This window comes from Antechinus flavipes, chromosome 4 (genome assembly GCF_016432865.1).
Source record: "Antechinus flavipes isolate AdamAnt ecotype Samford, QLD, Australia chromosome 4, AdamAnt_v2, whole genome shotgun sequence".
Taxonomy (NCBI): domain Eukaryota; kingdom Metazoa; phylum Chordata; class Mammalia; order Dasyuromorphia; family Dasyuridae; genus Antechinus; species Antechinus flavipes.
Genome location: NC_067401.1, coordinates 425,345,837 through 425,452,400, shown reverse-complemented (window position 1 = coordinate 425,452,400; position 106,564 = coordinate 425,345,837). Strand labels below are relative to the sequence as shown.

The 106,564-nt window shown below is 34.3% G+C and overlaps 1 protein-coding gene and 1 long non-coding RNA gene across 2 annotated transcripts; both read left to right on the top strand.

The window, feature by feature from the left end:
• Positions 1–17,065: 17,065 nt before the first annotated feature.
• Positions 17,066–21,356, top strand: LOC127562916 (uncharacterized). Its single transcript, XR_007953844.1, has 3 exons — positions 17,066–17,126; positions 17,611–17,657; positions 21,277–21,356. It is a non-coding gene; the product is annotated as an uncharacterized LOC127562916 (long non-coding RNA).
• Positions 21,357–23,087: 1,731 nt separating this feature from the next.
• Positions 23,088–87,325, top strand: MROH9 (maestro heat like repeat family member 9). Its single transcript, XM_051998960.1, has 18 exons — positions 23,088–23,215; positions 24,296–24,382; positions 27,600–27,704; positions 29,558–29,693; positions 33,164–33,285; positions 39,182–39,331; positions 42,184–42,338; positions 44,892–45,054; positions 47,813–47,955; positions 51,235–51,372; positions 54,856–54,976; positions 56,169–56,306; positions 67,392–67,568; positions 74,449–74,601; positions 75,321–75,437; positions 77,023–77,125; positions 79,478–79,540; positions 86,865–87,325. Exons 1-18 carry the CDS (start codon positions 23,153–23,155, stop codon positions 87,125–87,127), a joined length of 2,397 nt encoding a protein of 798 aa, XP_051854920.1. The 5' UTR covers positions 23,088–23,152; the 3' UTR covers positions 87,128–87,325.
• Positions 87,326–106,564: the final 19,239 nt, after the last annotated feature.

Here is a 106,564-nt window from a genome sequence, read left to right as displayed (position 1 = left end):
GCTAACCCAACAAAGGGATAGAAAAATGAGAGTGAAAATAAATGTCCAAATATATAATTCCTTTGAGGCTGTAAGCTTAAAAGGATGGTATGAAGGAATGTCACATTTATACCATAGTAATTATAGCAGAGTAATAGTAAGCAAGAATTAGAAACAAAGTAGATATTCATTAACAGGACATTAGATGAAAAATAGCAGAATATTATTATTGTGCTATAAGAAATGAGAAATATGAGGACTACAAAGAAACCTAAAGAAGTTTCTGGGAAAAGGGAAGAATAGGTTGGTAAATTTCAAGCTCTCCAGATTTCCCCGACAAATAGAACAAATTTGTACCACAGGGCAAACATAGACTGGTAAATAATCAAGAAGACTTGGGGCAGAATGGGGGTTCCCCTGTTACAACCCAAGAAAATCTGAAAAATACCCCAGGCTGGGGATTAATCTGTCTAAAGTGCGGACACTTCTGGGTTAGCTCCTCAGAAACATCAAATGGGGACCTTTGCCTAGTGAGGAGCAGCTGGAGCCTCAGAAAGAACCACAAAGACTTTAATCTCACAGACTGTCAAGTTGGGGTTTGAGTCCAGGAAGACTGAATGAACCTCAGCTGATTGGGAATGCCAGGCCTAGCAGTGCTGGTGAGATGTGGCCCTGGGAGAGTAGGAATCAGCACCTGGTGAATGCAGAGGCACTGCGTCAGGGATGCTGTTCACTCAACACTTTCTGGAGGATAGAGCTTTTGGTTTGGGGTTCCTAGTTAGAGTGGACAGCGGAAGGGAAGCTTGAGGCACCATCTCCCCACCCCACCACTAGAACTGCTTACACTAATATCTCTTATTTTAAAAAATAAAATTTCAAAGGAGAAAGAACCCCACCATTGAAAGATATGGGAACAAGGAAGACCAAGATACATCTTCAGAGGAGGACACTTAAAAAAAAACTTCTACCCCAAAAAGTAATATGAAATGACTTCCTGCCCAGAGTGAATTTATAGAAGCACTCAAAAAATTTAAAAATCAAATGAAAGACATTGAAGCAAAAGTAAAAAAAGAATCCAAGAAAAACAAGAAGCTTATGAAAAAAAAAGTTAACCAATGAGAAAAGGAGGTACAGAGTCTCAAAGATGAAAGTAATTCTTTGAAAATTAGAATTGGGCAAGGAAAAGCCTCTGAAGGTATGAGAGACCAAGAAAAAGCAAAACATTATAAAGAATGAGAAAATAGAATAGAATGTGAAACATCTTAAAAGAAAATGATAAATTTGGAGAAAAGATCAAGAAGAGAAAACATGGGAATAATCGGATTGGCAAAAAGTTGTAACTAATAAGAGAACCATGACACATTAATTCCAATTAATTTAATTAAAAAGACAGTAAGTATAGAAAAGATATGTGTGTATGGGGTATGTGTGGGTATGAATGTATGGATGTATATATCTACATGTTTATACATAAATATATCTTTTCTTAATTGTAGCTTGCTTGGGGATAGGAGAGAGATGAAAGGGGGAAAAAGAATAGAGTAAATAAATATGTAGCAGAGAACCAAAGAACAATTAACAAGGGAGTAAAGAAAAAATGGATATTCATGAATATAATTTCTTCTACTAATATGTGTGTAAATATATATTTTCACACATACACACACACACACACACACATATACACACTTTCTTGATCTGGTAATTTGTTGTTATATATTTTGGATCCTCCCTGATGTTCTGCTAGGCATATGACAATGTTCTCTTTTGTTTTGCTTTATTTTGTTTTATATTTCTTTTTCTGTTTTTCTTACTGTTTTTTTCAAATAAAATAAATTTTTAAAAAAGAGAAAACTAAAAAGACATGCAGGAACTGATGAAAGATGAAATAGACAGAACCAAGCAAAGAATATACACAAGGGTCACCACATTGCATTAATTATGAATGAAAGAAATAATTAAAATAAAATCAAACACTTTTTATCATAATAACCAATGTTGATTCTGGAGAAAAGATGAAAAGATCACAAGTAAATAGAGACTGAGACCTCTCAGACACAAGCAATGAAGTGACTGGCTTGGCATAATTTTTCACCTTTGTTACAAGGGAACACACTTTGGGGTTGGAAGGTGGTATGGCAGTCCTATATGTACATGAATTTCCACTCTTAGGATTCATTATCAGTCATATGAAATTTCTGTTGTCTTGTCTATAAACTATCTAGACTCTCCCTATCCCGGAAGTCCCATATTCCTCAAGAATGATTTCCTAGTCCTCAATCTTAATACTTTCCCTCTGAGATTACTCCTAATTTCTCTCATATATAATTTGTTTGTATTCAGTTGCTTGCATATTGTCTCTACCACTAAGCTATGAGTGCCTTAGGATTAGGAACAATTTTCACCTTTATTTGTATTCCCAGAATTTATCACAGTATATATATATATATTATATATATATATATATATATATATATATATATATATATACATACATATACATACATATATATATATATATATATATAGTAGGATGCTTACCAAATGACCAACTGATTATTCATATTCATTTTGTCTTCTACATTTCCAGTATTATTTGAAAATATGGACCAAATGAAATGTTTTACTCAGTAAAAGTGTTGTTTTGCAAATGAAATCACCATTTTTTTCTTGGTGTTCCTAAATCAATGGTTATAATTCTTGACAAATGAAAGAATGTACATCTTCACATATTCTGTAATAAGGAAATATAATATAAAAAAAAGTTAATCAATTTGTAAATGTCAGACTACATAAAGGGTCACTAAGGGAAACAGATTATTTTTTGAGAGATAGAGTATAGGTTGTATCACATCTGATCTTTAAAGTTAGTATATGTCAGGACTTAAGTTCTATCACATCTATGACTTCCTACATGAAAGGGAAGAATTCACAATGTACCCATCATTGTCACTGGTCCACAGAGTCATGGTCAAACTGTAGGTTTTTTCTGTGTTCAAGATCTCAGGCATTTAAAACATAGCCTGGTGCACTATTCCACCCATAATAATACAATATAGAAGAAAAGACTTACAAATATACACACACAGGGAGAATGATTCAGAAATATAATACACTGCTATTAAAAGTCCTTGCCCAATTTAGCTTGTTTTCCTTCTTATCAATACAGTCACTTCTACAGCTTTAGAGGTCCCTGGTCTCCTTAATTTTCTTTCAATTCTTTGTATACATGTATATATTATCAAAGGCCTTTAGAGCTACTGGCAAAAGTTACTATCTTTTTATTCTCATTACTTAACTGTATACTTTTTGAGAGTGTCAATATGCAAAGGATTTCAGAAATGTATCTAATATTTTACAGATTTGACTGTTTACAGATGAAAATAATAATAATAACAACAACAACCAAGAAATCACTTCTCCAAATGGGGAAATGTGTTCTACAACTTGCTCCATTTTTCATTTGTCAGAGACAAAATACTTCACAGACAAAACACAATTTGACTCAATGTAACTGTTCTGTTCTTAATAAAACGATGTTAAAAATTGTTGGCAAGATAATGTCAGATTTTTTTCTTCTTTGAATGCAACTTGTGATCTATCAGTGATTTTTGAATTTTGTAGAAGTTAATCTTTACTATCTTTCTTCTACTAAATTCACTTTCAGATGGATTGGCTTGCTTATTTTCCATCCCATACCCTCGTATTTTTCTACTTTAAAATCACTTTGTTGTTTATTTCAACACTTCCTTTGCAACAGTATTCATCACAGAAACATGTAGTCTTTGAAAGCTTCACCTGCAGTTTAACATATTGTGACAGCAAGTCACACTCTATTTTCAATTCTTAAGTATCATTTCAAAATATAATTCAGTTGTCAACAAAGAGAAGATGCATCAGTTTTGCACCACCCATATTCTGTTGTTGGTTAAATTTCTCCATCCTTAATTACAGTGTATGGTTTTTGTTTGGGATTTGTATCTTTTCCCTTGATTCCCCAAAATAGATTTATGTGACATGGATTGTAGAATGACATAATTAGTATTATATGATTCTGGAATCTTTCTTTCAAATGGTTTATAGGACTTTTCTATGCTTCAGTTTTATTAAAGTTATGTCAAAGATAGTGTTACCTTCTCTTGTGTCTATTGATTTATTGTAATTAAGGAATGTAAAGTAGGTTGGAATTTGATGGTTCTGCAGGTGATAAGTAAAAAGAATGTGATTAATATTAGGCTGCCTAGAATAAAGTCTTGCTTCTTTGTCAATAATCAGAGACAGCTAATGAATATAGTACTGAATCTGGAGACAAAAGGCCTGAGTTTAAATCCATACCCAGATACTTAGAAAGTCACTTTACATCATTTTGCCTGTTTTCTCAATTATAAAATGGGGATAATAACAGTATCTACCCTGCAGACTTGTGAGGATGAAATAAGATATTTATATAAAGCATTTAACTTGACACATTACAGATGCTATATAAATCCTTATTTCCTTCTGTCTAATCTTTGCCTTTCTTAATGTGGTTAAGAATAATTTGATGAAAATTTTATGAGAACAAAATAATTGGTCATTAATGTTGGAGCGCTTCTGAGCTTACTTTATTTAATTAAAGCATTGTCTTTTCTTTTGTTGTTGTTGTTTTTTGCTCCAGTAGAATTTGTTTCCCCTTCTCTCCCCTCTTATTCTATACTGATGCTGAATTGATATTTTCAAAAAATAGATCTGACCACATTGCTCCTTTGCTCAGAAATCTTCAGGGCTCCATTACTTATACAACATTCTCAGCTTGGCATTTAAAGCCCTTCAAAATGAGGTTCTCTCTTCCCTTTCCAATTTCATTTCATATATTAGACCCCTTCACTTACTCTCCATTCTAGTCTTCCTGTCCTGCTTACTTTTTCCCATACATGACATCCCATTTTCTGTTGTCATGTTTATGCAAAGGCAGTTTTCCCACCTCCAGAATATACTCCATCCTTACCTCTATGTGTCAAAGATAGTTTCCTTTAAGTTACAGCCCAATTCACTAACTCTTGTCTCTTCCTAGTTGTTAGATCTCTTTTTCTCTATGAAATCATTTTGGATTATTTTATATTTACTTTGTAATTGTCTCTCAAGCTCTCTATTCCTACTTAACAACATACTATACATGTTCCCATTATCATTTTCCTGGACTACATAGTAGTTATATAAAAAGGCTTTCCTCTCTATTTTCTTTTCTCTCCAATTAATCCTTCAAATACTCCAGTGACAGCATATTCTTTTTTATTCTAAGATTATATCATAGCCCTCCTTCCCTAAAGAATCTCTGAAGACTTCCTGTTATTTCCCTAATCAAATGAAAACTCATTTACTTGGTATTTTTCAGTGTCTATGACCTTTTACCACTATCTCTTTCCCATCTTATATCATATTATTTTCTTCTAAGAACGTTGCATCCTAACACAAGTGAAGAGATCTCTTGATTCCTGGACACATTCTTCCCTTTTGTGATTTCTTACCTTTGCTCACCCTCACATCTGAAATACTTTTCCTCCCCATCTTCATTTACTAAACATTTACCCACCCTTCAAGGCTATATTAAACATTATCTCCTCTAGGAAGTCCCTTATGTTCAAGATGGGTAATGGCTTTCTTCCTTTGATCTCAATCCCCATATAATTTATTTGTTTCTTGCTTCTTCCTGCTCACTAGACTATAATGATTACTTTCTTACCTGATATTTAAATACTTTCCAGCATCTAACGCAATTCTCTGCATTAAGTAGACACTTGTTAAATTTTATTTTGTTTTTGTTTGGGTCAAATAATTTATTTAATCACGCTAGGGAGATATCAATTCAGAAACTCCCCTCACCAATTCAAACTGTTGATTTGTCAGCAATTTTAAATCTTATTTGTCTAGGGATCCTGAAAGCCTATGTCATGGGTTCTAGTCACACAGTCAGGATGTGTTTAAAGCAGGATTTCAATCCAGATATTCCTTTTTAAATTTTTTCACATTCTCTTATTATATTTTTAATTTATGGAATAAAACACATTTTCATGATATTGTATGATTTTTAAAAAGGTGGGTACTCATGAAATTGCAAGTCTATTAGGTATAACTTGCCATTTCTTTTAAGTAAAAAATTCCTTTTAAAAAAAGTCCTAACTAAATATTATAATTATCATTTAATTTTTTCTCTTTTTTCTTTCCCTTCCCACTCTAGAGATGGCTACTACTAAACACAAATATATGCAAATGCATACTGCTATTTATCATTTCTTTCTCTTGATGCAAACAGTGTCTTCCTTTGTATTTCTTTTGTAGTTAATTAGGAGATTTGTAATAGTCAAAATGACTTATTTGCTTCAGTATTCCTAAATAGTAAACTACCACCCTCTCTGCCTCATCTTCCCCCTTTCCAATATATCTTACAACCTGCTACCAAAGAAATGTTCTTAAAGTTCAGGTATAGCTATGTCAGTCCTCTCATCAGTGAGCATAGATGGCTCCTAATATCACTAGAATCCAATATGAATACCTTTGGTTTTACAACCTAGATCTTCATCTTTAGGATCTATGCTGTTAAGGTGTCTCTTCTGCTCATGAAGATGTAAAGTTTGGAATGCATGCATAATTTGTGACCACATTACTACATGATACCAGCTTTTCTATGAATAGTCTAGTTCTCATGGAATATTGAGTTTCAAGGAATTTCATCCAGTTCTTCTCCTATTTCCTGAATTACCTTTTTGACATCCTAGTGTCAGTATGATGAAGAGAAAAATGGTCAAAGGGACCTAGAAGCAAAAGAAAGGATATTCCCAATGTTATTTGCCCAAAAGTTATTGCCCAATGGTCTATGCTAGGGACAACTGTGGGAGATCAATAACTACTATACCAGCATTCAATGTGTCCCCAACAAAGGCTGGAGTAAGGCTGCCTATATACACCATTGACCCTTCCACTGCAGGGTACTATATCAAGGGTACTTAAAGGAAGTAGCTGGAATAAATTCGATTGGGGTGCCTTTGGACAAATAAAACTGGCTGTAATAATTCTGAGATACGCACAGAGATTGTTTGTGAAGATAGAATTTAAGAGATGGTCACTGGTGAACATAGCAGGAAAGCTGTGATTACATCCTTTCTGGTGTCCATGAAGCCTCATAAATCTCTGCTTGGCTTTAGGGGAATGAGAACTGTGTCATCCCAAAGGCATTTCTGTACCTACAGCCAAAGATCATGAGTGCCTAACGTACTGATAAAGAGTTCTTCTAGGGTAAAGGAGCTTAGTCACTTAATAATTGGTTAGTCATTGTTAAATAGTTCTTACTGTTAGAAAAAGTTTCCTTTATATTTAGCCAAAATCTGCCACTCCCAATAAGTGGCCATCTGATTTTTTAAAAGACTCATAGTGAGAGGCTGTCCATCAATCTCAAAGAAGTTGATTACATTTCGGGATGATTTATTTGGAAATTTTGTTTTACACTAACCATAAAGTTATCTCTTTGCAACTTCTACTTATTTCCCTACTTTTATCTTTTGGAGTTGAGTATAACAAGTCAAATTATGTGACCAGGTGACATAGATCTTTGCAAATACAATTCCTGATATTGACTTTGACACATAATGTCATGGAATGTAAGTCTATTTATAGACTGTTGGTCCCAAAAGACATCCACAACTTCTCCCACAAGTCTATCAACCCCAAGGAAGAGAACATAACAACAAATGTCTATTGTTTTAGTGCCTTTTTTTATTAGAATTATTTTCTTGACAAAAAAGGCAGAATTTTCTTTAGCTTAAAAAAAGCTTGTCTCATTAATAAAAAAAATGAAGAATAAATTACAGCAGATTATGAAAATGCTTTATAAATGTTGGTGGTGTTTTCAGAGGCAGAGATAATATCTACCTTTTCAGCTGACTTTCCATTGTTGATAGGACAGGTAAAATAATCAAGTTTCGACTTGGTTCTTTGTCAGGTTCAGTGATCAAAAGAAATCCCAATAAACTTTGGATAGAAAATTCCATAGAAAAAGAACTATGGAGTTTGATTATAAATCAACACATGCTTTGTTCACTTCTTTTTTCCATTTTTATTTTCTTTCCCATGGCTTTTCCCTTTTGTTGTGATTTTTCTTTCCCAACATGATTCATAAAGAAATGTGTATTAAAAATAACAATTTTCTTTAAAAAAAGATAGAACAAGTAATTTTTTTTATTTATCATCTCTAGGACTTGAGAGGCAAAGTTGCACAATGAATAGAGCATTGGATTTGGAGTCAGGAAGATCTGAGTTCAAATTCTATCTCACAAATTTACTAGATTTGTAATTATGAGCAAGCCCCCTAATCTCTCTCTGCCTATGTTTCCTCACCAAAAAAATTAGGGACCTGGTTTTGATGATCCCTTCTTTCTTAAAATGTATTATCCAATGACAACAGAATTATTTCACTTTAACACAAACTGTAAATATCCCCAAGTCTCCTGTCTTTGAACCAAAGAAAGGAAAGAGAATATAGAAAGAGGTCCTTTGATAGAATTAATGTCCATTGAGAGTAACTTGGATGAATTTAAAATAATCACTCTTATTTAATGTAACCTAGAACTACTCCTGGAACTCCCTGGCTTTAATAGATGAGCTTTTACCTTGTCTTTCTGAGTGGGAATAAGACTTTCAGGGCACTTTTCAGCCATATCCATATCAGGTCCTGTCTCATCTATCCCCACTTTCTACCTGTCCTTTATGTATTTTCTCCCATTAAAATGTAAGCTCCTTGAGGTCAGGTATAAGCTTATATTTGTGTCCCTAGCATTAAGCACAATTTCTGGCATATAGTGATTAATAAATGCTTTTTTCTTTAGATGCTCATTCTTCAACAAATGAGGTGTGCATCATCCAGAATATCTTGTCTGCTACTGAAGAATTATCCCAAACATGCTTCCAATAAGCCACCTGACAAGAACCAAATCCTGACACTTTGGAAAAAATCACAAAAAAATTCCATCTGTACAATATTCCAGTGAAATTAACCTCAAAAAAACAATAATCTTATCACATTTTAAAAGTAGAGACACTTTTGACTTGTCCAAGTCCTCACAGGTCATCAGAATCAGAAGCAAAATCTGATTTTCTTTTCCTTTCTCTCAAATTTGCTAACAATAGCAAGATAGTTACTTGTGCTAGGTCTGTTTTTATCTGAACTCTATCAAATAATGAGATGAGAAAAATGAGAATGTCATAAATGACATTTATATCATACTTTGGTCAAAAAAGCTATATAACAATTCTGTCATGGGGTAAAACAGTTTCTTTCAGTAATTTTGATCTGGAGCCCACACTTTATGTTTGTACCATAGTGGATCTCACTATGTGGGACCTTTTTTTGTTTCTGTGCCTTTCTTTCCAGGTTTTAAAAGTACTGGTGTTGATTTCAGCAATTAGTTGGAAAGTTTATTTCTAGTGACATCTAGTGACTTTACATGGCAGTAAAAAGAAAGCTGGGATCTGATTAGGCCTTTTTTTTTTTTTTTTTTTAGCAAAAAACATTGTATCTTCACAAAAATGAGAGAATTTGGATTTTTCTTAAATGAAATCATTTCATGTGACTTAGTTTCAGATTAGTCTTCATCTGTAAATGGGGAGAATATTTGTTTTTGCTTTGCTAATATGTTGTGAAACACTTGGGGAAATAAGAGCATCATTTTCTTTCTGTTAAGGAACATCCAGATATAATTATTATTATATCTGTTGTTTGGGGGTGGGTGATGGGGAAAAGATTTGACCTGTCCTCTGAAGGAGCAGAGAGAACTAATGCTATATAAAGAATTTATAGGTCACATATCGAGTTTCTACTTAAACTTTGCTATGTTGGATTTGAGGCATTGCTTTTGTTAATTTGAAAGGAAAACAAAAGTTAGAATCTAGGATTTTGGGTTAGAATTACCCCTTAATGTGACCCTGCCCTAATAAGGCATATATATTTATGTGTATATATATATATGTATGTATGTATGTATTGTTACATAGCTATTCATAAAATCCTTTTCTTTTTTTAAACAACTCAGTTAAAAATTCTGGTTTATTATTAAAGACAACATGTTTCAGACATACATCAAACAGTCCTCCCCCCAAAAAAAAAATTAAACAAAATGAAACAAGCAACAAAAGCAAAAAACAAAACAAAACAAAACAAAAAGAGCAACTTCATGGATAAAAGGAATAAGGGAGGGAAATAATCTTTTCTCTTTACCTTTTAACTATATCATACAAACTATTTAGTGCATTGCTAAGTATAAACACAAATAAGTTATTGGAATGCTAAGGATAAGGACTGTATTTTTTTTTTGTTGTTGTCTATTATCTTCCTTTGTACAAAGATTTCAAAGCAAGGACAAAATTTAAAAACCTCCTAATCAACAACAATTATGTTGAAACTCTGAACATAACTTTCAGTGCTAAAAATTAACTGAAAGGTACAAGAACCAATATCTCCTTCTCCTGAAGGTATCAATGACAGGTGAGCCTCAGACCACCAAGATCATCCAGGTACTGATCAGTGTTATGGGAAGTCAGTTATAGGCCCTTCAGAATGGAATCATTGGGTCAGCTGGTTGCCATGATGACTGATAACAGCCTTGGGGATGTTTTTTGGTTGATCCAACATTCAGAGAGGTCTGTTGCAAGGAAAAGACATTGATTTGATCCTTTCTCCATTGCCCTAGCCATGACGGATAGTAAGTAACATCTTTCCTACTCTACCAAACATTGTTAATCTCTTCTCCTACATACTAATGGCCCCTTTCTTCTTTTTCACTGACTTATTTACTTTGTCTTTTGTTCCCACATAAGAAAAGCTTTTGGGAAGGAGTCATGCTGTAAGATGAAAGCCTATAGTACTAGGGTAAATCTGTAGATTATCTTGTTAATTTAACTGAACAAAAATCTATTGAATATTTAGTACACAAAATGTATTATAATAAGAATTAGAGCTATGTTGACAACAATAAGAAACAACATCTGTCCCTCCTTTATGAATGTGGAAACCAAAATCTAAAGAAATTGGCTTCCACAAGATCACCCAGCATTATTGGAAGATAATAATGAACTCATCACCTTCTGATGATAAATCCATTATGCCACAGGGAATGAAAACACAGCAATCTGCCTCACAGTGGACCCAGGACAATTATTGGGTTTAACAATCAGCAGGACCCTTGTTGAAACTATAGAATAGCTTAAATTCATTTGGAAACCCTCACGGTTCTTGTTACCCTTTTTGCCTTTTTGTTCTCTTCCCCCCCTCCCAAGTGTGTCCAGTGCCTTCCCACTAAGCTTCAGCTGCCCAAAGTATTCCATTATAGTAAATCACTCAAATCTGTTAATAGCATCACGAACTTACTATAACCTGAGGCCTCATCCTTTTATTCCACATGTCCCAGGGCTTGACTCCTTGGTAACCCCATCTGGCTTCTTATTTCTATCTCTCCTCTTGAACCTTGCTTCTCACTTCAGTCTTAAGAAGAGAAGGTACACCTTAGTTTCTTTTCCCTTAATATATCACAATCTTGCCAAAATGTTTGTGGCAGCCCTGTTTGTAGTGGCTAGAAACTGGAAAATGAATGGATGCCCATCAATTGGAGAATGGCTGGGTAAATTGTGGTATATGAATGTTATGGAATATTATTGTTCTGTAAGGAATGACCAGCAGGATGAATACAGAGAGGACTGGCGAGACTTACATGAACTGATGCTGAATGAAATGAGCAGAACCAGGAGATCATTATACACTTCAACAACGATATTGTATGAGGATGTACTCTGATGGAAGTGGATTTCTTTGACAGAGACCTGAGTTTCAATTGATAAATGATGGACAGAAGCAGCTACATCCAAAGAAAGAACACTGGGAAACGAATATGAACTATTTGCATTATTGATTTTCTTCCCGGGTTATTTTTACCTTCTGAATCCAATTCTCCCTGCGCAACAAGAGAACTGTTTGATTCTGCAAACATATATTGTATCTAGGATATACTGCAACATATCTAACATATATAGGACTGCTTGCCATCTAGGGGAGGGGGTGGAGGGAGGGAGAGGAAAAATCGGAACAGAAACAAGTGCAAGGGATAATGTTGTAAAAAAAAATTACCCTAGCATGGATTCTGTCAATATAAAGTTATTATTAAATAACATAAAATTTATATATATATATACATATATATATATTATATATTATATAAAACTACTATATAGTAGTTTTACTACTAACCATTACAGAAAAACATAAAGGTTCAAAAAAAGGGAACAAAAAAGTTACAAAGCTGGAAAAATATTTACATTTTACTCTATTCCTATATTCTGTATATGCAGAAAACTAAGTCTTGCTTTTCTGGTTACTCCCTCAAAAGAAAGTCTTCCTTTCTTTTATGCTTTCTCATTCCTAATTTCCTCTTCATCAACTGAATTGATCTCCTAATCCTAAATTTTCTCACAACATTTTTTTCTTGAACCTCTCCTTTCTATCTAACATTTTCCCTTACATCATAATTACTTATATACATATTCCTCTCCTCTCTTTACTTTGCTCATTAGAGGACAAGTTCCTTGAAGACAGGTATTGCACTATTTTTCTGGTGGCTAGTACAGAAAATGCCATAGCTGTGCCATAGCTGGCTAAATTGAATTGTCTGTCTAATGCTTCCCTTTGATAGCTGGGCTGAGTGCTGGGTTAGACTCTTAAATTTCTAACTAATGTAAATTCACTTTGACAATGCTGAGGGATTATAAATCTCATCTGTTGGGAGAGGAAGCTTGTATGTTTGTGATTGTAACTTTTGAAGTTAATATATTTGTATAAAAGAGTTTTTTTTCCAAAAGACAATGCTCTTAGGTGTCTTAAATATCTTCAATTTTTAGTTTCAGGCATGAAAGTCCTGATCCTCTAGCAAATGCTTCCCTGTCTCTCCTTTATTCTTCTCTCACCATCAAATGAGATCTTCTCTTGGGTTTTGAGATGAAATATAGAACATTGATAGCCAGGATGGTGTTAAAGAAACCCAAAGTTTAAGGTGAACCTTCTGGGAAGGTCTAGGAATCATACTGTAGGTATTTGTTTAAAAATAAAAATGTATACATACAGGTAAACTTTTTTTAACCAAAGAATTATCTATCCTATCTAATATTGTTATCTTAATACTTTATAGTGCTGTTATAATTCAATCATATATGAAGCAAATGTATGGGTGTTTGGTATAGGATAAAAATAACAAATCAATGGATCCTACAGATAATCACCAGCTCTATAGAAAGATATGCAGGAGTTGGAAATAATGTCATGCAATTGTCTTCATACAAGATTATATAGTCGATGGGATCAAGAAATAGGACAAAAAGAATATAGAGATTAGTAGTGTGATAAAGAAAGGAAAGGAGCTGTAAGCACACAGCAGGAATGAATTATCATTAATTCTTACTTCCACTCAGAAAGTCTACAAGACCCAAAGGTCCTTGCACTGTTATTTGACCTAATGGTTGAGTTCTTTCTAAGACAAGATAGTAGGCTCCATCACAGGAAATCTAGGGTAAACTAAGTATAGTTCTGCCTAGGAGATCTTAGAGTCTATCTATTTGGGTTTGGGATAGAGTCAAAGAAGCTGCCTCTAATGCCTTTAATTCTTGGAAGAAGAGAAGTTCCTGGTTGAGACTTGCTTATTTTAGTCCCTTAGTAAATAAGGGGGAAGAGGGTAAGATTAGGGAGAAGCAGACATCTGGTCTCATTCAAATCAGGATTAGTTGCCATTTTTGAGAATTGATAGTGTAGGTATTTATATAGTATGTAGCTATTTTTTTCTTTAAAAAAATTTATATACATACAAGCAGGCTACTACATAAATACCTACACTATTTCTTATTTCTATTTCACCAGAATATTTGGAGAAAAGTAAGCGCCTTTATGAGAAAAAAGATAGAAAAGGTCTACTCACATTTCACCTTAGTAAAAAACAATTAGATTTATAAATTATAGCACACATATAAATTATCACATGGACCATGGGGCAGTGAAAAGCCACCTGGTGTCATCTAGTTGTGATTGGTGCCACCTAGTGTTATCTTTCCCAAATGACAGGTTCATTTTTTAAAAATTTAACCACAAATTTTGAGTGAAGAATTTAAAAAGTACTATTAATACCTAGCATTTAGGGTTTACAAAGCATGTTGAAATTATCTCATTTGATCCCCCATAGGGGTTGCTTCTATTATTATCTGCATTTGACAGATGAAAAATCTGAGGCAGATTAGTATCAAGTGATTTGCCCAGACTGCATTTGAACCCAGGACTTCCTAACTCTAGTTGAAGTATTTTTCACCCTAAGATAACTGCCTTGTTCTATATACCACCATAGACAATGGTTGATATTAATTTAATACTTTAACATTTATTGGATTCTTTTCTCAGGATAATTCTTGAGGCAAGTAAATAAGAAGTGATGATTAAGTTTTGCACATTTAAACAATCTAGGATATGTAACCCTGCAATATCCATCTTCATAACTATTACTTTTGGGAAATAGTATAGCATAGTATATAGAGAACTGGCCTAGATTTACTTCATTCCAGTTTCTGACTCAAAACATACAATGATGAACCTGAATATTTAATCTCTTAATGCCCCATAATGCTCCCTAAAGACTATAAATTATATAGAATTATGTATTTTCATCTATACTAGAGGAGGAAGTTCACATTGACAAAATCACAAGTCTAATCAAACAAGAAAAAAGACTCTTGGCAGTATAAAAGATTGAATTCAAAACTGGCCAACTCGAAATTAAGAGACACTACCATCAAGAAGTCAGCGGCTAGGTAGTTCAGTGAATAGATCTCTGATCTTGGAATTAGGAAGATTTCTCTTGAGTTCAAACCTGGTCGTAGAAATTTATTAGCTATAGGACCTTGGGAAAATTATCTAACCCTGTTTGCCTCAGTTTTCTCATCTTTAAATGAGCTGTAAAATGGCAAAACCCCAATGCCAAGAAAACCCCAATGGGGTCACAAAGAGTCAGACATTTCTGAAATAAGTGAACAAGAAACAACAAGAGGGAATAATCTCTCAGTTAAGAACAGAAGGCTAGGTTTTTCATAGTTCACCTGAGATGGAAATATGTCTTTTATCCCACAAAAAGTGGATAAATCACTTAAACTACTAACAGGATGTTTGTTATGTTTAAAATGTGCCTGAACTTTATAAAAGTGTTGCCTAATACAAAATTTTTAAAGTAACATCAAACCTTTAAAAACAAAAAGTCTAGTATAATTCCATACCTTTATCGTAGCTCCTTAACCAAAGATCACATTTCAACCAAGCTGAATTCAGAAGCCTTTATAGAATATTCCATTGTTTCACTCTGATTATCTTTTTCATAAAGTAAGGTGGAGCAGTGTATAAAGCAATAATTTGAGAATCAGAAAGTCCTGAGTTCAAATCTAGCCTCAGCCACTTATCACCTGTGTGATAATGGGAAAGTCACAACATTTGCTTACCTTGGTTTCCTTAAATATAAAAGGGGATTTTATTCTTTTCTCTTGCCATTCTTTACATTTCCAGTGAAATGCAGATAATATCGCCTATTTCTCAGGGTTGTTGTGGGGATTAAATGTAATATTTGTAAAGTACTTAGCACAGTATCTGGCACTGTAGAAACTTAATAAATATTTATTTCCTGCCTTCTTATCTTTGAAAAGTTTTTCCCTGTGCATTTCGAGTTTTCACATAATCTTATGATGAAATAATAGTTTTCTAAGTGGATTCCTTCATCTGACAGTGAATTCTTCTTCCTCGTTAATCAAATAGTAAGCATTTACTGCACATTTTGTGCTGGGGACACAAAAGATAAAGATTACCATGAAACAGTACCTGTCTCCAATGAGTTTACCTTCTTTCCAAGGAGACAATATGAACATACATACATACATACATATGTGTATATAGGTATATATACACACATACACACACACATATATATGTTTAGGTATCTGTATATATTTATATGAATTGGATTCAAGATGATTTCAGTATGAAGGCCTTTTGCAAAGATAATGTTTGAATTGATTCTCAAAGATAAATAAGGTATTCAGGAAGTAGAAGTGATGAAAGATTTCATGCCAGGCATAGAGATCAGCTAATATAAAGTCTTGATGATGAGAAATGAATCTACATGAGGAAAAGTAAGAAATCCAGTGAGACTGATTAGCAAAAGATATGAGAAAAGGATCCAAAGGGTAGATTGAGGTCAAATTTTGAAGGGCTTTACATGTCAAAAAGAGTTTATTTGTAATTCTAGAAGTAATAGAAAGTAAAGTAGAGTTTATTGAGAAGGGAAGGATAAACTTTGCTTTAAGAAAGTAGTGTTGATATTTTTAGAGATGTTGTAGTAGAGTTGGGAGAGATTTTAAGGAAGAATAACAATTAACAGATCAATAGTTGAGGGGAGAAATGATAATGACTTGAACTTGGATAGTGACTATATGAATGGAGAGATTATAGAGATTGAAATGTCAAAATCTGGCAATTATGGGAGTTGAGTAAGAAATAGACTGTAATAGTGTCTATCTATGGATCCTCATAGCTAATCAAAGAACAGATGTATTTGCCATTCTAATTTCCCTATTTTCCCTTGCTTTTTTTTTCAATATTTGTCAGAAGACAAAAGAATATTCTAATCATGTTGGAGTATCTGAAATAGTGCAAAAACCTTTCCTACTCTCCACTCAAATCAGAAATGAGATGTTTTCTAATTCAAAGAAGAGAAAAATCCACCCTTTTCCTAAATATAATTTTGGAGGCTAACCATATTAGATGATACCTACATTATAAACAAACCTTTAAGATAGAAATATTTTACCCAGATCTCCCAAGAAAAGGTGCTATCTTCAGAAACTTCACTAACTACTTTTCCTTAAAGGGATTCTTTTCTCTTTACACCAAACGTTACTTATTTGTGGGGCAGAGAAGAGGGAATCATAATAATGCAGAGAATTTAACAGAGCTTTAAAATTTTTATTTTATTTTATAGACTCAGAAGAACTTAGTATAGAGCAAACTCGTGCAATGCTCACTTATGATGGATGTGGCTCTTTTCAACAGCGAGGTAATTCATGCCAGTTCCAATAGTCTTGTGATGGAGAGAGCCATCTGCACCCAGAGAGAGGACTGTGGGGACTGGGTGTGATTACAACATAGTATTTTCACTCCTTTTGTTGTTGTTTACTTGCATTTTGTTTTATTTCTCATTTATTTTGTTTTTCATCTGATTTTTGCCCAAATATGTATAGAAGAATTGTACTTGCTTAAGATTTATTGGATTACTTGCCATTTATGGGAGGGGATGGGGAGAATAGGAAAAAAATCTGGACACAAGGTTTTGTAAGGGTGAATATTGAAAATTATCTATGCATATGTTTTGAAAATAAAAATTAATTTAAAAAGACAACTTTAAAAGCCTTAAGAAATATGATTCATGTAATAAAAAATCATGATTCCAAAGAAAAAAATACTCTAACTTTGTAATATTTTATTATTCTCAATGATCCAGTCTCTTCCCATTGTGAGTACATTTTCTTTTTTCTCCTTAGTTAGCCAACTCCAGGATTTGCAGGCTTGTATGAAATGGCGTCGTGTGGTAAGTATGGTTTTGTCAAGAATTGTTTGAAAAACATACAGTGGAAGAGATAATAGCATGCTTCCATTCTGCCCATCCAGGCTAAGAACTGGAAAAGAGTTAAGTCATTAGATTTAATCATTCCCAGTCTAGACCGCTTTTGTCCCTGCTTGTGGCTAATCTTGTGGCTAATGGGGAACTTTGAGGGAATACATATTCCCTCTAACCTGTGATAATGGCATATCATGGATAAATGGGGTAGGGAAGGTTGAAGAGGCATTACAAGAATTCTGAGAAATGTAGGTCTGGGCATCTGCATATTTTCTCAGATAAGGGGAGGATTGCATCTCTGTCTTCAAAGCTAGAAGTCCTTGAGCCACTGAGTTCCTAAGTGTTCCTGTGATGCTGCCCATAACCCTGAGTAATCAGCTATTCTTTTTGAGATCTCTGTACTTGTCCACAGGGAAATACCAAGGAGGGACATAGTTCTATGTTTTTAACAATCTTTGGGTGATCTGATGAGCCTCAGTTGTTGTGATATTCTCTGACTTCTACCTGTCGGATTTATTTTTCTCTTTTCGCCTTTGCTAGATTATCATATATAACATCCTCCTAACTAAAGATATGTCCCTAAGGTCTGCACTCTTTCTCTAGTGACCTTAACAACTCCCATGGATTCACTTAAGATCTCTGTAGATAACACTTAGACCCATATAACCACCTTTAATCTCTCTCCTGATATCCAAACCCTCAATCTCACCTGTCTATTGGAAATTTCTTACTGAAAGTACCATGGACAGCTCAAAATCTGCATTTACTAAACTTGTTCTTTCCTACCTACTTATCTATCCACCTCTCTTCTGAACTTTTTTTTTTTTGTTGTTGTTGAGCATACTACATATTTCCAGTCTTCCTAGTTTTTCAAATTCAGTACTTATTCTTTCTCATTCACATATTAAAGCATATCTTTCTTCTTCTTTCAATTCACATGACCGCCACTCTGAAGCAAGTCTTTATCCTTTCTCACCTGAAAAACTAAAATTTTTCTCCTAGCTGGTCTCTTTGCCTGTTTCATTCATTCTTTCCATAGCTGCCAAATCATTATACCTTCTTTCCCCATGTTATACCTCTGCTAATAAATAAACTTGAGTGGGGTCTTCTCTGTCAAGTGATAAAAGAACACTTTCCCACAACTCCTCCCCCTATTTTCACATGCTCTCAGTTTTCCAGAGAAAAAGAACAAAGTGTTTTTGCCACTGAAGGAGGTACCAGAGATATGGCAATTGAGTATCACCATGTTACCAAATTTGGTTTTAGCCTCCTACCCAGCAGATCCCCTCCTTCACAAAATTAAATGTTCACAGAAGTGAGGAGGGAACCAGATTGATGCATAAGGAAGAATGGATTTCATTTTTCCATCAAGCCCCATTCCTCTTTGGAATGAACACACTCTTTTCCTGGCTTCTGAAACCTCAGGCTCAACTTAAGTACTGTTTGCTACAGAAAGTCCTCAAATATCAGGTTTCTCTCATTTCCTCCTCAATTTATTACCTATGTGGGACATCATCAGGCATCTTGACTTATGTTTTTCCATTGGAACCCAATGACTGTGAAAAAGAAAATGAGGCTACTATGCCTTATTCAAATCCAATTTATGTGCAAGTCAAGACATCACCCTCATAATAACATTGGTCCTCTTTGAGAATAAAGGACAAACAACAACAAATTTTATTGGCTATTACCTCTAAGAATAAATGCATTTGTCCATTTGCATTTAAAGTCCTTGCCAACTCAACTCCAACCTATATAATATATATATATGTTCCCTTTTATATATTAGATGATCTATGCACAGTAGACTTCTTGAACTTGTTCACATAAGCCTACCTCCAAACTCTGGGCTTTTTTTTTTTAACAGACTATTGGTTAAGTCTAGAATATATTTCCTCTTTCCCTCAACTTTTGGAATTCTTAGAGTCCTTCAAAATTCAGCTCAAGTGACACTTCCTATGTGAAACTTTTCCTTATCACTCTATCCCCCCAAATTACAGTTTATCTTGTACTACTTAAATGTCCAAATGTTGTTCTTCCTTTCTCCGTCCCACAGAATACAAGTTCCTTGGGGTTTGGGATTGTCTCATTTTGTTTTGTTATCTCTAGATCTTTATATAGTGTTTGGCATAGAAGATTGTTTAATAAATATTTGAGGAATAATTGTACATAATAGCTCCATTTTGAATCTGTTGTATCAGAATTAATTGAAAGCAATAGACCTCCCATCTTTCTTATGACACATAATACAAAAATCATGCAATTTAGCACTGGTCATTCACTGAAGAGCATTGATCTCTCTGGATCTTCCTTCCTCAACAAAGATTTCAAATTTCTTGAGAGATGACATATCATATTTCATTTTTGGATCTTCTAACATCTAGGATCCCAGTGGTTTTAATAAATACTTATTAATTATGCCACCAGGAACATTTAGCTGGAAAATATTTACCAGCCAAGCTGGACTTTTACTTTTCTTTATATTCAAGTTTCCTTTTATAGAGTTCTCTTCCAGAATCAAGAAAACCTGGATTCAAATCCCAGCTATAGATCCTTCCTTGTTCTGTGATCCTGATCCTTGTGAAGAATTATAAAGTTTGCCTCTTACTTCAGCCTCCCAACAGCCTTGTAATGGTAGACTGTATTACAATTACGGCTATACCAGTTTTATTGAAACTGCTAGAGGTAAAGGGATTGTCCAGAGTCACATACATATTAAATATCAGAGACAGGATTTGAACTCAGTCCTTGATGACATCCATTATACCAGGACTACCTATACAGCACTGTACTACCAATCTCCCAAGGTTGTTCTGAAGAAATTGTCTTTCAAACATTAAAATTGTATCATTTTATGAGCAGAACCAGGAGATCATTATATACCTCAACAACGATACTTTTTGAGGATGTATTCTGATGGAAGTGGACCTCTTCGATAAAGAGAGCCTTAATTGATCAAAGATGGACAGAAGCAGCTACACCCAGAGAAAGAACACTGGGAAATGAATATAAACTGCTTGCATTTTTGTTTTTATTCCCGGGTTATTTATACCTTCTAAATTCAATTCTCCCTGTGCAACAAGAAAACTGTTCGGTTCAGCACACATATATTGTAGCTAGGATATACTGCAACCCATTCAACATGTAAAGGACTCTTGCCATCAGGGGAAGGGGTGGAAGGAGGGAGGGGAAAAATCGGAACAGAAGTGAATGCAAGGGATAATGCTGTAAAAAATTACCCTGGCATGGGTTCTATCAATAAAAAATTATTTTAAAAAAATTGTATCATTTTAGGCATTAAGTATTCTAACAACAACAACAACAAATTGAGATTTATATAACTACAAGGTGTTTTACACCTGTTAACTCATATGAGCTCCACAGTAACCCAAAGATATACACAACACAAACACTTATCATGATTCCCATTTTACATGTTAGCAAACTATACCTCAGAGAGGTTAGATGACTTGTCTCTAGTCAACCTACAGGTAATGAACCTCTCTCAATAGTCTCAAAGAAAAGAAAAATAACTTTTTGTGTCTCATAATGTGTTGTTATTTAATTTGACTTTATCTGCAACTTTCAGGAAAACGAGAATTCAGACATATGGAATATTTTCTGCAAACTGCTGAGTCAGCAGACTATAATCTTGGCAATAAATTCCAGGTGATGACTTTTCATTTCATATCAGGTATAAAAACATTTTTTCATCCCTGGACTCTCAAACATACTGATGGCTTATTAGCTACATATAGTTCAAGTGACTTAAGGAGAGGAGAGAGGTAGAAGAATGCAGATCAGGGATATGTTCACAAATGTTTAACAATCAACTCCTCAAAAATATATACACAATGTTTAAGTTTGTTCTGCATCTCTAACATTTTTCCATCACTTTCTTAAGTCTGGGCAATCAACAAAACAATAAATCAATCACTAATTTTGAAGTTTTCCCATTTCCAAGGTATAAATGTACACATTGGAAATAGAACAATTATCTGGTTCAAATGGTACCAGCAAATTCTTGATACTGATTCTCAGATTTAAAAAGAAGAAACATCATATCCTATCCTTGAGATAAAGAAAGGTTAATCACACATGTACACATGCATCTCTTTATGTTGGGGATGAGGAGAGAGTTGTAATTGGATTTATTTTAAAAAAACAACTCTATGATCTTTTGTTAGCTAAAAACTACAGTATAAGACAACCATATGAGATGGCAACCAAAATAAATGATGTGAAATTACTTTGCATTATTGAAAGTCTAGAAGTTTCACATGGTCTCACACTATATTCTTCTGTGATCATAGCACACTTGGAATATTGTGTTTAACTTTTTGCACCACACTGGAGATTGAAAAACCAGAGTAATTCCAGAGAAAAGGAATTATCATACTAAGAAGATTCAGAACTATTTGGAAAAAGTTAGAAAATTGGAAATATTTAATCTCAGGAAGAAAAATTATTTAGAGGGGATATTGTCTTTATTCAATATTTAAAGGGTTGTGTCATGTGAAAGATAAGTATGTTCATCCAGCTTGGTTCTAGAAATAATAACTAGATCCAAACAGTGGAAGCTATAGGGAGGCTGATTTTAGTTCAATGTAGGAAAGAACTCAACAGCAATTAGAATTGGGCAAAAAATGGTCTACTTCAAGAGATAATGGGTTCCCTAAAATGGGAGATTTTTAAGCAAAGGCTGGAGTAAAGTACTCTTTTCTCAGGAATGTGAGGGAGGAGATTTGTAATTGAGATGAGAAAGTTTGGATTACATGGCCTTTGACATCCCTTCAATTGTTGGATCTAGGACTTATGAACTACAATTTAAAAATAAATTGTATTTATTTTAATATTTAAAAAATCATTTCCACATTAATCTAATCTGATTTCTTTTAGGTATAGTTTAGGTTTTTTTTCCTGGCATGAGTACCTTAACTGGCTCTGGATTGATCTGGGCCAGTTAACCCCTTTTTAGATAGCCAGGTGACTCTCTGCTCCCTGAAGTTCACTGTAACAGGGCAAGACTTAGTTAAACACTACTGATAGGTTTTAGTCCTCCTGTATTTCAGAACATCTGAGCTCAAGCAATGTGCCAGCTTCATTTTGCCCTCCATCAGGGATCACAGAGAATAGTTTTTATAGAGTATTTCTAATTAGGATGCCCTATATTAAATCAATATTTTTTGCATTACACATAGTAAGTACTTTAAAAATGGTTGATTAGATATTGGCAAATGATCTCACTGAACAGAAGTTACCCCCTTTTCTCATCATTCAAAGTAGCTACTACTTCAGGTCACAACCCTGTCTCATAAATGAGTTTGTCCTGAGTCCCAGATGACCATATTAACAAATTAAAAATGACTAAATGTTCCATTTCTCTTCGCAGCTATGTGGATCCCTTAGAGCAATTTGATACACAAGTGAAGAAAATTGAGGAATGTTTCAGAAATGTGTTCTCCATGCCTGATTTAGAAATACTCCTAAAAAGGCAAAGCAGTTCAGATGGCACAACTGACATTGAGGTATCATTTTATGCTATCTATTTGTTGTGGGTAGAAAGAGCCATTTTTCAAAAGTCATTTAATTTTGTATTCCTTATTTGTTAAAGATGGAGTTTGGGGGAGAGGGAGGCTGCATTTAGATGATCCCTTCTAATTTCAAAATCCTAGAACCCATAAAGGCCCTTCATTCTTTTCACCATATCTAGTTCCTTTGCCAAAAACCATTATCTTGGTGACCACCTTTTTCTTGGATCTGAGAGGACATCTGGCTTCTATTTACAGATATGGCTTAGTCAAGGCTTGATGGTTACCAAATATACCTCCCTGAGTCCTCGTCAGTAAGAGAGGAAGATGGGTCTGTTAGTGTTTTCTACATGGCAAGGGTACAGAGCAGTATGCACAATTTTGAGAATGCTCTTGGTCCAAATCATAGTGATGTTATTGTTTAGCCATTTTTTTCAGTAGTATCCATCTCTTTGTGACCCCATTTGGGATAAGATATTAGAATAGTTTGCCATTCCTTCTCTGGCTCTCAGAGGAAACTTGAGGCAAACATTTATATCACACATTTAATAAGTGTCTGGGGCCAACAGACTCAGGAAGATGAATCTTCCTGACTCCAGGTCCAGTGCTCTATGCACCATGGAGCCACTTCACTACCTCAAATCACATATTGTATATCAAATAATTATACTAACATTATAGCTACACATCAAGGCAGTAGAAAGAGTACTGGGCTTGGAATAAGAAATAACTGAGTTCAGGGCTGATGTTAAATATTTACTAGCTATATGACCCTGGATAAGTGACTCTTTGTCTCAATTTCCTCATGTATAAAATGGGAATAATAGTACCTAATATGTAGGGGGTATTATGAGGATGAAATAAGATAATGTTTACAAAAAGCACTCAGCACAGTTCTAACAAATAGCTGGTACTATATAAATACTTATTTCCATTCCCAAATCCTGGCTCTTACATCTCATCTACTTGAAGGCAATGCCATCCCTGCATCCCAGGTCCTGCCCAGACTGTGAGGACTCATCCATAGGGTGATTTTGCCTAAGGCTGACTCATAATTCTGTTTTTTCTCTCTCTCAGCAACTGTACCAAACTATTTTAACCACTTTTGAGGACACACTTCTGATCTTGGTATCAAAAGACCTCTACAAGCTCCAGCTCTTAAGGGTAATTAATGTAGGCAACCCTAAGAATGGCAATTTCTATTTAGCTCTTGAACAGAAATTGGAAGTTTAAACTCCAGTCATATGTCCAGGAATGCAAACATGCATTTGTTGTTGTCCTCCTCTCCCTTTTCTTTTTAACTTTCTGATGACATCTCATAATACCAAGAAATGAATGGGGGAAAAACGTTTTAGCCTCTTCTATATACATAGAAAATGAGCCCTCATTTCATGTCCCATCTGTGACAAATCCTAGGTGATGCTATTCTCATTACTAAGCTTCTTAGGGCTCTTGGTGACTCCTTTGCAGAAAGAGTAGTGACCTATATTGGGAAAAGATCTTCTTCCACCTGGGAATTTCCTTTACAGTAGCAAGAAAATCATAGATACAGTTCCTATCCCTATAGAAAGATAAATAACAAGAGTAAGCAAAATTTAATGTCACTGATCCTTCAAATAGAATAACAGCCCCATTACTGATTATTTTAATGTGTGTATACAAATCTGTTTTGAGGAGTTAAAAGGATATGCCATAATTTAGTCTGCAGTATCTTCAAATTCCTATAAGTAATCCCCTTATAAGAGCACTTTATCATATTATCATTTAAATGTAAGTCCCTTGAGAAAAAAAAAACTATAGATCAATTTTAGTAATGAATATACATGCAAAAAATCCTGAATAAAATACTAGCTAGAAGACTGAAATAATATATTATGATGATTCTATATTGTGACCAAGTAGAATTTACACTAGGAAGGCAAGATTGATTTAACCTATAGAAAACTATTAACATAAATGATTATATCAAAAATAAAAGTGACAAAAACATATATTAACAGATGTATAAAAAGTTTTTAATTAAGTAAAATATTCATTTGTATTAAAACACTTAAAAGTATTGGTATAAATAGATTTTTTCTTAAATTGATAAGAAACATTTACCTAAAACATTTACCTAAAAACAGCAAGCATTATTTGTAATGGGTATAAGCTAGAATCCTTCCTAATAAGATCAGAAGTGAAATCAGGATTTCCATTATCGCAGTTATTTTTCTGAGTTAGAAAAAAATAGAATTCATTTGAAAGAATAAAATGTCAAAAATATCAAAGGAAATAATGAAAAAATGTAAAAGAATGAAGTTTGGCAGAACCAGATATTAAACTATATATAAGGTAGTTATTATTAAAACCATCTGGTGTTAGCTAAGAAACAGAAAGGTACATCTGTGAACAGAGTAGACAAACAATATACCACAGCAAGTGACTTTAATAACCTTATGTTTTGCAAGTCTGAAATTTAGGGATAAAAGTTAATTATTTGACAAAATATGTTGGAAAAGCTGGAAATCAGTCTGGCAGAAATTGGTCATAGACTAATATCTTACATCACTAAACAAGATAAGGTAAAAATGGATATATGACCTAGATATAAAGGAAGATATCATAGGAGAATTAAAAAGAACATGGAATATATTACCTATTAGATTTATAGATAGGCAATTTATGAATAAACAAGTAACAGTGACCATTATGAGATATTCAATGGATAATTTTTGGTTACATTAAAAATTTTAGTACAAATAAAACCAATATATCAAAGATCAGAAGGAAAGAAAAATTTGAGGGGTAAGTTTATAAACAGTTTCTTGGTTAAAGTTCTCATATCTCAAATAAAATATAAATAACTTTGTCAAATCTATAGGAACACAATTCATTCTTCAGTTGATAAATGGCCAAAGGATATGGACAGATAATTTTTGGATGAAGATGTAATTTGTAGGCATGTGAAAAAATGTTTCAAATCATTAATGGAGAAATGCAAATTAAAACAACTTTTTATATCATCTCACACTTTCAGATGGGTTAAAATAATAGAAAGGGAAAGCAACAAATATTAGGGGGTTATGGAAAAATTAGGACATATTCACTTTTGTTGGAACTGTGAACTAATTCAACCATTTTGGAGAGCAAGTTGAAATCATGCCCAAAGAATTATAAAAGTCTCTATACCCTTGGACCAGCAATACCACTATCAGATCTGTTTCCTAAGATGATTGGGGGAAAGGAGGAGAATCTGTGTTCTAAAAAATTTATAGCACCTCCATTTGTAATGGCAAAGAATTGGAAGTTACAGGAATGCCACTCAATTGGGGAATGGCTAAACAATTGTGATATATGATCATGATAGAATACTACTGGGCTAATAGAAACGATGAGCTCTATGATTTTAGAAAACCATGGAAATATTTGCATGAAACCATGAAGAACAAAATGAGCAGAATCAAAAGAACATTGTATACAGCAGTATTGTTTTAAGAACAATTTTAAGTGACAAGTCATTTTGAATATTTTAAATATTCAAATCAACTACAATGAACCTATGAAAAAAAATGCTATCTGCTGTTAGAGAAAGAACTGATAATTAGATGTATAGTATGGTGTGTGCATATATATATATATATATATATACATGCATACATACATACTATAGATATACATATACATACACATAAATATGTGTATATATATATACATATATATGTGTGTGTATATATATGTATATATATATACATATATATGTGTGTGTGTATATATATATATACACACATACTCTAATGTTAGCCATTTCTAAATCAGGGTGGGTGTGGAGAGAAAAATATTAAATTAAAAAGAAAATTTAGGAAAAAAGCATAGAAAACAGAGTAGCTTTGAAAATTATTTGGAGGACTTAAATAGTTTTTTGAAAAAGTAAACTTAAATGTAAATACATGTTTTTATAATGAATCCTCGTTTTATATTATGCCACGAATGTGGAAATTTTCTTTTTTGTCTTTATGTATTTAAATTTGAAAAGAATTTAAAAATAAAAAGTTAGACTAAACACAATGTATTACTATGTCATTATTTTTATTATTTATAATATATATTATAAATAATCTATTATTATTATCATTCAATTTCCTTGGATATTAGTTTCTTCAGCTGTAAAATCATAAGGCATGAGAGTGGCAGTTTGAATTAGATAGTTTCTGAAGTTTAGAGTCATGATCAACATTAGAACCCTAAATTAGCCTTTCTTATTTTTCTGATAAAGAAACAGAGAGTCACAAAAGTGAAGGGATTTACTCAACTTATCCAGGGGGGATAGAATTCAGAGTTTATGCAACTTCCAATTCATTATCCAATGTTCATTCTTTTACTTGCCTTGCATTTCCAACAGGAAATGATCATATGGATGAATAAAGAAACCAAATACTTGCAGGAACGGGTCATGAACATCATAAGCAGAGTCTTAAAGTATTCATCCAGAAAAATTAAGGGATGTGTAAGTCAAAAGGGATTTCTTCACTATTTAAGTCTGCAGGTTATATTTCTGAAATGTTTGCCCTCTCTTTTACTCCAATTATCCTGCCTATTTTCTCAATGGACATAAAGGCATTCTCAAGAATATTGCTGGTATTGGTAGTTTGTTTGGACACCTCCATGAATAAATAGTAAATGCCTCAGTAGTGTATGTGTCTTCCCACAAAACTTATTATGGACATAAACTGCTATTCCTAGAATAGATGATGATTGGCCTTGTCTGTTCTAGCTTTCTGAGCCATGGTTAATGTTAAACAATCTCTTTATAAAGAGAACTATTTGGAATTTAGAAGATATTTTTCTTTGGAAAAGTGGTTCCCATTTGAATGCTGGTCCAAATGCTTGCACTAAAAAATGATTTTTTGATGCCTTAACCAAGTAAATAATTGCAGAATATTATGAGTAGGATATTGAATTATCCTGAGGGTTTATGACACATTTTTGCCATTGCTTAAAGAGATTTGTGAAAGAATCAGTGCTGGGAATCACTCTTATTCATGATGGATTAGATTCTCACAAAAGCATTTTCTTAGTGTTTTCCTCTTATATTGTAAATTGTATATGTTTAAGTGGAACTGGCTATTCTGAGATAGTAATCATCATGGATATCATTGATTCTATGACAATTCTTTATGTGATGAAGTGGGATACCTAACTGAAGCCTGAAATCATTTCATTTTGAGCCCTTACCTTCAGAAAAGAAAGTAGCCCAAGGAATCAATTCCTGTTTGGCAATCCTAAAAAAAAAATCATGTACCGGTAATGTATTGACTGACTATTTATATGCACAGAATCAGAATATCAAGTGATTGTAAGTTGGGAAGTTATATATATATATGTGTTCTTCTTTCTAACCTTCTTTAAAAGGACCATGTTTGTAGCATATAATTGGAGCTTTATCCACAACTAGATAAATCTCTGAGATCTTCCTATTTTTCACAGCATTGGTAGAAAACTAAGAAGCCATTCTAGCCAATTTATAGCTAAAAATCCTTTTTGAAAAAGTCCTGACATTATTCCCTTTTACTCTCTGTTCTAATTAAGATTTTCTACTCTAATCTGAAATGATTTTAATTTAATCTATTCCAGAGCTGGAATAGAAAACGAGTAAAGTGGAGTAACACCATGAATTTTCTAGTGAGTCGTATTAATCGCGTACAGGAGTCAGATTATTCCAAGAGGTTATAGAGATATTTGTCTAAGGACCTCGGGTGTAATCTGAAGTTTGCTATACATGAAAATGAGAACATTAAGACTATTTCTATAAATTAGACCTAATGGTATTGAACTCAAACCTATAACTAGGCAGGATGCCTGGGGCTTAGTGCCATAGCAGAAAGTTTAGATCTCACCAACATCACCTTCCCAGGGACATTTACTTCTCTGGATCCCTTCAATCCATAATACTGGCAGAAGCAGCTGCTGAATATGCTTCCTCTTCTGCTTAATCCTAATGCTCTGATTAAAACAGACTCATTCTGGAGCCTCTTCCTTTTTTAGCAGATTTGAAAATTCATTATATCCCAGAGTATTTTCTGCCCCTTACCATCAATAATCCAGATGAACCTTATCACCTGATATTGCCACCTGCCCCCAGTACAGAAATAGTTTGTCATATTTCTGATAGAATTCTAGTAATCATTAACCATAATCAAATTAATACTTCATAATTAAATTAAATCATTATGGACATCATCGAATGTTGATGTCTGTGCCCTTTGAGCTACCCCATGTTATAGAGATCATATTAAAATAATTAATTTAATTAAAATAATTAAAATCTCTTTGTGTCTCTGTCCTTTCTTTTTTTCTTAGACAAGTATTGATGCTCCATGTATGGGTCAGTTGGCAGCAGAACTGGCCATCTTATGCAATTCTCAAGAGATCCAAATTGTTATTCAGGCTTCTTTGGCAATATATTACCTTCTCAGCATTGTAAAATACCAGAATGGTAAGGGTGTCTCAGTCATTATCAAAGACTTCTGGTATGGGGGAGTCTACTCACTAGTAGACTAGTGTAATTTCTATGTCTGGGTTTCTCTGATAGTCTTCCTTGACCTAAGACTCATACTTTTAATTCATTGTTTTAGTCATTCACAAGACCTGAACTCTGGACCTTGGTTTTCCTTTTTTTCTAAAGTCTTGAAGATGATCATATTCCAATTGCATCTTCAGTCTATGAAACCCTGTATTTAAGTAACTTTGGAGGAGCTGTGAGACTAGATAAGGGAACACTTTTTACATTTCCCAATCCAGGTATTATTAGGTGTCTTCTGGGGTCCCAGGCTTCATTTCATGTTCTTAAAGATCAATTGTGAATGTATTTTCTTTTCCCCGGTTGCTCTCACATTTTCATGCCCTTGTACCTATGAAAAGTGATAAAGGGGAGAAAGATGGAATGCATTTAGAAATAACAGGTTTAGAGCAAGAGATTGATAGATGGATAGATTGTACACATAGACACATATGCACATATATAGGCATATATACACACGTGTATATGGATGGATATATTAAAGAAAAGATATAAAGATAGAAGCCCCATTCATTTTTGCCACTCTTTCTCTGTAGCTAATGCTTCACTTCACCATAGTCACTGGAACGTGTCTTTGCCTAAAATGCTAAAGTTTACTAGAAGTTGAAAGAATGCAAAGCTCCACAAAGAATGCCAGATTTTCCCCATATTTTTCTTTTTTGTTTTTTAAAATAATTAAATACAAACAAGAAAAAAGAACAAAATAGAAAAAGAAAAACAAAACAAAACAACATTGTCATTGCCCAGCAGAACATGAGGGAGAATTCAAAATATATAATAATAAATTTCCATGTTAAGAAAACATATATAAAAATAGAAGAGATTATATTCATGATTATCCATCTTTTTCTTTTCTTATAGATTTTTCCTTTGTTTTTTGATGTGAATTTTTAACTTTTTTTTTCTTCTTTTATCCCTCCCACTTTTCCCAAGCAGAGTACAGTTAAGCACAGATACACACAAATAAAAAATATATATTTATTAAAAATACACATATTCATCTATACATATGCAAATATGGATCTAAAATATTAATATGGTTGGCATATAATATATATTTCTTTCTTGATTGAATCTTTGACTTTTTCTTGAGATCAATTAGACCTACTTTGTTTTTCCTAACAAATTCTACTCTTGATTCTTGTTATAGTATTTGTGTATATCTCTTATTTCCTAAACCCTGATAATGCTTCTACTTTAATTCTACTCTTTAACTTGCTTTCTATTACTTAATTCCCCTCTACCCATAGATCCCTCTCTTATCTTCTCCTCCTAACTTTTCATTCCCTCTTTATTCAATTTCCACTAATTTACATATCTCATCCCATTCCCATTAATCTCAACACCCTTCTATACCCCACTTAATCCTTTATTCCTTGCCAATTAATCTATACACCTTGTCTCACTGCTATAAATCCACTCATCCTTCTATATCCCATCTTATCTAACCCCTCTTATTTCTTCATAGATTTTGGAGGGTGCTATACTTTTTATGGCGTGTATATATATAGATATAGTCTATTTAACCCAATCCCAATGTGAATAGATTTTCAGAACTACCAGCCCTCTTTTCCTATCTAATTATCCTCTGCACCCCAAATGTATGAGATAATTGCTATTTTAATCTTTTCTTAGACAGTTTTGTTTTTTTAGAGCCAGAACATACTCAACTCTTCTCCAATATCTCTTTTGAGTTACTCAATTGCTAATGTCAATCTTAAACATATGGTATATATTTCCATGCCAAAAAATCATAAATAATTTGTCTGTGTTGAGTCCCTTGAAATTAATGCTTGATGTTGACTTTTATATGTTAAATTGTCTATTAAGTTTGGGTATGGTTGAGACAAAGTCCTGAAAATCTGCAATTTTGCTGAAAGTTCTTTATTTTTTCATTTCAGTGTTATAGTTACTTTTGCTGAATATGAAGTTTTGGTACAGGACTAGTTTTTTTTTTAATAACTTTTTATTGACAGAACCCATGCCAGGGTAATTTTTTACAACATTATTCCTTGCACTCACTTCTGTTCCGATTTTTCCCCTCCCTCCCTCCACCTCCTCCCCTAGCTAGGCCTATTTATTTTGATTGTCGACATATATTATTCCACCACCTACAGTCTTTTATTGTAACTGCCGATAAACCCTGTATAATTTTAAGGATACCTCCAGAACATGTGTTACTGGATTGTTGGGTTTTGTTTTGTTTTTTGTTTGTTTGTTTTGTAGTTTCTTGCAAAATTTTCTCTTTTATCTGAGGGTTTCAAAATTTGACAATAATATTTCTATGTGTTTTTCATGTAGCCTGGAGATTACACTTCACACTGGTTAAACCCCAATCCTGGAGTCTTATTAGGTTGCTCTAGGAGGACTTCTGTTCTGCCCCCAATCTTATTTTTCACTAGTCTATGTTCACCCTGAGGCCCAAATTTGTTCTGTTTGTGGAAGAAATCTAGAAAGTTTGAAATTTTCTAACTACTCTGTCATCTTCCCAGAATCCTCCCTCCCCACATTTTTCAATTTGATACAAAGGAATAAGCATTTTACTATTTGGTAGGAGAAGTACATTTGTAGTTCAGTCATTTCCTACTCTTTGTGGCTCCAGTTGGGGATTTTCTTGATAAAGATGCTGGATTCTCCAGCTCATTTTAAGATGAAGAAACTGAAGCAAACAGGATTAAGTGACTAGCTCAGGGTAACATAACTAGTCAGTATATGAGGTCAGATTTTAATTCAAGAAGAGAAGTTTACCTGATGGCAATTCAGGTACTATATGCACTATGGCAGCCTTATCTTTGCATTTATTATCCATTAACTCAATGAAGAGCCTTGGTGGAAAGAGCATTAGATTTTGAGTCAAAGGATGTGGTTTAAAATGTCAGCTCTGATAATATCTTGGGCTCAGTTTCCTCATTTATAAAAAATAAAAGAATTAGGCCAGATCACATTTAAGGTCCCTGTCAGCTCTAAATCGATGACTAAAGCAGTTCTCCCATTAATATATTTAAAGGATTCATTCTAACTCTTATTGACTGCTACCTTTCTTTGTTTCCCAAATTACTGGCCTACCATTAATTTTCTCAAGTAGTGGTGATGGTCACCAAGAGTCATAGAAACAGCACATCCAAAAGCCTTTGACAAGTGAGATCAATCACATAATCTCATAATTGCCCTATAGATAAGCCTGGCTTCTTTTAGATTTAAGCTACTTTCTTCCAAAGCTATTTCTATGAACCAGTGCCAATTTATACAGCCTAATCTTTCAGTGGAGTCAGAATCATTTAGAAAAGTAATGCAAGTTGCTGGATCATTCAGGGAGAAGACTTAAGTATTACAGTTCTTACCCTCAAAATGAAAATAATGACATATGCTCCTTTTTTAATATACAGAGGAATTGTGTGGACTTCTAATGATGGAGTTGGAAAGGTCAGGAAATTGCCCAAATTCTGTCCTTTTTGAAAATGACTTCATGCCTAGTACCTTTCAAAGAAACAATGCTGTTATTGCTAAGGTAACTCAACCTTTGATGACTTATTTTCTGTAGACTATGCATTGATTCATATATAATGGCACAATATTGTTCAAGTCATTCTTATTTGAATATTTGTATCACACTTATTTGAGTAGGTATGGAGAAAGAACCTTAACCAATGCCAATAGGCAATTCATCCCTAAATTGGAGAACTTCTTGGAAACAAAGAGTAATTGCACAAATTATCTCTAGTTATATATCTACTGTATTTCAGAGGCAGAATCTGAGTCCAGACTCGAAAAATTAGCCCCTCACTCTATAGGAGATAACTTGAGGAAAAGAGAAATTGAGTTCAACTCAAAGCTTTGCAATGTTTAATATTACATAGTAAAGAAAGTATTATATTTGGAATAACAAAACCTGATAGTTTCTCAGCCTTAACATTTGCTATCTTTATGACCACTGGAAGTCAGATCATTTCTAAGAGCAGTTTCCTCTACTATAAAATTCTGAGACTCAGGTGAGAGCTAAGTAAAAGCCAGACAACAAAAATGGAAAGCAGTCCTGAAAAAAAAAAAAGAGCTCCACAACCTCTCACACCAGAGGTTCTAGTCATCTCTGAATACTCCATGTCTAATCCCAGCATATTAGATTTCCTCCACCAGAACAGGAAGATGAGATCAATTTGATCCAATAGCCATGAAGGTAGCTAAAGCAGCACTTAGAGCTCGGTCAGTTATCAAAAACACCAAGGTTGTCCATTGCATCCCAGGCATCACCAGTCATTGTGTCAGGTTCTGGAAAAGAGAATTAAGCTGATGACTTTGTGTAATTCTACCTCACTCAAATCCAGTTCATCAGCAATTCAAGACATCACCCTCTGATGTCATTGGTTCTCTTCTTTCTTTCTTTTTCTTTCTTTCAACAGCAACAGACTAGAGAATATCTTCTGGTTTTCATATTTGAAACAAAAATTCAAAACAAGAAAACTATAGGAAACAAAGATTGTAATCTGGGTACTATGTCAGAAACTAAGGATACAAATGTAGTCCATGGATGTTCCTGTGTTAGCCATTTGTTTTCTCTTCATTTCTGAAAGAGATAAAGTCAAAGAACCTCATGGATTGCCCTGTCTCCATATCCTGGGTTCTTGGGATAAATCCTTTTCTCTCCAGTATCCCCCCTTCATTTCCCTCTCTTTGTCTACTTGCCTTTCTTTCTAAAAAAGAGGAAATGCTTATTCTCAGACCCTCTTCCTTTACCCCAGCCCCAGATTATGGTTAATTTCTGCCAGTAGCAGTTGTTTTTTGTCTTTCATTCTCGAAAAGGACCATGACATCAGCCATGGTGATGCTGTGACATGCAAGTGAATTGGATTTTAGTGAGGGAGGGTAATGCAACATTTTCACCTCCAGGGCCATCTGGAGCCAGTGACCCAGATAGTAATCAAGATGACCAAAGATGGTTCTGGATGCAATGGGAGATCTTGGCCTTTTAAAACTAAGATCTTCTACAGGTCTCAATCTGACTGAGATCACATCCATTTAGTGGTAAGGTGAAATAGCAATTGAGGGAAAGAATGGGCTCAAAAAAATCTAATTAAATAAATCTGGGAGGTAAAGATCCTCAGATCTTTATTGCTATTTGCATTCACTCTGAATCAATCAAGACTCAATGACCACTTAGAGCTTGGCCTGGGATCTATTTGTTGGCCAATCTTTGAGAATTAGAGTGATTTTGGTTTAAAACATGGTCTGCAAGAAAGAAATCTAGCCTATAAACTCCAAGATATCTTGGGAGGGTACAGAGATCCTGTTTTCCAAGTTTAACTATGAAACATATAGAATAAAAGCTTTATAAAATGTACCCCATATGATCTCTGACAAATAAGCCAGGAGTAGAATCCCACTTATATATTTGTGGAAAAGAGGGAGAATATAAATGGCATTCATTATATTTGCTGTTATTATATAAATGCACTGAATGTCTCCTTCAGAACTTTTCTTCCCCCAATTTCTTGATAGTTATAAAATAAAACTTACAAGACTTTTAAATAGAGTCAGGAACTCATTCCTTTTCCTGTATCCTATCTAATAAAGCATGTAGCCAGGGCTTAACAAATGAGGATTACTTGACAAAGAAAATATTGAATCCTTTGGTCCAGTGCAAATGCCTTTGCTGAAGAACATTTTTTTTTCCTTTTGTAATAATTCTTTTTCTTTTGCTGAATTTCCTGTCTACATGTCATATGACATCTTATCCAAACTCTGGGTCATGTAGCTTAAGAGAGACTAGATAGATGAATAGATATGGATAAAGAAATAGATAATTATGGGTATACATATATGTATGTATACAGATATATATACACACATATGACATCTATAGATATATAGACAACATATATAATAAACATATATATGTTATCTGTAGAATTATGAGATATACATGTCCATCACATTATATATGTGGTGAGTATCATACCTTTTCTTGATCAATACATTGCCATTTACCCATCTGCCTATCTCCTTGTGCTGCCTTATTTGTGTAGGGACTAGCAGGGATACTGAAAATTCTTGCAAAATAATCTGTTAAATGTTTAAAAACCTATTTAGAAATCTCCCCCAGTATAGTTAAATAGCATTTCAGTATTTATAATCATATTCAGTAAAAACAAAGGAAAACAAACTATTTATCTGATGATATCACTCTTTACTCTCTTCCTCTTTCACTGCCCCCCCCCACTATCATTTTTTAAGCTTCTATGAGGTGCCAGGCACTTGTACTAAATATTAGGCATATAAAAGAAGGCAAAAGACAATTCTTGTTATTAAGGTGCTCATAGGGTAATGAGGAAAATAACATGATGCAAAGACCTGCCTATCTATTTGAAGGGCTAGACAGTTTCCAATATTTTCTTTAAGTTCATGAAGAACAAGAAAAACAGCATAGCCTTGAGGAAGGGTAAATTTTGTCCACATTTAAAAAAAAAAGAAATATGGTGACATATGTCATCCATAACTTTGGACTTTTGGCAACTGCTCTAGGAGGTTTCTAGATAGATGAAATTATAATCATTTTTATATTCTGTTTCTAGGACACATTTGCGATCTCTGTATAGGGAATAGTTCTCAAATAATTTGATCTCAAGATCTCTTTATTTATTGAGGTCTTCTTTAAACTCTTAAAAGTTATTGAAAATCCCAAAGAGTTTTTATGTATGTGGGCCACATCTATTAATATTAATTTGTTAGAAATTAAAATGGAGAAGATGGCAGAGTAAAGGCAAGAACTCGCCCAATCTATCTACCAAACAATTCCAAACTCCTTTAAATAATGACTATAAAAAAATTTAAGAGTATCAGAACACCCACAAAGATGGAGTAGAACAATTTTCAGGTAAAGGCAACTTAGAAGGTCTGTGATAGTAAGGAGGGAGTCTCCAACCCTGGCCCCAGCCCAACTTCTAAATCAGCAGTGGTATTGGTGGCCCTCAGATATCTCAGCCCTGAGACACCAGAGAGGACATATGGCAAAAGGATGGGAGAGCAGCGCTCAATCCCAGTGTGCAAGCTGCACTAGCTCAGCCCCAGTCGCCGGATCCAGTCCTGGTCAGGACACCAATGCCAGCAAGACCGGACCTCCAAATCAGCAGCACTGTTGGAAACTTTTGGATCTCTAGGCCCTGGGGACATCAGGGAGGACTCAGAAGGTCAGCAGAGAGTATCTGTGACAACAAGGTGGGAGTCCGGTGTGCAGTCCCAAAGCACACATTCTATTTAAATTTTGAAAAAAATAAGAGCCATGCCCCAATTGATAAATGATCAAAAGATATGATCTGTGCCCAAAAGACTATAAATTCTTGCATATCTTTTGATCTAACAACACACTACTTGTCATGAATACCAAAAGATATTCAAAAGAAGGAAAATACCTAGATGTATTAAAAATATTCATAGCAATTTCTTCTTTTTTCTGGGGCAAAAAAAAAATGGAAATTGAGGGGATTCCTATAAACTAGAGAATGGCTTACTAAATTATGGTGTGTGTTTATGATGGAATATTATTGATCTGTTGGAAAGAATGAGCAGGATGTTTTCAGAGATAAAAACAACCTGGAAGGTCCTCCAAATACATGCATGAATCCTTTGAAAATCTGAAATGTGTATAACACATTCACTTAACTATATTTGTGTATGTGTGTGTGTGTGTTATGTGTAGACGGCAGAAGATAAAGAAAAGAGAGAGAGACAGTAAAGAGTAAAGTATTAAAATCTTTGAAAATGTTGAGAAAATGATTGATGAACCAGAGAAGATTGAAGAGAAGAATTAAAAGGTCCTCTGTGCATAACAATCATGGGACTACAACCATGTTGAAAAAAAAAATGAATAAATAGTGGTTGAACAAATAGGGGATTTTTTATGTAAATGATGATGTTTATGAATTCAATTCAAGACTAAGTCATCATCATGAAAAGCTAAAGAATGTTTATCCTAAATGATCCTAGATTTAGTGAGCAATGTAGCTGATAGCAGGATACATAAAAATTGTGTAACATATCACTATAGTCTAAAAAATTAAATAACTACCACATACTTATCCAGAATGATATCCATAATTCTACATCAGAAGCTCTTTTATAGGTTGGCAGGCATTAAATCTCCATACTACAACATATATTTCAAAATATCTTGGAGAATTCCACCAAGAAGCTATATTGGACCTAGAACATTCAATCAACAGATTGGACTGTTTCTTGCAACATAATTATCCATGAAAATCTAAAAATAATGTCTTTATAGGCATTAAATAATCTTCAATCTATTTTAGAATGAAATTTCAAAACATATAGACATGGTAGAAGAAATCAAAATTATATAGAACAATATGAGGCACATGTCATCCCCCTAGTACTATCTCTACTAGGATTTAACAAAAGGATGTTTTCAGTGAGTTTGAAGAAGATAAACTCAGCTCCACATTCTTTTATTCAGCTTCAAAAAGCAGTTATTTTTTTTTACTTGTGTAACAGTATATGTAATAATAAATATAAAAGAAACATTTTAAGACAGAATTGTCCCAGAACAATTTCTTCCTGAACCCCAATGAGCAAGACATGAAAAAAAATGGTATAATAATCAGAGGAGGAAATAGTAGAGGAGGAGGAGGATGTTGGTGATACTACTATTACTGCTGCTAAGATTCCTCATAATAGTTGAAAAGTGACTTATCCTGGGACCATTTCTATGTTACTTTCCCACCTATTTTTTCACTTGAAAACAAAGTACTTTATGTGAAAAAATACTCCAGAATTTTGGTGAACAGAAAGCTCAAGGATAAGTCTTTAGTTTGGGGGTATGTATGTTGTGACCAAAAAAGTAAATGCAATCTTAGACCATACAATGGAAGAATAGTATTCCAACTGAGTACTCTATTTACCACACAGAGAGCTGCTTTTATTAAAAGGGAAAACTTGAGCTTGTAAGATTATGATGAGAACAGGTTTCTCAAATAGTGGATTATTTTTTGTTTTGTATTTTTTACTCACCTTTGCTACATAGCTCAATTTCTCTGAATTTCATCTTCCATATTTCAGACCCTACCACATCTGTGCTGTATTCTTTTCTGACAAATGTCACTGTGCCAGGAAGGAGCAGAGTCCCCTCATCTCCACCCTAAGTCCCTTTCAATGCATCCCTGATCCTACTCTAGCTTTTACATTTCCATCCACCATCACCATATCCAGTCTGAATTCACACAACCATGCTGCAGAAAAGCAAATAAGACATAGTCCCTTTTTTTCTTCATAGTATTCTGGTTCTCTACTCAATTCATCATCCCAAACATATATTCTCTCTGTCTTTATTTTGCTCTAAAGAAAGAATCAGCTTTCTGCTAAAGCTGGCTGATTGGCTGTTTCCTGTTTGGTTTCAGTATGTAGGTGAATACTTGCCACCACACCTGCTGAATGACTTTGTCTTTGGTCTTCTGAAGAAACTTTGCCACCCTCCATCAAAAACTGCAAATCAAGCAGCAACCTTGTTGAAATTGGTTCTAGAGGACTATGGGTCCAAAGTGACCAGGGTAAGAGCCTTGCTTAATGATAACAAAGAACACATTCACCTGGATCTTTTTTGTGGGGGAAGGGAGGGAGAGGGAAGTCTACCATAATATACATCCTCCTCTTTTCTGTCCTTGCCCCTTGTTATAATTCACAAGATGATAGATTTAGAATTGGAAAGGATGCTCAAAGGTCCATTTCCCCATTTCTCCCATGTATGAGGGAACTCATACCCAAAGAAATTGTGTGATTTATCCAGGGTCACACAACTAGTAGGTATTTGTGATAGGATGCAAACTCAGATCTTCTTGATTTAGGATTGTGCAACTATCCATGCTGCCTTCATTGACTTATACTCAGAAAAATAAGTTTTTAAGGTTCTCTTTATTGAACATTACATAAAAGAGGCAGTGTGGGATGCAATCAGATGACCTGGGTGTGAATTCTATTTCTGTCTCTATACTACCTGTGAGATCTCTTTACCCCTCTGACCGTCAGATTCCTTACCTATAACTGAAGAACACTGATATCCATAATATTTAATGTTCTTTTTTTCTTAAATAAATCCATGATCCTCCAAGTATCTACGTAAACATGAAAAACTTGTACTGTTACTGAAAGAGTAAAGATTAGAATTGATTTATAAGTTTCCATTTTATGAAAGAATTCACCATATCCTACCCTACATGGACAAGCTGATGTAATTAAATCTATTATAATAGCATACTTATTAGCACATATTTCTTGATCACTCCACAGTTTGTGGAATGCTTTCCTCACAATAACCCAGTTACATAAGGAATTCAAATACTAGAGCTTTCATGTTTGCCTCATATTAATTAGACTTTGTCTAAATACTATTTCCATTTTATAGATAAGGAAACCAAATTTGAGAGATAATGTTAAGGCACATGCTTAAAGTCACATGATTAATGATGGAGTTGGTTCTTGCTACCAGATCTTCTTCATTTAACTTTTTGTAGAAAGCCAAGAGATAAAAGAGAGAAAGTTTGTATTCATGAAGGAAAGCAAGTGAATATGTATGGGGTCAGGAGGTGTGTCTGGTATAAGAAACAGTAAAGTCCAGTGTCACTGGATCATGGAGTACATGAAGGGGGAATAAGGTATAAGAAACGTAGAAAAGTGAAAATTGTGTTTTAAAGGCCAAAGGATTTTATATTTTATCTTAGAGGTATTAGGGCACCACTGGAGTTTATTTGATAGGAGAGGGGAGATGAATGAGTCAGAACTAAATTTTAGGTAGGAAGTTAACTTTCATAGCTGAATGGAGATAGACTGGAGGAAGAAGAGATGGGGGAGTGAAAAAAGCCAAAAGATTATTACCATAGTTCAGATATGGGTGCTGAGGGCCAACCCCAAGAGAGTGGCAATGTCATAAAAAAGAAAGAAGTACCTATGAGAAATGTTGCAAGTATAGAATAATTCAGTAGGATTGGGTAACAGATTAGAGATAGAGGAGGAAAGAAAATTGAGGAGTGAAAGATATCTAAGGTACCTAAGTATCTAGAAGGATGGTGATACTCTCAACAGAAATAAGGAGATTGGAAAAAAGAGAGAGTTTTTTTGAGAAAGATAATGAGTTTAGTTTTGGACACGTTGAACAAACATCTAGTTTGAGATGTTTATTAATCAGTTGTAGATATGAGACTGAAGGTCAGAGTAGTGTTTCAGGCTGGACAAAGAGTTGACAGACGAAATGGAGAGAAGACTGGGTAGGGAAGACCTATAGAGATGCTATGGGAGCTGGTGAACTAACCAAAATAAATAGTATGTAAAGAGAAGAGGACAGAGCCTTGGGGGTAACATGCTGTTGATGTGTGGCTCCTGGCTAAAGATCTAATAACTAAGGTGATTAAGGAGCAATCATACAGATGGGAGAACTAGGAGAAGGTAATGTTACAAAATAAAGAGAAGTTGGAATCAATGAGAAAAGGATAATGCATAGTGTCAAAACTTGCTGAGAAGTTAAGAAGGATGAAGATTTTTAAAAAGCCATTACTTGTGACCTTTAGGTGAACACTGATAATCGTAGAGAGTGATTTCAATAGAATGAAGAGCAAACTGCAAATCACTAATGAAGAAGAGAGTGAGAGGAAAGGGTTATAACTTCTTGCAGTACCAAATTGATGAAGATTTTTGTGAAAATCAAAGAGAAAAACACATTATAAATAGCAACGTCAGTATCATTGAGATAACATATTGAATGACATGGGGATGGAGTTGTTCAAGTTATTTTAACTGGCTTCATTGATCATGAAAGAAATGATAATAAAAAGATTAGGCATTTATTGAGTACTTACTGTGTGCAAGGCACTGTTCTAAGTTCTATGGACAGAAAGGCAAAATGAAAGAGCTTGATTCTACTTAAGGGAAAGAACAGTGACATTTAATTTGAGTCCTCCAGTCAAATCAACAAGCATTTATTAAATGTTTACTGTGTTCCAGGCACTATGCTAAGCATTGGAGAGAGCACTAAAATGAAGTTGTTAGGAAAAGCCTCTTCTAGGAGGTTGCACCTGAACTGACTTATTTTCAAGGAATTTTATAAGAGATGAATCTGATTTTGTCATTCAAGGACTTGTAGGTTTATTTCTTTCTTCAACATGTATGTGTGTGTGTGTGTGTGTGTGTCTAAGCATAAAATGCTTTGGTGTTACCTTTACTCTAAGTTTATTATTCGTTCTATTTAGGAATAAAGAGATTCTTACTCCAGTTCTTGATTTCTATCATTATAAGGGTGAATTCTGTGCAATTTTCCTAGAACCTCAAAGAGCTTAGTGCCAGATCATTCATATTAAAAACAATAGGAAAAACATCAGAGAAGACTGTTTTTAACATACTGTTTCTCTTCTAGGCAGCTAAGATTGTGGATTATATTCATAAGAAATTAAATATCGAGTCACCACACATTCTAAAGCGTGCCTTACTACGAATAGTTGCCTTGTTGACTCGCTCTTTCCCTCAGAAAGTCGTCTTTCAACTTTTGGACTATATGTTTCCAGTAGACAAGTGAGAAAGTTTCTTTTATTAAGAAAATATTCACCCAGAGCTTGTAAATGTTGCTTTTTTAAAAGGTATGTAGATTGATGGCAGTGGGACAAGGTGAGTAGAATAATGAGAAAAGGATAAAAAGGAAGGTAAGGAGTAGCATAGGATAAGAGATGCACACAAACACAATAACAAGGATCAGGAGCAGAACTTATCGGGGAAAAAAAGTAGATTAGTAATCATTGATCTCAAAGTCAAACTTAAAGATTCAATCAAGAGAAAAATATACATTATATCTCAGCAATATTAATACTATTTTAGATGCATGTCTATGTATGTGTAGATATATATCTGTATATGTGTATATATACATAAATACATATTTTCTCTCTTTATATACATACATATATATATATGCTTAACTTTAGCCTGCTTAGGGAAGAATGGAGGATGAAAGGAGAAAAAAAAATAAAGTAAAAAGTGCACACTCCAGAACAAAAGCATAACCAACAAGGAAGCAAAGATGTTCAGTCATAAATATAATATCTTCTATTATTATATATGCTTTCTTGAAATGGAAGTTTATTGTTTCATATTTTGAATCCTCCCTGATGTTCTGCTGGGCACATAGTAATTTTTTCTTTTTCTGTCTTTCTTTTTCCATTTTGTTTTTTACTTGTTTTGTATATAAAAAATAAAATAGATTTTACTGGAAAAAAAATAAATGCTAGTTGACCTACTTATTGGCAATAGAATACAAACCTAGAATGTTCATTGTGATGGTAATGAAAAGGGATGGAAAAATTAGAACCAGGTGAATTTAATTGGACACTTTTTCCAGGCAAAAATGAATAAATCTCAATACTACGACTTAATAGCAAAAAAAGTGAGGGCAGGACTAGAATTTTCTATTTGGTAAAGCATGCAGTATAATAGTAATCAGTATCTCTGGCTCTGCTTATATACTCTCTGTGATCTCATGTATATCATTACTTTCATTTGATCCTCAGTATCTTCATATGAAAATGAATGTTAGTATAAGTGATGTCCAAAGTCCCTTCTAGTTCTTCAGTTTTCTTTGATTCTGATTCTAAACCAGAAGAAGTCTGAAAATTGAGCACCTGAAGAGGATAGTTTGATATTTAGGAATATTAGGTAGTACGGTTTATCCAGGTGGAGAAGCATAAATCAAAATCAAGACTATCAGTCTTGGTGAAAGGGAGTAGTAAGAGAAGAGTAGAATTCCAATTAAGAAGTGAAGTTCCAAGTAACAGACTAGAACAAAGTCTACAAGCAACATGAAGGAAGGTATCCCTGAGAGTACTAGTGATCCAAGATGGCATAAAGTTGACAGAATCCTGAGGATTAAACAGAAAGCACCGGTCAAAGAAACATAAGAGCAGAGGGAACCAACATACTGATAAGACATGATAAGAATCAGGACATTTATACATGGAGGCACTGAGCATTGGGTCAAACATTGGCACAGAGAGATTAGGTAATTGGGGGTAGCATTCCAGAAAGAGAACATTAGGAACCATTCCTTCTATGTATCCTGTTTAAATAGTACCAATAATACCAAGCTATTAGATTGTAAAGTAAAGGGGCAGACCTAAACTCATAAGTAAATCTGCCTAGAGGAGCAGAATACACAGGTGATCAATCAAAAGTCCCTGATTATGAGTTGGGCAATGTTTAGAAGCAGGAGGGGAAGATGGATTTGCCAACTTTGCTTTCCCTTGGAAACCTATTAGAACCCTTTCCAAGAATTTGACAAATCACAAAAACAATTGGAGAAAGAAGTTAATCTCTCTGTTTAGGGATTCAAAAATGAATATTTGTGTTATATAAAAAAGAAAAACCAAGGCTTCTGATTCTTGTCCTTCTTCCACTTGAGTGAACAAATAAATGAAAAACTTTTTTGAGTTTTTACTATGTGCCAGGTACCATGCTAAGAGCTGAGGATACAATTTTTAAAAGTTAATCCCTACCCCCAAGGAACCAATATGAGGAAGACACCATATATAGAGTAGTGGCCAGGAAAGAGATGTTTTGATCTAGAGAATGACAGAATGAATTGATTCAAAAGGCAATCGATTTATAGACCCTTTCCAGAAGTAATAACAATATTTATTTGATCACTGCACTAAAAGAAAAGGTGAAAAGTGATGGAGAATGATGTTTGCAGTGAAGGGATACAAAATAAATAGATGGTAAAAATGTCCTTGGGGAATGGCCTTGGTGGATGGCCTGAGGAGATGCAAGGGTGAAGGTAGGAAAAGTCAGTAAATTATCCAGGATAAATTGAGCTAGTTTGTATTCAGTCCATCTCCAACCAACTAGGTTTGGCCCTAGGATGGGAGCTTCAAAGATGAGCATATGAATCCTTCAGAGACTTGAGGACATGGATTCTGGAAGTCCAGGATATAGAGGCTGCAGGTTCAGGAGGGAAAAAACAAGGCAGCTACTACAGGCAGGTTGTAAGATCACCTCAGTAGATGACCTAGGTATATTTCCATGCTTGATGAACATAATGAATTTTTGGGTGGTTTTTGTGGGGGAACTATTTTTTAGGTCAGTGCTACAAATGTGGCAAGCAGTCAGTTCAGAAACAGACCCCTCACCAATTGTACTGAAGACAATCCTGATTGTGCTAAAAGGGAAACCTGGAGAAGTGGAAGGAAGCCCACCTCAGAAGCGTTTTTCCCTTGATGATACCAATATGATGCCTGTGACAGTAAGTCTCATGTCCACCACATCTCTCTCTCTTTGACAAGACAATTGCAGTTAAGTGATTTGCCCAGTATCACACACCTATTAATTGTAAAGTGAACACAGGTCCTCCTGACTCCAGGGCTGACTCTATCCACTGCACCTCCTCGCTGCCCCTCATGTCAATCTTTTCTAAGGCACTCAGTAGTACTGGCAACAAGGCTCAATTCATCATGGAGGCCCTTACCTATTTATCTAATTTATCTAATAATAGTATCGCCAAAAACAAAACCTTTTGGGAAAGGCATGGAGAGGCAGCTGGGGATTGTGGAACAGAAGATTGTGTATTTGACCCTAACCACTATAGGTTTTGGGGAAAAGGTGGGAATAATGAGATTCTGTTGTTAGTTCTTCCTGACCCTAAAAATCCATTACTCAGACCTTTGTAGATTGGTTCTTGACTCTTGACTCTTGTTATTCAGTATAGGATACTTGTAGGTGACAAGACTGAGTTTAGAGAAAAATATCCCCATACCCCAAACCCAGTACCCCAAGGAATCAGTGCCTTGGGCTAAAGTAGTGTTTCCATATAGCAAATCTAGCTTTCTTTTATATTTTCATAGAATCATAGATCTCAAAGATTATAAAGGCCAAATGCTCTCTGAATCCAGATCTCCTAATTCAGAGAATTTATATGTGGTACAAATACTGAAAATCATAATTAGGGCCAGCGGCACTAAAAGTGCCCAAAGTTTCAGAGAAAGGGAGCAAGGAGAATGTGCCAGATACTCATGCTATATGGTAGGGGAGTATATATGAATGTCCTATGGATAAGTATGTCTTGTAGCATAAATATTATATAATAAGTTTTTTTCACAGAAAAAAATTAATACTGAGAGGTAGTATACAAATTAAAATTTGTTAATTAATTGAAAACAATTTTTGATGAGGTGCAGGAAGTAGTTTAAGGAGAATATCAGCTTTGTGTGCTATTAAGTACTTTACAGATATTATTTCATTTGATCCTTACCACAACCCTAGAGGTAAGTGTCATTATTAGGAAACTGAGGCAGATTATTAAGTGACTTGTCGAAGGTCCTACAGCTAACAAGAGTCAAAGGCCAAATTTAAATTTAGGTCTTCCCAACTCCAAGACTGGGATTCTTTTATCTACTGGTACTTAATGGTATATAGCATCCCTGGGGGAGACAGATCCTCTAAGGCTTTCCATGCCCTCCATTTGAGAAATTGTTGAATGAATCATATAAATTATTAAATACATTCCTATTAATTATTCTTGATAACTAGATGCTAAGGTCAGTTCTTTGATGTTTGATTTTCTGAGGAATAGAATTATGACCCTAAGAGTTAGATGTATAAGGTATGGGGTGCTAAAAAAAAAAAAAAACCCTGTGGAGCCCTCTCCAAATGTACATATACCTACACAAAGACATAATGCAAATACCTGCACCTGTACATGTGTATGATCCCCTTGGAACTAGAAGAAACTAGATCATTTAATCAATTCGCATTTTAATACACTTGACTTTACAAAGGAAGTCCCAAAGAAAGCATATGGTTTGCTCAAGGTTGCCAAGGAAGCCTTACTCATCTCTTACTGAAAATGAAATTGAGCTGAGATAAAGTTAAATGAGGACCAAACTTCATAGAATCCTTAGAGTTATACAGGTGTATAACTGGTGTTTTCTATCTCCAATCCCAAGAAAATCGGTAGCCCTGGAGCAAAATCTCTGCCCTTTGCTCCTTTGGCCTTTAAGTTGGTCCGTTCTGTGTCCAATTAGTGTCCAGGTTATATTGCCTCCAAGAAGGCTTCCTGGAGACAGAAGCAGAAGATTGGGGGTAGGTCCCCACTCCTACACTGTCAGACCTTCAGGTCAGCAACAAGATTAGGGAAAGGAGATAGCCCTTGTTTAGTGCTGGAGACACAAAGACCTCAGTCATTCTTTGTGATTGGGCAGTCATGTCAGATCTCATTTCAAGCTTTCTTGAATACTATATTGGAGTGATTTGCCATTTCCTTCTCTAGCTCATTTTACAGATGAGGAAACGGAGGCAAATAAGATTAAGTGACTTGCCAGGGTCACACAAGAAGTCTGAGGTTGGATTTGAATTCAGATTATCCTGACTCAAGGCCAGGCCCTCTGTTCACTGAACAACCTAGTTTTCAGACAGTCTAAAGTCTGAACATTTATTAAGCCCTATTAAGTGTCAGGCACAGTGAGTGCTAAGCAGGGAAATGATCCCTGCCCTCAAGGAGCTTACATTCTAGTGGAGAAGACAGTACATAAAAAGAAACTGGAAAGGGGAAGGAAGGAAAAAGTACCTGACATGATGCATGATGGAGCCGTTCAGAAGCTTGCAGCCTGGTGGGAAATGAAAAGATGATTGATCTGGGGACTTTACTAAAATGGATATTCTGGGAAGAGTTCTCTCCTTTCCATTCTGAGGGAGGTGCTCCAGGGGAAGAGGGTATTTCTATAGTGGGAGCACAAGGCTGAAGTGATCTTCTGAAAGGAAGAGCTTTAGGAAGCATCAAGGAACAGTCCGTAGAATGGCAAGATGGTGGAAAATGAAGACACCTTGATCTGAATATAGACTTTTGATCTATGTGATCAAAGACAGGTCTATTAATCACTGAGAAGATCTATTCTTCATTGGTAAAAAAAAAAAAAAATAGGCTAGGAATACATGCACTCCTGATTTAAGAGCCATTTTAAGGAAAAAGCTTATTTCCTTTTTTTCTTTTTTCTTTTTTTCCCCAGGCAGCTCAGGCTTTGTGCACCTTACTCCCTGTTCCTGAGTACAAGAAAGCAGCAGCTCAGTTTTTCCCTGAGTTACTAATTGCCCTAATACTACAACTCCATTACAATAGTGAAATGAAATTGAAAAAAGTTGATGACCAATGGTAAGATGTCAATATTAAGCACAATTAATGAAGGTCTAAAGTACCATTTACCATCCAATGTTGACTATTTTGGCTTATATAAACATTATTTTAGCACAGTATGGATAATACATTCCTTTTTTCATCTCCCAACAAGGAAAAAAATAACATGAACTCTTTCATGTGAGTGGAACTATTCCTCTTTGCCAAAGATTTTTAACCTGGGGTTTTTAGATTCATTGGGGTTTTTTTTAATTTAAAAAAATTGATAACTATATTTCAATATAATTGCATTTTTTATTCATATTTTAAAATATATATTTTAGAGTATTCTAAGAATTCATAAAATTTGTTAGATTATCAAAAGAGTCAGTGACACAAAAAATATTAAGAATCTTCTGTGCTATGTGAATGTTCTCATGCTATAAGATTTATCTATGAAGGAGAGAATGACCTGCTTATTCATTATAGTTTTGTGTTGGGGAGACATCTTTATTGGGCTGTACATAATCTATGTGTGTGTGTGCAGTTATGTGCGTATGTTTGTATATATGTATATGTGCATGTAGTTATATATGTATTATGTATGTGTGTATAATACCCATACACACACCTATATATACACATGTACATGACTACATACACAGACATATATTATATATATTTATGTGTGTGTATATATATATGTACATATATATGTTGAAGGGGTATAAGGACCCTCAAATATGAGCACCAAAACACCACTGTAAAACATTTCAAATCCAATCAATCCCAGTTCAATTTTGCAAGCACATATTAAACAGCTACTGTGTGCAAAATACTATGCTAAACCTAAAGAAAAATATAAAGTTTAGTTAAGAAACAGTCCTCCTACTTCTGGAGGTTACAAACTAGTAAGTAATAATGACTATATACCAGATATGTAAATAATACATGATAAGGTGTTGTGCAAATTAATTGGGACAAAGTAAAATGATTCAGTTTATTGACATAGTAAATGAGTAGTTTTCAAATTCAAATAATCCCTGTCCCTGCCCTGACTTAGAAAATCACAAAATAGCACCATCTGTTTTAATGCTTTTTAAATTTATTTTATTTTAAATTTCCCATTACATTTTAAGTTGTTTACACTTAGTAGTGTTATAGTCTTATCTAGTTCTTTGCTACCACTGCTCAAATGCATCTAGCTGGCTAAGCCTTGAGTCAGAAAGAACTGATTTCAAATTCAGCCTCAGACACTAATGAACTGTGTGACCTGAGGCAAGTCATTTAACCTCTGTCTGCACAGTTTCCTCACCTGTAAAATAGGAAGGAAAAGAATACATACCTTCCAGGGTTGTCGTGAAAATCAAATGAGATAATATAATTATTTAAAAGCACTTAGCACAGTGCTTGTTACATAAGTAAACACTATACAAATGCTAGCTAATATTATTATTATTAATGTATCTTGCAACATTTCATATCTTTAAAAAAAAACTCTAAGGTTTAGTATTCTCCCTTTTATTGTTTTTATCTATTTTACCTAATTTCCATTGAATTCATAAGATTTTTAACACAATCTCTAATTCTTCATCATGAAACCATACCTTTATTTCATTGGATATTGAATGTACTTCTAACAAATTATTCTCCTCTCCCCGTCCCAACCCAAATTGAGCCTTGATTATAGGACATTGGTTTTCAAAGGGGAGTAAATCAAATGAGTTTCCAGAATATTTAAGCATTTCCAGCCCTTTCTGGGTATATGGCATGGTGAATGTCATTTTGCTATGTTCCATCTTCATTTTAGAATTTAGTTATTACAGAAACATTCAATTTCTCAGCAGAATGCCATATTTATCAAAGTTCAACATTCCCTCAGTACACAGAAAATTTCTGACACATGAGATGTGGAAAAAAAGCCCTCAAAACATTTAGAGGGAGAGAGGATAGATGTTTTATAGTTTGACAAAGATACATACATTCCACAAGCTCACACAGAGAAAGAAATAAGGAGGGTCAGAAGGAGAGAGGGAAGGGAGGAGAGAGAGACAGATAGACAGACTGAGAGAACAAAGAGAAAAAACAACCATACACAACTACTATGGTGATAGAACAGAGTAGGGTTCAAAAGAAGACAAAGTAGCTTATTGTAGAGCTTTGAAAAAATGTAAAATGGTCACAAGTCTAAAAAGAATTCTTATAATAGCTTAAAAATCTTTTAAAAATCATGTAAGAAGGTTGAGGAGAAATTTGGAAAAGAAATAAGAAATAAAAAAGCAAGAGAATAATGAAAAAGTCAACAAATTGGAAAAGCAATTTCAAAAACTCACCTAAAAAATGACTTACTATAACTTAGAATTGTTATATAACAGAGAGAACATTGCATACACTAACAGCAATAATGTTTGAAGAATAAATATGAATAATTAAGCTATCCTAAATCATACAAATATTCAAATCAATTGCAAAGGACCTATGAAGATAAATGTTATCTACCTCCAGAGAAATAACTAATATATGGAACTATGTATTATATATTTTGTGTGTGAAATATTAGCCTTCTCTATTATAGGGTTAAAAGAAGAGGAAACAGATGGGAACTTAAATGTAACAAAAAAACTTTTAAAATATTTTTAGGATCAAATGAGATGATATTTGTACAGTGTTTAGCATAATACCTTGGACAAAATAGCACTATATAAATGCTGATGTATTAAGGTTTTGGGGATCTTAATTAATGGTTATTTTTTTCAAGAAAGTTTCTTGGTTCTTATAGAGAAGTCCCATGGTAATACAAACAGATTTGAAATAACTTTTATTATTATTTCCTTAAAATAGTTCTGTCATTTAGATAAACTTAATATTACAACCCTATTTCCTGGATGAAGATATTTAGACTTAGAAAAATTGTAATCCCCATCATCAAAGAGCTAGCAAATAGTGGGATCAAGAAAAACTACTTGGCTCTTCTTGGCCATTATTTCTGATTCCAAGTCCATAATTATGCTACCCTGAATTTTCTTAGATGAGAAACCACCCTCTTATTAAAAGACAAAGAAAAGGGAACTTCACAACTTGTTTTATTCTGTGTTGTTATTTATCAACTCTCACTTACAATTCTTAAAAACCTTTGTGGAACAAGGGATTTTAAATTTGTTAATTCATATTATGTCCCCCATAAAAGCTGGAGACTACCTAATTATCTTTTTCTGAAATAGCTCTTGCATAGCAAAATCAGGGTCATGCATGAGATTAATAGGAGGGATGTGTATAACTTATGGAAATAGTCACACTATTCTTGTTTTGGTGATCTAGCTTTGCCCAGAAGGCTTTGAGACTTCTACTGAAATCTTCAGGACTGCAACAAGTAGATAGTGCCCTTCAAAAAAAGGATTGCTGGCACCAGTTTTCCAATCTCATATTCCACCATTATGGTGTCTACATCATTGCCAAGTAAGAGAAAAATTAAGTATTTTGATACTAGGCCCTTTCCTATCTTTCCTATTTCCATTAATTCAAGAAATAAACATAGTCATCCATACCTCTGTGAAATCATGGTTGGCATCGGCCTCAGTATTTGCAGACCTTTTAAATGAACTTTATCTTTTTTTGGTTTACAGAATCGTAGGTCATTGTCAAGTTTAATCTTCTTTATTTATGGTTGATAAAACTAAGGATAGAGGATAGAAATAATAGTTCCTATTTCTTTGCTTTGATGATTTGGCAGGGAAGGAAATCATGAGGATGGAAATTATATTGACATTTTTATAGAAAACTAGGTGGAACTGGTACATAGGTATTCCATGACTGGTGTCATGAAAAGGGCACTAGAATTTGAGTCAGGATGCTCGAGTTCTAGTTTATACTTACTATCTCTATGAACTTGGACAAATTCTTATTTTTCATGAGTAGCTGTTTCATCTGAAAAATGGAGATGATACATTTATATCAGCCAACTCAAAGTGTTATGAGTATAATGTATAACCCTAACACAGTGTGCAAAAATGGGTATAACAACTGTAGTACTAAAATCCCTTTGCAGACGTTTCTTCTGAAATCCCTTACTGCTTTTTCTCAGCTTATTTTAATTATTTGGGTAATCAAAAAAAATCAGGGTTCAAGCCCTTACCTCTGTAATACTACCTCAATTTTCAATCCCTACAAAAGTCTCAAATTCAATAGCAAAAACATTTAATTAAGATATAAAAGCAGTGGCTAAAAAATCAAAACAATAGTATAAATATTTTCTGCCATCATATATAAATAGATACTTTCACCTCTAATTCTTGACATCTAAAATAGCAAATAAACTTTCTGAACTGGGAGGCAAAAGACAGAAGTAGGGTAGGGGGAAGGTGGAACACAAAACTACAAGGAAATTACCTTTCACTATATAAGGAAATTAATAATAACATTTATATAAAGCTTACTTTGTTCCTGACACTGCTAAATGCTTTACCAGTATGGTCTTATTTGATGTTTAACAATAACCCTGGAAAGTAGATGCTATTATTATCTTGATTTTAGAGACGAGAATACTGAGGTAAATGGGTTAAATAACTTGCCCATGTCCATAGAGCTAGTGTATTTGAAACTATATTTGAATTCAGGTCATCCTGATGCCAGGTCTAGCCCTCTACCCATTGAACTATTCAGCAACCTCAAGACAAAAATAAGATGATAATCAGTTGTTCCCTTACTTCACTCAAGCATTTTCAATATTCAATTTAATTGTGAAGAGGTTCATAACACAAAAGAAGATGGTTGTTGTGGGGTTTGGGGGCGGGGGAGTGGGTGTTGAGTTTTTTTTTTTTTAGTTTGTTTGCTTTTTTAGCCATAGAAATCCATCTACTTAGTAGTGTGGGCATTAGGATATGTCAGTAGTCCTCTGGCAATCATTTAGATTGATTTTTGATAAATAATCACAACTTCTTTTTATCAGCTCCATCTTATCTTTCAACTTATTTATTTTCTCACAAGACACACATGCCCAGAGACCTCTAGATGTAACAGAGGAATGTTTACAGTATAATTCCAGGAATTAGTCTGCTTACTTGGGTTGGGTTGGGTTGGGTTACTTATTTCCTCAATGTCTCAGTTTCAGCAAATTCAGTAACAACCTGAACTTGGTAACCAGATAAATTTGATTTTTTAAAAAGTGAGAGGGAGTAAATAGGAAAAATGATATTTACTTTTTCTTGGTGATGTCATTAGCTCCCATGGGTTTAATTATCATCGATATGCAGATGACTCCAGAATCTAGATATTAATCCAAACTACTTTTCTCCTAAACTTTAATCCCACATTACCAATTTACTACTAGACATCTCTACCTAGCTATCCCATAGACATTTTAAATCCAACGTGTCCAGAGGAATGTATTCTTTTCCCCCATCTATTTTTGTGTTATGAGCCTCTCCTCAATTAATTAAACTGGATACCGAGAATGCTTAAACTAAATAAGGGAATAACTAATAATCATCTTTTTCATGTTGATATAGCTGAATGGTTCAGTGGATGCTAGATCTGGCATCAGGGTAAATTCAAATATAGTCTCAAATACATAAGCTCTGTGGATTAGTACATACCATTGTTTGTCAGTATCTTCATTTCCAAAATCAATATAGCACCTACTTTTCAGGGTTATTGTTAAAGATCAAAGGAGATAATATTAATAAAGCATTTAGCACAGTGTCAGGCACAAAGTAATAAATCCTTCTTCTAATTTACTATTTCTATCAAGGATTCATCTTTTCAGTATCCCAAGTTTGTAATCCTTCCTTTATTCTTCACTCTTCACTCTCCTCCTACCCTGTATAAAAAGTTAGTTGCCAGGTCTTCTCTACAAAATCTCTTGTCTCTGTCTTCTCTCCATTCACATCCTAATTTAGGCTCCCATCACCTCTTACCTGGACTATTGAAATAATCTTCTGACAAGCCTCCTCCAATTCATTCTTTCCCTTTGCTAATCCTTCTTCCATATAACTGACATTATTAATACTGAAAATCATAAATCTGATCATGTGAGTCTTCTGCCTCAAAAGACATCTTAAGCAAACATCTGTTAAGTGTTAAAAACCTCACATTGATTGTAGGTATCTTTCCAAATTGATTTCACATTATCGCTCTTCAAACTCTCAATACTGACATCAGACGAGTTTGCTTGATCCCCACATATGAAGGGAATATGACATTCCATCTTCTCTGTTAATTTTCACTTGTTGTTCCTTTCCCCCTCATGCTCAAAAGAGCCTTCCTCCCCATTTCTACACTTGGAATCCTGGGTTCCTTTCAAGGATCACCTCTTACATAGGCTTTCTCTGGTTCCTACTAGTTATCCGTTTTCCCCTTCCAGTGATTTTGCATTATTCTGTATATTCTTTTAATGTATTCATCTGAGTATATATTGTTTCTACCTAATAGAATATAAATTCTTGAAGGCAGGAATATTTTAACCTGTGTCACTGTCTCACCAATTACCATTGTCTCATCTATTACTATAATAGAGGCTTAAAGTTTGTGAAATGGAGTTAAATAACTCATTTGTATAATCTTTTAGCTTGCAAAGTGTTACATAAAAATTATTTCATTAATTTAATTAAATTAATTCATTAATAAAATTAACTAATTAAAATTTTAATTCATTCATTCATTAATTAAATTAATTTGGACAAGAACTGGGACTTTTGGAGATTGAAAGACATCTTTCCAAGGGGGAAGAAGTGAATCAGTATGATAGTAATCCGGCGTCCAGGCTTCATATAATTCCCAGGAATTCTAGTCCTGGTCCAAGAAAGACTGGTAATGATTCCCTTTGTTGATGAGAAAGATGGTGGGGCTGGATGCAGGTGGTCTCAATCCTATTGTTTTTGGTCTTTGTGTAAAAGCCATTGAATACCTCCTTTCCTACCAGTAAATCTATATTCTCCTTCACAGAACTCTCAGTGAATACAAGTTCCCACAGTTTCCTGAGACCTTACATTATCTCTACAAGCTCTCTTTGGAAGGCCCCAGGAGGACAGAGGACAGCGTTACTACGGTCATCTTCCTCATTGAGGTACATTTTTCTTAGAGGCTGCGGGCATCTTGTTCATGTCTAAATCATAGTTCTAACCTCAGAAACATCCAGTCCAATTCTCATTATTACAGATGAAGAAATGAATCCCAAAGAGATTAAGTACCTTGTTCACCATCACAAAGGTAATTGGTGTCAGAAGTAGGATCTAAATCCAGGTCCTCTAATGCCAAAGCTGGTGGTGTTCCCATTGTTGCAAGCTGTCTACTAAGCCACTAAAGCAGATAGACTACTGGGTTTGGGGTTAGAATAAATCTTGTTTCATATACCTATAAGCATTGTTGTGAGTAGCCTATGGAATTTCTTCTAGCCTCAGTTTCTTTTTCTGTAAAATTGTGTGTGTAGTACGGAGGCAAGGTTGACCTAAATGAGTGAAGATCTCTTCTAGCTCAAAATCTATGATCTTATGATTCTATATAGATTATTACCAGTGGTTATTGCTGTGGAGGAGACAGTTAACTGGTTAGTATACATTCATTTTTCTTTCTTCCTTTCTTTTGGACAAGAACAGAGCTACAACCTTTCTAGGTCCTATCACCTCCTAATATGTTGCTTAGAGTATGATCTTTTTTCTGATCATTTCTCCTCCTTCCCAGTCAAGTTTTTGAGGTCAATAGCTATCCATTTTTTGTTCACATTTGACTATCCATGGAGTATAGGCAGAAGCTCAACTTAGATGGAGATAAGCAGTGATATTAAATATCATGAACATTGGTTTTTCCACACTCAAAAAAGATTCCTGAAAATACATAGTACATATTTACATATATAAATTATATAAGTAAAAAAAATCTATGGCAATCGGAATTTCAGCAAAAGATTACGACTTTCAAAAGAAATTTTTTGTTAGACTGCCTCATTTGAGATTTTGAAAACATGGTAACTATCCATATTTTTAATAGCTAAGTAGTAACAGTAGATAGAGTGCCACGAGTCATGAAGACTCGTTTGCTTGAGTTGAAATCTAATCTTAAAAACTCAGTAGAAATACAACCCTGCACAAGTCACCTATGTCTAATTGCCTCAGTCCCTCATATGCAAACCACTTCAGTATTTTTGCCCAAAAAACCTCCCAAAAAACAAATGGGGTCATCAAAAGTCAGACATGACTGAGTAACAATAAAAGTTATAACCTTTGCTTTAGCTATATTTTTCTTCTTTTCTTTTATATTAGCTTCTGAATAACTTTTTTAAGGATCCATTCCCGGAAGAGTTTTTGGCACTTTTCAGAACCTGGGTAAATGATCCAAACCCTACAGTTTCCAAGTTGAGTCTCCAAAAGATTGCCACCATGTCATCAGTTATTAATAAGGTTGGTCTATCTGTGTATATGTGCACATATAATTATTATTTGCTAACATCAAATTTAAATCCATTATTGCTTTCCTTAGAGTCAATCAATATAGAAAAATTTATTAACATCTCCTATGTAATAAGCAAAGTACTATTAATTATATTAAGCCCTGGGGATACAGAGAAAGACAAAAAGTCAAATCAAGTCAACAAGACTTTATTAGGGGCTCCATTAAGTCTGATGCCTAGAACTGAAAACAGTATTTCAATGGTGAGCTAATCAGATAATCTACTGTTGCTCAATAGTAATGCCTCATAAAAACTATCTTAGAACAGCAAAAATATTTTATTTTTTTAAAAGCCTTACCAAACTAAATTTTTTCAAGTCTAAATCCACCTCATTCAAACTTCTTTTATTATTCTTACTAACACAGTATATAATTTGTTCCATTTGTTAATACTGGAAAGCAAATTAGACTAGCTTTTATTGCTGTTTCTATCTAAATACATTTATTCATATTTTTCATCTATCATTTTATATCTGTCTACATATATTTATCATCTATCTATACATTTTTATCTACAAATCTATCATTTATCCATCTATTTACACATACATATTGTCTAATAACTATTTGTATACATTTCTTTCTCCTGTGTACACATTTCTATTATATATATGTGTGTATATATATATATATATATATCTGCACACATCTATCATCTATCTATACATATTTATGTATAAAACTTTGTGAATGGACCTCACCATCAAGGAAGTAAGGCTGGAAATACAGCCACCACTTAGAACCCTATTGTGGATGATAAATTGGTCTCAATCCCCCAAGAGAGGTAGATGAAAAATTGGAGTGATAAATAAGAGCATGCAAGAGAGTCAATCGTTTTGGGAAAAAAAGTACAAAAATTGACTGAAGAAAATACTTCCTTTAAAAATATAATTGGCCAAATGAACAAAAAAAATCCATTGAAGAAAACACCACTTTTAAAAGTAGCATTAATTAGCCAAATGGAAAAGATGATACAAAAGTTAACTGAAGAAAATCATACCTTAAAAACTAGAGTCTGGCAAATAGAAGTTAATGAATTTGTGAGACATCTAGAATCAGTCAAAATAAAAATAATGAAGAATTAGAAGAAAATGTAAAATACTCGAAAACAACTGACCTGGAAAATAGAACCAAGAAAGATAATTTTTGCTGTGCATTTTTATTCTGTTCTTTTTTCACTCCTTTTATTCCCCCATCTCCTGCAAGCAGGCTATAGTTAATCAAGTGTATAATTATGTATACATATATAGAATTATATGTTATATATATGCATATATATGTGTGTGTGTGTATATATATATATATACACACACACACACATACACACACATACACAAACATCTTTCCCCTCTCAACTCTTTGCTTCAATTTTGTTCCTTAACTTGTTTTGTTATTTACTTAACTTCCCCCCATCGATGGATCCCTCTCTTGTTTTCTTACCCACACTTTGCTTATCCCTCTGTCCTTCCCTCCTCTCTTATATTTTTTATAGATTTTGGAGGATGCTATACACTTTACGGTATACATGTAGTATTGCTTATTTAACCCATTCCTGATATAAGTGGGTTTTTAGAACTATGAGCCCTCCTTCCTCTCTAATGCCTCTGTATTTATTTTCCCTCTGTACCTGATTTGTATAGCATAATTACTATTTTTACCTTAACTCTTACCCAATCTTTCTTTTGTGCTACTCAGTTGCTAATGTCATTCTTAAACATATAATATACATTTCCATATAGAAACATAAGCAATTTATCCATATTAAATTCCTTGAAATTGATCTTTGATATTGGTTTTTATACATAAATTTTTTATTAGAGCTTTTTATTTTTTTAAAACATATATGTAGACAATCTTTAACATTAGTGCTTGCAAAACCTTGTGTTCCAATTTTCCCTCCCTTCTACCATGCTCTCCCTTAGAAGGCAAGTAGTCCAATATATGTTAAACATGGTAAAAACATATTTTAAATCATATATATATATTTATACAATTATTGTGCTACACAAAGAAAACATCAAATCGAAGCAGTAAAAAAGAAGAAAAGAAAAAGAAGAAAATGTAAGCAAGCAACAACAAAAAGAGTGAAAATGCTATTTGTGAACCACATTCAGTTTCCACAGTCCTCTCTCTGGGTGTAGATGGCTCTCTTTATCACTGAACAATTGGAATTGGTTTCAATCATCTCATTGTTGAAGAGAGCCATGTCCATCAAAATTGATCATCATATAATCTTGTTGCTGTGTATAACAATCTCCTGGTTCTGCTCATTTCACTTAGCATCAGTTTGTGTAAGTCTCTCCAGGCCTCTCTGAAATCATCCTGTTGATCATTTCTTACAGAACAATAATATTCCACAACATTCAAAAAACATTATTTACTCAGCCATTCTCCAACTGATGGGAATCCATACAATTTCCAGTTTCTGGCCACTACAAAAAGGGCTGCCACAAACATTTTTTGCACATATGGGTCCCTTTCTCTCCTTTAAGATCTCTTTGGGATATAAGTCCAGTAGAAACACTGCTGGATCAAAGGATATGCACAGTTTGATAACTTTTTGAGCAAGTTCCAAATTGCTCTCCAGAATGGTTGGATCAGTTCACAATTCTACCAACAATGCATCAGTGTCCCAGTTTTCCCACATTCCCTCCAACATTTGTCATTATCTTTTCCTGTTATCTTAACCAATCTGACAGGTGTGTAGTAGTGTCATAGAGTTGTCTTAATTTACATTTCTCTGATCGGTAGTGATTTGGAGTACCTTTTCATATGACTAGAAATAGTTTCAATTTCTTCAGCTGAAAACTGTCTGTTCATATCCTTTGACTATTTATCAATTGGAGAATTGGAGAATTATATATCAATATAAGAATTGAATTCTTATAAATTTGAATCAATTCTCTATATATTTTAGAAATGAGGCCTTTTATATAAAATTTTCTATTGAATTCAGGTGTGGTTGAAAGAAACCTGAAAAATCTGAAAATATTCAATGAACATCCATTTTTTTCCCTTCAATATTATGGATAATTTTGCTGGATATGGTATTTTTGGCTACAGGCCTAGTTCTTTTGATTGCCAGTATATATAATTCTACAACCTGTGATCCTTTATTGTTTTAAATCCTGTACAATTCTAATTATAGTTCCAGCACTTTTGTTGGTGGGTTTTTTTGTGGTTTCTTGCAAAATTTTTTCTTTGATTTGGAGGGTTTTAAAATTAGGCAGTAATATTCCTATATATTTTCCACAAAGGATCTCTTTGAGATTGTGATCGGCGGATCTTTTCCTATTTCTACTTTCCCCTCTTATTCTGTTTCTCCAGCAAAATTTTCTTGGATTATTTCTTGTATTATTGTGTCATGGTTCTTTTTGTTCATAGCTTTCAGTTAGTCTAATTTCTCTTGTTGATCTATTCTCTAGGTCTGTTCTTTTTCTTATATGATGTTTCATATTCTGTTCTATTTTTCATTCTTTATATTGTTTTCTTATTTCTTGATCTCTTATAGCTTCATGAGTTCCCTTTAGCCAATTGTAATTTTCAAAGAGTTATTTTCATCTTTAAGACTCTCTATTTCCTTTTTTAGTTAGTTAACCTTTTTTCATAATCATCTTGTTTTTCTTGGATATTTTTTCTGCAATGTCCCTCATTTGATTTTTTAAATAAATTCTCTCTGGGCAAAGAGCCAATTAGCATTATTCCCTGGAGTAGAAAAAGCTTTTTTCTACTTCAGGGTCCTTCCCTGAAGAACCCCACCCCCCAGTATTCCCTGTTCCCATAGCAAGTTTCTATGGTTAGCTTCTTTCTTCTCTGCTGGCTCATTTTTTAAAATGAGAAGTATAAGTGTAAGCACCTCTAACTGTGGGGTAAGGGTGGTATCTCTAGCTTCACTTTAGCTCTCTCTTCTGACCTGAAACCCTAAACTAAGAGCTCCCCCTTCCCACCCCTTGTAAGTCCCCACAGCCACCTGCATCTCTTCCCCCACTGCCTCTTCACTCACCAGATGGGCTGGTTCCTTCTCCAACAAGGGCCATCTCTCTGAAGCACAGCTGAACCTGGTATTCCAGATTAGCTGAGGTTTATTCAATTTTCTTGGACTAAGACTCTAGCGAAAACCAGCTAATCCCAAATTTCTTCACTTAGTGTTTATATGGAGCTATCCTGGAGGTGTCTGCATTTCACATCAGTTAATACCCTACCTGGGGTCTTTTTTATCTTCTTGTGTTGATCAGAAGGACCCTGGTTCTGTCCTAAGACTTCTTAATTTTTTTCACCCATCTATGTTTGCCTTGAGGTATGAATTTTTTTCTGTTTGTGAGGAAAATCTGGAGAACTTGAAATTTACTAGCCTACTCTTTCCAGGAGAGATAATTTGAAGAATTATTGGACTACCTGAAAGTCATGATAAAAAAAAAGAGCGTGGACAGCATGTTCCAAAAAATCATCAAGTGCTCTGATATCATAGAACCAGAGGGTAAAATAGTCATTGAAAGAATCTACTGATCATCTTCTGAAAGAGACCCCAAAATGAAAACTCCAAAATATTGTAGCTAAATTCTAGAATAAACGGGTTAAGGAGAAGACATTGCAAGCATTCAGAAAGAAACAATTAAAATATCTAGACAGTCAGGATTATCCAGGACTTAATTTCTACATTAAAAAATTAGGGCTCCTGGAATACCATATTCCAGAAGGCAAATGAGTTTAGATTATAATCAAAAAATCAACTACCCAATAAAAGTTAGCATAATCTTTCAGGGGAAAAGATACTCAATGAAATAGGAATTTTTAATCATTTCTGATGAAGAGACAAAAACTAAACAAGAAAATTCAATCTTCAAAAACAATACTCCAGAGAAGCATAAAAAGGTAAACAGGAAAGAAAGAAATTTTAAAAACATGTTATTTAAAGATTAAATTATTTGTATCTCTACCTGGGAAAATTATATTTAAAACTCTTGAGAATTGTATCTTTCTTAGGACAGAAGGGGTATAAGTTGGCCTTGATGTGAAGATATACAAAATGATTTATTAAGAGGTGAGAAAGGGATTATACTGGGAGAAGAGGAAATAAAAGATAAAATGGGTAAATTATATCACATGAAGAGGTACAAAAGACCTATTACATTTGAGGAAAATAAGGGAGGGGAAGGAACACTATTTGTAGTTTAATATCAAATTTGGTTCAAAGATGTATTAACATACATCCTCAGTTAGGTATAGAAATTTATTTTCCCCCTCTAAGGAAGTAGAAAGAGAAAAAGAAAAAAAGGAGGGAGTGTTTAGAAGGAAAGGCAGAAATAGTAAGAGAAAAGGAAAAGAGAAGGAAGGAAGGCTGATAGAAGGGAAGACAGATTGGGGAGAGTGGTCAGAAGCAAAACACTGGTGTAAAGGAATAGGGTGAAAAGAGTGAAAAAATATAAATGGGAGAAAATAGGAAGGAAGGAAGTATACATCTGGTAATCATAACTCTGAACGTGAATGGGATGAACTCTGAAATGGAAGCAAGTAGCAGAATGGTTTAATAACTAGAATCCTACAATATATTGTTTACAAATACTCATTTAAAGCAGAGATATACATACACAGTAATGATAAAAGCTGGAGCATAATACATTATGCTGAAGTAAAAAAAGGGAAAAAAAAGGAGTAGCGTCCTAATCTCAAAGAAAATAAAAACAAAAATAGATCTAAATAAAATAAAGAATAAAATCTTATCTTACTAAAAAAAAGGTACTATAGATAATGAAGTAATATCAATTCTAAATATATATAAATGGTATAGTATCCAAATTCCAAATTCCTAGAGAAGCTAAGAGAGTTGCAAGAAGAAATAGATACCAAAACTATACTAATGAGGGATCTCAATCTCCCCCTCACAGAATTATATAAATCCAACCACAAAATAAACAAGAAGTTAAGGAGATAAATAGGATTTTAGGAAAGTTAGATATGATAGACCTCTGAAGAAAGGTGAATAGGGATAGAAAGGAATATACCTTTTTCTCAGTTGTACATGGCACATATATAAAAATTGACCATATATTAGGGCATAAAAACTCACAAATGCAAAAAGGCAGACATAGCAAATGCATCCTTTTCATATCTTGATATAATAAAAATTACATGCAAAAAAAAGGCCATGAAAAGATAAACTAAAAACTAATTGAAAATTAATCTAATCCTAAAAAATGAGTAGGTCAAGCAAATCATAAAAACAATATCATATAGGAGAAATAATGAGATAATATATCAAAACTTATGGGATGCAGCCAAAGCAGTGCTTAAGGGAACTTTTTTTTGTCTAAATGCTTATAGGAATAAGGCAGGGAAAGAGGAAATAAATGAATCAGGGATACACATCTAGAAAAGCTAAAAAAAGAACAAATCAAAAATCCCCAATTAAATACCAAATTAGAAATTCTAAAAACCAAAGGAGAGTTTAATAAAATTGAAAGTAAAACTATTAAACTAACAAAACTATGAGTTTTATGGGAGGGGTAAGGGAGGGAACAATAAAACAGATAAAACTTTTACTAAAAAAAAGAAAACCAAATTACCAGCACCAAAAATGAAAAGGATGAATTTACCACAATGAAGAAGAAATTAAAACAATAATTAGAAGCCATTTTGCCTAAGTATATGCCAATAAATTTGACAAGCTTAATAAGATAGATGAATATTTACAAAAATATAATGACAGCATTCTTTAATCATATCTATATCTATATAGTCATCAATGAATTCCTTAAGGAAAAAAAATCCTACCTAAAAATCAATTTATGACTCAAATATATTTGCTCATACTTAAACCAGGAAGGACCAAAACAGAAAGACAATTACAAACCAATCTTCCTAATGAATATTCATGTAATTTAAAAAAATTAGCAAAGATATTACAACAATTTATCACCAGTTTATTATGCTCTGACCAAATTGGATGTATATATATGTGTATATATATAGAGAGATAGATATATATATATATATAGGGCTGGTACAATATTAGAATCCACTCAACAACAAAACCAACAAAAATCATATGATTATTTCCATATATTTAGAAACATCCTTTAACAAAATAAAGCACCATTCCTATTAAATACACTAGAGAGCATAAGAATAAATGGAGTTTTCCTTAATGTGATAAATAGTGTCTACCTAAACAATTGGCAAACATTATATCCAAGGGGGACAAGCTAGAAACTGCCTGTAAGATCAGGGATGAAGCAAAGAAGACCATTATCAATACTATTAAGGAGGAGGAAGCTGGCCCAAGTCAAAAACAGAGTACCCAAAGCACCTAATCCTGTTAGCAATGGTGTCCTGAGAGATGTCCATATTTTTAATCTTAGCTTGTTAGTGAGGCCCAATCTCAAATAACTAGATAGATATGTATAGAAAGGAAATAAATGGATATAGACGAATAAATGGATGATACAGATAAATGAAAGATGTGTGTAAATAGATAATAGTTGTATATAGATATTAAATGATAGGGATATGTGTGTGTATATATAATAGATATATATATATATATACATATATATAATAGAAGAAAAAGAAATAAGAGAAATTAGGATAGTCAAGTAAGAAATAAAACTATCACTCTATAAATGTCATAATAGTGTACTTAGAGAATCCTAGAGAATCAACCAAAAAATAAATTATCTGAAATAATTAATTAAAAAATAAATTTTAGCAAAGTTTCAGGATATAAAACAAACCCACATAAATCATTAGCATTTTATATATTATCAACAAAACCCAGTCACAAGAGATGAGTCAGACCTAATAATTGGAAAACTGTCAATTGCTCATGGGTAGCCCAAACTGACATAATAAAAGCATATACACATATGTACATATATGTCTGTGTGCAGGTGCATGTGTATAGTACATATGTATGTATGTAATACATATGTAATAAAAGTATCTATATATTTATATTATTAATAAATTTCTTACTAAATTTATTTATTCCGTGCCATACCAAACTTTGAAAAAATTATTTTACAGAACTAGAAAAAATAGCAAAACTTAATCTGATTTCTAAAATAGAGAACTGAGTCAAATTTATAAGAATACAAGTCATTGTATTGACAAATAGTCAAAGGAAATCAACAGGAAGTTTTCAGATTAAGAAATCAAAGCCATTGATAGTCATGTAAAAACTGCTCTAAATCCCTATTGATTAGAGAAATGAAAATTAAAAAAAAAAAACAAACTTTGAGATACCACCACACAACTCTCAGATTGACTAAGATGACAGAAAAGATAATAAATATTAGAGAGGTTTTGGGAAAATTAGAAAATTGCAAAGCAATTTGGAACTATGTCTAAAGAGCTATAAAACACTGTCTATACTTTGATCTGATAATATCACTTCTAGATCTGTATCCCAAAGAGATGACCAAAAAAAAAAATGGAAAAGGATCCACATGCACAAAATTGTTTATAGCAATTCTCTTTGTGTTGGATCTGTAAATCAAGAGAATGTCCATTAATTGGGCAATGGCTAAATAAATTGTAGCATATGAATGCAATGGAATATTATTGTTGTTCTGTAAGAAATGGTAGGCAATGTGGAAGAGGAAGGAATTTATGACCAAAGAAGAATTAGAGTTCACTATTGAACACAAAATAGAAAATTTTGGTTATATCAAATTGAAAAGTTTTTATACAAACAAAACTAATGCAGACAAGATTAGCAGGGAAACAATAAACTGGGAAAACATTTTTACAGTCAAAGGTTCTGATAAAGGCCTCATTTCCAAAATATATAGAGAATTGACTCTAATTTATAAGAAATCAAGCCATTCTCCAATTGATAAATGGTCAAAGGATGTGAACAGACAATTCTCAGATGAAGAAATTAAAGCTATTTATAGTCATATGAAAATATGCTCCAAATTGTTATTAATCAGAGAAATGCAAATTAAGACAACTCTGAGATACCACTACATACCTGTCAGATTGGCTAGAATGACAGGGAAAGATAATGCGGAATATTGGAGGGGATGTGGGAAAACAGGGACACTGATACATTGTTGGTGGAGTTGTGAACACATCCAGCCATTCTGGAGAGCAATTTGGAACTATGCTCAAAAAGTTATCAAACTGTGCATACCCTTTGATCCAGCAGTGTTTCTACTGGGCTTATATTCCAAAGAGATACTAAAGAAGGGAAAGGGACCTGTATGTGCCAAAATGTTTGTGGCAGCCCTGTTTGTAGTGGCTAGAAGCTGGAAAATGAATGGATGCCCATCAATTGGAGAATGGTTGAGTAAATTGTGGTATATGAACGTTATGGAATATTATTGTTCTGTAAGAAATGACCAGCAGGATGAATACAGAGAGGACTGGCGAGACTTACATGAACTGATGCTAAGTGAAATGAGCAGAACCAGGAGATCATTATATACCTCAACAACGATACTGTTTGAGGATATATTATGATGGAAGTGGATTTCTTCAATAAAGAGAGCTAATTCAGTTTCAATTGATCAAAGATGGACAGAAGCAGCTACACCCAAAGAAAGAACACTGGGAAATGAATATAAACTGCTTGCATTTTTGTTTTTCTTTCCAGGTTATTTATACCTTCTGAATCCAATTCTCCCTGTGCAACAAGAAAACTGTTCAGTTCTGCATACATATATTGTATCTAGGATATACTGTAACCTATTTAACATGTATAGGACTGCTTGCCATCTGGGGGAGGGGGTGGAGGGAGGCAGGGGGAAAATTGGAACAGAAGTGAGTGCAAGGGATAATGTTATAAAAAATTATCCTGGCATGGGTTCTGTCAATAAAAAGTTATTTAAAAAAAAAGAAAGAAATGGTAGGCAAGTAGATTTCAGAAAAACTTGGAAAACTTATGAATTGATGCTGAGTGAAGTGGGAAGAACCAAGAGAACATCTTATACAGTAACAAAATCATTGTGCAGATGATCAACTTTGATAAACTATTCTTCATATTCATTGATCTAAGACAATTCCAAAACACTTATGATAGAAAATGCTACTCACATTCAGAGAAAGAACTATGGCATTTGAATTTAGATTGAAGCATGATATTTTCACTTTTCTGTTGTTTTTTTTTGTCATGCTTTTCTATTTTATACTGATTCTTCTTTTATAGCATGACTAATGTGGAAATATGTTGAATATGATTATACATGTATAACCTGTATCAGATTGATTGCCATCTTGGGGAGAGAGGAAGCAGGAAAAAAAGGAAATCAAAATCTTTTATAAGTCAAAAATTAATAAATACATATAAATAAAAGAAATGTATATTCTCTTCCCAGTAAAGGAATAATACTCAGGAAAATATAAAAGTACTGGCCTCTGGGGCAGAGGGGAATGTATACATGTACATTTTTAAGTTTTAACTGCTCTATTAATACCATGTTGTGGCTAAACAATCAACAAAATAAATAGATAAAGAAAATTCTGATTAACATGGGTAGCCAATTTTGGAGGTTTGTGTGTATAGTAAAAACTAAACTGTTAGAGGTGACTTCAGCAAAATTCTGTCATTTTGCAGGCTTGCCAGGGAACATATAGCACAGTATATTATCTCCAGTGGCCCTGAAAGAAGATCCAGCAAGTGTTTGGATACTGCTTTGCTTGAAGTCCTTGTTGCTTACTGGAGTAACCATAGACCTGGAACCAGGAAGACCTGAATTCAAATTCTGCCTCAGACAGTTACCATCTCTGTGACCTTGAGCAGATTACTTAAACCTCCATTTGCTTTAGTTTCCTCAACTGTAAAAATGGATATATTCGTAACCTATCTCCCAGAATTTTTATGAAGGTCACATTAGATAACATTTATTTAAAAAAAAAAAAGTACTTGGTACAATGCCTAATAGCTATTATGTAAAATACTTATTCCCTTAATTCCCTTATTTACTACCATGACTGTCATTTCTTACTGTCTACTAGTACTTAACACTAACAAGCAATTTTCTCTTTGTCTTCCAGTGATTTAAAGGAATCTCTTATTTGCTGTGTTTTTTATGCAGGTATCACACGTCAGAGACTTAATATTATGTGTACTGAATTCCTTCCCCTCCAAAGATAAAACTGTTACAATACAGGCGATGAACACCCTCCGAAGGCTTCTCGCTGAGATGGACAAAGTAACATACTCCACTTTGTGTGTCCAAATTGCTTTCAGTTACTTCCCACTCATGGACCATGTGAGTGAGACTCCTTCATACAGGGATGAATTACTGGGTAGTTGAGGAAAGAGTGTTATAGTCCAGGAACCATATCATATAATCTTACAGCACTGTATTCCAAACTCCTAGAGAATGCTTTATCTCAAAAATTTCAGAGCAGTAAAATACATAAGTTTGAATGAAGCAACCCAAACATAGGACAAAAAATTCATAGTGAATATGATGATGCTTTCTCTCCCTCAAAGAAACAAAGCAAAATTAAGAAGCCACGTATTCTGTAATTTATTTTTAAAGAAAGGATAATGTTGACATCTAGAATTATAACGATGGAAAAGACCTTAAGCATCTTCTGACCCTTTCCACCATTTTATAGATAGAGAAACTAGAACCCATATGTGGTTAAGGAAGTCACTTAAGTCACATAGCTATTTTATGCTGGAATCCAACTCATCTGACTCTGGAGTCAGTGTTCTATTATTCAGAGTTGTTTCCCTTTGATAGGGTTTTGGTGCCTGCATTTTGACAACCTCATTTTATGTAATTTTTCGATGAAGGGTTTACATGGCATAGATTTTTAATAAATGATATCCTAAAATCAAAGTCTTGTAGGTACTAGCTGCTTGAAAGAATCGTCTAGAGAATTTTTCAGTAAAGCAGAAAAATCTTTTTCAACAGAATAATAATTAGGTAGGTCCCACTGGTAATTATATCAATAACCAATTGTTCACACATCATTTTGAAACATTTGAGGACTTTTATTTCCTACAGCATATATCCTGTAACAGGCAGATGGGCTGATTTTCCTAATGATTATATATTTTCATATTGAAAACAGCAAAATCTTACATACTTGTATCATGCTCATGTCTTCAACTATTTGCTGTAATTATAAAAACTTACTGTAAGATGAAAAAAACAGAAAAATGATTATAATAGTGTCCAAATAAGTCCTCTAAGCACATGTCTAGAGACACATATATAGAAGGACAATGCACCCTTAGCTTTTCTTGACTTCAAATAAGGATAACAATTGACAGCCAAATGTGCAGTAACAATTCCACCTCATAATCAGACTCAGGAATAATCAGGCAAGAAATATTCTTATTCAAAGGAATATAACACAATGTGGAAACTGAGCCAGTAGGATCTCACTTTAAGTTTAAAACAAGTTTTTTCCCAAGTACAGACCTCTATCTTTAACTGTTCAGGATCACATTCCCTCTGAGTAGCTTGGAGAATTTTTCTAGAGTGGTAAATTACTGTCTTAATGATCCATCAAACATGTAAAATTCTTCTAAACTTATTTCCATATTTGTCATCTTGTACAAGAAAAAACAGATCAAAAGTGGAAAAAAGGGAAAGAAAAACAAAAGAAGTGATAATACTATGTTTTGATATACATAGTTCTCTCTCTGGATGTAGATGACACGTTCCACAGCTATAGGAATTTTCTTGAATCACCACACTGTTGAAGAGTCACGTCCATCATGGTTGATCCTTACATAATGTTGTTATTACTGTGTATAATGTTCTCTTGGTTCTGCTCATCTCACTCAGCATCAGTTCATGTAAGTCCAGGCTTTCCTGAAGTTAGCCTTCTTATCATTTTTATATAATAATAATATCCCATTGCATTCATATGTCATAACTTATTCAGCCATTCCCGACCTGAGGGATATTCATTCAATTTCCAATTCCTTGCCACTACAAAAAGAGCTGCTACAAACATTTTTGCACATGTGGGTCCTCTTCCCTCTTTTATGATCTCTTTGGGAGACAGACTCAGTATGGACACTGCTGGATCAAAGGATAGGCAGTTTTATAGCCCTTTGGGCATAGTTCCAAACTCCTCTTCAGAATGGTTGAATCGTTTCACAACTCCACTAACAATGAATTAGTGTTCCTGTTTTCCCACGTCTCCAACATTTATTATCTTTTCCTGTCATGTTACCTGACTTGAGAGGTGTAAAGTGATACTTCAGAGTTGTCTTAATTTGTATTTCTCTAATCAGTAGTGATTTATAGTATTTTAGATGACTAGAAATGGCTTTAATTTCTTTGCATGAAAATTATTTATATTCTTTGATCATTTATCAATTGAGGAAATCTAGTAGTAGTATTGAGTCAGTTCTCTATATAGTTTAGAAATGAGGCCTTTATCAGAAACTGTAAAAAAAAAAATTCCCCAGATTTCTGCTTCTCTTCTAATCTTGGCTGCATTGATTTTGTTTGTACAAAAGCTTTTAAATTTAATGTAATCAAAATTATCCCTTTTGAATTTCATAATGTTCTCCTAGTTCTTCTTTGGCCATAGATTCCTCCCTTCTCTGCAGATCTGAGAGATCTCCCTTGTTCTCTTAATTTGCTTATAGTATTGCTCTTTATGTCTAAATCATGAACCTATTTTGACTTTTATCTTGGTATAGGGTGATAGATGTTGGTCAGTGTCTGTTTTTTTCCATACTATTTTCCAATTTCCAAGCAATTCTTATCAAATAGTGACTTCTTATCTCAGAAGCTGGAGTCTTTGGATTTATCAAACTCTAGATTACTATAGTTATTGACTTGTGTCTTGAAGTAACTTAATGTTTGATTTCTTCAGTTTTCTCAGCTGCAAAATGGGCTACATAGATTTCAGAGTTGCTGTGATACTACTCCATTTTGATCTTTTTCCTCCCACCTGACTATTCTTTTATCTTCTGTTTTTGGAGGATCACAGTCTCTAACCAGAAGTGTCCATCAGGAGTATGTCCTAAATCCTGTTCTATTTTTCCACTATACTATTTTATCTTTTGTGATACTATTTTACTTGGTGATCTCATAAGCTCCCATGATTTTATTACCATCTCTGTGCTGATGATTCTCAAGTCTACCTTTCCTCCCTCAATCTCTTTGTTGACCTCTAATTTTGGATCTTCACCTGCCATTCAGACATCTCAGCCTGTATTTGAGTTCTTTTAGTAGACTTCTTTAATTCATTATGTTCAAAACAGAACCCATTTTTCTCTCTAATCCTTCTCTCCACTACTACCTTTGCTATTACTATAAAGAACAACACCATCCTCCCAGTCTTTCAGGTTTATAATTTAGGAGTCATTCTGGACTTCTATCTCTCACCTCCCACATCCAAGCAATTGTCAAGACCTGTTCATTTCACCTTTGGAACATCTGTTGAATATATCAGATTCTTTCTTCTGATATTGCCACAACTCTAAATATATGTCCACATCACTTCACATATGAATTATGATAATAGCCTGCTAGTACATCGCGTGCTTCATGTCTCTCTCCAATGTAAACCACCCTCCATTCAGCTACCAAAATGATTTTCCTAAAATATAAATTCAATCATGTCACTCATTAAATACTTGTGGTTTCCTGTTGCCTCTAAGAATAAATACAAAACTCTCTTTGGTATTCAAAGACCTTCTTACCCTAGTCCCCTTTTCCAGGTTCCTTATATGCTATTCGCCAACATGCATTCTTCATTCAATACAGTAATACTGGTCTTCTCTGTCTGTTCCATGAATAAAACCCTTCACCTCTTAGTTCAAGGCATTCTCTACATCTCTTCCCCAGGCCTGGAAGGCTTTCCTTCTCTGAGTTTCATTATTGACTTCCATAGTTTCCTTTTAAGTCCCACTAAACTTTTTCCTTCTATGGGAAGTCTTTCCTAACTAGTCCCTCTTATTTTCAATGCCTTCCCTATGTGAATTATTTCCTATTGCTTTATATAGATATAGATATAGACTTGTTTGCATGTTGTCTGCCCCATTAGACTCTGAGCTCTTTGAGGACACAAACTATCTTTTACTTCTTTTTACATCTTCAGCATTTAGCACAGTGCCTGAAATTTAAAAAATGCTTCTTAATTGATTGATTGATTGTGAGGATACTCCCTACATTGTATGATTTGGAGAGGATAAAATGAGATTATATTTGAAAAGCACTTCATGAGTTTTGAAGCACTATAACTCTTAACATATATCTGCTTGTAAGAACACAACCTTTCCAAAGTCCCACCTTTCCAAAGTTTTTGATTTTAGAAGATTCTTCCTCCTTCCCAGAATCTAGGTGACCAAGATGAAATGAGACCACAGAGAAAAATGGGTAAAGGAGGAATTATATGGTACCTTTTCTTCTCCTGAGCTAGGAGAGAAAGAGGATTGGAAGTCATCTCTAAGGACAGTAATCTTGCATAGTAGTAGGGCATGTATTGAGAGAATAAAGGTGATAGAAGACATGATCAGACGGCCCAAAATGTTAGGGTTGGTAAAACTATGAAAATCCAGTCAATAGTACTTCTCCTCATACTTCTCTGGAATGCTGCCTAAAACAATTCAGAATTTTCCTTGTCAGGGGAAATTTCACCTTTTTTTTCATATGATTCCACTTTCCATTTCTTTTCCCACCAAAGGGAATAGAAGAGTGTAAATCTGCTCCCCCAGACATTATGGTTTGGAGGCAGAATCCTATTCATTTACATGTTTATTTCTATTTCTATGTTATTTGAAACTGTTTTGCGAGTATTTGGCAATCTTTTATGAGTTCTGTCCAAGCTTATATAAACTTTCATAAGGAGAGGGAGGTGGAATGACTTATTCCAGAGGCAATAATTTTCCTGCCTAGAACTTGAGCCGAGCAGACTCTTAGGGTACAGAAACAAACCAGAGAATTTAGGAATACTGGTCTTGAAATATCAATAGCTGTCAGATTACTTGTGAACCCAGAGAGAAACTTAGTGAGGAAATGAACCTGCAATAGTGAAAAGTGGAAATTGGTGAGTTTGTCCACAGCATTGATTCAAAGGTCCTATCTGGAAATACAAATGTATTTATGAAAGCAGCCCATATAGCACTTTAATGCTTGCATGGTGTTTTACATAGACAGTTCAGATGCTCCAGTGGTGCCCCATTCTTTATAACTCTATTTTGGGGTTTTCTTGGCAAAAATACTAGAAGGCTTTGACATTTCTTTCTCCAGCTCATTTTATAAATTGAAGCTAACAGAATTAAGTGACTTGACCCAAGTCACATAGCTAGCAAGTGCCTGAAGCCAGTTTTGAATTCAGGAAAATGAGTCCTCATCTCAGGTCCATTCCAACACCAAATTGTCCCATTACATAGATTATTTTAAATACAGCTGGCAATCCCAAACAGGCAAGCCAGTTTTATTAAAGCAGCAGGGTATCCTAAAGGAGAGAAAAGAGGAAAAATTTATCAGGAAATGTGTCAAATCATTAACATCATCTAAATTACAATCTTCTTTCAGACTCTAATAACCTCAGTTCTGAAACCTGAACTCTAATAGACTTGAGATTCTAGGGGAATCCCACTAGGGGAGACCCACTCCCAGCCCCCCCTACAAAAATACTAACCCTGCTTCTAGACCAGCCCTCAAAACCCTTATCAAGGGGAAAAGTAACTGTGGAGTAGAGTCCAAGTTCCTTCTCACCATTAGCGACAACTGCCAACAAATAGACATAAGAGCCCTGGGCATTGGAGTACTCTCCAGACTACTGGTGCTCCCAAACATCTCCACCAAATGCCACACATAAGCAAGCCATTCTAGTTGAAGCAACAAGGCACATTACAGGACAGACAGCCCACAGCTTGTGGTAGGCAAGTCAATACATCAGACAACTATCTTTCCCTCTGACTTTTCTGGCTATAGCCCAGCCCCTTGAACTAAAGAGCTCTGGAAATAGATACTAAATAATGACATGAAAAAAAGCCATTAATATCTACTTTGTCACAGCATGATAAGTATCATAGTATTTTTCTATATGCCTTGCATTTGAAACCTTCCATTTTTGTTGTCTTCCCCATCAAACATGAGCTCCTTGAGAGGTGGGCTTCTCTGGATTTTCTATTTGTATCCTCAGAGCTTAGGCCCTTACTTTGCACATAGTAAGCACTTAATAATTAATTTATTCATTCATGTTGCCTACACTTTATAGGGGAGAATGATTTCAGAAAGCTTTAGTTTTAGAAATGAAGGCTTTAGATAACCTCAACATCCCTTCTAATCTTATGAATGGTATATATATATTTTCAGAGATAGTCTTTGCATAATTTCATTTTTTAGTTGCAAGGAAAACTTGAAATGGGAGGCAAGTGTTTCTGAAAATGAATCACAAAAGACATCAACAAAAATTTTTAAAAAGTAAATCAAATCATGTTGAGAGGCACCATGTCACAGTGGAAAGATCGCTAGTTATGGAATCACCATACCTGGGTTCAAAGCTCTCGTATGTAGGTGATAGACAAATTACGTAATATCTCAAAGCCACACTTATCTATAAATTGAAGATAATATTTTTATGCTACCTCCAAAAAAGTTAGTATAAATTGTTTTCCAAACAATTTGGAAAAAATTGTTACAAAAAGTTGTCAAAAGTTGTTCAGCAAATCTTAAAGCATCATAAAAGTGCAAATAGCTATTCTTTTAAATGCAAAAGGAAAGTGCTAAATGTGTCATAAGTGGTTCTATAACTTGGGGCTCTATAACTTTGTAAAAAAATTCACAACTGAAATCTCATATAATTGGCATCCTTTACAATCTTATATATTTAATTTATGCATTTAATAATATAACTCGAGTAGAAGTCTCAAACATTTAAACAGACAGTATCAAAACGGTCCAAGCCACACCAAAAGGTTAAGAATCCCTTCTTAAGGCTTTGAATTTGTCTTAAGTTGAGCTGCTAGGATGATTATACTAATGAAAAAAGTATAACAACTAAAAAGGTTTAGAACCTCAGAATTAAGGCAATATAAAGAAAATCCATTTGTAAAGCAAGTCATTGGCACCCTGGTCTATCTGCTTTGCAAATCTAAATTTTTAAGTCAGCCTTATAGAATTTTCCAAGTTCAATCTTTTTCTTTGTACTTCACAGGCCATGCCAAGCATTCGAGCAATGGCCATTAGACATTTTGGTGAACTACTGAAGGAAATGAATCAATATACTTGGATGCTAAAGCCTATTGTTCTCAAAGCTTTGGTGCCTTTGATCTTATTCTTGGAAGATGCAGAGATCAATGTAATTAAAGTAAGTCCATCTATCCATGATGTTTCCCAAGCATTGGAAATCTGGAGTCTTTGTGGGAAGCGCCTTGCTTACAAAACCTTCTCCCTGGCTCCCTGGTTGGAAAGAGTGCCATGTAGAAGACCCTTAAAAGTCCTGTCCATGTTCTCCTAGCTAAGCTTTCACCACTAGGCAGCTGATTAATAGCTCATAAAAGCTAACACAATGATGCAGAAATGATTATAAGAACTCTTTTGTTTCTTTTTTGAAAGTAGGTCTCCCAGTCTCTCCCAAGCTACAAATATAGTAACCACTCACAAGCTTTACATGGGAGCTTTGACCTGCTCTCTTTCCAATCTGGGCAATTTAGCCCTTCTTTAGACAATTTGGTGCTCATGTACCCTTATAACCCTTCCTGCTCCTGGGTTTCACTATTTTGATTTTAATTGTGGACAATAAATTAGCTTAGCACATTATAACTGATCATTCCTGAACTACAGAGATCTGCCAACTTCAGTTTCCTGGTTAGCAGGAATTAACCTGCATTAAGAATTCTAAAAACACTAGAAGCTCCCAATGAGTACTTTTTGTTGATTCACTTAAAAGAGAGAACTCCCTCCAAAGTTAAAAACTGATAATTTTATTAAAGGATCAACAAGATGATGAGGAAGAGGGATGCAATTATATGAAGATTATGTATCTAAATGGAATATCTCACTGGCTTTTCCTTCTCTGCCTCACAGGCATGTAAATATACATTAAACATCTGTGCTCCGTATTTTAAGTGGTCATCTTTACCTGTACTCCAAGATGAATTTTACAATTTTGAGGTAGTTGTGCTCAGCATCTGCAACTCCCTTGTAAGTTACTATTTGGGTTTTAACTGGCATGGGGACATTAGACTAAATTTGCAGAGTTGATTGGGAGTTGGAAGGGAAGGCAAATCTTTGGGAAGAAAAGTATAAGATAATGGTAACTACAGTCAAGATTTTTAAGGAAAACTCTAGTACATCTCTCCTCACCTTTGCTCTCTCTACCAGCATGCAATTTGTTTACCCCACCTATAAATTCCCTGTTTGGGATTTTGGCTGGAAGATAGGACAAGGTAAGACTTTTTTTAGTGATAAAGCAGGGAAGTACAGCAATCACCAATTTAAAGAGTTCAAAATCCCTTGAAGAGAGAATAAGGGAAAGATATATTGAAGGTAGTGAAAGAAAAGGTTTTGATGGAAGAAAATTGAATGATAGATTTTCAAAATTGTAACACAGAAGTTGAGTCAACCAGTGAAGACTGATAATGTCTAATGGAAGTAGAATAAAATTCATGTCTAGAAAAACCCATTGTTTTCAGACTGTTCCCTTGTTTCTGTATTTTATGCTTAGTAAACTGGATGGAGTGTTGACCTAAAGACAGAGAAATTTCTAATTTAAATCCAGCCTCAGATACTTATTAACCCTGAAATCTAGGATTACTCTAGTAATCTTGAAATCACTACATCTCTATCAACCTGTTTCTTCACATGAAAAATGGAAATGATAGTATTAGGACCTACATTACAGGGTAGTAAGGAGTATCAAAAAGAAATAAACATAAAACAGATGGTAGTTTCTATTATTATTATGTCATAATAATAATCATTCAAATAGTTTCCAAATACTTTTCTTACACTATTTCATTTGCTCCTGTGTGGGAAAGTATCATCCATGAAAACAATCATGGACTCTCAGAGTAAGAAAAAGCAAAAAGGGGCTTATTATGATCTCATGAGAATGGGCATCTGCCATCTGACATGGTGTTTATTAGTAAAGGAGTGCCAGGCATAAATTAGAAACACAAGATTAAATACTCTGAACATAGAAACCCCCAAAGGCACTCCCGGCTGGCCTTTTCTCTCATTGTTTGGTGGAGTCCAGGCTTATATTCTAATGGGACAAAAGAATATAAGTCAATAAACTCTTAATTTAATTTTCCCTAGAGAATTGATTTACAAGCAGATGTAATTCAAACCCGTCATCATCACCTTTAAAAGAAGTGCTTAAATGCTAATTAAGAGGAAGTGGAAAATAGGAGGGGACAACACCTGCAATTTTTTAGCTGTTGCTCTTTGTTATTATAAAGTATCAAATCATAATTAAAAGTATAGTTTATACTTTATTCTCATTAGATCATCTTCACTCAGTAAATTCCACACACTCCTCACAATAGTCCTTTGTTTTAGGTAAAAACAATATCTTTATTCCACCTTATTTCCACTTAAGGAAATTAAAAGAGAATGTAAACGATAAGGAACATATAGACCATAAGTGAAGAGGGAGATCAACATTAATTTCAAATCCAGTATTCTTAGACATGAAGATTTTATTTAAAAACTACTTGAGGGAGAAAAGAGACGAGGTTTTTTCCCCTGTTATTTAAGATTGTTTTTTTTCTCTTTTTCTTCCTAGTTCAACAATTATGGAAACTATATTACAGAGATTATTTGTTCAGCCTTAGTATATTTAAAGAGCTCTAAGGCTTACCTAAGGAAAGGAGCAGTCATTTTAGTAGGTAAAAACAAAAAAAACAACCCAAGAAGTCAATCTTCATTTCCCATGATCTTTATTTCTTTAAAAACAGGGCACCAAAAGGTACGAAAGATTATTTGGGAGGGATATCTATTGGACTTTCTCATGTATCTCCTTCCTAATCAAAAGCTCTTGGCTTCTGAAATGGTGCAGTATTCTTGTTCTCCTATCTCTTTAATTACTTCTTTTTTTCTGTTTGATATCTCCTCATTTATTGAAGTCTTAAGTCTTCAGCAAGTTTCTGTTTGGCCAAAATGCAGGATTTGAAGTTAGCAGTCCTGGATTAAAATTCCAGTTCTGCCACTTGAATCTCTATATTGCTATCCTGGCAACTTCCCTGAAGTTAAGTCCCATCTATAAAGATGAAGGCATAGGAAAATTACCTCTAAAATATTTTCCAAGTCTAAATTTACCACTCTGTGTTATTCTTTCTACCCTCTTTTGGCAATCTCATTTCCACCCATGGCTTCAGTGGTTATTTCTAATTAATAGAAAGGAAGGAAACATCATAGAGCAATCTTGATTTGGACTATGTTGGGTTCAGGATGTCTATGGAACATCAAAATGTAAATGTTGCAGTCATATTCTGCAGTGGTCCTCAAAGTGTAGTCCAAAGAATTGTTGGGGTCTCTGAAACCCTTTCAGAGGGTCTACAAATTCAAAATTATTTTTTATTTCTAATAAAGTAAATAGCTATAAATATAACCCATGTGAACAAAAACTCTTTGAACAGATCCTCAATAGTTTTTTTTAACAATACGAAGATACTGAGAACAAAGATTTGAGAACCACTGCTCTAGAGAGACTCTTCTACCACCATCCACCCCTATCCTGAGAAACTTTCACTTGATTCAATATTCCCTGCTAATTATTATATTCTATCTTTGCCTTTTATGCTTATAAATTCCTTTAATTTACTTGTCTCTTCTCTCATTCTTCTTTCCTCTATAGCCTGACTTCTCTCAAAAGTTATTAATGATCTCTTTATTTCCCAGTGTTTTGTTAATTCTCTTTCTTCTTGGCCCCTCTGTAGACTTTGATTCTGTTAATTACCCTCTTCTTGAGTATCTCTCTCTAAGTTTTTGGAATATCACTTTTTCATGGTTCTCCTTTTCTGTCTGCTTTACTGTATCTTCATTCAGAAATTAAACCAAACTCACATTTTAAATGTCATCTTCTCTGTTTTTGTCTCTTTCCTCTCCTCCTTCTTCCCTCTCTCTTTGTCGCTCTCTTCTCTCTCTGTTTCTCTGTCTCTCTGTCTCTTTGTGTCTCTGTCTCTCTCTCTCTCTATCCCCCTCTCTCCCTCTGTTCCTCCCTTTCAAATCCAATCTGCTGAACATCTTAAACTAGACATATCCAAAGTGAATTCATCATTCTATCCTTACAAATGCTGTCCTCCTCCAAAATCCCATATTATTTTAAGAATATTATTATCTTCACAGAATCCCTTAAGCTCACACTTTAGATTTATCATCACTTTCACCATTCACAAATCTAGTTGGCTGACAAGGTCTACTGATTTTACTTTTGTAATATCTCTCAAGTACATCAGTGATCTCTCTCCTCTGATATGGCTATGACCCTGGTATAGATCCTTATATTCTCATACCTTGATTACTACAATAGACAGGCTGGGCTGTTTGTGACCTAATCTCTCCCCACTCTAATTCAGTCTCCAGTCACACCTGATTTTCCTAAAGCTCAAGTCCAACCATGTTTTCTTTCCCCCATTACCTCTAAGATAAATAAAAAAATCTGTCGGGTATTCAAAGCCAATAAATGAATACTTCCTCCCATCTACCTTTCTATTCTTGCACTTCACTCTCCCCAACATGCTCTTTGCTCCCCAATATTGTCCCCCTGGCTTTTCCCCTAATAAACCACTAACTCTCAAATCTGAAAATGTTCGTGGGCTATCCCTTACACATGCTATACTCTTCCTCCTAATCTCTGCCTCCTGCCTTTCCTGACTCCATTTATTGGTAGTTAAGTTGCAACTTCAATTGGAATCTTTTCTCAATCCCACTTTAATTCTAATGCCTTCTTTCCATCAATTATTTTTATTATATAATGTGTGTGTGTGTGTGTGTGTATCTTGTATGTACATAATCATTTGCTTTTTATCTCTCCTATTAGATTGTGAGTCCCTTAAGGACAGCAAATGTCTTTTGTTTTTCTTTCTATCCCCAAGTGTTTAGCTTAGTGCCTGATTAATAGTATGCTCTTAATAAATGATTGATTAGGGGTACTTAACTTGAAAGTTGAAGCTAAGACAATTAGTAGAGGAGAAGCAATCATGTTTTAAGTAATATTTTTTTATTTTTACTTTTTTTAGGATATCTGGCAAAATTGGGAACTCATTTACTTTTCAAGGATGAAATTGACATCATGCTTAAGGGTAAGATATGATTTCATACTAATTGGTATATTTGTGTATGTATTTAAACTCATTTCCTATATTTCCTTTTTTTTTTAAATTTTCAATCAGAAAAAAAAACTATCTTCTCTCTCTACCACTCCAACACTCAATCCATATTAAAGAGGAAAGAAAAACAAAATCTATTATAAACATCTATAGTCAAGCAAAACAAATGTTCACTTTAGTCATTTCCAATATCCATTATTGCATATATATGTATGTATGCATGGTATATATGCTTATCTCATTTTCTACTGAGTCCCTTCACCTTTCTACTCAGAAGTAGGTAGCATGTTTCATCATTAGTCCTCTGGAAACATGATTGATTATTATATTCTTTTTTTTATTTTTCAGAATTACTAATTCTTTCAAAGTTGTTTGTCTTCACCATATTGTTCTCGTGTATAAATTATTCTCCTGAACTTCCTTATTTCTCTCTGCACCAGTTCTCTTAAAGTCTTTCCAGTTTTTTGAAAACATTCCCTTCATCATTTCTTATAGCACAATAGTAGTCCACCAGATTTGTTTACTATAACTCATATCCATTCCCCAAATTTGGATATCCCCCTCAGAGCCATATTCTTTTCTACCACCAAAAAGAGCCGAAGATATTTTTGAACATCCCTGCTTTAAATCTTTTTTGCTTAGGACTCATTCCTCTTGATTATATGAAATAATTTTTTTGATCTTCCTTTCTCTTACCTTTAGTGAATTCTTTCCCCCTTTTCTCTCTATTCTTCTCTTCAGGGGATTTTGTTTTCTGGCTCATAAATACATGCATGTCTACCATCACATCCCCAGTGTTAGTACTGTTTCTGGCACACAGTAAGCACCTAATAAATCTTTGTTGATTGAGTTCTAAAAGCAACTAATAGGCAATGTCTTTCTTTTGCTGAAATCATTTGTTTTACACAATTTGGAATTGAGTTCCCAAGATTTTTGACTTCTATTTGAAAATTCTTCATTGTATTTTGCCAAACTTTGTCTTGATTATTACCCTTAGATACTCAAGTGGATTTAAATTAGGGCATTTTCCCAGGCCATTGCATCATGTTTATCTCTATAACCTGGATAGATTCCTTCATCTTTTATGACAAGATTCTGATGCAATATTTCAAACTCTATTTAAAAGTTTCTGTTACTCTGTATTTTCTACCTCTGGATCAACATATTTATCAGGTTCATCATTCCCCTCAATAAGGACAAGACTTCCAGGCTCATAAGAGTTAAAAAATATAAAACATTTTTTTTGATGAAAATTCTATAGCCTGACAAAAATGTCCAGATCTTACAAGTTTTATAATTATTCACTTTTAAAAGTATCATTGAATAAAATAAATAAATTTTATCATTAAAATTTCTCTTTTTGCTATTCTTCATTACTCTAGTTTTGTTCACACTGAGAATTTTTTGTCAATGGCCTTGAAATAGTCTTTCAACTTCAAAAAAACCACACTGCACAGCAATCATTTACCCTTTTAGCTTTTCTAGCAAGGTCCCTTTGAAGCTTGTTTTGTGATGATTAATTATGCTATTTAGAAACAATAGGTATATTTTTCTCAGAATTGGGCTTTTTGTTTCTTTTTTGTTTTTAATTATACTCCCCTTTGTACTTCAAGGCAACTGGTACAGTTGTAGGCTTAAATGATTCTTGAAATGTTTTCCTGCCCACTTCGTAATATGATTTTATTCTGTCTAATAGTCAGAAAAGTGTGCTTAATAAGGACTCCAAGTTTTGCTTTGGCTTTACAATGATATCCATTCATATATATGTGTGTGTGTGTGTATGTGTGTGTGTATGTATATATATTAATGGAATGTGGAAGAAAGATGGAAAAGTTATATTAATCAATATACCAAATGCTTACTTCATAAAATCAGGCAAAAGTTATAACAAAATTCATCTGGAGAAACAAAACATCAAGAATATCAAGGAAATTAAAAACAATTTTTGTAGGAAGGGAATATAATAGTACTAGATATCAAACTATATTACAAAACTATAATCAATGAAATCAAATTGGCATTGAGTGAAAAAGAGGAGTGAATCAGTAGAACATATTACATTCATACTACACAGAATTTAATAAATCCAAAGATCCTAACTATGGAGGGAAAACTCACTATTTCACAAACACTGTGGGGAAATTTTTTTTACCAAGATAAGCTTCTAACGAGTACATGATTTAAACATAAAGGATGATATAATAAAAAAAAAAATAGAGGAAATTGAAGATGTCTGCTCTCTGGATTGGAAAAGCATCCATTGCCATATAAGACAGCAACAAAAAAAAGAGGTTAATAGCAACAAAAATGGACAATCTTGATTACATACAATTAAAAGAGTATGTGTACAAGCAAAACCAACTCAGCAAAAGTTATGAGAAACAAAAAAAAAACATAGTTTGTATATAGTTTCTCTGGTAAAAGTATCATTTCTAATATATATGCATATATATACATATAAAATGTGGTATGTATGTACATGTATAGGAAATACATATGTACATATGAAATTGATTTATATTTCTAAGAATAAGAGCCATTTTCTAGTTGACAAAGGTCAAAGGATATGAATAGAAAAATTTCAAAATAAGAAATTTAAATTAGCACTAGCTATATGAAAAAGTGTTCTAAGTCACTTAAAGAGACAAGTAAAATGAAAGCAACTCTTAAGTTATTAGTTTTTTCTTATCAGATTGACATAGTATCAAAGAAAGAAAAGACAAATTCTGGAGGTGTTAAGGGGAAACAGAAAAGCCTATTAAAACACTGTTGTAAAATTGTGAACTGGTCCAGCCATTCTGAAAAGCATGTGGAACTATACCCAAGAAGCTTTTAAACTGTCCATGCTGTTTGGCCCAGGAATACTGCTACTAAGTCTATGCTACAAAGAAATCAAAGAAAGAGGAAAATAACCCATATGGAACATTTTTTATAGCATCTCTTTGTCAATAAGAATAAGAAATTGACGGAACCATTTATGGAATGGAATATTATTATGTAGCTTTAAAATGATGAAGGGAATCATTTTAAAGAAACCTGAGGAGACTTGCAAGAACTGATGCAAATCTAAGTGAGCAGAAGCAAAAAGAAAAAAAAAACATTTTGAAAGACTTAAGAACTCTGATCAACACAATAACCAATCATAATTCCAGATGACTTTTAAAAAATTAATTATTTTATTATTATAGCTTTTTATTGACAAAACATATGCATGGGTAATTTTTCAACACTGACCCTTGCAAAAACTTCTGTTCCAACTTTTCTCCTCCTTCTCTCTACCCCCTCCCCTAGATGGCAGGTAGTTCCGTACATATTAAATATGTTAAATACAATATATGTATACATATTTATACAGTTGTCTTGCTACACAAGAAAAATTGGATTTAGAAAAAAAGTAAAAATAACGTGGGAAGAAAAACAAAAATGCAAGCAAAAAATAACAGAAAGAGTGTAAATGCTATGTTGTGGTCCACTCTCATTGCCCAGTGTTCTTTCACTGGGTGAAGCTGGTTCTGTTCATTACTGATCAATTGGAACTGATTTGGATCCTCTCATTGTTGAAGAGGGCCACTTCCATCAGAATTGATCCTCATATAGTATTGTTGAAGTGTATAATGATCTCCGCTCATTTCACTCAGCATCAGTTCATGTAAGACTCTCCAAGCCTCTCTGTATTCATCCTGCTGGTCATTTCTTACAGAACAATAATATTCCACATACCACAATTTACTCAGCCATTTTCCAATTAATGGGCATCCATTAAATTTCAAGTCTCTAAGTTATTACAAAAAGGGCTGCCACAAACATTTTTCCACATACAGGTCCTTTTCCCTTCTTCAATATCTCTTTGGGATATAAGCCCCCTAGTAACACTGCTGGATCAAAAGGTATGCACAGTTTGACAACTTTTTGAGCATAGTTCCAAATTGTTCTCTAGAATGGTTGGATCCATTCACAACTTCACCAACAATGCATCAGTGTCCCAGTTTCCCCCACATCTCCCCCAACATTTGTCATTATCTTTTCTGTCATCTTCACCAATTTGACAGGTATGTAGTGGTATCTCAAAGTTGTCTTAATTTGCATTTCTCTAATGCAATAGTGATTTGGAACACCTTTTTATATGAGCAGAAATAGTTTCAGTTTCATCATCTGAAAATTGGAGAATGGCTTGATTTCTTATAAATTTGAGTCAATTCTCTATGTATTTTGGAAATGAGGCCTTTATCAGGACTTTAACTGTGAAGATGTTTTTTTCAGTGTATTGCTTTCCTTCTAATTTTGTTTGCATTAGTTTTGTTATACAAAAACTTTTTAACTTCATATAATTAAATTTTTCTATTTTGTAATCAATAATGATCTCTAGTTCTTCTTTGGTCACAATTCCCTCCTCCTCCACAGGTCTGAGAGGCAAACTATCCTATGGTCTTCTAATTTATTTATAATCTCATTCTTTATGTCTAGATTATGAACCCATTTTGATCTTATCTTGGTGTACAGTGTTAAGTATGGGTCAATGCCTAGTTTCTGCCATACTAATTTCCAATTTTCCCAGCAGTTTTTGTCAAATAGTGCATTCTTATCCCCAACATTGGGGTCTTTGGGTTAATTCCGAATGACTTTGGCTCTTTGGATGAAACATGTCACCCTCCTATAGACAGTAAAGTGATAGTCTCAGAGTTTATATTAAGGTATATGTGTGTGTGTGTGTGTTTATAATTATATTTATATACACACATAACTGGTTAAATAAGATATTTTGCTTGACTACACATACATGTAACAGTGTTTTTTTGTTTGCTTTCTTTATGTGGGGATGGGGAAGAGAAGATAAAGAATGTGTACTAAAAGTAAAATACAATTCATATTTAAAAACACTTTTAAATAAATTTTAAAATTAGATCATTAGTAACTTCGGAAAAAATAGTTTCAATTAAATAATGAAATTGAAAGCCAGATTGCAGAATTAAGATAATGAAAAAAAAATGTGGAAGCATTTGTAAATCTCTTTCTCAAGGAGATTAATTACAAAAGACAGGAAAGCTAATTGGATCTCAGAATGAGTGAGAAGCATTGTTATTGTTGGATGATGGAGTCATAAGTGTGTTTGTTGGCAGTAGCAAACATCCAGTAGACAGAAATAAATTAAAGATTAGTAAGAGAACGGATGAGGATAGAAAAAAAATCTGCTAGAGAAGATAGGATAGAGTAGAATGAAGGGTATATGTTGCCTTTATAGGGAGAAAGACTCTTTCTTCATACCAGACAGGTGAAAGAAAAGAATGAAAAGTATATGTTGCCTTCACATGGAGAAATGATTCTTTCTTCATGGGAGGCAGGTAAAGGAAGAAATAGTAGAAATAGGCAACAGATATGAGAAGAAGAAAAAAGAGAAACCTTTCTGCAATAGCCTCATTTTTTTCAATGATACATGAGGTAAGATTCTTATCAAAACATATAGAAGGAGGAGAACAATAAGAGGCCAGGAGGGATTAAAAAAAAAAGTTCAGAAAAGCTACTGAAGTGAATGAAATAATTAGTTGACTAAGGAAGGTAAATGTTTTGCTTTGCTGCAATGAGGGCCCAGTTGAGATTATGCACCAAATTTGTAGTGGCCCCAGGTCAGCATGATTTCATAATTTTTTCCAGTTCTATTTAGCAATGAATGAATATATGTGAAGGCAGCAGATGTTAGTAGTCCAAGGTTGGGACTTGGTAATGCATAATCAGTGATAGATAAGGCAGGGAATAGATTTGAATGTTGAAAAAAGAGTAAAGTTCAATTGGTTCACCAAGAGGTGAAGATGAGAAAGTAGGAGGATGTAGTCAGTGCAGAAATGATGGGAAAAAAAACTGAATGGTGGAGCAAGGACAGATTGGAGTGAGGATTGTGAACAGAGTTTGGGATTGTAAGGTAGAGGGAAAAATTGAATGATAAAATATTATGATCAGATAAAAGAACTTTGGAAGAGGAATACATGTAGTTGATGGCAAAATCACTGGTATGATCATCTCTATATTTTACCTAAGGTGGCCTGGAAGAGTAAGTCATAGAAAAATGAATTTTTTTAAAAAAGGGAAAAAAGAAAATGAGTAAATTGGAGTGATGTAGTGAATAGAGCACTGTCCTTGAAGTCAGGAGAACCTGAGTTCAAATCTGGCATCAGATACTTGATACTTACTAGTTGTATGATTCTGGGAAAGTCATTTAACCTGGATTGACTCACAAAAAAGAAAGAAAGAAAAAGAAAATGAGTAAATTAAAAAACTGGAATATTTGAGAGGGGTTATTTGAGGGAATGTCAATAGGTTATAAGTATATTAGTATATCAATATTTGCCCTAGTATGAAAGCCAAAGTTGGGATGGAAAAAGAGACCTTGCTTGGACAAGCACTGAGCTCATTGAGGAAAAAAAGAGAATGTCCTCTGGTCAATAGATGAAAGCTACCAAAATCTTGACTGGGTATAAATGTAAATTGAATGATTCTCAGTGGAAAATAGCTTCCTGAGTGGTAAAGGGGGAGTCCGGAAGTAGGCTTTGGAATGGGGTTTGAAGAATATTCAACCCTACTTAAGACCAATAAATCTAAGTGAAAGTGCAAGCTGTATTGGAAATGGCATCCAGGGATCTTTTCATTAGGAGGGAGTGAGGTTTCAGTAAGTGCCAAAAGATGGAAACAGAAGGAAAAGGTTGAAGATGGAAGGAAACTGGAGTAGAACTTCAAAGTGGTAGGATTGAAGGGATGGGAGTAAGAGAGTAGGTAATGGCAGATGGGAAATAAGGTTTGTAGGGAGAGAGAGAAAGATAGAATCTCTGAACTGGAAAGAGGATAGGGTGAGAGTATAGTAATCATTGAAGAATGAGTTCAGACAGATTAATGATGACTAGAGAGGAGTCCATGGAAGAAATTTCATAATTAAATGATTCAGGGCCCTCCCTGAATATCCAGCCTTGTGGCAGGAATTGATGACTTCTGTGGGATCTAGAAAGCCTAACTTCTAGTAAAAAGGAACAGGAAAAATTATAGCTTTTGAAAGTCCAGACAACAAAGCAGAAGCCAATAATTCAAAGTGAATCTAATTCAAGAACTGAAGCACTGAAGACAATCCAAGATTCAAAGACAGGGACTAGAGCTTTATGGGTAGCTTAGATTGGGACCAACAAAGGTATTCCTTGGGAAAACTCAGGAGTTTTGAAGCCTCAGGAAACAGTGACAGGGATCAGTCAGCGTAAGGATCTGTTATAGGAGGTGTCCAGTTTGATCATAAGAGAGTGAATTAATTTTCTTGTTTCAGCAATGGAAAAAGTGCTGTCTGATGAAGATCCTTCTGTCAAGCGGATGGCTAATTTTACTTACATATTATTTAAAGAAGTATCTAATGAAGTGACGGACAATAGCCTAAAACAAATTTTCCGAAGGCTGTGCCATTTTCACCACTTCAAAGATATGACACTTCTTTATAAATACAGAGGTAGAAAATGTAGTGACTCTTGTTGTGACTTGGATGAATATAAAATACAACATATAGAAGCAGAAAATGAGAAGTTTTCAAAATAGTCTCATTTCAGTCTTTGAAAGGAGTTTCCTGTCCACAAAACAAAGTCTGGTTGAAAGCCTATTTGCCTAAATTGATGTTGGAAAACCTTCTTTATTATGTATCCAAGTGTACAATTTTGAAGATATCTATTGTGTATCTCTGCATTTAGTACAATGACTAGAAGCTCTATTTTACCACAGATACCAATAAAAAGAAAAATAAGAGGGTCATATTTTTTTTTATTTTGAATGACGTGCAGCCCCAAACTGTAACAAGAGGCAAAAAAGCCTGTTTCATACAAGACATAGGTTTCACCACTATAATATGCATACCTACCAATGAAATCCCAGATGTGTAAAATAAAAGATGTATTAAAGCATCCAGTACATTAATTATAATTTCCAAGGGCCCAAATGCATCATTTTCATTCCTAACTCAACTACTACATTGTCTCCTATCCAAAGACTAAATAGTCTATATAACTCTTAACTCAAGTCTTTGTGTTCTTCAGTTCACACTGATACTTCTGATTTATGAACTTCTATTCCATACCTAATACCACACACAGTTTAGCATTTAACCCTCCAACAATGATTTCAAATTTTTTTTCCCCTTTCCTCAAGTTTATAGGCTCTTCAAGGGCAGGTCTCATTTCATAAGTGTCTTCTATACAAAATGTTCCAAAAGTATTCATGCAATTTTAAGCTTTGAACCTAAAGTTTATTGGTCAATTTCCTTTTGATGAAGTTTTCTGGAGTGAAGGAGGCTGATCCTCAGATCAAAAGTAAGATGCACCAATGTGAGGTAGCCAGCCTATACTAAGCAATTCCTGCATAGTACTTATTCTGGAGCAAGTCTTCCAATTTCCATTGACACTAACAGTTTCCAGAGTTCCATTGGCTAATTGTCCCCTTAAAGTTCTTTGAGTATCCCTGAGCTTTAGGGTTTTATTTTATTTTCCCCTAACACTATAGCTTTTTAAAAAGCCTCTGAAAAGGGTGCTTTTCTCCAAAATTATAGATTGATATCAGTTGCATAATTCACTTAAAAAAAAACAGGCATCTATGATGGTGTTATAATTTACACAAAATGCCCTCTTCCCATCCAATCCCCCACCATATATACACATACACACAAAGTCTGTGATACTTTTCTATAAGTACATTCAGAATCCAGGGGAAAGCTTTTAGTAGATGCAGCCAAGGGATCATAGATTCTAATTGCTGGCAGTTCTTTTCTTTTGTCTTGGGGGTGGATTTTCATGAAAGTTATCTTATATTTAGCATTTCTACTGGATTTCTCGAAGAACTTAATAATCTATCTTTACTCATTGCAATTAATCTATCCTAAGTTCCCAATGAAGACACCACCATTAGCGACTGCCATCATGGAGATAACTACAATTAAATGATTTTTTTGAATCCAAATCATAATGGTGATACAAGATTTATAGTGTTTCTCTGGTCATAAAAAGGGGGAGAAAAGAGTTAGTGAAAGAAACCAAGGTCAAGCTCAAGAACTTTCACCTTCCACCAAGAAATTCTTCTTTGGGGGCTTGACTAGAGGCTCCATAACTAATAAAACCAAAATGGTAAACCCTGGGAATGAAGGGAAGAGAAGAGGTGAATCAACCCAGGGAGGAAACACAAGATACCAAAGCTCCCAAGCTAATTTGTAGTAAAATGGGAGTCTGTAAGTAGAGGCTGCACTTAGTCTAGATAAATTGGACTGGAGCATCCTTGACAATAGCATTCACAACAATGATGACAAAGGCAATGACCACATCAACAACAAACACTGACACAAGGGACGGAATCAAAATGGCAGAGATGACTCTCTGTAACCTCCATTAACTTTCTCTCAAAACAACAGATTAAGCCTCTAAACTGGTTTTGAAGTCAAAGAATCCACAAATACTTGGAGTACAACACATTTCTAGAAGATACCTTGGAAGAAATTCAGAACAGGTCTGTTTCAATTGGGCATGGGGACAGTCTGCCAAACCCAGACCGCAGCATAGGGAGACTGGAGTAAGAAGTTGGTGTGCAGAGTCAAGAGCGTTGTAGCTTCCACACACCTGGGAATCTTTTGTGAGCCTCTTAGGCCACTCTGTCCTGGTTGCAAGCAGGTGGTTTGGCAGATTTGCATTTTGCAAAAGACAAATTGTAAACTACAGAGTCCCTGAAGAAAGCCAGACCTAGCTACTATTACCCAGTAACGGAAATCAATCAGCAGAACTGCCCCAGGGCAAATGAAAGTAGCTGTCACTCTTTTGCATTGAACAGACTTCAAGCCTTAAAAAATGAATTAAAAAAAAGAATTCTTATCATAGACAGCTTTTATGGAGAGAGAGAAAAACTGACCTCAAATTCTGAAGTTCTTAAAAGGCAAAACAACTCCAGAAGAAAGAGATATGAGTTGGTCCCCATTCAGGCTTTCTTTAGAGATTCCATAGAGGATCTTAAAAGAGAGAATATGGAGGAATGAAATGAGATCATTGCAAGAAGGAATGAAAAAAATGGAAAAACAATGCAATGAACAACAACAAAAAAAAATTTTAATTGCCCAATTGCAAAAGGAGCTCAAAAAAGGTAGGGAAATTGCTCTCCAGAATGGAGATGAAGAAATTGAAACTAATTCTAATCATATGAAAAGATGCCCTAAATCACTATTGATCAAAAAAATGCAAATTAAGACAACTCTGATATACCACTACACACCTCTCAGATTGGCTAAGATGACAAGAAAAGATAATGACGAATGTTGAAGGGGATATGGGAAAACTGGGACACTGATACATTGTTGGTGGAACCGTGTACGAATCTAACTGTTCTGGAGAGCAATTTGGAACTATGCTCAAAAAGTTATAAAATTGTGCACACCCTTTAACCCAGCAATGTTTTTTACTGGGCTTAAAGAGATCTTAAAGCAGGGAAAGGGACCTACATGTACAAAAAGTCGGCCCTTTTTGTAGTGGCCAGAAACTGAAAACTGAATGGATGCCCATCAATTGGAGAATGGCCAAATAAATTATGGCATATGAAGATTATGAAATATTATTGTTCTGTAAGAAACAACCAGCAGGATGATTTCAGAGAAGCCTGGAGACTTGTATGAACTGATTCTGAGTGAAATGAGCAGAACCAGGAGATCATTATACACAGCAACAAGAAGACTATACAATGATCAATTCTGATGGAATGTGGCTCTCTTCAACAATGAGAGGATTCAAATCAGTTTCAGTTATTCAGTGATGAAGAGAGACGTTTCTTGATGAAGTGATCCAAAAAGGAGGGAAAAATTTGCAACAGAAAGTTTTGCAAGGGTCAATGTTAAAAAAAAATTACCCATGCATATATTTTGTAAATAAAAAGCTTTAATTAAAAAAAAAAACTAATCTATCATCTGTTTTCATGTCACTCCCCCCCCATCAACCTGGTTACCCTCTTATATTTTTGCTCCAGTTTTTTCAATTTATCAAAAAGGTGATGTTCAGAACTAAAGAGTAAAGGGAATGGGATAAAGTAGATTAATGGAAATGGGATAAAGAGGAAGGGGGAAAGTGCAGGAAGAGGATAAGGGATTCTTGAAGGTGGTAGTAAAGCAAGCTAGCAGGTAGAAGTCAGCATGGATAAGAAATGAGAAGATACAAACAATAATCTGTATATGATTATAGGTATCTATATATATTCATGTGTGTGTATATACATAAGAGTGCATGTAGTCTGTTTATACATAGATTTTTATTATATATGCTTTCCTGAAATGGGAATTTTATTGTTACATGTTTTGAATCCTTTCATGTCCTATATATCTGAAAATGTTTTTTTCTTTCTCTGTTTTTTTCTATTTTGTATTTTATGTTTCAAATAATTTTTTTCAAAAACCCCTCATAATCTGGTCCTTACACATCCAGATCAAATGATATAATTTGTATCATACTGTGAAAAATTAAAGTATTATATAAATTCTAGTTGCTAGTATTTATAATTATTATAATTTCTATCTTTTCACACCTCCATATAAGTACTATACAGTTCAGCAACATTTGTCTTCTGGATTATCCCCTAGCAGGACATTCTATCACAGGTATCTCCTATGCATGAGATACTTAAGCCTTTACTGATTATCATGACTTTTTTTTGAGACTGATCAAATCCACTTTATGCAAGAAGTCTTTTCTGGTCTACTCCCCACTCACATCCTCCATCACTAATATTTTCCATCTGTAATTACCTTTCATTTACCCTATATATTGCTTGTTAGGTTTAATTTTTGCATGCTGTCCAGTTTAAATGTAAATTCCTTCCAACAAGGGATTATAGACCACATTTTTTTACCTTTCTCTGTAACCCTAGTGCTTAGTCTAGGACTTGACACATAGTAGGTATTTATTTTTTAAAAAAATACTTTTTGAGTGATAGCAAATAAAAAAGATTGCTGGCTTGAGAGTTGGAGAGCCCAGGCTCTTGTATCTCTTGCTCTGTTTTACTATAAGTGTGTGTGTGTGTGTCTGTGTGTCTGTGTGTCTGTGTTGCAAATAGGCAAGTCATTCAATATTTCTAGCTCTAGTCCCTCACCTGCAATTCAAAGATACAATCCAATGTGAAATTTCATTTTATGTAAGGAAGGAAGTTTTAAGGAAATCCACTTGGAGCATTAAAGATGACTCTTTACTTTTGGTAACAAGTTCCTCTCCTCAGATGTTTCCCTTTTGGATGATTTGTGGTCAGCTCAATCCAAAAGGTTGGGGAAGATAAGAAGGAAGATGGCTACAGCCCTCCAGCAGTAGTCCCACATACTTCTGCCCATACTGGAACTGTAATAAAGAAAGTATTTGAGTAGAGAAATTACCAGAGGCCAATGCTAATTTCTCTATAGGGACAGGGTACATTGCCTTGCAGAGAAAGCTGTGTAAGACCATGTGAGATGAGAATGGGACAGTAATGTGATCAGTCTTCTGGGGTTCCTGAGTATTTTCCCCTTTGGGATATGCATCTGTATATATGTACATCTGGGGCTATAATTCTTGAGCTTTCTGGTTAGCTCTTGGGAAACTGAACTACTTCAGAATGCAGATATTGGTCAGACCACTGTGGAGCAGAGAAATGATGGACTGTAAGTCATCCTATAGCTGAGTACTACCTATAGCTTAACCACAGGCTAAGATTATCTACCAATCACTGGGTTTCATGATATATAATATATGAGTTAAGTCTAGTGAGGCTTCTGGTTACCTAAGTGGTGCTTTGTATAGAGTGTTAGGTTTAAAGGCAAAAAGATTCATCTTCATGAATTCAAATACAGTCTCAGATACTAGCTGTGTGATCCTAGGCAAGTCACTCAACCCTGTGTGCCTCAGTTTCCTCATTTGTAAAATGAACTAAAGAAGGAAATGTCAAAGCACTCCAGTATTCTTCTCAAAAAGCCCCCAAATGGAGTCACAGAATCAGACATGACTGAGAAACAAGAACAACTATAATAGCATGGCTTCTGGTTACAAATTGATTTATTAGACATAAAGAATAGAATTGCCAGGCACTATGAAAAACACTGGCACTCCTAGACTTTATAATAATTCTGGTGACAGGTGGGAGGCAGCAAAATGCAATGAAGCCAATGAATTGAATTTCAATCTGCCATTGCCATCTCTACTACTTAGTCACTTAATACACTTGTATCTCAGTTTCCTCATCTGCAGAATGAAGGCATTGGACCAGAAGACTTCTGAATTCCCCTTCAGTACCTATAACCAGGATGTTGTCATGGCAATTTTTAACTGGGATTTGGTTTGGGTTTGCAAAACAACACAAAACAATATGCTAAAGCACCTGAACTCCAACTAAGATATTGCCTGGGTTCTTAGTTTTAAAAGCAAGTACAAATTGGATTCCAAGTGCTTGGGAAAATAAGTTCATTAAATTATTTGACCTTAAAAAAAAAAAAAAAAACAGGCTCATCCAATATCTTTTGCTTTGTTTTGGTTTCTTAATAATCCTTGATATGTATGGGGCTGTTGAACATCAAATTCCAGAACAGTTTATGATTTAAAATTAAAACATTTGATAACAGATGGATAATATCTCAGTGGGTGAAGTAGAGAAAGCTGGCATTCCAGGAAGGAATAAATGAAGGTGCTAAAGTGGGGAAGTGAAGTAAGGGGCATATATTCTGGATGATGAGTACATAGTGTTGTTTGGATGGAATGTATACCACATGCAGAGGAATGCTTGAAAGGGAGATCGAGACTACATTGTGAAGGGTCTTGAATACCAGATGAAGTTAAATTGTTATCCTATAAGCAATGACGAGCCCCACAGGAAAGAGACAAGACTATGATCTCAGTTGTATGTTAGGAAATTCAGTCTGGTAATAGTGCATGGGATGAGTTGTAAGGGGAAAAGTCAGAAAGTGGGGAGACTAATCAGAAGCATATTACAGTAAGAAATTATAGGACAAAGCTCTCTGTCTTTTATTTCATGCTCCAATTTATGGGACTGGCTCTTCCAGTCACTCTTGCCCTTCTAATTGGCTATGGTTTGGAAAACAAATCATTAAACTTCTGATTGTGTGTAAGGCACTTCTGAGTGAGAGTCCACTTGGCTCTCCACTAAATGAAGTTAATCTTTTAAGTGCAGGACTTAATATGATATCTATTCTGCTGTTTTACAGATGTTAATTTGTTTTTGTTTGCTTGCTTGCTGGCATGTTTTGTTACTTTGTTTTTGCTGGATTTCTTGTGTGTTTCAGATAGATGGGGATTCCAGTTGAGCAACTGCCCTGTGAGCAGGGTGTTACAGTTCTGAATTTGTCTTTCAGCAACAAAGTAATGACCCCATACATTGTGAAAAGGAAGGTTGAAACATTTATAAAATACAATTTCGCCTCTTGAATGAATGAATGAAAAAAGTATTAAATTCTTACTATTACAAAATACTGTGCTAAAATCTGGAGACAAATACAACACCAAAGGCTGCTCCTGTGTTCAAGAAGCAGAAACAATGACACACAGTACTAGAAGTCAGGGAGGGATATTGTGACAAATACATGTGTAACAAAAATTGCTAATATATATTGTTTTAAGGTTTACAAAGCACTTTTACATATATTATCTCTTTTGAGATATATATAACAATCCTTATAACAATTCTGTGGGTAGGTGGTATTATTATTTTTACTTTGTAGATAAGGGAACTGAAGCTAAGAATTAGCAAGTGACCTATCCATAGTATCACACAGGGGTGAACTAAAGCCAGCTCCTATTATCTCATGAGAACATAATATTAAACTTTTAGTATGAACATTAATAATATAAAATAATAAAGCTAAAGTCTCTGAAATCCTCAAACATTACAAATTAGGACTCAGTTTAGTCTTTTATTTACTGGCTAGACATAATGGAGAATAAATATGCAGATTAAATTTAGAGGTGTATCCAACTTTTTGGAGAGCTAGTGGTTAAATGTTACCAGCACCACCATGGTTACAAGAGTAGGGAGTATCTGAGACTTCAAGTCCAACATTCTGCTTCCTTAGAGAATGATGGGTAGAGTAATGGATGAGTAAATTACCTACCTTTTCCTATAGTGACATGAGTATTGACTTGGTTAAGCTTTTAAGAAACTCAAAAGGGCTCCATGGGAGGTAGGTGTGACAGAAGGCAAAGAAGCTGTTGAGAAGATGAACAAGGAGTAACATGGTTGGAGCCAACTTAGTGTAGAGAGCTATGTGAGACACTCATCAATCAAGGCAGTAGGGACAGCAAAGCAGAATTTCCAGAACTGAAAGGGTTAAATGTTTCAGTGTGTAGTCTCTGGATCTGGGTAGATCCAGATGGAGGAGATGGAGGAAATAATCAGAAAATGAAGTAAAACATGACTGAAAAGGCAAAGACACTAGAGACTCATTCATTTTTCTTGGACAACTTTTTTGTTCTTGTTCAGCCTACATTACCTGATTTTCTCTGAGGCATATTGTGGAGACATATTTTTGTGGATTTCAAGTGTCATTCAGCCCAGAAATATACCAAAACTAAGTACATTCCTGAGAAGAGGTCTAAGTCAACTAAGTCAATTAGCATGAGATTTCTCCATATCTAATACAATTCAATAAGCATGTATTAAGATCAAGGAAAAACCAGTTGGAGTATCAACTGAAGCAGGAAATTTGGAGGACATTGGCAGTACTTGTATTCTACAGGAAGAAATCATTATGCTTAGCATCTATTTGTTGAAAACAATTCGTTAAAATAGGGGGCTCTCAGGACATTATATTTCCTCCAAGCAACCATACCCTATGTGACCTCTTATTTAGCATGATTTCACCATGTTCTCTTCTAACTCTTTCACTGATATCATCCCAACACTCATTCCCTCCACTATTTCTTCTTTGAAGTTTTTATTTGCCATCAGGACTCCTTTTCTGAAACTTTATTCTAGGACTCATTATGTGCTTTTTTCCTTCTGGGCCAAATTTCCTAGTTAAAGCTCTGGAAGAAAATGTGACACATAAGGACTCTAGAAAATGTTCTAGCATTGTCATTTTTCAATTCAACAAACATTTAATTTTAAAATAAATTTCAATAACATCAATAAGCACAAACATATTAATATATGAAGAATAATTTATTATTAAATTATCACATATAAAACTATCAACTCCTGATATATTTTTCCACTAAGTATATTTTTAAAAAAGTTTTGGTAGGAATTATAATTGAACATGCTAGTTCTTACATGATCCTGCTTGGGTGTATTTTCTACTTTCTCTTCTTTGTTTCTTAATAATTTATATAATTTGGCTCTTTTCAACAATGAAGTGATTCAGGCCTATTCCAATAGACTTTTGATGAAGAGAGCCATTTTCATCTAAAAAGGATTATGGGAACTGAATGTGGATAACAACATAGTATTTTAACCATTTTTGTTGTTTTGCTTTTTTCTTTCTCATTTTTCTTTTTCATCTGTGTAGCATAATAAATGTGGAAATACATTTAGAAGAATTGCAGAGGTTTAACCTATATTGTATTACTTGCTGTCTAGCAAGGGGAAAGAAGGGAGAGAGGGAGAGGGAAAAACTGGAGCACAAGGTTTTGCAAGGGTATTGTGGAAAACTATCTTTGCATGTATTTTGAAAATAAAAAGCTATTAAAAATAAAAAATCCTATCCCTTAAAAATAATTCACATAATTCACTGATATTTTTTTCTTTCTTTTCATAGTATCACTTTCACTATGCTTCCCCTTTACCCTTTCCCTCTCCCCCCCAAAAAAAAACTCTTAAGAAGTAGAGTCCCATATAACAAATCTATACCTTGATCTTATATGAAAATTTATGTCTCATTTTTCACCTTGAGTTTATTGATTTTTTTTTAATTAGGAGATTGGAAGCATCTTTCATCATCAGTCTTCTGTAGTGTCATTGGTCGTTGCATTTAATTAGAGTTCTTAACTAAGATTTTGGGGACACACATATATATATACACATACAAATTATTCCTGACAAAACTGCATTACATATCACTATTAAGTCCAAAGGTTTTAGGCAAGCATGGTATGGAAGACTGAATTTTGTGTTATGGGCTCCTAGCCTTAAAGATGAAAATGGGCACTGAGCACCAAAAGGTCAAGTAGATAAAGCAAAGAAAAATTTTGGTTTGGGGATTTTTTTCTTTTTTTCCTATAAAAAGGAATTGCCTTTTGGGTGTGGAAATATGTTTTGCATCATTTATGAAGCTTTTATTAAGAGGATTTACAGTGAGAAGTTATGATTTCAGATACTGGGGCCAGACCTCCACAGCTGGAATTCTCCAGATGATTAGGCAAGGAAGGAAAATTTATTTGATTTGAATTACTGTAATATTCTTATCTAGGTACATAATAAATGTTATTGAGGCTCTTGCTGACAGTTTCAGATAAATAAGAACAAGATAGTGAAAAATTTCTGGCTAAATCAGACTAATTGTTTATACAGTTTAAACGCATCAGATAATTACTCATTTCTAAATATACTACAATTTTTAAATCTCCTAAATTTATTGTTAGAGTTTTTTTTTTTTGAAGAACCCAGCTATTTGGAGTTTCTTGTTTCTTCTTGAATGTTTAAAGGTTAATGACAATGATTTTATCTTGTCTTTGGTATTCTATTTCTATACTTTAGTCAATGGTGGCAACTTTGTGGGAGATGATATAGTACCATACAAAGAGCATTGAATTTTATGAAAGAAGATATAGGTCTGAATCCTGGTTTTGCCACCAACTTACCTGTGTAATCTTGGATGAATCAATCTAGACTTCAATCAGTTCATCTACAAATAGCATATTCAAGACTAGGTGACCTCTTAAGATACATTCCAGTGCTGAATCATTCAGAAAAGAAAGAAATGGAAGGAAGGGAAGGAAGGAAAGCAGGAAGGAAGGAAGGAAGGAAGGAAGGAAGGAAGGAAGGAAGGAAGGAAGGAAGGAAGGAAGGAAGGAAGGAAAGAAAGAAGGAAGGAAGGAAGGAAAGAAAGAAGGAAGGAAGGAAGGAAAGAAGGAAGGAAGGAAGGAAGGAAAGAAAGAAGGAAGGAAGGAAGGAAAGAAGGAAGGAAGGAAGGAAGGAAGGAAGGAAGGAAGGAAGGAAGGAAGGAAGGAAGGAAAAGGAGGAGAGGGGAAAAGATTCTGTATCGTGGTTAATTACAAGTGTACAAAACATGCAAGACAGTGCTTGGTCTTAAGGAGTTTAGATTCAAATATGGTAAGACAATGAATAAAGGGTAATGAGAAAAAGGGAGAGGAAACTGCAGCAGGATATTATATTATTATTTCAAAAATATGGGAGAAGATTATGCTGTCATGGTTGATCTTGCCAGAACATAAGCAGATACTACAAGCACTGAGATAAGATTAGTAAAATAGTAAAAAAAAATTAGGAAAAAAACTATGATTTTTGGTGGCCATATATAGTCCACATTAAAATATTTAGAATGTGAAAAAAAAAGTCTGTCTCATTATCTCTCTTCCCCATCCCATTGTTCTACAGACAAGGTCTTACCACTATCTCAGTAGTAAGCATTAGGCTTCTAATCAGTGATTTTAAATTTGGCATTAGATATTTACTAGTGATGTGACTCTGGGTAAATCACTTAAGGATGTGGGAAAACTGGAACACTGATGCATTCTTGGTGGAGTTGTGAAATGATCCAACCTTTCTGGAGAGCAGTTTGGAACTATGCCCAAAGGGCTATCAAAGTATCTAGCAATGGCTCAACTGGGTCTGTATCCCAAAGAGATCATAAAAAAGGTAAAAGGACCTACATGTGCAAATATGTGTGTAGCAATCCTTTTTTTAGTGGCAAGGAACTGGAAAACTAGTGGATGCCCATCATCTGGGGAATGTTTGAATAAGTTATGGTATATGAATGTTATGCAATATTATTGTACTATAACAAATGAATAAAGGGGAATTAGAAAAAGGGAGAGGAAACTGCAGCGGGATGATGAAGAAATGCCAGGGAGTAACTGAGGTGACAACTCACCTATCAGAGCCTATCATAGCAAGGGAGAGAATCTAAGGAGCTGATGGGATTTCAGAAAGACCTGGAAAGACTTACATGGACTATTGTAAAGTGAAATGAATAGAATCAGGAGAACAATGTACACAGAAATAACAAGATAATGTAATGATCAATTGTGATGGACTTGGTTCCTTTCAACAATGAGATGTTATCTATGGAGGGGGGAAAGAAGGGAGAAAAATCTGGAACACAAGCTTTTACAAACATGAATATTGAAAACTATCTTTAGATGTATTTGAAAAAATAAAAAGCTATTTAAAAAATAAAATTGCACATATCTGGGAAGGAGTTAACATAAAAATGACAAAAGAGGGATCCATGAAGTTTCCAGTCAACATAAGTGAGGATGGGTTACATCTTAAAAAAAAAGAAGAAGAAGAAGAAGAAGAAGAAGAAGAATTTAAGAGGAGCAAACATAAAGTCCAACACAGATTCAAAGAATCAATTGCACAAGTTATGACTGTGGTAAAAATATAGCTGGACAAGAATTCCCAAGATAAAGGATAAAACTAATAGGGTATAATTGAAGCAGGTTGTGATCCCTTTAAGAAACTATTTCCTACTGATCTGTGATCCCTTTCAGATTCTCAACTCCTCCTGGGAAAGGCATTTCCCCCTAGACAAGTTATCTTTCCAGGATGCCAGGGCCTTTGATTCAATTAGAAATCTCAAAAAAACACCCTTTTGAAGTGTTGTAAATTCCAATAGGAGATCCAAACTGTCCCAGCATCCATTGGGTCTGACCTGCCCGGATTGTCCCAGCCCCCATCAAGATACCCAATATAATAGCTTCCATCAACACAGGTCTTTTGCAAATGGACCTCAGTAGCTCACTCAGCTGCCAGGACTTTCTGTCCACTGAGAACTGCATTCTCTCAGTGCAAAACTCCACTTTACCATAGATCTGCCACTATAGAAGTCAGTCTCTTTGTAAACTGATTTCTATCCAACAATAAACTTTCATTTTGCAACTAATCATTTGGGAATGAGTGAATTTTTTCACTCCTAGAACCTGAAGCTGATTTAAAGGGAATTCTTAGCAACTCTCTTATAGCCACTAACCTCTAGACCACCAGGAAAACAGCATCATAATGAATTGTAAGGTCCTAATAAGTCAATAGCAATGGTGATGGTGATGATGGTATGTATGTAGCACCTACTATATGTCATGCACTGTGCTAAGTACTTTATAAATATTTCACTTGTTCCTCTCAATAGCCTTTGTAGGTAGATTCTGTTATCTCCATTTTAAGTTGAGAAAACTGGACAGTATGCGGAGTCTGGGGTTTGAGTCCCAGAAGACTATGTGAACCTTGGCTGATTAGGAATACCAGGCTCAGTGGAGCTATAGAGATAAAGCCATAGGCAAGAAGGAACTAGCACATCAGGACTGCAGAAGCAGAGGGACAGGAATGCTGTAGATTGCAGGCACTTGCAGGAGGAGGGAGTTCTTGATTTGGGGTTCCAGGTCAGGAGGGAGAGGTCAAGTGAAGCACCTACAATAGAGGTGCTTATACTAATACTTCTCAATTAAAAAATAAATCAGCAAAGAAGAAAGAACCCAAACATAGAAACTTATCATGTAACTAGGGAAGACTAGGATTCATAATCAAAGGAGGAAACTGAAATAAGTATCCTATGCCAAAGAGTAATATTAAATGCTTTTTGTCCAGAGAAAATGTATAAAAGAACTCAAAAAAGAATTTAAAAATCAAATAAGAGACATTGAGGAAAACTATTTTAAAAATAAAAATAAAAACATCCAAGAAAAACAAGATTATGGGGGGGAGGGAAATTAACCAACTAGAAAAGGAGATTAAGAGACTTAAAAATGAAAATAACTTTTTGAACTGAAACATAAGAAAAAACACATCTGGAGAATATATTAAGAAGAGAAAATATAAGAATAATGGGACTACCGGAAAGCTATAACCAAAAAAAAAATTGACATAATAATGCAAGAAGTAATCCAAGAAATTTGTCCTGGAGTGATAGAACATGAGGGGCAAGTAGAAATAGAAAAAATCACCACAAAGAAATATTTTGTGGAAAACACATAATAATATAATTGCCAAATTTCAAAAACCCCAGATCAAAAAGAAAATTTTGCAAGGAACTAGAGAAAAAAACCAATTCAAATACACTAGAACTACAATTAAAATTGTACAAGACTTAGCAATAGCCACAGTAAAAGACTACAGGTCCTAGAATCATATATACTGGCAAAGAAAACAACTAGGCCTATGGCCAAAAATATCAGATCCAGCAAAATTACCCATAATACTAAATGAAAAAATGGCCATTCAATGAACTTGCAGATTTTCAGGACTTTCAACCAAATCTAGACTCAGTAGAAAATTTTACACATAACAGCCAATATCCAAGATTAATTTCAAGGGACTTAAGATGGATAAATTGTTTTTTACATAGAAATGCATACCACATGTTTAAGATTGACATCAGAAATTGGGTAGCTCAAAAGAAATATTGAGGCAGAGTTGAGTATGATCTGACTCTAAAAACTGAAACAGCCTAAGAAAAGGTAAAAATAGTAATTGTGTTATACAAATGAGGTGCAAAGAATAGACATAGAGCCATAAGAGGGCTCATAGTTCTGAAAAACCCTATTCACATTGGGAAAAAGTTTAATAGGCAACACTACATATATACCATGGAGGGCATAGCACCCTCTAAAATCTATAAAGAAATAAAAGAGGGGAAATGGGTGGAGGGAGAAGCAAAGAGTCGGAGAAGCAGACAAAGGAGGGACTCATAGCAAGTCAAGTTAAGGAACAGAATTAAAGGAGAAGAATTAGCAGGGATAGGAAGGAAAAAAATACGCAAGCATTACAAGGATCAGGAGAATTTACTAGGAAAAAAGTACAGCTAGTAATCATTGATCTTAGACAAAGTAAAACTTAAAGATTCAATCAAGAGAGAAAGCTATATGTCAGTCATACTAATATTATTTTAGATATGGTACATATGGTTTACATATAGGTAAATCCATGTGTGTATAAGTCTGAGTATATATAGACACATGTATGCATGTTGCTCTATGTATATGTGCAAATAGATATATCTATATGAATGTGTGTGGGTCTGTGGGTGAGTGTGAATATATATATATATATATATATGGGGGGTAGGGATATATATGACTGTGTGTATCTATGTGTGTGTATGGTATATATATACATATATACATATATGTATATGTGTGTGTGTATTAAATATATACAAATCTGTGCTTAATTATAGCCTACTTGGGAGAGATAGGGAGGATGAAGGGGAAAAAAGAATAAAGTAAAAAACATGAACAGCAGAGAACTAAAGAACAATCTACAAGGAAGCAAAGAAAAGATGGATACTCATGAATTGTAATTTCTTCTATTTTATATATCCTTTCTTAAATTGGTAATTAATTGTTATATATTTTGAGTCTTCCCTAATTTTCTATTGGGTACATGACAATGTTCTGTTTTGTCTTATTTTCCTTTTCTGTCTTTCTTTTTCTCTTCTGCTTTTTAAAAAACAAGTAGAAAAATTTTTAAATTGTTTTGATATTTAACTGGGAAAAATGAATACTAAATAAATTTAAAAGAAATATTGTATTTTGTTAACTGTACCAGTATTATACCAAAAATAGTGAATTATGGAAGTTTATTTAAAACAAAAGTGGCACAAGTGTAGTTTAAGGAAGATTAGCTGGAAAGAGTAATACAAGATAATTTGGAAGTAGAAAGAGAACAGACTGGGCTAAAAAAAAGTTGCAGTAATCCAGAAACGAAGTAACCTGTATTTCAACTAAGAAGATAGAATAGAGGGTATGACCATCCATTTATCTAAAGCTTTTTACCTTTTCAAATTAACAGGTTTTTTTTCCTTTTTTTATAACATCCATTTTCCAATTTTTATCCTTCTAACATCCCTCTGAGGTAGGCAGAATGAGCACATTTTTAAAAATTGATGGCTAAGGAGATTGTATATAATTTTCTTAAATTAAGGTTTTATACTAGAATCCATATCTGACTTCTAGTTCTGCATTCTATCTCCCTGATTCAACTGCTTTCAAAAATTCTTTCATTCATCCTTTCCTCCTTCCTTCCTCCCTTCAGTCCTTCCTTTTTTCTTTCTTTCTTTCTCTTCCTTTCTTTTATTTCTTTCTCCCTCCTCTTCCTCCTCCTCTTCCTCCTTCTCCTTTTTCTCCTCCTCCTTTTCTTCCTTCTCCTCCTCCTCCTCCTTCTTCTTCTCCTCCTCCTTCTTCTTCTCCTCCTTCTTCTCCTTCTCCTTCTCCTTCTCCTTCTCCTTCTCCTTCTCCTTCTCCTTCTTCTCCTTCTTCTTCTTCTTCTTCTCCTTCTCCTTCTCTCCTTCTTCTCCTTCTTCTCCTTCTCCTTCTCCTTCTTCTTCTCCTTCTTCTCTTTCTTCTCCTTCTTCTCCTTCTGTTATATTAATGTTATATGATTTTTAAGAGAAGTTCGAATCCGCTTTTATAAATAACGCTCTCAGGCTCAGTTAAAGTAAAGGTAAAATTTAATTATACAATGCACGGGATAGGATGCTTGCAATAACAACACATACAGCAAATAATACACAAGAGGCAAAGAATAATAAGGATTATGATTAGAATAGCAGAGAGAGAGAGAGAGAATACATTACTCGGTACGATCGAGGGAGCTTCAACTCTAATTGGACGCTTGGGAAGGCCCCGATATTTCAGCCTGTGAGTCTCGATCGGGAAAGTCCTAGGCAGATCATCATCTTCATAGGTGAGGCTTCAAAGTGGAGAATGCTTTGCCCACTCTTTATAGGGGTCCAAACAAAGAAGGCTTTGGGCCAAATGAAGACCTCATCTAAGACAAGGACGCACCAACTAGGGTTCCAGGTGGTTATAATCAAATGTTGCATTGATAAGGGGGCCAGTCCTTATCAACAGCAACAGTTCCAAGGAGTGGCGAGTTCCTGGAATCATATAATTGGAGCTAAAACACCGGTGGTACATGCCTGTCTTATAATTAAAAAGGAAAGAGTTGAAATATATGTTCTTATGGGTCAAGGAACGGTCAGGTTTTCATAGGAGAAGGAGTTAAAATATATGCTCTTGGGGTGAGAGAGTAGTCAAGTCCTCACAGGGGGAGTCACATCTTTCCTCGATTGGGTTCTCATGGTTTACATGGGAATTAGGTTCATATGGGGAAAGTCACGTCCTTACAATGATTTGAAATGAACTTACTACTAATAAAGAGATTTCTTATTCTCCTCCTCCTCCTCCTCCTCCTCCTCCTCCTCCTCCTCCTCCTCCTCCTCCTCCTTCTTCTTCTTCTTCTTCTTCTTCTTCTTCTTCTTCTTCTTCTTCTTTTTCTATCAAAACAGTCAAAAACTGTTTGTGTCCAGAGTGGTTGCAATAAGTCACACTGGGGAAAAAATAGTACATGCAGATCTATTTGTATTAGTTGATAGTTGATAGAAAGTTAATAGGAACAGATAATAATTGAATTGAGGGAATTTCAGTCAAAGAATTTGAAAACTTTAGCTCAAGGATATGTTTTGTTTTGATTTGGTTTATTGGTGTAGACTTATGATTTCAGCACTGTGACAAACTCCAATATTGTTGATGAGCCATTCATTTGTAAGATAGTCTTGGAAAGTTGGCTGAGATATGAGAAGGTTAAAGGATATCCTCCATGTTCACTTAACCAGCAAATTTCAGAGACAGAACTTGAAACTCAGGTTGTCCTGAGCCCAGGGCTATTCCCCACAAAGCCTTGCTGATGAAATTAAGACTAGAAATTTATTTCCATGGATATTTTTTTTAGTGAAGCCAGAAGTAATAAACTGTCACAACCAATATTCTCACTGTTTAGTAGTTGATATTTTAAGTGGGGCTGAGAAAAGGCAAGAGGACAGGATGAAAAGATGAAGTGTGATTTCCTACCTCCATCTTTGGTATGAGAAAGCCAGTAGCTGTGATGTGGAACACTGAAGATAATAATAAATATCTAATATTTATTATAGAGCTTAAAGTGTTTTACAAATAATATCTCATTTTATTTTCATGACAACCTTTTATTATCTTCATTTTACAGATGAGAAAACTAAGGCAAACAGAGGTAAAGGGACTTTCCTAAAGTCATATTATTAGCAAGTATTTAAGGTCATATTTGAACTCAGTTTTTTTATGACTCCAGGTTTAAGTCTCAATCCACTGTGTCACCAGCTGTCTGAATTTTAATCCTGGCTTTGCTACTTAATTTCTTTGTTACCTTAAGCAAGACTCACCTTTCTGAGCCTCAGTTTCCTCAGCTATAAAATAGGAGCAACAATATATAGCAGCTACCTCAGAAAATTGTAAGGAACAAATAGAATCCCTTTAAAAATATATTTCACTTTCCAACCTTATTATTTAAGGGTAAGGGAGAGTCCCACAACTGTCACAAAACTGAGTGCCATGGAAAAGATTTGAATTTTCTGCAAAAGGGGGTGAGCCAATGAAACAAAGCATTTAGCAATGGGAAACAGACCATTATTGCCAAGATTTGTTGAAAAGTGCAAACATTTAATTTCAATAAAATAAAGAACAGTAGGTACTTGAAAGGGAATTTGGAGACATGGAGTAACTTTCCAGAAGAGCCAGAGTAAGTAAATCATCAGGATAATTTGATTTATCCACAAGTGCTGCTATCTTCCCAGAATGTGAAGTATTTCAGTTACTCCTTGATTATAAGTAAATCAATAAAAATCCATCATCTAATAGTAGTGTTTATTAGAGACATGAAATAATCCCCTCCATTAAATCTTATCTAATTAATCCGAGCAATTTATTATAAACAGCAAATTTATATAATCAGAAGAATATGTTTAGGATGTTCCAGATGTTCACTCTCTCTAAACTTTTTTACAAAAAGTACAAATGTTTGTTCCAAGCAACTGTAATCTTACTCATACAATTTTTTTCAAGTTCAGCAATTATTTCTTCACTGCCTACTGCATGTAAAGCACTATGCCAGGCACTAGGAAAAAATGCTAAGTTTAGAAGGCTTCTGTTTTTAATTCACTATATAATCAAATGGGAGTGAGGGGTAAGGGGGGATAAAAATATGACATTGTTTGGTAAATGTACTGGAGAAGCACAAAGCAAAGAGTTTTCTGAGGCCCTAGGGAAAAATTAGTTTTGTAAACAGGGGTTTGAGAAGACTTCATAGCGAAAGTAACAGTTAAGCTGAATATTAGAGACTGGTAGGAACTGATTGGGTACAGAGGAAGAGACATTGTTTTAGGCATAGGGAATAAAATCTTAGAAGCAAGAAAATATGATGCCTTTTTAAGGCTAGAATGGTCCAATATGGCTACAACATGGCTTGGATTAATATGAGAAAAGAAACTAATACAGGAGTTCTTCACTTTTTTGTGTCATGAACCACTCTAAGTGAAACCTAGAAACCCCTTTTCAGAATAGTATCTTCAAATGGACAAGAAAAAATTCTAGAATTACAAAGGAAGCCAATTATGTAGAAATACAATTATCAAAATATTTTAAAATAAATTTATATGAGACAAGATTGGAATAGTAGGATGATATTAAATTATGGAGAGCCTTAAGTACCAGGCAAAGGAATCTGAATTTAATTCCATATGAGATAGGAAAGTTTGCTTCAATACACTGGTGAATCCATGATGTTCTCAGTGTGAATATCCTGTTCATTTAATGTATGTAACCCCTCCATATCTGCCCTTCCATAAATGACAATATCATAGATTTAAAGTTAGAAGGGTACTTAGAAATGATTGAACTCAATAGCTCTATATTACAGATGAGAAAACTGAGTTCCAAAGAAATTTACATTGAAATAAGTGACAGAACCAAATTTTCAAGCCAGATCCTCTCTTTCTGCTATACCACATCA

Coding starts and splice junctions, on each gene's coding strand:
- MROH9 (XM_051998960.1), top strand. CDS start 23,153: ATGCCTGATTTAGAAATACTCCTAAAAAGGCAAAGCAGTTCAGATGGC. Junction 29,694..33,163: donor CATTGTAAAATACCAGAATG/GTAAGGGTGTCT, acceptor TTTAATATACAG/AGGAATTGTGTGGACTTCTA. Junction 75,438..77,022: donor TCAGCATCTGCAACTCCCTT/GTAAGTTACTAT, acceptor TTTTCTTCCTAG/TTCAACAATTATGGAAACTA.